At 38.6% G+C, this 144179-nt stretch overlaps 5 protein-coding genes across 10 annotated transcripts; 3 read left to right on the forward strand and 2 right to left on the reverse strand.

The window, feature by feature from the left end:
• Positions 1 to 3309: 3309 nt before the first annotated feature.
• Positions 3310 to 40185, forward strand: rad50 (RAD50 homolog, double strand break repair protein). The gene is made up of 28 exons (XM_041801651.1): positions 3310 to 3391; positions 4446 to 4597; positions 4742 to 4825; positions 5385 to 5536; positions 5672 to 5857; positions 6006 to 6210; positions 6959 to 7087; positions 7789 to 7954; positions 8145 to 8203; positions 8500 to 8634; positions 8997 to 9203; positions 11484 to 11666; positions 11784 to 11941; positions 12046 to 12221; positions 12362 to 12599; positions 16594 to 16783; positions 16966 to 17092; positions 19255 to 19448; positions 20005 to 20115; positions 20453 to 20545; positions 20721 to 20834; positions 21020 to 21147; positions 21355 to 21456; positions 22584 to 22706; positions 37651 to 37736; positions 37838 to 37980; positions 38092 to 38225; positions 39345 to 40185. The coding sequence occupies exons 2-28, from the start codon at positions 4469 to 4471 to the stop codon at positions 39529 to 39531; spliced, it is 3939 nt and encodes a 1312-aa protein (XP_041657585.1). The 5' UTR covers positions 3310 to 3391; positions 4446 to 4468; the 3' UTR covers positions 39532 to 40185.
• A 15430-nt stretch (positions 40186 to 55615) lies between these two features.
• Positions 55616 to 57023, reverse strand: pou4f3 (POU class 4 homeobox 3). The gene is made up of 2 exons (XM_041801976.1): positions 56901 to 57023; positions 55616 to 56554 (listed from the first exon to the last, which is right to left on the reverse strand). The coding sequence occupies exons 1-2, from the start codon at positions 57021 to 57023 to the stop codon at positions 55616 to 55618; spliced, it is 1062 nt and encodes a 353-aa protein (XP_041657910.1).
• Positions 57024 to 62140: 5117 nt separating this feature from the next.
• Positions 62141 to 92348, reverse strand: rbm27 (RNA binding motif protein 27). 3 transcript variants are annotated; one of them, XM_041801678.1, is made up of 21 exons: positions 92181 to 92348; positions 89974 to 90092; positions 88258 to 88385; positions 87933 to 88012; positions 87102 to 87313; positions 86386 to 86685; positions 85310 to 85537; positions 81149 to 81340; positions 79931 to 80077; positions 79690 to 79843; positions 79265 to 79418; positions 78165 to 78398; positions 77932 to 78063; positions 75609 to 75734; positions 75346 to 75420; positions 73412 to 73588; positions 73202 to 73306; positions 69624 to 69851; positions 69464 to 69547; positions 68606 to 68725; positions 62141 to 65235 (listed from the first exon to the last, which is right to left on the reverse strand). In XM_041801678.1, exons 1-21 carry the CDS (start codon positions 92237 to 92239, stop codon positions 65137 to 65139), a joined length of 3153 nt encoding a protein of 1050 aa, XP_041657612.1. In that variant the 5' UTR covers positions 92240 to 92348; the 3' UTR covers positions 62141 to 65136. The 3 variants fall into 3 exon arrangements, with proteins under 3 accessions (XP_041657612.1, XP_041657611.1, XP_041657613.1); XM_041801677.1 differs by having other exon boundaries at positions 62141 to 65238; XM_041801679.1 differs by lacking the exon at positions 81149 to 81340 and having other exon boundaries at positions 62141 to 65238.
• Positions 92349 to 92607: 259 nt separating this feature from the next.
• LOC121518707 (leucine--tRNA ligase, cytoplasmic-like) lies at positions 92608 to 121638 on the forward strand. Its single transcript, XM_041801221.1, has 32 exons — positions 92608 to 92741; positions 93091 to 93212; positions 93415 to 93502; positions 93600 to 93680; positions 93880 to 94020; positions 94161 to 94322; positions 94688 to 94800; positions 95082 to 95145; positions 95449 to 95537; positions 95641 to 95866; positions 96107 to 96194; positions 96909 to 96985; positions 97202 to 97255; positions 97357 to 97497; positions 97997 to 98074; positions 101150 to 101235; positions 101382 to 101447; positions 102753 to 102835; positions 103873 to 104011; positions 104533 to 104745; positions 107259 to 107316; positions 107608 to 107671; positions 110620 to 110803; positions 111780 to 111870; positions 112122 to 112262; positions 113626 to 113766; positions 116985 to 117095; positions 117701 to 117811; positions 119011 to 119115; positions 120065 to 120160; positions 120372 to 120504; positions 120779 to 121638. The coding sequence occupies exons 1-32, from the start codon at positions 92736 to 92738 to the stop codon at positions 120982 to 120984; spliced, it is 3558 nt and encodes a 1185-aa protein (XP_041657155.1). The 5' UTR covers positions 92608 to 92735; the 3' UTR covers positions 120985 to 121638.
• Positions 121639 to 122813: 1175 nt separating this feature from the next.
• On the forward strand, positions 122814 to 129604 carry plac8l1 (PLAC8 like 1). 4 transcript variants are annotated; one of them, XR_005992651.1, is made up of 7 exons: positions 122941 to 123036; positions 123695 to 124015; positions 124604 to 124836; positions 124957 to 125093; positions 126273 to 126418; positions 128998 to 129082; positions 129587 to 129604. XR_005992651.1 is itself a non-coding variant. In XM_041800743.1 (5 exons), the coding sequence occupies exons 2-5, from the start codon at positions 123990 to 123992 to the stop codon at positions 126402 to 126404; spliced, it is 528 nt and encodes a 175-aa protein (XP_041656677.1). In that variant the 5' UTR covers positions 122814 to 123036; positions 123943 to 123989; the 3' UTR covers positions 126405 to 128540. The 4 variants fall into 4 exon arrangements, 2 of the variants coding, with proteins under 2 accessions (XP_041656677.1, XP_041656675.1); XR_005992650.1 differs by lacking the exon at positions 129587 to 129604 and having other exon boundaries at positions 122942 to 123036; positions 126273 to 126586; positions 128998 to 129036; XM_041800743.1 differs by lacking the exons at positions 128998 to 129082; positions 129587 to 129604 and having other exon boundaries at positions 122814 to 123036; positions 123943 to 124015; positions 126273 to 128540.
• The last annotated feature ends 14575 nt before the right edge of the window (positions 129605 to 144179 follow it).

A 144179-nucleotide genomic window follows, 5' to 3' on the forward strand; every position in this document is an offset into this window, starting at 1 on the left:
GGGCTGCAGGTGGTGAACACCAGTCCTGCCGGTCCCTGTGGACATCCTCAAACTGCTTCTGAACCCCAAACGCAGGCTCAAAATAACGCATGTCCTGTTATTCCAATTAGATTTTTTTTCCTTCCCTCCTTTCTCCCACATGCACACACACACACACACACACACAGTTTCTCTGCTGCCTTGCAAGATTTGTGTTCTTACTCATGCCATCTGTTTTTTTTCAGGTGTGCTTAAATTCTTAGATGTGGTGAGGAAGCTCGAAAACTTTGGGGAAAACACAGATTTCATTTTCTTTGTTGATTTAGATTTCATATAAAAAAATTCTAAACTGAATTATCAAACTACACCTAATGTGAGGATTGTTAAACGTGGCTAGCAATCTATGATAGATCTTTGGTCATTCAGGTTGATCACATTCATGCATCTATTTTATGATGATATGAAGAGGAGATTTTACCATTCTGGAGCGGGCAAACTCAAACATGAAACAAGACAGAGAAGAGGACAGGGGTAGAAAGGAGAGAATGATATGTGAAATTTGGCAGCAGCAGCTTTTTCACTGGGAGACACTGTCCTCTTGTGGTAAATGTTCAAAGTTCAAAATATGCTTTAATGGCATGAATGGTTAAAACCTTTGTTGCCAAAGCAGAGTACATAAACAAAACAAAATGTTTTGAGGTGAAAAGGTCTTGATGATAGATGTTTGGCCAGGACAACTGTTTGTGATCTCTTCTAAAAAGACATGTTTCCAAAGTAATGATTTAAGCTTTGCCAAAAAGTTTTCAGTGACTTTGAATAGCAAAAAACAATCTAACATATTCTCTGTTTCTGTGTATCCAACTTTGTCCCCCAGTCATCTTATCCATTGCAAAGAAAAGCAGCTCAACCTTTTGGATCATCATGATATTTTGGGTAAGGCTTCCCAAGTCACTTGTGAAACACTTATTATTATTACATCTGGTAAAATTTTGGTTTTTCATTATCTGTAAGGCATAATCATCAACATTTCAAGAAACAAAGGCTTGAAATATTTCACTCTATGTGTAATGAGTCTATGTAATATACGGGGTTCACTTTCAGAAAAGAGTGACAAAAATATTGAACTTTTTCATGATATTCTAATTTTTGAGATGTACCTGTAATTGTTAAGCTGCTTTCACTTCCTTCTGTTCATTACTCTAAGAAGATATCCAGAGTCAATTAAAGGTGAGTTCTTAATAATGCCATGGTAAGTCACAAAAGAAAACAGAAAAAAGATTCTAGCACTACCACTTTGCTGCATCATCCATAGTTTGGACATGAGGATGACCTACAAATATTTATTAAGTTATTTGTGATAAAGCATTCTATTTTCTCAAAGCCAGCCTTTAATAGTTCTTCCAGTTTTGCAACCAACATCACTTGTTGTCCTTGAACTATGGAAAACACATCCCTTGAACAACATAATGGCACAGGGGACCTGAATTTTCATCATGATGAACATGGGCTTTATAGTTTATTTTGAGTCAATCCCACATACAGCTCCCTGTTGCCCTAAATACTTTCAAATAATCCATTGCTGTAAATAGTTCCTGAAAATAATGCACTACTTAGTCCAATCTAGTATCCTCTGCAAATAGAGTACAAAGCTTATTTAGGAAGAGACTTTGCTTCTTTTGCGTAGGATTATGGATTCTATTGGCTCAGCATGGAAGTCTGGAGCGTTTGGTAAATCGTCAATCATATAATTTATTTGGTCTCTCAATAAGCTTCATTCATTTTTGGTGCAGTAACACTAGTCCTGCTCATAGTTTGGCTCAGTAGGGCCATGGCCATCTGTTTAATAGGGGTGGGAATCACTAGTGGCTCCACGATACAATGTTATCATGATACTCGGGTCACGATTTGATATTATTGCTATTTTAAACATTTTGCAATACAGTGAGTATTGTGTACCATATACCATATATTGCGATATATTGTGGTGTATACTATTTTTTCAACCGTTTAGCTGATTTAGCATTAGTCTTGCCCTCATGTTTATCAAATTTTTACGGTATTTTATTTTCATGTAGCACTTCTTGCAAACCTCATGTGTCATGTCCAACTCATTCGTGCCTGCTTGCATTCCTCATGTCCTTCCCCTGGTGCAGCCATGTTTGTTGTACTAACTTTCTCCTGCTCTATGAGTGTCACCTCTGTGACCTCACTGGACAAACAACTGTCCAAACAATATATTTTATTTTTCCATTATCATATACTTCTGTTCAAATTAGCAATTAATTTGGAAAAATCGATACTTGGTGGACGAGACGATACGATATATCACCAGAGGAAAAATTTTGCAATACCATGCTGTATCGATTTTTTCACCCCCTCCTATGATTTAAGGGATAAAACGTTGACGTTTTTCTTTCAAATAATAGTAATATATAATATAATATAATTGCACCAGTTGAATGATCTAAATTATGCTTGCCATCTCATGTAAGTCTACCCACATCCCTGCATATTTTATACTTTTGATCATGTCTTTTCAGCATTTTCAACCATAACATCAATGCACATGTAAAAAAAATCCCAGAAAAGACTAGAAAAAAAATTAACAAGAAGTTGAACATTTTTAAATCATACTTGTTATACTATTTTCAGTTTTATTATTTTTTTTTGTATTTAGTGTTTAATTCCTGTACATTGGAAGCAATGCCACAGTCAAAATCCTTGTTGCATAAACATATTTAGCTACTTAGCTAAAAAAAAAAAAAAGCTAATACTAATTTAAACCAGCATTAATGAAGTTTTGCAATATATTTTTTTATATATAATTTTATATAATAATATCATATCATCATAGAATATAATATATAATATATTATTCTAGGCTTTATAAGAAAGAAAACGATAAGGTGAGAAGACCGTGAGGGACAAAATATACAAACTGTCTGGAAAGCTGCAATGTAAATCGAAACGGTTCAGTGCACAATAATGAATTAAATCAAATGTCTTAAATAAAAGAAGATAAAAAGGGAAAGTGTGTACTTTGCTGTTCTTTTTTGTGTGATTTTTTGATCATCAGTGAATCTCGAACTGAGCCATACAAAGGTATTTTAATTTGAACGAACAGAATTTTTACTTAAACTGATTAGAAATTAATTCTATTGAATAACAAATTAAGTCATTTAAATGATGAAAATTCGACAAATATGGCGTACCATACTGTGCCAACACTACGGTAACCACAGACTGTAGAAAGAATGGCGGTAACGCGATCAAAAATAGAAATGATTTGATTGTTTTATGGGTCCACTGAGAGTTACCCGGAAGTCAGACGTCGACGTTTTTTACGTCACTTTCCCAACAGCGCGAAAACTGTTCCTTCACTTCTCTGCTGTAACATCACTACAACTCTAAAGTGAGTTAAATTATTTGCAGTGATAGCCCTGGAGAATATTTACTACGAACTGTAACCCTCCTTGCTTCACTTTGAAGCGAAGTTTTGTGCGCGACAGGAACTATTTCACTTTTAAACACTACATCGTCACATGCTGCTAAACTTACGTTTAAGCTAGCTTGATGAATCGAGTCAGTAGTAAACTGCTGTATGTGTTAAATTAGCTAAAGGACAGTTTAATCACACCCCCATACCTAGCCTGTTGTACCAGAACAAGAGAAAGCATTTGGATTGGTTTGCATGATTGTACCGTTTCTGAAAATGACAGCTTGTTAGTTTGGAGTTGTGAAAGGAAGCACAAAGCTTTTGTTTACATTTACAGTTTATCACATCTAGACACGAACTGCTATGTTTAATCATGAGCTCGGACATACTTATTTGGACGATATAGTAGGAGCATCTGTGTGTAAACTGAAATGTGTGAGAGAGCTTTGTTTGAAAGGTCTACTAAGTTGGAGCACTCTGCTAGTTTGTTCCACATGTGCACAGTTCACTGAAGTGGTTTGCTGCTCTCCGTGTTTAGCTTAGACTCAATGGACAGGATATGAAAGTCTTAACCATCATAATGACGCCGTGTCAGTTCTGCTACTTTCTGCTAATCCATGTATCATCTGAAAGCAAAACTTCAGCCAACTGTAAGAGAGTCATACAGAGAAAAGCACCACCATAGAAAAGCAGCTAAACTCATGCTGTTCATTTTTGTGATCCCTCTGCAAAAGTTGTTAAAAATGTGTCATCCAATGCATTATACCCAGGCCCCTTTAGCCACACTTGTTGATGTAGATTGCTAGCTTCAAAGGGCATCTAACAGCAATTTAGAAACCAAAGTCTAGATAACCTGATATCACTGTAGCTATTGCAACATTTTAATAAAGCATTGTGGTTTACAAGTAAAATCTCAAAAGTTGCTTTCCTTGAGCCCTTGTCACAGTGAATACTATCACACATTTTATCTGTTTTCAACAGCGCTGCTGATTTAAGTCATGTCTTCATTCTTTCTCTCTCTGTCTTGCAGCCTTTGTCTTTAAGCCAGCAACAATGTCTAAAATAGACAAGATGAGCATCCTTGGGGTGAGGAGCTTTGGGATTGAGGACAAAGACAAACAAGTGATCTCTTTCTTCTCTCCTCTGACTGTATTGGTTGGGCCAAACGGAGCAGGAAAAACGGTATGAGAACATATTTTGAGAGCAGAAGTTGACTGTGAAGCGTGAACTGTTAGTCAGTGAGATTGAGCTTGATGGTCTGAAAATTTCTGAAAGATTTCTATAAAAAAAAGATTTATCATATGATTATTTCCTTTAAATTTACAGACTATTATAGAGTGTCTAAAATATGCAACATCAGGAGAACTTCCCCCTGGAGCTAAAGGAGCTGCCTTTGTCCATGATCCAAAGGTGAGCTCGCACTCTTGTGTTGGTTAGTCACTGCAGCTGGCTTAAATTTGTTTTGCCATCTTAATTGCTGGTTTAAGTGAATGTTATAATTGCCACAAGTCAAAATGAATCTATTTCTTAATCTGCTAATTTCAATGTATCAGTGTTAATCTTTGTTCCAAGGACAGATTATAAATTGAGTTAATGGTTTGCTACCCCAAAGGATCTAGGTTTAATGGGTCTTTTCAATAGTCTTTGCCCTTTTGTCTGCTTTGCTGAATGGCAAATTCATTCCAAAATTGTAGGTTTTTTAAGCCCAACTGAATAAAAAAAACACAAATCAAAGCAGAGTTCCAATGCACATTTAAAGTCCAATTTAAGTCAATCCAGCCAAGTATTTTATAAAGGTTTCTTTTTACCTACTGGTCCTTGTAGTATTTTCACAACATATTGACTGTTATGGAATGACAAACTGTTTTTACCCATTATAACCTACTTTCATATATCCACTAAAACCTCATTATAAGATGCTGTGTCCCTGTTGGTCCACGTGAAGTCTGTGTATTCCCTCTGAATTTAGGATGCCCATGAGACAGATGTGCGAGCACAGATTCGTCTCTTATTTACTGACGTGAACGGAGAGAAGGTGACGATCCAGCGCTCCATGTCTTGCACTCAAAAGGCTAAAAACTACACCTTTAAAAGTTTGGAGCAGGTCATTACCAGAATGAAGTAAGCCTTAGTTTTTAATTGTTTTACTCATGTTTTTTTCATCTTAAAAAAAAAAAAAAAAAACTTCTTTTTGTATTTATGCTAATGTTACATGACCCTCTTCTTTGCATACGACCTCCTTTGATGTTCATCCAGGGGCAGTGAGAGGGTGAGCTTGTCATCAAAGTGTGGTGAACTAGACCGGGAGATGATCTCCTCTCTGGGTGTATCAAAGCCTGTCTTGAATCACGTCATCTTCTGTCACCAAGAAGAGTCGAACTGGCCACTTAGCGAGGGCAAAGCGCTCAAAGAAAAGTTTGACTCCATCTTTGCTGCAACAAAGTAAAGCATACATAATCTTCAATATTTGTTTTATAATAGTGACTAAATAAATACCTCTGAACTAGGAAAAAAAATAAAAATCAGAATCCAACATTCTTATATTTCTTTTAGAGAGACGAAACTCAGAACTGCCATTTCCTCCTCCCAGGTATATCAAAGCTCTGGAGACGATGCGCCAGCTGCGTCTCAAACAGAGTCAGACAGTCAAAGAGTGTCAGGTGGAGCTGCGCTACCTGAAGCAGAACAAGGAGAAAGCCCAGCAGATCAGAGAGATCATAGCCACCAAGGAGGCTCAGCTGATGTCCTCTAAAGACAGCATCCAGCAGATAGAGAACCAGATCGATCCACTGGAGGTTTGTTAATCTGTTTTGTTTGTAGTTTGAGAATTATGTTTTTTCTGATATTTCTTTTTTATTTCATTTTACACAGCTTTGTTTTTCAGGAAAATAACATCTGATAAGCTTATTTCAATCTCAAATAAAATTGTGTGTGACAAAGCATCCAAGTTCATTTAAGCTGCCTTTATATTTTCTCAACTGTAAGATTACATCCACATAATTTATGTTTCCTTCTATTGGTCTGACCAAAAAAATGCTTTTAGGAATTGTTTGTTTTTAGGAAGATTGTTTTGGCAAAGTGTATTAAAATGATTTCAAAACTATATTTATTGAACTCTAAATGACTCTAATTTTTCAGTTTTTAAAGGAAATTGACACACTTTCATGCGATTCTTAAATTCTGAGACAGAAAAGCTAATATTGGCATTTCAATACAAATCATATTGACTCAGAAGTCTTTTAAGGTATGTCTGTCTTAACATAGCAACCTGGTATTTATTTATGAACTTATCAACAGATCTAATCAAGTAGTATGTTGATAAACATCAGGTTTCACCTATACAAGTATCACTTTCAGAAACTAAAATGTAAAAATTTGCATAATTATGTACTCTGTAGGGCTCTTTATGTTTCTGATTAATTTGTTTTCCTTTTTTTTTGCATTTGAGTGCCTCATACTGACAAAAACTAAAAGTAATTATAAAGTTTGTAAGCATTCTGTCAGACTCTATGCTTCTGATTAGATTTTGTTCTCATTTTTTAGATTAGACTGACTGATATTGACATGAAACTGGGGAAAGTGATGAAACTGGACAACGACATCAAGGCTTTAGACAGCAGAAAGAAACAGATGGAGGAGGACAACAAGGAGCTTGAGGAAAAAATGGAACAGGTAACTAAAACATACAATATATGTATATGAACACAAATAGATATATACAGGTTTTTATTTTTTGAAAATAAAAATGAAAACTCAAACATTTGAATAAGGACTTGGGCAGAAATGACAAAACTGGAATTAGTTAATAGATATGCAGTAATGAGTGCTGGCTGTAGCCCTTTGTATCTGGGAGTTTATATGTCTGGATAATATTCTAGCTTCTACTGGGAAAATGTCTGATGTTTTATTGTCCTACAAAGAAATAAAAACAAAGACTGCAGATGGTGAATATAGTTATTTAGTCAGTCATCATTAATTTATATCAGTACCGGTCTCTTTCAGATTGATAAATGTTTTTGGTGCATTTACCAAACAGGAGCCAGAAAAGGTTTTCATCTGATTGATTCTTCTCGGCTGTGTTGACTTTTTTAATGGCAACTATTTACTGTGTAGGTTCTCATTCATTCAGGTCATGGTTGTCCAATTCTTGTCAAAAGGGCAACTGGACATGGTAGTGGTTCTTAAAACAAGAACCTCAATCATGTCAATTTGCCAGTTTGACAAGAAATGGAGGATATTTGTCTGCTGCTGAAGATAAAATAATTTTTTCAGATTTGTGTTATCTCCTGGAAAATGAAACTTTGAACCCTGGCTGTTTTGATGTACTCCCTTAGCTTCAGAGCAAGTCTTAGTGTGAGCCGTGTTTTCTGCAGGTGTTTCAAGGTTCAGATGAGCAACTGCAGGACATTTACCAGAACCATCAGAGGACAGTAAGGGAGAAGGAGCGCAGGCTGACCGACTGCCAGAAGGAGCTGGAGAAGGCTGGCCGGGAGTGTCAGAGACTTAACAGAGTTAAAGCTGATCTCCTGGTAGAACAAGGTACACACACATACACTATCTGACTGTGAAGCAGAATCACTGTTACTATATTTAAGTATTTACCCCTGGAGAAGGTTTTCTGAAAATAGCATAAAATAAGAATGGCATTAATGATGCATAAAATGAAGATTACCATCAAATACGTATAGACAGTTCCTTTAGATTATAATTGCTGCTCTCTTTTTTTAAGGTCGTCTTCAACTTGAAGCTGACCGCCAAACTCAAAACATCAAGAACCGTGACACTCAGGTATGACTGAAAAATTAACCTTTAACAGCACATTTGATGGCTACTACAGTTTGCTGTGAAGAGAGTTAAAGTGACTTTGAAAATTGAGAGAATAGAATGTAGGGAGCTGACAAACTCTAATACACACTACTGACATGATCAGTTTTACAAATGATCTCATAATTGTCAAAATCAAGGCAAAAATATTTAATAAAAACTGAATATTATCACATGTATAAGGAATAAAACTAATGTTTTTTAATGTAAGGTTTCATTATAAGTTTGAAACCTGTTTGATTTATGTAATTCCTTCTCAGGTTCGCTCTCTGTCATCTTATCTGGAGATGGAGGGTTATGACCGTCCTCCCTTCACTTCTCTTCAACTTGAAAGCTTCAAGCGTAACGTCACACAGAGGCTGGAGCAGGAAAAAGACACAGCCACTCAGGTTCTGGTAAGAAAGTTTTGCTGATATTTAACTCCTTTTTCAGCACTCACATAAACCTGCCAAAACATTTTTTTGCAGCTCTTACCAACATGTGTTTCTGTGGCTTCGTATGTTGTAAAACTTTTTCAGTTTATTCTGTTTTCTTTAATATCACCTCTGATTTCTGTGGAAAGAGAAACTGTAGCACATATATCCACTATTATTGCTGCAACCCTGATTTTAAAAGCTGTTAAACAGCTGTGTTGTTGGTATTTTATTTCCCAAAAACAGTTTTCGCAAAATTCAGTCAGATCATGAATAATATGCGTGATATACTGCATATTTCACCACAGTGAGTGAATTGTTCTCTGATTATTCTGTCCACTCAGGCGGACCTGCAGGAAAAAGAGCAGGGTAAGCAGAACTCCATAGATGAAATGAGGGATAAGAAGACTGGCCTGGAGAGGACTGTGGAGCTTAAGAGAGACCTGCAGGGAAAGAAACAACAAGAACTGAGGAATGTGAGGGCAGAGCTACAGAGGCTGGAGGGATCATCCAGCCGACTGCAGGAGCTGGAGAACGAACTGGCCAAAGCGGTGAGCATGAATACAAAGTCTGGAGCTCACATTTTTTAGTAGGTGTGGTTGGTTTGTATAGAAGCATATTTACTGTCTGTTTTTGTCTACTTTTCTTAACTTAATCTTTTTTTGCCCCATCTTCCTTTTTATCCTCCTGAGACCTGAGCTTTTGTTTGGAATACATTTTTAGTTTCTCCCACTTGTTTAGGAAAAGTAGGACATAAAATTGAACAGAAAAATTGTCTTTGAACAGTAATTAGTTTTGACCATTTCTTGTGAGTCCTGTTTCTGCAGAAAGTAAAGCACTGGAGAGGTTTATGAACCATGTGCTTTGGCTGTGTGTCAGACAGTTGGTGAGTTGTTGGAAGTCTTTAGTCAGAAATGATATTACTGTCAGTTATTTTGATGACAGACAAAACAGCAACTTCATAAGATCAAGCATGAACAAAATTTCCACTAATAGTTCAAAATTTCCCCCAAAAAAGAGCCCACAAATTTCTTTAAACATTTCCTGAATGAGTGAAACTTTATTATAAAACCCAAACATTCTAATTAAAAACAAACAAAAGGATATGGGGTAAATGTCTTTGTATTAATGTTATTTTTTCAGAATTTAACATTTTTTGTACTGTTGAAAGCCAGACATTTAATTTGGGTGACTTGTGTTTCATTGTCTATTCCCCCAAATATCATGAGAATGATGGAAAATCCCCCAAATCATTTCTCTGAAATTTCCAGAAAAAAATTGAAAATTTCAAAGGATCCCCCCCATCAGATTCCCCCAAATGTAGAAATTTCCATGAAAATTTTAAAGAAATTTTGTAGAAATACATAACATTTACCAAATTATCCAAAACAGTTTCCAAACAAATTTCCCAAAACATGCATACACATTTTCCAAAGCCCTATAAAAATGCCAAACAATTTCAGATCAGAAAAATACTTTCAGTGCAACTCTCCACAGCACCCAAACAAGTTACCTGAAATTTCAGTGAAAATTAATGAAATTTTCATTGCAAACTCTCCCAACATTTCAAGTAAATTACTCAAGTTTCTATAGACATTCCAAACAATTATCTAAAAGATTCTAACAGCAATAATTATTAGTATGATGTAGGAAAACCTTAATATAATTTCCTCAAATGCACATGCAGGCATCTATAGGTTAAATTGCTAAGTTTGTAAGATACTTTGTAAGGATCAGTTGTGAAAGTAATTTTTCCGATGGATTATTTTCTCAGAGTACTAAGAAAAACATGACTGTGTTATTCTTTTACTTTGTTCTCATTTCCTTTGTAAGTATACCTATAAAACACTAAATTTATCGTGAAATGTAACAGAGAAAAAGCACACAAATACCTTTTGCTACTCTCTGATTGCATCAAGTTTGTAAGGCCGGCCACTCACTACAGGATTTTAAGCCTGATTTTGGCCAGGATTTGACTCCCCCGACAGTCATGGGGGCATATACCGACTGGAGCCTTGTCGCAAACGATTATTTGTCTGAATAGCCTGCATGTGTGTGGTGTCAACACGATTTTTTTTTTTTTTTTAAAGCTTTATTTTTGGCCTTTATTAGATAGGACAGTGGATAGAGTCAGAAATAGGGAAGAGAGCGGGGAGAGACATGCAGGAGATAGGGCCACAGGCCGGATTCGAACCCGGGTCGCCTGCGTACATGGCGCGCACCTCAACCACTCGACTACCGGCGTGCCCCAACATGAATCATTTACTGCTCCAGATCACGTCATAGACCCCCAGACCCTGAATTGTAAATATCAAACATGTTTGATATTTATGATTCTAGGTTGTAGTGCTGCTGACAGAGTACCCACAACAACCAATGAGAGCGAGCACACTGGTAGCGTCACCTGACGAATCATACGTACTTTCACCACTCACAACCATAAACACAACTGTACCTTAATTCCAGACAGGATTTCGTCCTGAGTCTTTCCCTTTTTTTATGATTGTTGCTGGACCTGTAACACCCGCCAGGACAGCTTGTTGTGGAGAGACAGCAAGACAGTATCGACAGACATCCATGTTTTTTTTTTTTTTTTTCTGAAGTCACGTGATCACGCGAGGTCGTAGGCAGGTCGGCAGGTGTGTGGTCTCTGGTGATCTGACAGTCTGGCTGAGCCGTCTAGTGTGTGTGTTCAGAGGATTAAAGATGAAAAATCTTTGGAAATTATCCTGAAGTCTGTGGTCTCTCATGGTTTTAAAATCGTTCAAGATTTAAAAAATCGTCTAGTGTGTGGCTGGCCTAAGTTTTTTTTTTTTTTCTTGTTTTTTCAGGAGCGTGAGTTACAGAGTGTGGTTCAAAACGCCAATGTAGAGGAGCTAAAGGCCGAAGTGGTTGAGCTTCAGAAGGAAAAATCTGAACTGGACCATGCACAGAGACAGCTGGACAAAGAGATGGAGATGCTCAACACACACACCACTGCACGGACACAGATGGACATGTTAAAAAAGGACAAGGTAACGTGTCACCTCTGTGCGTCTTACCTCTTGTTACCCATTTTGTCCGCCAGTCTTCTTATCACCATTTTTTTCTTGCTTGGCTCCACTCTCATCTTTCCTCTTTGATTTCTTCAGACTGAGAAGGAGGAGCAGGTTCGTAAGATCAAGTCTCGTCACAGCGAAGATCTGGTGTCACTGCTCGGTCACTTTCCTAACAAGAGAGAGCTGGAGGACTGGATCTATGCCAAGTCTAAAGAAATCAACAGTACTAGGGACAGACTTGCCAAAATCAAGTTAGTTCAATTGTTTATATCACACATAATGAAAATAATTGTTAACACATTTTCACTCTCCGTTGTACTGTAAAATAATTTGTCTAAATGTTCATGATTCTCAGTAAGGACCTGGCATCAAGTGAGCAGAATAAAAGCCACATTGCTGCTGAGGTACGGAAAAAGGAACAGCAGCTAGCAAACGACCAAGAAAAGTTCTTTAATGTGTGTGGCAGTCAGGATCTGGAGCAGGACCTGACCAAACTGCAAGAGGACCTGGAAAAAGTCTCCAAACAAAGAGGTAAACCTCCAAAATAGAAAATTTAGAAACTGACTGAAATGTGAGATATCCATCTGGCTGACATAGTTTTAGTACTGTAGCTTCTCAGTAGTGAAATGTATCCATAATAACGTGATAATTTTGTATTTTGTCTTCCTCAGCCATGTTGGCTGGAGCCACAGCAGTGTACACTCAGTTCATCAGCCAGCTGACGGAGGAGAGAGAGCCCTGCTGCCCTGTGTGTCAGCGGACATTCCTCTCCGAGTCGGATCTGCAGGAAGTCATCAGCGACATGCAGTCCAAGCTACGCCTGGTGCCAGACAAGCTGAAAAACACAGAGCAGGATCTGAAGAGGAAGGAGAGGAAGAGAGATGAGATGGTGGCTCTCAGACCTGTCAGGTACAGAGAGACTGTATCCCTATTTGTAAAGTTTAAAAAAATGTTTGAACTTCTTTTTCATCATTCATACTGCAACATTTTTGACATATGCAGAGTCCAGCACAACTACACCCCGAGAAACAGAGAAATGTACAGAATTAATCAGACACTGCCACAGGTTTCACCCACAAATGAAGGGTGCGTCCAGATTTCCTTTGATGGGTCCCCCTTGAAATTCTAACTGAACTAAGATTGGCTATTTCCTTTGCTGGAGGTGTGACTACGGTCAGGATCTATTTGGGCTGTGACGTGGCACGCTGTTAATAGTTTCCTTTCGTGTCAAAAGTAGCATATTTTCTAATAATCTAATAAACTTTTGCACATACATTCCATCAGAACATTGCGTAAAAGAGGAATAAGTTTATAAAAATTTGAAATCAAACTCCTGCACACTGTTTAACTTGCAACTAACTACTGAACAATGTTTTAATGCAGAAACACTGCTGATGAATGTATTTTTGCAAGTTGGACAGTGGGCAGGGGTTAGCTTGCAAATGTTTTAAGGACTTTATACATGACTAAGGACGAACATTTCTTCCTGAGTGCCTAAAGAATAAAGCACAAAGACTTTAATGTGCCGTTTAAAAGTAGTTATGATTCTAGAGATAGAAATGGCAAATCAACAGAAATCATTGGTGAGTGTGTAAAAACCACCCTTTTATGTGTCAGTGCTCCAGTTGGGTCCAAAACATTCAGACACAACCCTACTACCAGTACGTTTATTTTAATATCCTTTTGTTCTCGATAATTTTTTTTATTTTTTAAATTTTCACAATATGCACAAACCCTCCGGTACCAAAGTTGTCATATACATCCTACAGACAGGATTACAGGTGTCCGTGAGAAGTTATTAAAGTGATTAAAAGTTAAGTAAATCACCCACTTTTTCTGGAAGCCCTCAGTTTTGTAGCCCTTCGAGAGGCTTTTCTAGCGAGCCTGACTTTCTGGATTCGTTACTAATTAAGTCCACACTGCCAACTCTAACACTGGGGTCTTTTAATCCATTTAACAAACGTTTCTCCCACTTGCAGCTATTGATATCTGCCATATCGTCTATTTTGTGTCCCACAATGCCCTGTGATAGGCTGTGACAACCAATGGCAGGCTGTTCCTTCGTCGTGTCATGCTTTTTAAACTGCGCATGTCTTAACATTTTGATCATGTGAAGACAGCATGAGTAGCCCATAACAAAGAGAAAGAGGTAGAAAGCCTGTGAAGTGTTCCCCTGTGTCTCTGCAGACACAGGAACTGCTTTGAGTAATGGCACGGATAAAGCTAACACAAGGACATTTTTTTAAGTTTGTGAATACTTTGAAGACTTTTTGTCTCAGAATGATTTTTTTTTTCACTTCTTGGTCCCTAAGAAATGAGCTAAAAAGCTCCTAGTCATTTTTGTTTACTGTGTGCCCGACGTAAAAATCTTGGAGTTTTAATTTCCCTGTAGTTTTTTCTTTAGTCTTTATAGTCCAATAACTTTTTAAAAAATCAGTGGTCTTACTGCAGCGCCCATATTCTTAAAGTCCAGGTTTTCCTGATAAAAAGGCTGTTTAGAGCCTGACTGTACGCCACAAGGTTGATGATTACAAGATGGTTAAGACAGACAACTTAGGGCTCACAGGGTTTTCTATCAAAAGTTAAACCAATTACAGTGTTATAAGACTAGAAAGACAAAAACCCTTACATCTAACTAGCTGAAACACAGGGCTGTATGACTCACTAGCTTTATAAACAAAAGAAATGGCTTATTTTTACAATTGGATTTGGAAACAGGCTCATCAGACAAAAGTAAGAGAACGGGCATCAGGCTGGCACTGCAACAAGGAATTAGTCTTTTCATACGGCAGAGGGTAAAAAACACTCTTTAGAGAGGGCATGTTGTTCTGACAGGTGTGTTCAGGATTTTTCACCTCCTGTCGTGCCCATGAACAAGTTAAAACAGCGTCAGCATCAACAGTGAAACTTTACTATAGTTATGCACTGAAGGACATGAATTACCCATGACGCAGACTGAAAAAAAAATTGGAAAAACGGCAAACCAAATCTGTCAAAAACCATCCCTGATGTTTTATCTACCCTTAAAATCATAACACGGCTGACTGTAGACGCGCTTGTCACTCTAAAAATAGATCTTCAGCTTCAATCTGCTGTGTTCATTCAAGTGGCAAGGCATGTTGGGAAAGATGGATGAGCTCTTTCCAAACTACTGTGGCTGTGCATCACTTTATTGTAGTACTGAATTTTTACTTGTGAATATAAATATTTCCCATGAAAGGAACATGAAGGATTGAAGTTCAGAAAATCAATGATGCGTTTTTTAGTGTAGTTAAGAATTTATTTCAATTGTTCTCTCTGTAAATACATTCTGCCCAAAACTTGACATATTCCAACCACTTATTCAAACGAGTACAGTTCTTTTGTTTTGCACAAATTATAATTTTTTTTTGGTAACTCTGGATCAGTTCTCCTGATTTGATTAAATAAATATACACAGTTGGATTTTAGTTAATGAGCGGTAATGACTCAAAAATGTCTGTTGTATTGTAAAACTAAAACAAGGTTGTGTTGCATTTAGAGCATAAGAAACATCCCTTTCTTGAATAGAACAGAGCATGCGCTTTACAGCATTTTCTCCACTAGATGGAGCTATGCTCTCATGTGACAGATTTCTAACTGTTTAAAAAGCAGAGCTCTACTGTTGAGTGTTGTGAATTTGCAGCAACATCCTTGAATAAAAATAATGAATGTATTATATGAAAAATTTCAGCAGTTGGGATAAGATTCAAGGTAGCTGACCTTTTATTATGGAGTAAAAAGGCACCCAGAAGATATAAGTACTCAGTGTATTTTATTGTTGTTTCATTGAATTCATATCTGTGAGCATTTGTCTCTAAATCCTCTTTAACATCCACAATCTTGTAAACTACTTTAAAGTACCCAGTGTGCCTACTTTAAAGTGTAAATAACATTGTCTGTACAGTGTTTTTATAAATTAAGAGGTGTTGAGAGACTGCGTGAGCTCCTTGGTTATGTGGACTCCAAGGAATTTGATGTTGTCCACAATATCCACCTTTTTGACGTTTATCTTAAATGGTGTGTGTGGTCTTCCTTGATTCTCTAAAGTTCACCATGATCTCGCTGGGTTTTGAGTTCAGAACCAGGTTTTTTTCTGAGCGCCACTCAGCAAGATGTATGACCCCCCCCCTCTGTTGTGTGCCTCCTTGTTGTTTGTGATCAGTCCCACTATAGCAGCAAACTTTAATATAGTGTTGGAGGAGTGAATGGGGGTGCCGTCATGGGTGAACAGGACTGAACTGAGCACACAGCCCTGTGGCACACCTGTGTTCAGGGTGAGGGTGGAGTAGAAGTGGTCTCCTATTCCAATGCTTTGTCCAGGATCCATGATCAGAGTGATGAATGCACTCTATTCATTTAAATAGCACTGTACAGTTTTCTCTCTGGTAAACTGTGCACCACTAATGCTTCTAATCCTTTTTTACTGTTTTGAAGTACCAAAGTGAAGAGAAGTTGAGTCAGCTCTGTGAGTGAGCTTGAGACCTTGGAACTGGTTTAAATCACCATTTACTTATTTTGTTACTTTCCAACATTTTATTGACAGCTTTTAAAGAGAATCAGTTTAGTTTTAAGGGCATTCAGTTGCACTGCACATAGCTTCTATTTGCAGGTTAGAAGTGAAGATAAAATCCAAAAGCAGCCTGTTGAAAGTTTCACTGGTGTCCCTCAAGGCGCATAATCTTGATTGTTTTTTGGAGGTTGCATAAGTCAAAAAAAGTTGTCCTTTATCTATTCTCATATTGCTACTGACTTTATCTTAAACAACTACAGAAAGCAGAAGTGAGAATGTTAAATAGGCAGTGTGTAAGTGAGTGTAACATGGACCTTGATCCGTTATACATTTTAAAACACTCCTAATACTTTTCTTTCTCATGTTTTCCAGGCAGTCCATCATACAGTTTGAGGAAAAGGAGCTGCCTGAGTTGAGAAACCGCTTGCAGACAGTGAACAGAGAAATCGAAAGGCTGAAGGGCGATGTGGAGGAGCAAGAAACTCTGCTTGGTACCCTAATGTCGGAGGAGGAAACGGCAAAGGCCTGCCTTCAGGACATCTCACTTATGGACAGATATGTGGTACTTCACTCTGTTTCACTCTTTTTCATCACTTCTATATCATCCCGGCCTTAACGAAGGCCTTTCCCATCCCCTTTTCCTCCAAACACAATGAATCACGTCTTTCTTACTGAAAATTACAAATTCCTAGAAATGAATATATACCTTGTCTTTTTTTCTGAGCTTTAGTTTGATTTTTGCAGATGGACCTAAGAGAGGTTGAGAGGAAAATAGCTCAGCATGCAGCCAAACTCCAGGGAGTTGACCTGACAAGAACAATCCAGCAAGTCAGTCAGGAGAAACAAGAAACTCAGCACAAGCTTGACACCAGTAAGATAATATCATACAGTTCAAGTTTTCTCTAGTGTGTGTCTTTTATTGACATTTTGCGTCCGCTTTTGTATTTAATCATCAATGTTTTTAAATGGCAAAAAGGACAATAACATTCAAGTGGAAAAATCCCTCCATCCAAATAATGCTTAATGCATGCATGCTAGCTGTTGATGCTGCAACCTGCTTGCTCAATTCAGCTAGTTATGTCTGACTTACACAACAGTAACTCTAATAGACCTTCGATATCATACCAAAAAAGTTTTAAAAAAGTAGCATTGTGCTCTCTGCAAGGGGTCTCCAAAGTGAGGAGCGAGAGAAGCATAGGTACTGTGTCTTACAAACTGGACAAACAGTTTGTACAGAGCTGCTGTGATCCTCCAGTAGTGATCAAACTAATCCTGATTTGTTATTTGATAAAGACATGATGATTAAAAAAATGAATAAAGCCAAAGGGTTGACACCCACAGACACACATGTGACACATATACAGAAGATTTTAATTATATTGTTTTTGGCAAGCCATTTTGAAAAGATTGCTCTTTTCCCAGAATGCTTAATGTATTTTAAATAATGTATAAAATTTCTTATTCATGAGATCAAAAGCATCAGACAGTCGATCACGTTAACCCTCTGAGACAGACTTTGACGTAGACAACACGGGTTTCAAAAAGGTAAATAACTTTTGAACCACTAGCCACTTACTTATTTTTCTTCAGAAAGCCATCTGTTGTGCTGTTCTAATGATGCTAAGCACACTTACAGTAGCATTTCCTGCAAGTCTGGAACTTGGGTGACTTTCTGGCGTCTTTAAAGATTAAATCCACACCGGCAACTCTGATGTTGTATGTCTTTTTATCCATTTTTTAAGATCAATTTTTAATCGTTTCTTCCACAAGCCTTGCATTAGCATCCATATAGAGATCCCAAAACAGATGTCACACAGGCTGTGACAACCACTGGCAGGGTGTTCTGTCGTCACATCATGCTTTGCCAAACAGTGCATGTGTATACACCTAGAAACTGAAGGTTAGGGTCTGAGTATCTCATAACGGAGAGAAAAAGAGACAGAGAGCCTGTGATGTGACCCTCTGTGTCACTACAGACAGGAACTGCATTGAATAATGGCTCATAATCAGCCAATGTAAAAATGAATGTGTAAAAACACAGGACAAGTGCCTGTAAACATCACTGCATCAACTTCTCTTCCCTTGTGATTTTCACACCCTGCATCATGAATGTTACTTTATAGTAACAGCGAAAACAAGAGCATTGTGCCACACAAATAGGCGTCTGTGGGAAACACAGTACACCGTGCAACACACGGCGTGGTGTCCAAGCTTACAGCGTGGACGTATATGGATACATGACTGATTTAAGTGAAGCCTCAAGGCAGATAATTTGCCTCAAGGAATTTTTTGAATCAAATCACTCCAATAATTCAAGGTATTGTTTCAGCCCTATTTGTTAATATCAAGAATGTGTTTGTACTTGAGAGATATAAAATAGATGTGACAGACTGAATCTTTTTAACTTAAGCTCAGCTTAGACCACTTAGAGTGTAAATATTTGTCCTTATTTTTTCTTTCCACCAAACTATAGAAAAGTATCAATAGTGGTATCGATAAGGACTCGGATCAATGAGGAGTATCGACAAGGGTATCAATATCAATAAAAATTAACAACCCCCATCCCTATTGTTTACTATGTCCTACATAAAAATCTTAAATTTTCTTTTGTCTTTAGTCCTATAAAAGGATGTTGAGAGCTTGACTGTGAACCACAGGGTTGATGTTTTGAAAGAATGGGTAAAAAATAGCTCAGGGCTAAGAGTTTTAACCTGTTTATAATGCCTCTAAATCTGCTAAAGTCAAAGGTGAAGATAAGCACTTCTTAACAATTTATTCTAATCATCTGTCATTATTTTCAAAACTAAAAACTTTAAAGCATGCAGTTAAGACTCACTAAGAAGAGAATTTGGCAGACAATATGCTTAGATCTGAAAGATGTGAATTAATCCAACAATCAGTGGCCAACCAGTTCTATGAACAACATCTCTGAGGAGCACTACAATTCTAATTTCCTTAAAAAAGTCTGAGGTGATATTGAAATCAAGTCAAGACATTTTGTTTGCCTGTATGTAACTTGCCCTTTCCTTGCAGCCTCGAGCAAGATGGAGCTGAAACGTAAGCTGATCCAGGACCAGCAGGATCAGATTCAGATGCTTAAAAGTGCCGTGAACGAGACGAGGGCAGAGAAACTTCAGCTGAGCAGCGATATGCAGAAACAGCAGCAGCTGGAGGAGCAGTGTGTCGAGTTCACCTCTGAAATACAAAACTTAACCCGGGACATCAGGGTACACTGTCAGGCTTTTGTTTATTTGCACTGCCCTCTGATCTTGACACATAAAATTATATGCAGCACAGGACCTTTTTCTGTAGGGTTAACATTTTTCATGGTTTCAAGGTTCACCTATAGACATGTTAATGAACATACAGAGTCCATTTAGCATGACCGGGCAAGCTAAAAACCTTTAAAGATCAACTTAAAGTACTAAACACTCCAAAACAGCACTAAGAGCCACGTTTAGCAAAGAGTAAAGATTAAAATACAACATAGCACTCTCAGTCTTTTTCTTCTAAGGATATTTTCTAACATATACTAGAAATTCCTTTTTGATTCAGCTTGTCCATTGCTCTTACTTGTATGTGTGAGGTTTCAGACCTTTTAAATTTTCTCTGAATATCCTTTTCTCATAGGTATATTTCTGTTTGGATGTGTAGCATCATTTTCATATATTTATCTTTGCTTTATTTGCTGAAAGCTTATACATTATATGTTAAATTGTTAAGAGTTTATGCTTAATAAATATCCATTGTTGTTTTGTCTTTTTCTCAATTTTTTCTAACCAGGAAGCGAAGGAACAGTTGTCTCCTTTATCTGCTGCTCTGGAGAAGCTGCAGCAAGAGAAGCAGGAGCTGATGGAGCGCAGGAGGCAGAAGCAGGAAGAGGGCCAGGAGAAGGTAGAGACATTCACACTGTTTTCTATCTAATTATTTTTTTATGGTACTGAATAGGTTAATTTAATCCTCCTCACCTTGATACTCTGGGTGTTATTCCCTCTGTTATTTAATGAATGGGAAAGGTGAAATGTACATTTTCTGTTTTAACTCCTAGTTATAATCAACATTTACATAGCAATATTTGAAGACCATTTTAGAAATGCCACTTGCTATTCTAACATCCATCATGAACAAAACCACATTTCCTGATAGTAAATAAGTAAGAAGGTTAAAGTTGAGGTTTTAAACTTTTTGCCCTACACTTGATTAATGATGCTTAACACTTTGTCACTGACAGATCAATGCCATTAAAGAGCGAGAGAAGGTGATCATAACATTGGAAAAAGAGATCAACAAATACATCAACGAAGGAAAAGATCAATACAAAGAGGTACTGTGTGTACATTTATTACACATGAGCCAACCATGAGTGATTTAAATCTACGATGGAAATAACACACAGGGCTATTTTAAAAAATAAAACACTGATTTAGCTGAAGACTCTGCTGTATTTCTGTTGGTTTATCAATTATTGCTGTTATCTAACACCTTATTATGTGCTGCAGCAAAAAGAGTCTGAGCTTCAAGAAACCAACACGCAGCTCCATGAAGCTGAGAAGCATAAAGAAAAGATCAACAAGGAGATGGGAAACATTCGTCAGGACATAGACACTCAGAAGGTGCAGTCCTCAGAGTTTTCATTTTTGTTATTTTTACTTTTCTCTCAGCTTTTTTAAGTTAAACGTTGACTGGTAGGTCAAAATGAAGGGTTAGTTATTTATTTAATCTAATTTTTCTACTTTTTGATGTTAATTTAAAGCATCCAGAGGTTAAAATATGTTGAACTCTTCTGTGTTTTTCTTAGGTCCAGGAGCGCTGGCTTCAGGACAACCTGACACTGAGGAAGCGAGTTGAGGAGTTGAAGGAGGTTGTTGCAAAACGTGAAGCTCTAATGAAGGACATGGGCAACATGCAAGTCATGCAGCTGCGCCAGTAAGAGCCTTTACTGCTATCGACCATACATGTATGTTAGAGGTGAATGAACTAAAAAGGCCTGACAGGTTGGAAAGAAGCAACCCGTTCCAGATAATCCCAGTCTCTCTTAACTTTTCAGTGTTACTCTTTAATGTTTAGTGGTTACCTATGAACAGCTTTGTGTCATGCAAGTGTTTTCACCTCGCCACTTTCTGTTGTTTTCAGAGAACGACGTGATTCTGAACGCAAGTTGGAGGATTTGAAGAAGAACCGCAGTGTTGCACTGGGTCGACAAAAAGGCTTTGAGGAGGAGATACTGCATTACAAGTGAGGTCCACAGACCAAGGGTCATGATAACATTAAGTTATGAGGAAATATTTTCAGATATGTTGACTGGAAAATAGAACTACTTTTTTAAAACTCTGAGACCAATGTTGTATACAACAAGAAGAAACACAGGTTACAAAAAGTTAGATAACTTTTGAACCATAAATTGTAGCCAATTACCTTTTTGCCTCTGGAAGTCCTCCATTTTGCTTTTCTAATGACACTATCCATGCCTTCTTACACCTTACAGAGGCTTTCTAGCAAGCCTGGAACTTAGGTGACTTTCAAGGGTCTTTAAAGACTAAAACCACACCATGCCTCTGATACTGAATTTCTTTGTATCTATTTTTTTATCAGTTCTTATGGCTATCTGTCATATTGTCTAATTTGTGTACCACAATGCATTGCAATGGACTATGACAACCAATGGCAGGCTGTCCCATCGACACATCATACTTTATAAAACTGCATGTCAATACACTTAGATCCTGGAGGAAAAGAGGGAGAGTAAGCCTGTGACATGACCCTCTGCATCTCTGCAGACAGGAACTGCTTTGAAGAATGACATAAGTAAAGCTAACACAAAGGAGCGCAAGGACTTTTTTTGTAAATACTTTTTGGTCCATAACAGATGAGAGAACAAGTTTGTGCAAAAAAAAAAAGAAAAAGGCTTAATTAATTTTGTTTATTGTGTGTCAGGCATAAAAATCTTTGTTTTATTTTCTATTTAGTTTTTCTTTTGTTTTTATAGTCTTGTAACTTTTGTAAAAATCAAGCAATATTACTGCAGCGCACATTCTTAAAGCCCAGGTTGTCCTGGAAAAGAAGACTGTCCAAGTCTTGACTGTTCACCACATGGTTGAGGTTTTACAAGTTTTTAAGTCCAGGTGAGACGAAATGTTTAAAAATAGCTTAGGGCTCAGATGGTTAAATTAATGGTTGCAATATCCTTTCCTATAAAAAAAAACATTGCATATCAACAAACATAATTTCTCTGCCAGTGTGAAAATTTTGTAAAATTCCAATGGTTTCTAACCTCTTGAGGTTTGTGTCGAGCATTAATCACTACTAATGTGCCTTGCTTTTTTATTACTGTTAACTCATGCACTTAAATTTTTTCCCCACAGAAAAGAGCTGCGAGAAGATCAGTATGACAAAGCAGACGAGCGCTACAAAGACAAGATGATCACATTGAGGACCACAGAGCTGGTCATCAAAGACCTGGATCTCTATTACAAGGCCCTTGATCAGTAAGTGTTGCTCAGACTAAACACACTTAAAAGAAACACAAAGCACAAAGTAGTCCTGGTAGGATTTTTAAAATTCACATAGAGCAATGAAGCTTATATATCCATGTCTTTATTGCTTATATTTTCTCCATAAACATGGGAGGCTGGTACTACTCAAAATTCAGTTAAAGATGTGTAATTCCTCTGTTCAATAAAGTGGGTATCGGTTACAACAAAATCAAGTTGAAATAGACAATTTCTTCATGAAAACAAAGGCATAGTGTTAATAAACCATTTTGCACAGTTGTATGATCACAAAGACATAAATCAGTGGCAGACAACTACTTTTGCACTAAGACGATAATTCAGTAACATCATGTTAAGAGTGATTGTTTTTATTCTATAAATCAGTTTCAAACATGTCTGTCCCCAGCTGTCAACATGAATATTTATATCCTAGATCAAGATTAAAGCACATTTTACAAATGAATTTTTCATACAGAAAAATTAAAAAATGATCACTGAAGCTCAAAATTAGTTTCTCAGATTGCAAAGAGAAATACAAAAAAGACTGTTGAAAAAATGCTTGTTTAAAAACAAGATCAAACGTTTGACTCTGTCTGATTTGATTTCCATTTGAGCATCTTTTGCCTTTGTCTCTCCATCTTCGGTTGTTTTCCTGTTCTGATACAAGCCGTTTGAAATCAGGCCATCAGGTCCACCACAGCCTTTTCTGGTTTTAGCTAGACAGTCAGTCGCTTCATGATGGGAAAGCTCATTCTTGAGAATGATGTCAACATTTTAGCAGGTAGTAACTGTGTGGGCTTTTTATAAAGATTAAAGATGAATGTGCAGATAAAAGATTTGCCAGTTGACTGTACTTATGACTGGATGATGACATTTAGGTACAGTGGTTGGCAATGAGAAGTCTTGAAATTATCCACGCTTTCAACCCATCTGTGACACACGCACAGAAAGGGAAGAGGAAGGACAGGTGGTTGGAGCGACTTGTTTCGTCATAAACCTTTCTAATAATCGTATCACTTATTACTGTGTTAAATGTCAGCAAGCATTTATAATCAGTTATGTTTAGCCAATCCTATCAGGCCCGTGAGTGTATCTATTGATTAAGGGTGCTGCTGATAGCGAGAATACTCTCATTTAAGATCAGCCTCATGTAATTGAGTGTCTGCCTCTTGATTATCTGTGATGGCAGCAGCATCACCTGTTGCCTGACCTTACATAAAGGAGATAGATGGACGCTGCTTGAACAGTGCTCAGATGACATTTTCAGACAGACTTTAATGTAGACTAGTTGAAAAAAACCCACCATATTCAGGTTTTGGGTTACATAAAACAACACTGAAGTGGTAACTAGAGATGAAACAGTTACTGGTATTAATGATAACCATGGTGAAATTTTCCCCAAGGTTAACATACGGTTCATATTTTAAATAGGATAACCGTTTGCAATAAAAGTGCTTTAATGTCCAGACGGCATGCTATGTATAGGGGGAAAAAAACATCCATGGGTCTACCGCAGATAGGTCAAACACATCAAAGAGAAGGAGGCATTCCTGTGTCTCCTCTCTCTTGTCTGCCTGCATCACTCACTGTGACTGTCAAGTTCAGAGACATAGAAAATTCAAATAGGCCTAAAGAGCACATTAGCTATAGCCACCAATTCACAAGCTCAAAACACAGTATAATAAACCCAGTTAAACTAAAATGCAGTAGCCTACCCTCATCTGATCAAACTCAGACTATAGGAGAAGCACACACTCACTGGCTTTAGCTGCTCCATTTCTGTTCAAAAAGTCCAAGAAAAGCTCTCCCAAACTGGAGAGCGGCTCCTATTAGTTAAAAATGTTTATCCAAACTTAAAATCGGCAGAATAGACGTGAAAACAGCTCACCTAACAAGCCAACCCACGGTTATAATGTGATCCGTTCAAGGACAGTAGGATTACATGATTGTAGCAGAAAGTCTACAAACAGTGTGTTCACATGTAACATCAAGAAAACATATTTTTTTTTGTTGTTAGGTTTTTAAATAGAAAATTGAATAAATACAGTTGTAAGGGCAAGAAGTGTTTCCTTTTTCTGCAATTTAAAATAGCTGTGAAGGATGGAATGAAGATCTTTTTTAACATTTCTATCAAAATCTGCCTATCTTAGACCACTTCTGTTCAAACATTTTGTCTTTTCACCAAACAAAAGCTTAATCTCAGTAGTGTTATTAATAAGGACTCAGAGTGATACGAGGCTTTGGACTGAAAATGTTGCTCATCCTGCTGCGTGACAGTTGTGCATGCACTCATTGCCATTTTCTGCCCAAGACCAGACCCTTTAAATAGGCCGACTGACTGATTACAAGTTTGTAGACACCTGTGATGCGAATTAGAGGACACACCTTGGTTGAACATGTCCCTATGGTCACATTATTTTCAATCTTTTCTAGGGGTACCATCATTTTTGTCCAGGCCTGTTTCATGAGTTTGTTTTTTAAAATAATTCTGTTGAACCACAATTCAAAAGCAATGTCTGATTTTCATTGGTTAATTTTCATTGAATTTTTATTTATTATCACTTTAGTCAGATTCAAGTTATTTCTGTGACCATTGTGGGTTTTTCTTTCATTAACAGAGGGGTACCAACAATTTTGTCCATGTGTGTATACCCAGCTCTGTCCAGTGGTTGTAGTTGAAATTTGGATATAAAGGAAGATTGGGCTGGCTGTTAGCTTTGGCAGGAACAGAAATGAAACTTTCTTTCTCCGAATTTTCACTCCAGGTCTTGTTACCATAAAAATAAAGTAAACTAATATTGTGAAACCCACCAAGTTGACTGTAGCTTAAATATGGTAAATATGCAATGCTGCAACAAATCCTTGTTTACAAAAATTTAATTTTGGCCCGTGTGTTAGTGCTGCAGATTTAACCGGTTACTGATCAGGACAAAAATTTCAAGAGGGCTACTTATAAATCTTTTGAATGTCTCCAGTCAGCCCACACCTTCACAGCCCTTTTATGTGGAAGTTACATGGCGTGTTGTGTATTCATCTTGAGCAACAAAAGGCAAAGAAGTGACGAGATTTGTGGTAAGGGGATTGCATGTTGTAGTGATTGAGTTTCCCCTGTGTAGGTGTGCAGCAAGACACGTCAGAAGTCATCAGACGACGTTCTCATATCTTATTTGATCAGAAAACACTACAAATTGTTGTGGTGAATATGGTAAAGGGGAAATGAAGCATGTAGCTGTTGTTTAATGTTGGACTTTTTTTCTTTACATGTAACCCCTCCTGCAACCTCATATTGGCAATTGATCAGTAAATAATATGAATCTGCTGTTAAAATCAGTCAATGAAGGATTTCCATCATTTTTTTCAACCAGATATGCCAAATACTTGAGGTTACTGCTCTTTCAGATATATTTATATCAGATGAATTCAGATGAATTTTGAAAACCTTTCTGTGTTTTGGACTGTTAGACAAGATATGAAAATTGAATTTAACTTCCACTTTGAAGTTGACAGTATTTTCTCCCACTAATATCAGACAAACAAACACCTCTTTCATCTGTAAGGCATTTTAAAAATAATGAACTATATGAACTGATTATTTACAGTTTAAACAGACTTTTATCGCCTTGGAAATGATTTTTTGTGCCTTACAGGCAGAAATATTATCAAGATATCAGGTTCATTTCCAAGAAATGCGACCACATAATTATCATGGGCATCACTGTAATTGCGGCATCAGTTTTACATTTGAAATGCTGATTTGTGTGATTAACAAAGTATTCAGGAAGTTGTCAGCAGGGTGGCAACAGAAAGTCAGAGCATTTTAATTTCAGAAACACTGTAGTGGAGATTTTTTTTTAATGAAAACTTATTTTAATGCAAATACAGCATCTACACGTCTGTTTCCTAGAATGATTAGTTTATTCCTTTTCTGTAGTTGATTTTCTTGCTTCAAATTACACTTTTCATTTGTGATCATATACAGATTAAGTTTTTATCAAAACCATGATGAATAGTCCTAACAGCCAATCCTTTAACTATATTGGGTTTGAATAATGAGTTCAAGAGAGAAATTAACTCAGGATGAAAAGCACTAGTGATGGAGTTTAAACTCTGTGATACAATCTGAGTGAGAGCAGAGGCAACATTTACCCATGTGTGTGGGTTGGTTAATGCATCAGTGTCTGCACTGTTATCAAGATTGTAAAGCAGGCGATTCATCCAGGTCATCATTTCTGAATACACAGAAACAGTTTCAGAGTGAGATGCTTTGATTTAGGAGTTCATGTGAAACTGCCTCTGTCACTTACTTTGCAACAAATTGTGTGTGTGCAACAAGACCTTGAAGTGTGGGTCAATTATTTCAATCTTTGTAGGAGTATTTCTTCTGTGAGTTAGTCTGTTATTAGGGCCCTATTGAAACTGTAGCGTCTACTTTTATTATTTTTCTCTCAAAACAAATGGCATTTTGGAGAACTTAACATGCTCCAAAACACACAAAATTTGGCAGCTTCTTAGATCCTGGTGAAAAATTTCATATTCTGGTGGTTGCATTCATCTAACTCAAGAAATGGCCCCTTAGGGGCCCCAAAACCTGGTATTCAGGAGCCCTGCCCACAAGTTTTTGCAACGTGCATGAAAATCGGTACACATATATATCATGACTAGATAAACAAAATACTCTTGGGACCATCTTCTAAAATGCACAGGAAGTGAGATCATAAAGGAAAAGTGTCCAATTTGGGCCGTTTATCTGTCAATTTACAGTCCTGGCATCTGATTGAACTAGTCCGAGGGGACTTATCGTATTCACTCAAGAATGGTTTTGCCTCAAACTAGACAAGTGTGACATCTCAGCTTATGCTCCGCAGGAGTTTTCACCACAGGGCATAGTGGTTATTAGCTGCCAAAGTTGGACGACAATTCTTGGCACTGTGCCAAAAATGTTTTTCCTAATAACTCAGCAGTGCTCATGTCAATCTTCACGAGACCTCACAAACATGTTAATACCTCCACCCTGAATACGTCCGTGCTGGATATATCTCATTTCAGTATGGTGCCCCCTGCTGGCAACACAAACTGACTTTTTTTTTACATAGTGTCCTCATTCCTACATGGTTGGTCCAATCTTTATCAAAATTATTCTGGAACACTCCTAACATGTTGGGCATTGTGCCTATTCAGGCCTCATGGACCTGTCTTTAACCCCAATTGCCATGGCAACTCCTAAAACGTCAAAAAAACAGAAAGTTGTTTTCATTGACATATCAGCATCGTACAAACACTAAATTTCATATGCATGACCCTTGTTCGTCACTCTTACCAACCATATGATTTTTGTTAGAGGGCGTCGCCTAATGGCTTAATGGTGCCCCCTACAATATTTCAAAACAACAGCCCCCAAATTAGGTTGGACTTACAGTTCTGAAAACTGGTAAATCCTTTTGGGACCATGCTCTAAAATTCACAGGAAATGATGTCATAGCCATTTTGGGGCAAATTTTGGTAATTTTCGGCAACTTGACAGTTCTCGCATCTGAGTGAACTTGTCCGAGGGGACTGATCTGCTTCATTCAAGAATGGGTTTTCTTCAAAGAAGGCAAGTTTGAGATGTCAGCTTGTGTTGGGCAGGACTGTTCACCAGTGGACAGGGCCGTAATAAGGTCGCAAAATAATGCCTCTTTTTTGCTAAATTCTTTGATGCAAACTGATGCAACTTTGGGGGAGTTCATTCTATGGTCTTCAAAATTTTATGGCAACACAACAGTATTACTCTGAACACGCCCACATGCAACCAGCTCATCAAAACGCCCTCCAGTGCCAACAGGAAGTGACGCAAATAGGTCATTTCTGTATTCCTCTTAGTGTCTTCAACCTACCATGCTCTGTTTTTGACCTGAAGTCCTCAGTATCTGTCCCAACATTGCCATGTTTCATTAACAAAGCCCAAGTGGCCGTGGCGGCCATTTTGATCCTTTGCCTCAGACAGGAAGTGGGTCATTTCTGCATTGCATTGCAGATATGAATGCTCTGATTTTGACCTGAACTCCTTAATATCTGTCCCAACATCGACATGTTTCATTACAGGATACCCCAGTGGCCAGCAGCCATTTTGATCTTTTGGTGGTTGTAACTCTCATATGAAACATCCAATTGCCTTCAAATTTCACATGTATGATCAGGGTCTGCCTCTCTACAAATTGCAATGTTAATTTCATGGTTTTGCTGTAATGCCCCCTACTGTAAGATGCAATAAGCACCTCAAAAATAAAAATTCCAATCTTTTTTCAATTTTACATGATAAATTGTCCTTCCCTCATCACTTTCACATATCAGCATCCACCTCTGACATACTACCACCTACTGTTGAGGGGCCGTACTACCTCATAATCAGAGTGCACCATGCTGCTGGACGCTCCGTGATGAAGCTACGTGGGCTCTCTGCAGTGCTGCAGCTCACTGCACAGGTTTGCTGACACTCCACGATTACCACACATGGGCAGATGGCCCACACCTTGACCTGCCCCGGGGTGTGAGGGCCCTTCAGTGCTGCTTGCAGCCCTAGTTGTGTTTGTATTTGCATATTTATTGTCTAGATTTCCATTTTGACATGTATTTTTTAATGCAGAAGTCTTACATTACTTGGGCCATGCATATATTCTGACAAATCAGCTACTCATACTACAAATCCACCACTTTTTGATTTCAAATGATGTTGAGATTTTGCCAAAAACAGAACTTTAATTATAATGTATGAAATTATATCAAACTGTATAAAAATATATGATGTTTAGCTACCCAAAACTCATTCTTAATATTTTGTACCAACTATGTAAAACCTAATATACTTTATTTGACTTGTTTAATAGTCAAGTGCACAGATACCCCAGTTTTCTACAAAATATTAAAATAAAATGAGCAAGACTTTTCTGTAGCAATCTTTGAGGGTACTTGCCCAGAAGAAAAAAACGCAGTCACTTAAGGTGTGTGAACTAAATGCAGTCTTTTATGTTTCTAAATTTCAAAAACTGTTTAGCTAAGTTTTTAAAACTATCCTTTGCATTAAAATGTCATCAAATACAAATATTTCCAAAAACAACCACAAATCGAGAATTCTTTACCAATTTTGCAATGACTCTAGGTTAGGTGTAAACTGATAGAAAGCCACCAATAACTCAAATAATCTCCCATTCTAACCAAGGTATGCAAGATAGCATCTTTGAACACAGTACATCAAACCTTGAAGCAGATGCACAGCTGCAAACATCCACACAGGGTTACACAAACTGAGGCTTTAAATCACATGGCCTCATCAGAAATTTACACAGTAGTGGCTGATACTTTCTTCAACATAATCCCAATTTGAAACGTTGCGTATGTAAGGTATATCAAAAGATGTTACTACACTGTGAGTTAAGTTATATTAATATCTTTTTACATCTGCATTTGTTTGGTTAATGAATAAATATTAAAATTTGATGGCCATAATAAGGCTCATCAGCCACAACAAGTAGCTAACTCTTAGCACACATTATCATAAATCAACTCAATACATGACAATATTATGTTAAAGTGCTAATTGAATGTTTACTTTAAATGGAAATATTTACTAAAGACCAATGGTGCAATAATCACTGGTTCAATAGTGGCTGAATGAGTAAAAAATATATATGCCAGACCTGAATGAGCAAAAATGTTAAAACACACAAAACTTTATAACCTCCGCCAAGGAGGTTATGTGATCGGCAGGGTTTGTTAGTTAGTTTGCTAGTTTGTTTGTTTGTTAGTTTGTCAGCAACATAACTCAAAAAGTTAAGGACGGATTTTCATGACATTTTCAGGAAATGTCAGAAATGGCATAAGGAAGAACTGATTAGATTTTGGGAGTGATCTGGATCACCGTCTGGATCCAGGAATTTTTGAAAGGATTCTGTACTATTGGGAGATAGGGCTAATGGCGGAGGTCTGCGCTCTCCGAGTGCTTTTCTAGTTATTTATTGGCTGATTATTAGTCTAAAATGCCATCAGTGTACTTTCTCCCTCTGTCACAACCTTGTTGCTTCATCCTGATATCTGGCCGGTCAGGTCCAAGCTCTTTAATTCAGAGTTTCTCCTCCAGTGTCCTTCTCTCAAAAGGCCTTATTCTCAAACACTTGACTGAGTTTTCTTTTTGCATTTTGTTAACTGTCTTCCTAACATCTCTTGATGAGTTAAACAATGAACACAGGCACAATTTCTGGCAGAAAGCCAGCGATTTTACCACAATGGCGTATGACTTTCTCTGTGTGTCTAAAATAGCGGAAGGTTTTTTTCTGCTGCCACCTGTTGGTGTCTGGCGAGTGGTTAGTGGTAATCCCTTTGAGGGTGCCCAAGTGTAGCTCCCACAGAGCTCGTATCTCTTATACTAAAGAGGAGTGAATGCGCATGCACAGCTTATAACGGCAGTCTGTGGAAGGCTGTGGGAGCTCGAGTCAGGTGCCCCAGGGAGGAAATGAGTGAACAGAAAGTGATAGCAAAGGCATAGAACATTGGTGATCTACTAATTATTACACATTACACATTTTAATCTCTTAAATCAGATTTTGACAGTGCATGATAGAATTTATCTTTATTCATATAAATTTATTGGTATTTAAAGCAAATGTTAAAAAGAATGATTAAATGAACTTGAGATCTGTCCCCTCTTTGTGGAGAGAGTGATAGGGAAGGTGGTGCCCTAGCACCCCATATGTACTAGCCACCTCTGAATGTACATTTGGAGACTGGAAAATGTTGCCTGACCTGAATGACCTGTCTGCTGTAGCATGACAATGGTAGTGTCAGAATTTGGGATGGTTAACATAAAAGCAACACCAACCATGGCATGCTTAAAGGGGACATATTTTACCCTTTTAAGACAAGTTTATATTGTTCACAGAGGCCCCTAAACATGCCTGTGAAGTTTGTTGCTAAGAAAACACAGGAAAATATAGGATTTTTGCATGTCTAAAAAAAAAACCCTCTGTTTCAGTTCTTCTCAGAATGAGCTGTTTCTGTGACTGTGGCTTTAAATGTTAATAAGCTGTCTGACTCCGCCCCTGACCACACCCCTCTCAGGAAATGGATGTAGCACTCCTAATGTTACAGACACTTTTATCCAAAGTTAAGGACCTGACTGGGTTTTGAACTATCAGTCTCCTAGATCAAAGCCAGCAGGGTAACACACTGAGCTATCCAGCATCTCAGCTGACAATGAGAGGAAGATCATGAGTATTTTCTAGTATTTGAGGGGATTGTAGACAGGCCAAGGGCCACAAATTTTTGGTAGAAAAGCCCGAAAAAGGATTTTTGCATAATATGTCCCCTTTAAAGTCACTTTAATCACCTTTTTTCCTCCATGCTGATGCTTGGTTTGTACTTGAGCGCAGCGTCTTGACCATGTCTTTATGCCAAATGCACTGGTTGCTGCCATGTGATTGGCTGATGAGATAATTGTGTCAATGACAAGTTGATCAGCTATACCTAATGAAATGACTAGGGCCGCAACGATTCGTCGACATAATCGTTTGTGTCGACTATAAAAATTTGTCGACGCGGGAATTCAAGTGTCGACGCGTCGTATAATTGTTTTTTGTATTGGTAAAATCTAGTACCGGCCGGTAAGGACCAGGTAAGGACTCATCTGTACTTGCAGTTCACTACAGGAAGTGGTGGGGGCAGTATCGCTCCCACTGTTTGCATTATTCACAGAAACTGAGAAGAAGAAGTTAAGCATGGCGGAAAGCACGGAGAACGCACCAAAAAGCCGACCCAGAGCTTCTAAAGTTTGGGAACATTTTACATAAAACAAATTGGCGAAACAAGTCAACTGCAAACTGCGTCAAGTCAAACTCTCGTACCATGGCAGCACTACGGCAATGCACGAACACCTGAAAACGTAAACACACTGTAGCTGCCGCGTCTTCAAATAGTGGGCAAGTTTGCAAGTTGCATGAATATCTTTTAGATCTTTTGCGTTTAGTTACTGAGCCCTCTGTGCACCCGCGGCGCTACCATTGGGCCCGGGTGGGCCTGAGCCCACCCATTTTAGGCTCGGGCCCACCCATTTTGACCCAGGCCCATAGTAATTTCGGACACAGCATTAGTTGTCATTCTGGCTGTTCATCCAATAAGCAGCCTGAGGAAAGCTTCTCAGCCAATCAGAGGATTGTACATCAGCAAGTGATCCAATGAAATGAATGATAATGATGCGCAAGCTCTTCAAGCAGCAAGCTCAAAGAGACTAACACAGACGGTCACTTTAGCTATTAGCTAATATTAAACGTCGACATGGAAAAGCAAAGCAGCTTGTTTTATTTAAATTCACTGAGAAACGCTCCGAGGAGCAGGAGGAGGAAACTCCTGCCATTTTAAGTAAATATACGAGTGACGAGTTACCGTCCAGCTCAGCCGCCCTCTCCCCATCATGTCTTCGTAGCCACCCCCTGACATCAGCAATGCAAGTAACATGCTAACGTTATCGTTAGTTTCTTGCTGTCTGTATGCTGAGTTTCCGTTAGCCGGCATTTGCCGGTCATTGGCCGGTAAAAAGGGCGGAAGTACGGCGGATAAAAATATAACAGGTCAAAATGTCCGGCAGAAAACATGCAAATGACCAGATAAGTAAATACTGAATACTTGCATATTGTATTTTGTGTAACCTAGAAGATATGTTGCGAGAATGTGTTAATATAAACTAAAAGTTGCCTGATCTTACTACATCTACTGTCCTGCGGTGCTGGGGTTGTTTATCTGCTCAGACGGCAAGCACATGGCTAATTATATATGCACAATGACGTCAAAGCGAATCTATCTCTACTGCGCCTGCTCATTACTGCTGGAGACTCTGCAGGGAAAGTTTGACCAGAGCTTTTGCATAAAGCAGAATTTTAATCTAAGTGAGGTTTTCCTGGTTAACCAAAGGCTTAATATCATCAGCGGTATGGAGGGATTTTGAGTATGTCATCGCTGTGAGTAATGAAGAGGCTGAAACGAAGGGAACTGTATAGCTGAGCGTCATAAACATTGATGCAGCAGTAGAGACAGAGAGAGGCCTACGCCGGCTAATTAGCAGAAGTAGTCTTGGATAACTCAAAAAGAGAAAGACTGGACCGGACTATCTGCTGTGGAGCTTTTATCTTTTCGGGACTAGTCCAAATAAACCAGGATGGTTGGATTTACTGCTTTATTGGAGGTTACAGTGACATCATCATGGGGACTGATATTAGCAACTGACGGTAAGACTCATTTTTCATTTGAAATGTAGAGCTCTAACGCAGTGTCCAGTTAACAGAGCACTTTTGTTCTGTGTTTGGATGCGTCGTTGTTGTCGGTGGAGGATGGTAATTTGATTGTTTTAAGCTGCTTAGTTATGATAGCGGCCAGCTTAGATGTGCTAACAGGCTAACGGTGCTAATATGAAGCTAACTGTCGTTATTTATGAGTTTAACGTGGGCGTATAATGTGTGACTGACTGCGTGTGTCAGGAAAAGCGCGCAGCTTTCATTTTGATACTTTAAACCACTTACACAAAGAAAAAATAGAGAAAGTCTCTGTGCAGCCATTTCCAGGGTCTCATCATGTGTACGTGTGTACCAGTCTGTAATAACAGGGTAATAATTACTCAGGTTTACTGTTGGCTTGGTTTCTACTGTCTGGGTTTTGGGTCAGGTCTGGAAATAAAAATGTGTCCTCAGTCACGTTTAGCGCAGACTTGTATCGATGTATCACAGAATATCAGATTTATGTGTTTTGCTGCTGTTAATGCTGCAAAATAATGTTAAAGCTACCGAACAGTTGTTCTAAATGGCCGGAATCCTTGAGGACTGCCGGTCGTTTTGACCGGGGACAAAAAAAGTCTAGAGGAAACGCTGGTGTACGCACAATTTCTGGAGTAAAAATAATATTGGCAGTAGGCAGAGGTAACTTATGATAGCGTTATGGTGTATGTCTTTGTCCGCTTCAGCACTGAGCTGAGGACAGCGACACAAGCGCAACACAGGTAGGCTACTGAGTGGCTGTCCTCAGTACCGCAGAAAAAGCACTGAAACGGAGATGAAGGGGAACCCTTTTTTTTTTTGGCTTATTTTAACTGGCCCATCCAGTTTTCTGGAGGCCCACCCACAATCAAAATCCTGGCGCCGCTAGTGCCTTTGTGCTTCAGGCACGAGTATTAATTCCAGTAGCCTACTTATAACGTTGGTGCCCTACGTTAATCAGTCGGAAAACCATCTTTGATATTTGTTAGGGTAACGTTTTTTTTCAGTAACACTATTTAGTGTGCAATTTACTTAAGTTATCAGTTCAACACTTTTATATTAGAGGAAAAACAAACCTTGACGATGTAGGAACTTGACATGTCATGTCAATTTGGTAAACCATTAAGTTTTCATAGGTGTGCATGCATAAGGAGGCAAGGTAAAACGAGGATCCAAAACAGTATGCCAAATAGCCACGATTAGTCGACCAACCGTAAAAATAATCGCCAGATTAGTCGACATAAAAAATAATCATTAGTTGCAGCCCTAGAGATGGCCAGTGAGTGGACATTTTTTGCATTGAGCTTTGACTGTAGTTTTGTATTTACTTTATTTTGCAGAAATCAAAAAGGGATCCTAGGTTTGCCCTTAAAATAAATGTATAAAAAATATACTTTACAGGGAGAAAATAAGACAGAACTTCCAGTCATGAAAGCTTCTGGCTGATCTCATCTTCTTTTTTTATGTTTTATCTTTTTTTTTAATCATATGTGGTCTTCGGAAAAAGCAATTTTGGTCATACTGTTATCGCTTTAGTGCTTTCAAACCACAAAAGAGTTAATCATCAGTTTTAAGATCAAATGCTTCTCGGTAAACCGGAAAGCAACATCCAGGCGAGTGTGTTCTATTTTAATTAATTTACTTTTTTATTCAACATATATCTGGAACAATATAAGTTGGATGTGGTCAAATAAAGAAAGAGAAACTGCTTATTTGAAACCAAATCAAAGCTTATTCTTTTTTTTTCAGATGCCTGTCAAGCCATGTGAGTTTGTAACTTCACAGACTGATGGTTATCTGTATTATAGTTTATTTAAGGTAGCCTCATATGTGCAACACTGGTGGGAAATTCTTATCTTCAGTTTTAGAAGCTGTAAGAGTTAAACCTAACTCCTTCCTTCCATGTTTTACATGTAGAAATACAGGCTATGTACATAGTTACATCCTTCAGTTTTTGACTGCATGATTTTACGATTTGCTCATATTTGTTCTTTTACTTTGTATTTAAAGCCTGCAGAGCTCTTTGGTTGACTGAGTTTTTTGCAAATGTGCTTAAAAGTAGATTTTATCTTAACACTTTCACACCCAGAATTGTTGCACCATATTGAATTCTTTGAAACTTTTAATTTACTTTAAAACAGCGATGCAACAAAGATTGTGTGTAGGAATTAGACATCACCACCAGAAAGTAGTGTGTTGGTTTATGGACTTCAGTTTTGCAAGTCTGGCATTTGTAATCCAGTGTTACAATACTTGGACTGAATGATTTTTGTGTTGCTTCCTTGTGGTGATGGCTTTTGGAGTCACATCTGAATTGCATAAATTAATTTCTGTGATTCTGAATTGATTTAAAATGTCCAAAAATAAATATCTATCAATATGGTTCTACATCCCTGAGTAGGAAGAATAACTTGTGTATGCTAAGTGTGTTAAAAGTAATTTAGCCTACCCAGGAGTGTTTTATACTCTGAGCTCTAATCAAATGTGTTGTAATAATGGATATCAATTTTTTTTAGTTTTTTTATCGAATTTAGATATTATTAGTATAATTGAGTTAAAATGGAAAATGTTTATTTTTTGACATAGGTTCTTACTACAACAACACTTTTAGCTGTAAGCCACTAGTTACAGTCACTTGTAGAAACATAAAACCTGCTTTCCTGAAGTGTCGTCAGCAGTGAAGGTTTTTCTTGATAAAATTCATGTTTTATTCATTCAATTATTTTTCAATTTAAGCACAAATTATCTTTGTATTTAGATTTTCCGTGGTGTATTTACATTGTTGTAATCAGCTGAGTGCAACAAATAGAAAGAAAAAATTAATCACTCTGAAACACCTTTCATTGTGCTTTTAATGGCAAATAATAATTTAAAATAATCTCTTATAAAAAATGGGACATTTGTTGTGAATCAGCTATTTATTTCAATGAAATAATGCTTAATTAAATCGAATTGTGACACCCACATTAAAAAACAAATTGAATCATCAGATATGTGGTGTGAGGCAGGAACGGTTTTTGTCATTTGGAGGCCCAGGGCAAAGACCAATATGAGCCCCCTCCCCCTTTTGGCTAAAAGCATTAATAATGAGTGGAAAAATATAGAAAGCATCTTTTTAAGTAAACAGAGCCACGGAACTACAGTTAATGTCCAATTGTGAGATATAAATACCCAAATATGCTTGAAGCAGAGCAACCACCTTCATTAATGATGGGACAGCGAAGGCTGGGAGCCTTTCTATTTGAGGTTGTCTGTCCTTATGATCATACACGATTACATCCATACAGTCATGTGAACGCCATCTCTCAACAACACTTTAAGGGGATTTTCTTTAAATTTTACACAAATTTCCACTCTGATTCAATTATGAATTGATTTTTTGGGGGGGTCAAAGGTCAATCTAATTGAGTTTTATAGTCATCCTTTGCTTATAGGTATAGGTGTGTGTGTGTGTGGGGCTGTTCTTTTTATACAGTTTTTTGTTTGTGACTTTTTCTATAATAGTAATAGTTTTTTTTTTTTTAATACAAATTGAAGCTCACAACTCTGCTTCTGTTTTAAGCTTTCATCTGATTGTGGAAGGACATCATAGACCTAATAAAGTCAGACAATCTTTTTTTTTTTTTTCTTTTTACATCTTTTGTGTGTTTTCTTTTTTTTTTCTTCAGAACCATCATGAAATTTCACAGCATGAAGATGGATGAGATCAACAAGATTATCAGAGACCTGTGGCGCAGCACCTACAGGGGTCAAGGTGCATCAAACACTGAGAACATTAAGAATCATGTTGCTTTTTTATTGTTTTGATTCTGTTGTTCTACCAATGCTCATGGTGTCCTCTTGCTCCTGCTCCAGATATTGAGTATGTAGAGATCAGGTCCGATGTGGACGAGAACGCTTCTGCAGGAGTCAGGCGAAGAGTTTACAACTACAGAGTTGTGATGGTGAAAGGAGACACAGCTTTGGATATGAGAGGACGCTGTAGTGCGGGTCAGAAGGTACAAAATTGTTTGCTCAATTAACATATGTTTAAAAAAAAAAAGTTATTTGGAGCTGATGTGCATCCAACTGAGCAGACTTTTTCCTTCTTCATTGGTGTGTATGTACAGGTGCTGGCATCCCTGATCATTAGACTAGCCCTGGCAGAGACTTTCTGTCTAAACTGTGGGATCCTAGCCCTGGATGAACCCACCACCAACCTGGACCGGGACAACATTGAGTCACTCGCACATGCCCTTGTGGAGTCAGTAAATACATTGATCTCAATAGTGTTTTTACTTTCACAAAACCTCTTTAACATGGAAATCTTAAACTGACCTTTAAAGTTTCAAACAAGTCATATTCAGAACTCATAAAGAAAAAGTCTTTCAGTTTCATCCTTAACAGATGTAGGTCTAAACTCAAGTACAGAATAAAGGTCATCGTTTGACCCATATAAAAATGCTAAAGGCTGCTTTGATGTGGAAATGTTGTAACAGTTCAGAAGAGAGGATGTAACCAAGGAAGTCCAAAACAGTGTGACTGTTTACACTCCTTAACAATTTTATCACTCTGAGAAGTTATCACTGCACACATATTTTGCTCCTCTATCTCAAAGTGTAAGTGGTGAAAGCAAATTGAAACATGCCACAGTTAAAGTTTAAACATGTGACACTGCAGAGCTGCAGGATGACAGTCGACTGTGTTGTGCTGTGTGATTTGAATTTTGAATCTGATTTTTTAAAGACTGAAAAATGTCATTGAAGGGCTGAAACATTGTTTTCACAGCTTTTAATTATTCCAGAGAGGTTTTTCAAGATTCAGCCTATTTTAGAAGAAGAAGAAGAAAAAGACACATTTTATTAATTCCTGAAGGGAAATTCACAGTTTACACTCTATTGTTGAACATGCTACACACACACAGGCTAGATTACATGCAAATTCCCATGCGTAAACTGGATCCCCATGGACATGCACTAATAGAGAGATGTCAGAGTGCTGCTCTTGTTGAAGCCCTGCCAGGAGCTGTTGGGTTTCAGTGCCTTGCTGAAGGGTACTTTGACAGTACTCAGGAAGTGACCTGGCGCCTCTCCAGCTACCAGGCCAAAGCCCAGATATGGTACGACTGGGACTTCAACTGGTGACCCTTCGATGCCCAGCCCAAGTCCTTACAGCCGTCCCAAGAACTATAGAAATGATCTCTGAAAATCTAGTCTCTAGGTGCCTGTCTAGTGTCAGGGATAGCTGAAGAAAACACCTGCAAACATTAAAAGAAGATGCACTTCATTAAAAGTTATTTTCTTTATGACAGCTATAGTCTTATAATTATTGCTTTTGTATTTTTAGTAATTGCTGAGTGTATTGTTGTGTTTGCTCTCCACAGAATCATTAAGAGTCGGTCTCGCCAGCGCAACTTCCAGCTGCTGATCATCACCCATGATGAGGACTTTGTGGAGCTGTTGGGTCGGTCCAGCTACATCGAGCACTTCTATCGCATCCGAAAGAACCAAGACCAGAACTCTGAGATCACAAAGTGCAGCATCAGCTCCCTCTCTTCTTACCTTCACTGAAGCAACATGACTCTTTGAGCTCTTTTGGAAATGCACCGTAAACTTGGACCTTCCTGCTTTCACTTCCTGTGTTGAAAATATTAATGAGTCTAGTCTAAAACCAGTAATACAGGAAAAAACTATTTTCAAGACACTTCATCTGTTTGCTGACTGCCACATTTACATTACATTTTCACATTTTGCACAATTGAACCAAACCAAGCTGACAAAAACCAACACAGATTTATTTCATGTTATCTCTAATACTAGATTGAAGAAGTTAAATATTAAAGCCACAAAATTGAACTTTGATTTACTCAATTTTTCTTTTTCCTAAGAAGATACTCCATGGTGTGATCATAAAAGCACTATAAAACCAATACTATCAAAAGTAAAACTGCTGTTTGTTTTTTTGTAAAATGTTATTTGCATGAGAAAACAAATCCAGCACTTTAAAAGGTGTGAACCTTTAAATAATTAAGCAGCCTCAGTGATGTGGAGTGATTAGTTATGGTTCTTCTAATCTTTTCCAAGTGTCCAGTATCTGTGTAGTGTCAGCACTGACAACAGAAGCATCTGTTCTGCTAAAAACACATTTTTCAGTTTGCAGTTATTTTTCCATTTTTGCCACTTTGAGTTCATAATGTTCAGTCATTAAACTCTGCTATCACGTTTGACTGTCTCTCTCTTTACTTGAGTAATCAGTTGTTTTCGCAAAAGGGATTTTTTTTACCTAGTATGGTAACCTTCCTTCAAGATTCAGAGAAAAGCAGCTCAGTTTTGTGAATTTGCTCATCTGCCACATCCTTATCAAGCCAATCTTATCTTCTGTAATACTGCAGACTCTCTGCATCTTTTTTTTCAATGAGTAAAAAAAGTTCTGAAAGCGTAGGCAATGCAAGTATAAATATGGTATTTGTCAGCCAACACTTCAGAACAAGCTGCAAGCTCGCAACTGAGTGATCAATTTAACAACTTCCCTCAGAAGTCGACAACTAAGGCGCTAAAGTCATGAAGACCGTGATGCTTCTGCTGGTACCTGCTGTACTCGTACTGATCAGTTCATCTGATGCAAAACCCAGTCATCACCAGCCTGCTCATAACCTCAACCAAATCATTAAGCTGGCTAAGAAATACAATGAGTCGATCACTCAGGTAAACTCTTTTTTTTTGCTTGTTTTTTGTTTTTTGCATTGTCTTGTTTGAATCAGCTTAAAAGATGCCTGTTGTAATTAATACGTTATTACTTTATGTGCTGCAGGAAATCTTTGTGGAGGATGTGTCCCGTCTAGCTGAAGGCAGTGACAGATGTGGGGTGAGACTTTATTTATACTTAAATACAAAATGCACCTCATTGTAACTGAAGAGGTTAAATTACATGAGAAGTAGTAATGGTAATTTTGTGTCATTTTACATCTTAGTATCTTGTTACATCTCAGAGGCTGATGTATTGCTGCTCCTTTTCCAAACAGAATAAGTTCTTCTGCAAGGTGTATGACATCCTGAAGAGCCATGAGAAGACTAACGCTCACCATCACGGAGAGGTCGAGCTCATGAAGAACTTGAAGATGTATATCAACAGCACGAATGTAAGAACTCCTGTTTTAAAGTGAAATTAAAATGTATGTTGAAAAAGGTCAAGTCCTTTTACACACAGACTTGTACCTTTAGATAGACAAATTCATCAGCAGTTTAAAACGACACTAAACAACCTTATTTTCATTTCTTTTAGGTAAACTGTGTTGAAGTCCTGGAGGATGTGACACCTTCAGAGGAAACCAGACCAATCCCTGATCTCATGGGGTTCCTCACGCAGTGCATCCAGCACAAGAACTTAAATGCAGCATAAAATCATCTTAAAACCTCCTGGGCCTGCAGCACAACTGTCGACGAATCGCCTAAGTCTGAAGAGTTTTATTTTCTTTAAACTGATTTGAACATGTTGATAATAGTAATTTAGAAGTACATTAATGTGATACTATAGAGGGTGAATAATTTGTCATTCACGTTTTTTAAATGTTAGATAAACTGTTAAAATATTGTTTTAAGATAGATGTTACTTTGAAGTGGCTGTGTAAAGTACAGCGACTGAAGTTGGTCTAAGTTATCTTCAAGCAAATTCATATCCAGCATAATGCACCGGCAGTGCAGTATAATTCTACATACAACAGTAGAGTTTGATAAATCACCTTTAAACAAATAACATGTATCTGATTAGCTGATTTGAAACAGCAGAGCAGCCTCTGTAAATGTTTTGATAATACTGCCTGGTGCAAACAGTTTTCCTAGTAGGTGAAAACAGACAGTTTTTTCTGACGCTATCAATCACATGCTTATTTATTTTTATTAATGTATTTAACATATGTAATGATATGTAAGGCTGTTTAATATATATTTGAATGACATATTTATTGTAATCCTATCCTACAGCATTTAAATCTTTTGTTTAAGTTGACAGAACAATAAATCTTACTGCTCATTAGTAAAGTGTGTGGAATTTACTTATGCTGATGATTGCCGTGAGTTTGTACTTGGAGTTAAACCTTTTTATATTCAGCCTGTAAAATAAATAACTAAGCTGCTTGAGCTTTATTTACATGGACTTTAGGTGAAGTCAAGTGAAAATTTATTCATATTGTAAATTTCATACACCAAGCAGCACAATGTGCTTCACAGTTATAGGTTAAGTGCAACATAATCATTTTATTGAAAATTAAAAGCATGACATACAAGTTAAGAGCAGGAATTAAGGAAACATAAAAATACAACACAACCATACAGATTAAAACACAAACACATGCTGAAACTGATCGAAACATACAGATTAACCTGCTTTTAAAAGTATTTAATGATTGAGCCCCTCTCAGATCTTCAGACAGGGAAATTGAATCTTAAAATCAATCCTAGTTTGAACTGGGAGCCAGTGGATGGATTTGACAACCAGTGTGATGTGCTCAAAGATTTTAGTTTTGGAAAAAACTCTTGCAGCTGCATTTTGGATTAGTTGTTACCACTGAGCAGATGACTTTGAGAGGCTAGTCAATAAACCATTACAATAATCTAGTTTGCTAGTTATTCAATGTCTGCAAAAGTAGTTCTCTAAGTGTTTTACATTCTGCTGCCTAATGATCAGCAGAGTGCTAGATACTTCAAACTTGTCATTCATGTTTCAGTAGTCCTTTTTCTTTCAGAGCTCGATTTTGCCACAGTGATAAGTTTCTCTAATGATAAAAGTGATAGTCTTTACAGAGACCTCAGTCTAACACTGTGTATCTAAAATAATGATTGTCTTTGGATCATAAATTCACCTGCTTTCCAAGATTCTTAACTAACTGACAAGAATTGTTGAATAATGTAAATTTTGACTATTTTCCTTCAAAATGTAGATTTAAACATTTCAAATTATATCTCTGTTGCTTAAAAAGTGAATAACATGCATTTAATCAGAAGGATGTATCAGTATTGTGTTCTGTGTAATGTACCTTTATCTTCATCAGTTTCTCAGTCTCAGGCTGGATAACTTACATTTCTTAGTGTCCAGGAAATCAGCCCACTAAACTTAACTGCAGCTTACATTTTCAGTGTATGCATTTATATCAACAGTTTTTGTTTAAATTGTTGAGGAGAAAAAATGTGCAGATTTATTCTGGGTTATTCTGTATCTGTAATACTTAACCAATGGCTCCTGGACATGTGCTTAATATTTGCTTTGTCCACTAGTCCAACAAGAAAACAAAATTGTTTAAAGGGAAAACGCTGTCAGCAAAACAATTTATAGCTGTTCTAACCAACCAAACAAAGTAGATCCCAGATCACATGCTGTTTGCTAATTAGCATTTTTCAAAACCTAAAAATCTGGTGCATAAACACACATCAGTTCTTGCAAGAAGGAGCTCAACCTTCAACTCTAAACCAGCATGCAGTTCCCTCTGTCTGTCTTTGAGTTCAAAATCTTCATTAACTCTGGCTACTGCTGCTGTTGGACCGTTGCCCTCTCAAGCCTGTTTTGGTAAGCACTCACAAACTTGTGACCCTGCAAAGCAGATGGATACGCCCGTTTCCGTGTTTCTCACTGGCAGATCCATCTTGCAAAGCTCCAGTCCGAACCGTTTGGGCCCGGTTAGAAAGTGACAGGACCAATCAGTGTCGAGGGGCTGTACTTTTGGGCGCAGTGAAGTTGTGATGTAAGCAAGCAGCAACAAAAGGCGGTGCAAATATGGCGAGATGCTGCGAAAGCGCCAGTTTTATCAGAACTTGACAACAATTCCTCATTAAAAGAAAAAAAATGAACAGCAGTTAGTTGTTTTCTTTTCAAAAACGACAAAAGTCGTGTACTTGCATGTCTACAGTCGCAATGGTTCGCGTTATGCACTTCCATACGGAGTTTTCTCCTTCGGTAGGGGCGCAGCTCGATAGCTGCTATGTCACGTGTTTTGTTGCTCTGATTGGCCCGTAAAGATGTGACGGACAGAATGTTCATCTGATCACCATCTGAGTTTTTTTTTTTTTTTTCAAAGGCTCTGCCCTTTCCCAAATGCCGTCTATGAGTGGTTTACCAGATGGATCTGTGAAACAAATCCATCTGGTGTGCCAGGTTAACAAACTTGTGTTTCCAACAAATAACTGAGCGTATCCATGATGGTGCTGGTGAGGACTCAGATGGTTTAGTCTATGCAGTCACTTATTTTACATTGGATATTTTTGTTATGTTGACAACTTCTTAGAAATCTGTTTTCACTTTGGCATTAGAAATGCTTTTTTGGTTAAAAAAAGCCAAATTATATTGACCATGGTTGATTTATGAAATCAATTTAAGGGTGAAACATCCAAGGGGTTTAATACTTAATGTGTAAATGGAATTTTGGCTAAACAGCCTCCCATAGTAAAGCCAGTGTGTGCTGGTTTATGTGCAAATACACTGTATTTAATGATAATATTAATGTCAGTTGATGTTGGTCTTGGGTGATCAGTGATACTCTTGAGCTACATGATACACTGTATGTTTTGCAACTTTTCATTTTTCACATAAATTGACAAAATTCTGTCCTCCTTGTAGTCCTCCTTCAGACAATTAAAAGGCAGAAAATAAGAACAAGAACTAAAGATGGACTTTAAATATTCACTCTGTCACAAGACAATAGAGTTGGCAGTTGGATACACTTTTTTGCCAGATAATTTTGCTGCCACTTAAACAAATATAAGCAAACATAACACTAAAGTGTGCAAGCACTGACTTTAACCTCTGTGATCAGCTGTTTGTTTACTTATCAATTGGACCAGGGGGTACTGCAAAATAAAACTATTCTCTTATTTATGTGTTTGCAGAAATAGCAATGCAGGAACGTTTAGAAGTTCAAATGATTGCTGAAATATGAATGATTCTTTAAATCATTCAGCCCCCACAGAACTTCAGAAGAACCCTGTTTTTTCGTAGAGTGCACTCAACCAATCAGACGCCTCAGAAATACATGTGTGTAGATGCTCTGTGTTGGGCTGCGGTGAGCTGCTCCCCGGACTGAGTGAGGAGCTCTCACAGAAACATTTCTCACCACTCTTTTCCCCCTTGCCTTGGACAATGTACCCGTCACTCAGTGACTTGATGCAAAGTGAGAGCTATGGGGAGGCTTACTTGTGGTGATGGTTGGGTCTCTGTGTGGCATTCAGCTTTGTGTGTATGTGCGCTACTGAACCGTGGCTCCTTCATTACTAAGTAAAGAGAATCACTCTCCTTTTCAGCACAGCTTTTTATAGAAGCATCACAATATTCTCTATACTTTGAGTTGCATACCCTCCCATGCTTTTCTAGAAAGGATTAAAGAACAAATTAAAGTCTGATCAGGTAAAGAATTAGTCATGAGAGGAATAACCTCTGTGTGGAATGCAAATAAATAATGATAGAAGAGAAATCCAGAATCATATACTGCAGGAAAACATACAACCCAGTGGTATAAAAATATGTCATCAGAATCTGACTGAAGTTAAACTACTTGGTGACTATCAGCAAATATCAGTGTTAAACATCCCAGTATAAAGGGTTATTAGGAACTTATTCAACCAATGCACATTTAGTTAGTACTACTGTGTATTACTTAGTCTAAATGCCTTCCAAGGCTGGCTGCTGATAAGCATCTTCATAGTAGGTGTGTTTATGGTCTAATGCAGTGTTTGGTGTCCACAAAACATAGCAGGTTGTTTGTTGGCCAAAAAAGACATTTTTGGTCTCCTCAGACCAAATAACACTCCTTTACTTGAACATGGAGTCTCTCATATGCCTTTTGGCTAACTCTAATAGAGATTTATTCAGTTTTCTTTAACAGTGGCATTCTCTTTGCCACTCTCCCATAAAGCTTTGACTGGTGAAGAACCCGGAAACAGTCGTTGTATGCAAAGTCTCTCCCATCTCAGCTGCCGAAGCTTGCAACTCCTTTCTCCCTTGTCTCCTTCTTGCATGCTCACTCAGTTTGTGAAGACAGGCTGATCTAGGTAGATTTTCACATGTCTAATATTTATTCCACTTTTGATGATGAATTTAATTAGACTCCAGAGGATGTTCAGTACCATAGACATGTTTTGGTATCCATCTGACTTATACTTTTCAGTAACATTTTCTTTGAGTTTCTTGGAGTGTTCTTTTGTCTTCATGGTGTAATGGTAACCAGGAATACTGAATAATCAGTGACTGGACCTTTTTAGACACAGGTGTCTTTGGACTGCAATCATTGCTCTCAGTTGATCCTCTTTTCACTAATTGTAAGACTACTAGCACCATTAAAAAATCAAATGCAAAATACTAAAAAACATACCAAATGTTTCAAAAATCGCTGTTAAAAATGTTGTTTTGTATTATTACACTAGACCAGGGCTGTCAAACTCAAACACAGAGAGGGCCGGATTCTGAATTAAGGTCTGACCTGAGAGCCTAACAGCGTCAACATTGACCAAACTGTCAACCTCGTTTTCACCAGCATTAAATTATGGGAAAAAATATAGCAATGATGATGAATATTTTTGATATTTAAAAAGTCAAAATGATAAGCAGAAAGGCTCAAAATCTGAGATAAAAAGTCAAACTTATTTGTTCAAAAGGTCAAACACGAAATTAGATGCTAAAATAATGCTTTTAAAAGGCAAATATATAAGAAAGAAAGACAGACATATTTTTAAGGCAAAAATATGACTTAGAATTTAAAACTGTTAACCTCAAATGTCAAATATGAGATACAATTCCAAATAATAAATTAAAAAGGTCAAAATATGAGATAAAAAGTCAAACTTACTAGTGCAGAAATTCAAAAAACAAAATTATATGTTACAATAATGCTTTTAAAAGGCAAATATATATTAAAAAATAAAGCCCAATCGTGTTTTTGAGGCAAAAATATGGCTTAAAATTGAAAATGGTGGGCCGGCTGTAGCTGTACCATGGGCTGGATTTTGCCCCCGGGCCTTGAGTTTGACGCCCCTGCACAAGACTGTGGAAATTGTCATGCCAAAATTGTGCTTTTATCAAATATGAATCTTAATTGTTGTATATGTTATCAACTACTCCAAAAAGGTTAATGATGTGCTGAATTTTATTGAATCTTGCTATAAGATGATCCAAGAAAATTAGTTACAACCTCCAAAATTATTGACATGCATTTTTTGATTGAGGTAATGTAGTATTATGTAGAGGACAGAATAGAAATAGTCACAAAAATTGTCACTCTGATAAGCTTGATTCAGCCATGGGCTATCTGCTCTTACCTGTTTTTCATGTTTCACAAATCTGTGTTCCTCTACCTGATCTGATCCTGCAGGTAACACACATCACACAACAGAAGTTCAAGTTTTTCCTCACACAGCAGCATCATGTAAACATGAGTGTCTCTGTGTGTTCAAAAAACAATCTGATCAGGATCATTCCTTCTATTTAGTTTAGCTTGATATATCATTTTCTCTCTTGATCTGTACGCGCACACACGTTTGCCCTCAGCACCGGCTGCCTCTGCTGCTTCTTTATTGTGTTCCTGGTCGATTAGCCTCGGGGCTATCTTCAGGGCCTAGGGCCAGTGGGAGCAGGCAAGGGGGAGGAGGGCGGGTGGCTGCATCTGCCAAGGGACCTCCTTCAGGGCCCCTCTCTGACGTTGCTCTGTTTTCATGTCTGTCTTCAAAAGCACAGCCCCATGGAGAGGGCGAGAGAGAGCTGAGATGCCATTGTTATTTTCCCATGTGCCCTCAGTCAGCACATGGGTCTTGGGGTGGCAGAGTGAGCCAACATCAGACTGCTTTACTTCCTTGTTTACATGTATTTCACCCTCAAGGCATTCAGAGCAAAAGATATGCTTCAGTTCAGTGTTGTAATCTTTTTATTTGCTCCATCATTTTACTTGATTTTACTCTGATATTAGCTGAACTGTTATTCTTAAATGTTTTAGTCATATTTTGTCTTCATATTACCCAGGATTTTGACTTTTTTTTCCTTGAAATTTTACTCTGATTTGGCTTTAGTCTCAGAATTCTGGCGTTAATCTCAAGATTTTGACTTAAATCCTAGAAATGACTTCATTCTCAAAATTCCAACTTTAGTCTCAGAATCCCGACTTTAATCTCAAAATTCTGACTTTCATCTCAGGATTCTGACTTTAATCTTGGAATTCTGACTTTAATATAAGAATTTTGACTTCAATCTTGTAATTCTGACTTAAATCTTTGAATTCTGACTTTAAACTCAGAATCCTTACTTTAATAACAGAATCCCGACTTTAATCTCAGAATTCTGACTTTAATAACAGAATCCTGACTTTAATTTCAGAATTCTGACTTTGGCTGCTTTAAAGCTCTGCACAGGAGCTTTAAATGTTGAAAGTAAGGCCTACAGAAATTCAAGTCAATCAAGTTTCACTTAGTTTAGGTGCAAAAATGCAATACTGTTTCAAGTTATTTCCTCTGAATGTTCCTTTGTTTCCTGGAGGTTTTTTTTTTCTTTTATGATTGGTAGTTTGGACTTCAAGGTGAATCTAAGACATACACCAGTGGTTGGCAGCCATACAACAAAAATGCTATTATGAATGAAAGCCCGCATCTGCACTATTTTGAGACCTAGTTTTTATAAAGTATACAAGATAAAGATATATGTATCTAGTTGCTCCATTGTATTTAGAGCTCATTGACGGGAGGTGAAAATGTACACTGATTTGGATGGATGATGTCCGTCTCGTGCCAGAGGATGAGTCCTCCACTCACATCCTTTCCTTCTGGCTGAGGGTCCTCTGGGTGCTCCTGCTGTCACAGGAGTTTAATGTCAGACTGTACGAGGCCAGCAGGGATGCACTCACCTTGACATGATCAGGATGGAAAAAAGAACTGAAATCAGACATCATGACAGATGTCATATCAACCATCAGGGATTCAGTGTCTTTCTTTCTTAAGGTCTGTTTCTCTACTTTGTTTCTTTTATTCTAGCATTCTATGGCTTTTCTGTTTCCTTTGTCTCTCTGTTTTGTATAGTTCTTTCTGTAGTTCAGTCTTTCTTTTCCTCTTCATTATGTCTTTATTATTTCTTTCCATAAGTCTTTTAATCTGTGTTTCTGATTGCTTTATTTGTGTTTTCTTTCTTTTCTCTTTACAGTTATGTTCATGGTGTTGTGGTGATTGAGGTTCTTTGGTAATACGAGCTGACATAATGAGCTGCAACATTTGCACACTTGCTGCACTTCACCCAGCAGATATGGAAGCATCTGTGAATTGCTCATGCTGGTAAATTTCTTTTTTTTTTCTTGTGAAAAGTGGTAACAACTTGCCTCTGATGTCACTGTATAAAGGACAGGCACTTAGAAAGTGCAGCTCTGTTTCCAACTCTTGTTGGCTGCAGTGGGTGCGCAGCCTTTCCTCTATAGGGCTCCAGCTTTGTCTGTGGCGTCCTCTCTCAATCGCAAGGTTGTGAACACAGAGTCTGTCAACTGTTCTTTCTTTCCATCTGTCAATTCTTTCAACTCTTCCTTTCTTTCCTTTTCTAATCCATCATTATATAAGTCAATATAATTTTCATCCAATCTATCCATCTTTTCTTTCCACCTTATTCCAAGTTCTTTATCCCTTCTTCTTCCACTTCCAGAGACTCTTTTTGTCCCTTTCATTTTCCTTTTTTTAATTCTTTAATCTCCCCTTTTTCCTCTTATTCTTTAACTCTTGCCCCTCTCCCTTCCTCTTATCCTCTTATCTTTCCCTTGTCTCAGTCTCTCACTACACCACTGGCACATTTTCTTGGAGAGGATTATTATGTTCAGCAGACTGTGCGGTGATTATACGTTCATATAGTCTAATCTGAGTTTGTGTGCAGACCTGGACCCAACCAGCTAAGTGCTCTGTAGAAAAAAAAAAATCACGCCACAGTTAGTTATTTCTGGCTGGGTTCATCTTATTTCTCTGGGCACTTTGATAATGGAGATGATCTGAATAATGAATGGGGTGTATAATACTGTTGTTCAGGCTCACTGAATGAATTAAACAAGCGCCTATAAGTGAGTTTTATGTGGGTGGCTCTAATGTAGAGCCCTGCTGCACTCCTCAGGTGCATCACTTTACCTTTAAGTCCAGTTATTGTTTTTTTGCAATCAAATTGCAAGACAAACCTCAGCAGTGAAAAATGACACAACATTTAAAGATTTTTTTTAATCATGGCCACAGAAAGCATCTAATTTCTGTGCGTGCACTCATATTTCTTCATGTGTGTGTGAACATCTCAGTAGTCTCTGAATAATGCATGGTGTATTAGTTAGCAGACAGCTTGACCTCACACACAGACGATGAGACTCTAAATGCTTCTTCATCTCAGACTTACTTCTCTCTGCAGAGCTGCTGCTCTGTCAAACAGCAGATTAGGGATTGTGTGTTGATATTTTAAAACATAGAAGATTCTTTTTAAAGTGATTAAATATTGATTTGGCTCATTGCTTATCTAAGTTTAAGTGACATGTGCCAAAATTTTACCCCAAAATATCTTAGCAGTAGTTGAGAATGTGATGAGGGAAATGTAATGATGGTGAAAACCATAAGATCAGGCTTAAAACTGTAGTTATGGTCCATTTTTATGTTATTTCATTACGTCTTGGCCATTTAATTGATTAACTAATTCTTTAGGTTGGCATTGTCTGTCCCAAATATTCTGCAACCTTTTCCTATAAAGTCAGAATGTTGTGTAAAATGTAAATAGAAACAGAATGGGATTATTTTCACAGCATTGAAATCCTTAGTTTCTTGAATGTAGTTTTTGAAAAAAATTCGATCTCAAATTTGACAAATCCACACTAAGTATCCCATCATGACAAAGTAGAAACAGAATATTTGATTTTTTTTTTTTTGCAAATTTGTGAAAAATAATGACTGAAATATTTAGACCTTTTGCAGAAACAGTTGACATTTAGCTCAGGTTCAATGTGTTTTTCACTGAGTAGAGGCCTCTATCTTGCCACTCTGCCATAAACCCAGATCAGTGAAGGGCTGCAGTGATGTTTGTCCCTCTGTATCTTTGCCCCATCCCCACTCAGGATCTCTGGAGCTCAGTCAGAGCAACTATCGGGTTAAAGGTCACCTGTCGTACTAAGACCTTTCGCCCTGATTGCTCAGTTTGGCCTGGCAACCAGCTCTTAGAAGAGCCCTGGTTGTACCAAACTTCTTCCATTTAAGAATTATGGACGCCACTGTGCTCATAGGAACTTTCAGAGCAACAGGTTTATATTGTAGCCTTCCCCAGATCTGTGCCTTGCAACAATCCTGTCTCCGCACTCTGCAGGCCGTCCTTGACCTCATGGCTTGGTTTTTGCTCTGATATGCATTGTCAGTTGTGAGGCCTCCTATGGAGACGTGTGTCTTTCCAAATCATGACCAATCAGCTTTATTTACCACAGATGGACTCCAATCAAGGCGCAGAAATATTGCAGCAAAGACTGGGATAAATGGGAGAACCTGAACTAAATATCAAGCGTTTTTTTTTGCAGAAGGTTTGAATACTTGTGTCATTTTGTTTTCACTTTGTTATGATTGGATACTGAGTGTGGATTCATGAGAATAGAAATGATTTTTTTCGACTGTGGCATCAGGCTGCAACAATACAAAATTGAAAAACGTGAAGAGGGTCTGAATACTCTCTGAATGCGCTGCTCAATTCCTCGGTGACAGTTATCACCTGAACATCTCTGGTGGAAACATGATTTGCAAAGTTTTTGTGTTACAAAGCAAGAGTATCTTCTCTTTAGTGCTGTTATTGAATTGTCCTGTTTTTATAGCCAGTCTTTAATTTTGTTTTAAAATTTGATGCCACCAAAAATGTTGGGACAACAACAAAAGCCTGAGGAAGTAGTGAAATACCAAAATAAAACTTCTTGAAGTTGTTAATTTAAACTAAAATCAAAACATTTTACATATTGATGTTTTGCAAATCATTACATTTTTTTTAATTTACATTTACACAATATTCCTACTTTTTAGGAAATGAGGACACAAAGATACAAACATAGAGGCCTAGAACATTACATCTGACACTTAAAATCCTTTTGATGAAAAGTACCTGAATTATTCATTATTCAAAATTGTGAATGATACATTTTTGACTTTGGCATAACTGGCCAGTTGTTTCTCTACTTAAAAAAAACTAACCATACCCTTTTCCATTACAAAAAAACACTTCTGTAATCTAAACAAGATTTAATAAGGACAAACTTTGCTGATGAAGTGGACTCTCTTATGATTAGATTTGCTTTTGGGTAATTTCGACTAAAGCATTATGGGCAGCAAAGCCCTGCATTCATGAAATATTAGAATCCTCTTTAATTAGTGTAAAAATAATGTCGAATGAAAATAATAAAGCCCAGATTGTACTCTGTTGGAAATTTTGCATTTGGTGTTTTTCAAACACAGACAAAAATTCAGTTTGCCATTACGTACATAGCAACACACATGATGTAGATTCACAGAGACATGAGCAGCATCTCCTGCCACGCCTTCTAAAAGACACCCACCACCACTCTGCCTCAGGTTTCCAGGGTAACTCAATCCCACGTCCATGCACTCAGGTATGTGTAGACCTCAGCAGCAGCAGCAGGTCGGTCCTGAGCTGGTTTGTCTTGTGATGATAATAGAAGGAGACTAATAGAGAGCACAGTCGAAGCTGTCTCCCATCGCTCTGGTCACATTCTCATTTGTTGCTGCTGGCGGTGGATGAATTATTGAGTGCGGGGTGTTTCGGGCTCCCACCCCTCCCATAACATTCCCTCACTCTGCTCCTGAGGATGACAGCCACCCTGTGTCTGTGTGTGTTAGCTGGAAAGAAAGAGAGGCTGTGTATGTACATGCATTCTTTTGCAATTAAACAGAGCTTTCATCCTCATTCTGTCAAAAATGTTTTTCCCGGCATGAAACCACCTCAAGCAAACACACACACAGTCTCTCCCATGAAACACACTCCTGCCACTCTTTTCTTTAACTCTGATTTCTCTTTTAACTGTCATTTTAATTATCCTGTTATTTTGTATGGACGTCTTAAACATGTGCTATTATTTAACTTTTAAATTGCATGTGGCCTAGTTTATTATTTTCATTCAAATTGTAACATTTTTTGTTTCAAATAATTTTTCTTTAATCTAAAATAATGCCAGTTTGTCTTTCACCCCCATTATTGCATGTGAAAATGTAGCATTGGCTACCTGTGAGCTGCTCCTGAATTATTTAGGAGCCTCAGTCGCCACATGCCGTGGTCGCTCGCGCGCTTTCAGCTCAACTTACCTCACCGCGAGCAGCCACGTTATGATATCAATACGGGTATTACAAAGATCAATTATTCACGCGGTGGAGAAGCTCCTTTTTTCACCTCACATTTGCGTCACAGACTCCCCATGAAACGCAGAGATATCGGGCCTTTGCCAAGCCTTAATATCTCCGTTTTGTACCGATTTTTAAAATATTGTTTTAATTAAATAAGGGGAAAAGAGATCTAAATCCTGGAGAAAATAGCAGAGAATTTAAATTGAGTGGTTATGGATCATACCCTTAACAAAACATATTTTTAATCCTATTGTAAATTATAGACTGTTTTAATCACTCCTAAGCATCAAAGAGAATATTAATAAGAGACACAAACGTTTCCGTTAATTACGCAGTATTGATCTCCTGCGTGCTGAAACAACCCACCGAAAGTCTCTGTGGGAAAATTAAAAAAGCGCGGGTTATTTTGGGCTATATCAATGATGGTATCCGGTACAAGAAGGCTTTGTTTAATGCCTATTTTTATACTAATTTGCTTTGTCACACGACGAGGACTTCTCTGGTAGGTGAATACATTTATTAGTCTATTATTATTATTATTTTAAACCCACTTAGAGTGGTCGAATACAAAACAGGCAACTTCATGCGTAGATATTTTCCAAGCGAGTGTAGCTAATCAGAATTAAAAACATATGCGAGGCTACCCCGCCCCCCCAACATTTTAGCTAAGCTAATAATGACGAACAGCGTTGGCCTGTAGCCTATTTAGAGGCCAAATAAAACAGTCGCAAATGAAAATTTGCCCCTATATGTATATCGAAAAAAAATTACAGTAAGACATTTACCATTTTAAATCCAGAAATACTTACTTCGTCGATCGATAAGAAAATAAACATTCAATAAAAACTTTATTTCCCATTTCCTCCATGAACCTGTTGTGTATCCGGTTCGTCTCTCCCCTGAGTCACCAGCCAGACTTCTCCTCCCAACTCCTCCACATTACTTCGTTTTATACCAATAGCTGTATAATTAATATTGCATCGTCATTACTTAATAATTTCAAAGCCCATGCAAGCACGACATAACCCGGTGACACGCGGGCATCCATAATTCAAAGAGCACTAATTAGAGAGGAAGGGGCCGTTAGCACCGTGGAGAGAGAGCGCGTGCTGCGTTTTCACGGTGTGAAAATAGCTGGGAAAAAAAGGAGGCCTTGTATTTTTCTCTGGCGCTTATATCATGTACGACAATACATATTTAATCCCTGCAGAGGTTGGGGGATTTATAAATAAAACAAGTGAGAGAGTTCCCGGTAAACAAACAAGGATTTCATCGCCTATTGGTGCTTTTCAGGACGTATAGATTTATTTTGCATTTCTTAACATTAAACCCAGTGGTAGCCTCAATGTTTTATATTCTCCTGCCACAAAATGAATAAAATCAACCTTAAAGCACAAGAATGAAGTCGCTGCTTCAGAGAAATTGTAGAAAATAAACAATAATTTATTAAGTTTAAACGTCACACATTTTAATCAAGTGAAACCAAGAGTGAGAGAAAATAAATAATTAAATAAGGTGATTAAGGGCTGTATAGCCTACTGGATCTGCGCCATATATCAAATATATAGCTCACCTGTAATACTCCAAAACACGTTCACATCAAAATACTAAAATATAGCAGCAGCCAAAGCCACACGGAGGTGCCTCGTATAATATGACGGTGTCATTTCCATTTCTAAATAATTCAAGATAAACAGACTCAGTGTGTGATACCCTGTGAAAGCGTAATGATTCATATTTGTGCGTCAATGATTATCACACAGTTCACGGACAGAGAGAAGTTTGCAAAAAATGTGTTATTGTTTTCATCATTGATCTCACAATAGTCGGAAAAAATAAGTGAAAAAAAGACATTCCGGATGTGAGCCAGTGATGTAAAATCCACAAAAACAGTCATTTTCTTCATACAGCCTCAGTTTAACACCACTGTAAATGAAAAGAACCAGCTGAGGCCATTTAAACTCCTTTTTAAAAAAAGTGATCCCTGAATGTGACAGACTGCCAGGGTGGAAAGTTCATATCTAGTGAGTGCAAGAAACACCAACAACAACATCAAAATCTGCCTCCTTACGGATCATTAACACAATCATTAATCAGTCCAATATTGATCAATAAATATGAAAAAAGTGCAACAAGGAGGAGTGAGTGACGGGAACAGGAGACATAGTAAAAGTCTTTTTGCAGATAATCCCAGATGAGAGGTGAGGAGCTGTTGATAATCCCTGTTAGTTAGGCTACTTAGGCTATTATTAATCACTCGATCAAAAATGTAGTAGGCTATTTTATTCATGATGATGTGTGAAACTCAGTGCGCCGCAGAGTATTTCATTCGTTTCTGTTTCTGCCGCTGGTTGCAAAACCACACTCGAACCACGTTCTTTTTCAGGTCCAGTTTCTCCGCGATGGCCGCGATTTTTTCCGAGGAGGGCCGAGGCTGGATGGCAAAGTACGCCTCCAAAGAGCGCTTCTCTGGCGCAGCGATGGACGTGCGCTTTCGTTTCCTCTCGGCCCCATTGAAAAGGTCCGGCTTGCTACTTTTCTCCCGGTACGCAGCCTCTGCTTCCTCCAGCCAGGCCTGCAGCACCGGCTTCAGCGCGATCATGTTGTTGTGGGATAAAGTGAGGGACTCGAACCTGCAGATGGTGCTCTGGCTCAATGACCCTACTCCGGGGATCTTAAGGTTGGCGAGCGCGGATCCCACGTCCGCCTGGGTCACCCCAAGTTTGATCCTCCTCTGTTTGAAGCGCTCGGCGAAGGCTTCCAGCTCCCTGGGATCAGACTCCACGTCGTTGACGCACGCCATGCCACCGTGCACGGACAGAGAGTGAGGGTGCGCCATGGTGGCCATCGCCTGGTGCAGCTGCCCCATAGTCTGCAGGTGGTGATGGGGATGCTGATGGTGGTGCGCCGACGTGGTCATCCCAGGTGGCTCCGGAGCTCCCATCCCGGTCACGGCCAGGCTGTTGGAGAGATGATCCAGGAGGTCCCCGGCCTCCAGGGTCTGTCCGAGGTGGTGGTGGTGATGGTGGTGGGAGGCGATGGTGGAGGGGACGTGGGAGATGGGCACGGTGGTGGAGGAAGAGGAGGAGGCTGAGGTGCAGGGGACACTGCTCATGGTATGGTAAGTCACGTCTGGTTTGAACGGGTGACTCTTGCCGTGAGAGACAATGCTGTCAGCAGCCGCCAGAGCCTCTGCCCGTGCCAGCAGGCTCTCATCAAAGCCTCCGAATATATTGCCCTGCAGCTGCAAGCAAGAGTGCGCATAGTGGAGTCAGTGGGGAATTCTGTCAGGCAGCGCTCAGGATCTAAAAAACATTTTCCAAAGGCAAGCAGCGCCGAGGAGAGGAGAGAACCCTCCTCAAAGCGCAGGTCATAAAAATTAATATGAAAGCAAGAGCATTGCTCGAATAGACATGTGGATGAGAGAGAGGGGGAGGAGGTGAGGGTGGTGGGAGGGGGAGAGGGGGAACGCAGACAGAGGAGAGGGAAAGAGAGAGAGGATAGAACAAAGTCCTGTCAAATCAACTTTACAGACATTTTTCAGCGTGATATTTCCCCTTCCACTCTTCCACCCCCGACCTCAAACGTACCTGCGGGCCGGGCAGGCACACTCTGCGCATGCCCTCCGAGCCTGAGTGCAGGCCGGGATACTTTGACGGCTCGTGCAGGGCCGGGTGCATGGAGAAATGCTGCTTGCCGTTCATGGTCATCATCCTCCTCCCTGCAAGCAGCGCGCGAGGAGTGTGGCCCCTGACATTAAAAGGCAGCCGAGAGGGAAGCGGACAGACAGCCAAAGAGCTCCTCTGCTCTCCTTCAACAGACAGAATGAGCTGTTAACATCGGGCAGCGCCTCCCGGCATCCCTCTCTTCCCCTCTTCCTCCTCCTCCTCCTCCTCCTTGTCTTTCAGCCTCCCTCCTCCTCCCCCTCCCTCACCCACTCATATGCTCAGTTTTCAAGTTGCAAAATGCTGGCCTTTGTGCACAAATGTCAAATAAACCCAATTATTAGCAGTGTTACATCCTCATTATTTGTTATTCTTGAGAGGTTTATTGTGTGGCCATGTGGTATATTTCACTCTTGTGGCAGTTTAACTAAAATTCTCACCAAAATGCTGAAAAAGTTTAGGAAGAAATAACCACTGATGTAAGTTTCTGGAATTTCAGCACCATGGACAGCGCCACATGGCCGAGGGCAGTGCTGGTTTGAAGAAAGAAGGAAGAGAGAAGAAAGAACAGACAATGAAAAGAGGTGACTAAAAGTGAAAGAACTGATAGAAAGATACCAATTATAATTAATTTTTTTGTGACTGTATAAACAGAAAATGTATTGATTTATAAGTACACTGCTTTGACAATTCAAACAGTTGTTTCCCATGCCAGTAAAGCTCACTGAATTGAACTGAGATAGGCCTGCAGATTTCTGACCCAGGTGTCTGACTCCCCTCTCCCCCCATGTGAACAAGCATCCTCGGGGCAGCTATACTCAGGTGGCCGCCTTGTTTGAACCTACACTTCTGCGGTGAACAGACCGAAAGAGGAGCCGGGGCGGGCAGAGGTGGGCCGATGACACAGCGGGTCCATCTGATCCTGCAGGCCACCTCTCTGGTTCCCCAGACTGTTAATAATTCAGCAGCATGGTGGCAGGCATCCATTACCATGTTGGCATGTTCTCATTCATTACACAGATTAAAACAGGCCAAGGTCTCTTCTTCTCACCAGGTGAGCCTGTTGCATGCTGGGGAGAGAAAGAAAATACATCAACCTAACATGAATATGAGCATTTTATGTTCCTGCAAAAGATGATCTTTCATTCATTAAATATTACATCTTAAGAGGTTTGTATGTGAAATATAACTTCCTGCCATAATAAAATGTCAATCTTCTCAAAATAAGTCCACATGTAAAGCTCCCAAAGGGATCCCATGATGTCCCTCTTTTGCCCTCATGTCACCCTTTCCAGAGCTTTTGCCTTAATAGCTGTTATAGCCAGGATCATTCATATTTAAGCAGTCATTGTTTACAACTCTGTCATCTCTGTTCTGTTTAGATTCTGAAGATTGAGTCTGACATGTTTTATGGAGAGTGTTTTCATATTTGTCCCATCTGGCCAGCACACACTCTCCACTACGTGATCTAGCTTTTCTGTCACTGCATTCATCCCTTCATTAACAGATTTCGGTCAGTAAGTTTCACTTTAGTTTAAAGTTATCACAACTGAAAGTTCCCTCCTTTTTCTTAATTTAATATGACTTCATTATGGACTTGTGTAGCTCTCATGCCTTGAACTTCAGCAGATCTTTAAGATGTTCAATTTTAATCTCCTGCAAGAACTCAAACAGGCAACACATTCAAACAAAACAATACTGACTTAAATGAACCCCATGGGTGGTTTTATTAATTTTGAGGCTCCAAGCAAAGAGCAGTAAGAGGCTCTTCTTCAGTATTTACCCATCACCTCATAGATGAGAAACTAACAACTCAGTCTCCACATCTCAACAGTTTAACACTCTATGAGACAAGAAAAGAAATTAACAATTTATGCTCACTACAGCTGTAGTATCGGGTCTTTTGTTGCAAGCCATGATTCCAACAATTTATTTCACACCATTGTACCACAGAAATCCCCTGTTGTATGGATTTCATGTTTCAACATAACTCTACCTGCTATAATTAGTTTGATATGAAGCAGGACTTTCTGAAGTGCTTGAACTCAGTAGGGATCTTTTGGTTTATCAAACCCCTTTTTCAATTTCTCTATTTTGTTATGAGATCCAGAAACCTTATCAATACTCTAATATTCATCTTAAAGTTTTGTCTCATATCTTCAGGTGCTGCTTCATAATCTTGACTTGTCATTAAAAAAAAAATACTAAAAAAAGGTACAACTATTTCAATAAGAATTAAAAGTCTGGATGCCTTGACTGGCCCTTGTTGATGTCATTTTGTTAAAGTTTCTTTCTTTTGGTTAAGTGTTTATAGAGGTGCCCACAGATCTGGCTGGGCCCCTGACAAACCCAAAGAATGGGCCTTCCTCAGTTATAGTTTATTGATAGTATTGATGCATGTGTGCCAGATCAGGTGCAATGGTGCTAGCATCCTTGCTAACAGTTAATTCATTTTGGTAATGAAAAGTATGCCAAGATATTACTGGGTTTCTGACATTGAAATAATTAAATGGTTCCACTTTCTAACCCCTTTTAACCACATTTCCAACCATTTTGCCACTTTTTTGGGGCAATTTTGTGCAAATGTATACACATGTATACCCATTTTTTGTCACTTTAAACAAAATTGTCCCATTTTAACCCCTTTTCATTACTTTTTCAACCAGTTTTCCCACTTCAAAACATTTTGCGACTTTTAACCATTTTTGCTACTTTAAAAACCTTCTCTGCCCACATTTGCCTCTGTAAATCCATTAATCCCATTTCACCAACTTCCACCCATTTCTGCCACTCGCTCCGCTTTTTTCTGCTGCTTTTTTGCTGATTCTGCCTATTGTTGCCTCCGTTGATCCATTTTCGCCACTATCAACCCATTTTTCCCACTCTCTTTGCTCATGTTCTGCTACTTTTAACCGCACCTTGCTATTTGTCATGCCCAATTTTGCCACTTGATACCCTTTTTTCCACTTGCGATCCCTATTCACCTTTTTTCAGCCAGTTTTTCTACCTATTTTCCCATCTATTAATACATTTTTGCTACTTGTAGTCATATTCTGCTACTTATAAAACCCTATTTCACCACCTTTTCTGCCTTTGTTTGTTGCATCTTTAATCCATTTTAATTCTTCCTTAAGAAAAAGGGTTTACATTTTTAAAAGTCTATATTCAAAGGCATACATTAATAAAAATATTTGTTGCTTTGATAGGAGTGGTTATTATTTAGGCAATATTTGGTTATAATTGCTATACTTAACAGTAGATCATGACTTTGCTGACCTCCATGGGCCCCCAATTTGGCTGGGAAAGCGCTCCCCTTTATCCCCCTTATGTGTGGCCTTGCACTTAAATCTAAATCTGTTTTCAAAGATGCCGTATAAATTAATTGATTGTTTGCCTAGATAACTACACAGACAGAAAGACAGATTTATATCATTTAGCCCATTAAGAAAGATGTTTTTCCCAAAAATTACTTTTGATATTATTATTCTGTGAAAATGGAACAAAATTTGTCAGCATTATCAGAAAATCTATCTAAAGAAAATGGCTATTGTTTTATCATTAGCAGGAAATAATTTCAGAGTTGTAAATTAGTTTCCTTTCATATGATAATAATTTATTCTAGACTTTGAGACATCTGCCATGACAATTATGGAAAAGCACTTTGCCAAGACAAAAAAGACACTATCTACAGTGGCATGGCATTCCTGATCCCTGATAAACATGACTGATAACAAGAAATAATGTCTTTTTCCACATTTCAGTATGGGGTTCATTAACTTTGTTTTTTTGTTTTTTTTTTCAAAATAGCAAATTATCACTTTTCTTTAGATCAGGACATTAAGAAAAAAAAGAAATAATTCTAACATTGCTGGTTCCTCTACCACACAGTCACCAGGCTATCATGGGCTCCATCTGCCAGGAGCTGAACTGTTCAGGCTCCCGTTTGAAATCTCTTCCCCAGAGGGGAGCCAAGAGTCCCTGCATTAAACCAAACAGGCTGCAAGTGTTTTCACTTGACTTCCTAAAGTAAGAAATGCTCATGCATTATTCAGTGATATTTTAATATGTCGTAGTCCTGGGGTGCTGTAATTAAACAGAGCATCAGAGGTCCTTCCTGTGATGTGGTGGCATTTGTTTGGGGAGGAGAACTGGTGTTAAAAGTGATGCTCTTAGTCATGATTGGCCTATTCTCCTCAGTTTGATCACACAATAGATTGACTCATAATAATTTGTTAAATTTAACTAAACAAATAAGCTTGCAAAATGTCTACACTGACAAACTGTATTTTTCTCCAAGCCAGGTTACTGAGTATAGATTAATGAGAATAAAATATAGCATCAGGCTGTAACATAACAAAATTGAAAAATAAAAAAAAAACGTGGGATCTGGATACTTTCTGAATGCAGTGTTTCGATTCTTATAATTGATTTTAATCAGTTGAGTTTAGACAGATATTTACTGCCAATGAACATGTAAGATAAGATTTATTTTTGCTCAGTTTTATTTTGCAGGTCTTTTTTTTTTTTTGCATAGGTTGAAATACTTCCCATTACTTGATTTTAATGGTAATTTAACGTGTTATGTTGGTGTTTTCTTTGGTTTCAAAAGAAAACTATTTGATGTGGTGCACTCTGCCTTCAAGGCTGCGATTGGCGGAGTGATATCGCTCAGCGAGTGTGTCATGGCGCGAATCTTACTACACACGATACTGACGTAAGAGTTCAAGACGCTGTGTTGAGGTCGTCCTCGTGCTCTTGCCTACTCGCATCTTTAAGATATATTCAGTTTAACAGTTGCTACCACTGTTGTAATTAATAAAGTCATTTTCATTCAGTTTTGACAATTATAAACCATAAATAAGTTCTACATGAGGGTAAACAGTTCCTTCTTACTTACATTATCAACAAGCCTCTCATCTGTACCATACGTAAACGGACGCTAAATGACATTGTGGAGCATCCATCTCCAGGCCAGTCTGTGAATATTTTCAATTTAACTGATGCACTTTCTGATGGGGCATAGACTACGACCCGGCCGACCAGAAGACTAATTCTGCGCATGACAGTCAGTAAAGCAACGAGGCAACGTTTTTCAAACCAACTTAAGAACATAAGTGAAAAACTGTAAGTAGTTCACCATAAAAATAAAGGACACCAGACAAAAGTTTCAGGTTATGTTTTCTGGAATGCTTTTGCTTTCTTTTCCCCCTTGCCAATGATAACTTTTTTTTTGTCAATTTTCTTTCTTTAACTCAAAATTTTCTCTTTTCTTTATCTCTCCGAGATCCAATTCAAATCTTATTTTTTCTTTTCTCTCTTTTTTTTCGTTGGTTTTACAAGCACCCCATTCCTCTGTCTTTATTGGCAAAAGCAAACATGCTAGTAAATTAGAAATCCTTTTTTTACAAACAAAATACATGAAGAAAATACATCCACATCCTGCAAATATAAACAGTAACAAATCCAAAACTATTATTCAATAAACATTTTACATGTTTTTACACCATTGTGTGATAGTAGCATACAGAAGATATTTAAAAAAAAAAAAAGTGGGGGAGAGACTGTCCCTGAATCTTCACTTAGATGAGCAAGAACCCTGCCAGTCAGGGTTTGTCCTTTAAAACAGCCAGAGACCTCAATTAAGAAAACAAAGATCCATGAGGAAAACATATTGAAGTACAGGGTGCAAATGAGAAAAGCTTTCGTTTCCATTGCACACCTGACTGAAACCATGATGGTGGAGACCAAAACATGAGTTCATATGTTTCAACTGGGAAATGAGGTCACTAGCAAGAGGGCTCTTCAATCATCAGTCCACTGTGAGATATGTGATCCAAACAAGAGTGCTACCAACATTAGGTGGGAGGAAAAACGTAAAGGGGTTCAGACTGTTCTGCACATGATGCCAGACAACAAAGTTGTGTTGGAAAGTCTGTGTTAGTGACTTTATACACATGCAAGCAGAAATCTGCATGTATATTCACATTCAGGTTCCTATACACATGTCGATTTCTACATGCATGCTTGTAAAGGCTGGTTATTGGATATGATTGATTAAAGTTGAGTTATGATAAGCATACATCAAACAATTCATTAGGTTGGATGTAAACAGATAGAAGTTACTGTCCTCCATGTATTTTTATACACTGAGCACATTTTAGTATTAAGTGTTTCCCACACAGACAATACTTGGGCAGGCAACCAAGGTATATTTACAGCACCCCCCAAGTATTACTTCTGACTTTTTTTTGTAAGTTTATATGTATCTGCATATTCAAGAGACATCCACTAGAACATCCCTCTGGTAAAGCACTGATTGACTTGCCACATCACGTGAAAAACTGAAGAGTTCATCAGCTCTTTGCTGTTGATATTATCTGTACTCTTGCACTAGGATAACAGAGTTACACTACCTCATCAACAATAATCCCTCTTACTCGCAGCTCACCCGCTATAACTATCACTTGAAGTTATCTGAGTATCTTTATACAACGTACTGCTGATGAAAACTGTCAAAAGAGTAGAAACACAAAAAAATTAATGTAAAGAATGAGGCAGGGTAAGATGGCCATCCCTACCGCCCAAGTACAGTGCCATTCTGTGGGAAACACCCATATGATTTTAATACATTAGATTCCTCCCACCTTTCTAAAATACAGTAAATGCAAAGAAGGCAAAAAAAGTAGAAATTTGTCATGAAAGGCGCACATTGTTGGAGTCCTTTCTGACAGTGTTTCGTTGGAGGCACAGCTGCACCAATGCACAAATGCGGTGCACGACTCCAAGAGAATTTTCCGTCACCGAGAGCCTTCAGAGTCAGCAATCTGCGACTTTCATGACAAATAACAGCTTGGACTGGTTGAACAAAAAAAAAACTGCAAAACCTTACATACAAGCAGAGATGCTGGGCACTCTTGCTTGACCTTCCCCTCTGACACAACCTCCCCATTTATGTCAAATGACAGAAAAAGAAACTTACAAAAACAAAACACCAAGAAAAAAAAGAACAGTAATTTGTCTTTCAAGCATTTACAAAATTTACAAAAGTAAATCACAAATATTGTAAAAATTCAGCCAACTGCTGATTGTGTAAGGCAAAGAAATTATGTTTATATATATTAAAATCAACTGTTCCGTATTACATTCAAACACCTGTCTTTAGATCTCACATTTCTGAAATGGGTGATCTGATCCTTGTCCTGGCAGGCCTTTTGGACGTTCAGGAAACAAAATGACACAAGTGAAAAATGTTACACACTCTTAGAAAATGTAGAACACCTGTGCAGGTGTTTATATTTACACAGAGTGGCACTAAACATTTACTGAGCAAAAAATACAAGCAGGGAAATCTGAGTTAGTACAAGACTGTATGTGAAGTGAATGGACACAGCCATTTGTAAACATAGTTACATAGTTTGGATTTTCCTATTGCACTGGTATCCTTCTGTACCTGCACTGGCTCTAATTTAGTCAGGATACAGTATTTTTATTTAGGAATGCAACATGCACAAAGAGGCATGTATTCATGCCAGGACAGAGAAGCCGCTGTCAAACATATGTAGATTCTTTATCATTTTGGATTGGCCTAAGCAAACTGAAACAAACTGTGAGAGCAAAGTGAAATGGAAAACCACACTATACTGTGCTGATACAGGTTCTGCACGGTGCATTTACGCAGTGGAAAAATAAATAAATATCTCTCTGGTAGCCAGAGAGAACGTTTTATCTGTGCAGGAATGGCAGTCCCTGAACTGAGGACAAGGTTTTTCAAAAAGTGGTGAGAAAAGAGCTTAAATACAGTATGTATAAAAATACCTATTCACAGTAGACACAAATGTTGTGCATTACTGATATTTATCATCTGGTAAGCACACTGAAACTTACATAGGATTTTCTATCTACAAGAACAACTTAACATTTATCCTTCTCAGCAAAAGTGAGATGTTTTAAATAATTGTTGAGTCGAGGGATACAAAAACTGTCCTCCCTCAGAACTTCTTTTCATGTACAAGAAAGTAAGGAGCTTTTACTTTGATTAGAGTCTAAAATTACTTCTTGTGAAAATACTGTAAAGGAAAAACTAAAGTGTGAGTTCTGTTGAATTGATTCTATCTGCACACATGGGGGAAAACTGCTGATTCTCCTTGAGAGCATCATGCCTTCATCGTCTCCAAGATCGGCTTTCGTACTCATCATCTTCATCGTCATCCTCTTCCTCCTCCTCTTCTTCCTCCTCACCAGGCAAGTAAGAGCTCGCTTCCTTCTGTGTCAAAGAAAAATGAAAATGGGGAAAAATATTATTAGGTATGAACATCTTGTTGATAAAGATATTTTTGATTCTTTACAGATAAAAGTTTTAGTCATGATTGCTTGTCTAAATCCTACTGTAAACCTTCCATCACATGGAAAAGAAGCAGACTTTAATGTGTGTTGGGGGAAAATTTATGAGCAGGTTTGACTTGTGAAATGAGAAACTTGATACCCACACTACTGTTCAGCTAAAAACTTTTTTCCCTTCTGTCTTTTAGGGAAAGCATGCCTGCAGGTCGTGGCTTCAGAAACTTCTGAGACATTGAAATGTTATTTTTAAAATTGGACCAAACTGCTTGCTTGTTCTGATAAACTATTACTCATCTATTTCTCCTTGAAGCCTAAGTCGAAGACCTGAAAACACAAATAGAAGTAGTTTGTAATTTGTTATAGAGGAAATGTCACCTATTGCACTTTGAAGTTACTGTGAGGAGTTATTACTTGGTTATGACTCATGCTGAAACCAACACTGATAACTTGGAAAGATTTACAAAGCAAATGAGACCATTAAGAATAAGCTGAATTATTTTATGAAAGTATTTTAAATGGCTGCCACCAGCTAAGTGACAGATCTACTGTAACATCTGGAACATAAAACGCTCCAGCATACAAGGTGCAGTCTGTTTGAGGGATCTCCCAGATTTTTTTTTTTTTTTTTTAATTTAACCTTTATTTAGCCAGGTAAGTCCCACTGAGATCAAAGATCTCTTTTTCAAGGGAGACCTGACCAAGAATGACAGCAATGCATAGTTTCAACAGTACATGCAGTCAAACTCACAACAATACACAATAAATATAAACAACAATAATAAAATAATCAGTCGAAACAGTGGCACTCAGCGAGTTTGAATTCAAGAGTTTTCACTAAAGATTTAAAAACATTCAGAGTCACCAAGTTCTGCAGTTTAAATTCAGTCTGCAGATTATTCCATGCAAAAGGAGCAGAGAACCTAAAAGCCTTCTTTCCCAGTTCAGTTCGGACTTTGGGAACAACAAACTGCACAAAGTCCAACGAACGCAAGTTGTGCAATCCTTCCTTCAAGATCAACAAAGAGGAATATACCAATGACCAAGGCGACGTGTACATAAAGAAGTCCAGTTGACTTTAGAATATAAAGTACAATGATGAGTCAGAAATCCACAGTTAGTGATAAATCTCAGAGCTCCATGATAAACACTATCCAGCAAATGAAAACTCTGAGTAGAAGCACTCATGTACAAAACATCACCAAAATCAAGAACAGGCAAAAAAGTAGACTCAACCAGCCTCTTTCTGACATAAAGAGAGAAACAGGACTTGTTTCTGTAAAAGAAGCCTAGTAAAACCTTCAGCTTTTTAGCAACATACTGAATGTTCTCCTTAAAAGACAAGTTTTCATCTAGCAAAAACCCTAGATATTTAAACAAGGATACCAGCCCCATTTCTTGACCGTCTTTAGTAACAATTTTCTCAGACAGAGATCTTTTAGCTGTTCTTGAAGATGTAAAGAACATGGGTTTAGTTTTATCTGCATTTAGAACAAGTTGCAGCCGGTTAATCTGATCTTGTACTAAATCAAAAGCATGCGGAAGATTTACAAAAGCTTGTGCAGGCGTAGGTGCACAGCAATAGATGACAGTATCATCAGCATATAAAAAGGTCTAAGCTGTCTTCCTGCTTGGGAGGAAAGAACAGCTGTCTCTGAACACAGTCTATTGAAAAACTGTAGTACACCAGGTTTAGAAGATCCTGGATGACCCCTCTCACATTTTATTTCAAGAATATGAACTACTCCCCTCAGGTAGGCACTATAGAGCCCGTAAATATAAAAGCAATTGTTTCAAACTTTCTTTCATTCCTACCTCAATCACACTGCTCAACAAAAAATAGACTGCAGTCCCAATTGTCCCTAGTCTTGTGTATTCATAAGTGCTATACTTAAGCTCTTCTAGTACCAAACACCCTAGTTTGCAATTCTTTTGGCTACTGGTACTTTGCTCTGAAGAAGACCTATAGTTACAGTTGTGATGTACCTTCACACAGCTTTGTGCCACCCTGTCCACCTGAACACTTTTAGCATGTCCCAAACTGCATACCTTTTTACTAAATACTTCATACTTTGAGTGCGTAAGTGCAGAAACTGCATGCACACTGAGAAGTAAACTCAGTGCAGTACACCTGTGGCACACTCAAATCTGTCCAAGAATTCAGTGTGGTATGATGGACACTTGGCACCCTCAATGAACACAATATTGGTGACGTAGCAGATATTGTACTGTTAGCATGTCCTCAATTCAAAACTAGAAGTAAGATCAAGAAGGAGGCCATAGAGGTGGGCAGAGCTGAGCAGCGCTGGTCTGAACATGGCTGGGAGCCATGATACTGAGGTCACCAAAATGAAACAAAAAAAATGTTCTTCATAGCTTCTGAACTGTCAGTCTCCTATCTTTGGGTCTGATCGGGTTTGAACCACATTGTACATTTCTTTTAAGACTAAGACTGTTGTGTTAATTAATCAAACACAAATCATATGTGTGTCACATTTCATCACTTACCTGTGTATTGAATAACCAATCGGTATACTGTCTCTTACCCAGGTGTTTTGCTGAAGTGTTAGGATGTCTGTATTACATTTGCATATAAAGCCTCTTACCATCTGTTTCTAATATTTTGCTGCCTTCATGAAAATATGAGTAAAAAACCTCTTTCAAGACAGTCCAATACAACAGTGATATAGCAGAGGAAAATAACCTTAATGGAGGAAGAATTCATATCAGGTACTTGTATCAAAGTACAAAATTAAGGCAAGTGTTACAGATGTCAGGAGGTTTTTAGAACATGAACAATGAGACCCTCGCTAAATATAGGACTTTTTTAAGTACAAGTTCGGTATATGTTTTTTATGTATTATTATTTTGTTTTTAGAGACACTTTTGACATTTTACCAAAATATTTACAGATAAGAATTAAGTAACCCAATCAGAGTAAAGTTTGAGTTGTATGTCTGAAAACTGCACAAAAACCTCAGAAAGGCACCACAAAACATGAAATACAGTACAAGGATCTCACCTGACAGTAATGCAGTCTTACTTTAAGGGCTAAGAGGCTCTTAGTTCTGAGAGACTTGTCCTGATTTTCCACAGGGAACAGTGGTTAAAAATTTAGAAACCCCGGAAAGAAATGTAAGAGTAAAATCTGAGAATATAACTGAAACAGAAAAAGTTTCCCCACTTAGAATTCAAGGTTTGCACTTTGCATAGACCTAATTTCCTGATTTCTTGTTGGCTGTGTGTAACTCATGATTAAACTTAAAATGCATTACTGTTTGTGTTTACCGTACCGTATTGTCCTCATCTTTAGCCTCCTCCTCCTCTGGCTCTGTTGTAACAGAGGGCGTCTTGGGCTTGTACCAGGAAATCTGCAGAACACGGCCTTTAAACTTCGCTCCCTGGTTAGCTGCCTGGAAAACAAAACAGAAGGAAAAATGCATGACAACTACAACATCAACTGGCTTTGAAACACAAAATTATTTTGTTATATTAATATTGTCAATTTGATGATTGATAGTGTTGTAGTGTTAAGGCTGAAATAAAACTGCGATCTTTAGTGACATTTTAAAGCATAACATCTGACAAACAAAATAGAGCAGCAATGGTCATTCAAACTAGGTCAGAAAATACTGACATTTCTGTGGCCTTTTTAGCATCTTATAAGGATGCAAGAGTTATGTCTATGTCATTTCAGACAGCAAAGGAGCAGACACTAACTCAATTTTGCATTTTAATAATAATACACTGTTTATATATTGTCTTTTTCAAAAAACTCTAAGACATTGTACATTAGTTAAAAAGACATTACATACCAAAAAGCCAATATAACAAATAAGCAAGCAGACAAACAAGAAAAAGTGACAAGTAAACATCAAAATTACACATTAAATCCCAATTTAAAAAGGTGAGTCTTGAGCAGTGATTTGAATGTGGACAAGTTTAGATATTGTGCACTTTTTACTGTCTACATTATGCCTCTCTTAGAGAGAAATGACCCAATACTTCTTTTTTGTTGGTGTGGTATCAAACATGTATAAAGTTCAACGGATGTTTATTAGTTTTACATTTAAATTTCTTGTATTTTGACAACCCTAAACATACTTTACAATGTAAAAAAATTAAGAGTGTAACAAAGTTTTCTGACTTACATTCTCTGCTTCGCTTCTTGTCTTAAAGGTCATGATGACGGTGTTTGCGTCTTGGTCGCGGACATCTTCAATCTCACCAAATTTCTAAGAAAAGCAAAGCTTTCATTAGTGAATTCTTGAATCTTTAGCAAACTTAATTTAAAAAAGTAACAGGCCTCACCACAAAGTGTGGCATCAGCTCTTCCTTCTCCTCTTGGGTGACACCCAAAATAGCCAGAGCTCTGGGTCTGTGGTCGACCACCATGCGGTTCACAGAGCCACCGCGACCCATCATGTCCCGGCTGCGTCCCCTGCCGCGGCCTGTGTGCATCGAACCGGGCTCCAGAGCCATCTTCCCTCGACCCCGTCCCCTACCTCCTGGAGGCCGAATCAGTCCCAACCGGGTGGCCTGGAGGAGGACAGATTGGGAGGTGCAATGTTAGAAACAGCTGGCAGACTATAGACAGATTTCCCAGCACACTCAGAGAAGAATATATGAACGCCACCTGGCTGTGCTAAAATAATCATTAGGAGCAGATGTGGATAGCAGATTGTGAGCCTTGATGCTTTGCGCATTTGGATGTGAAAACAAACATAAAAAGAGTGTTTTTTTCTAAGGTGTCTACAAAAAAATACAAAAAAAAAATCGGATTAATAGTTTAGATAAGTCTTAATTTATTCAGCAAACATGCCCATGGAAAATTAATATAGAAAACACAGAGCAAAGACAGAGTCCAACATGAATTTTAACATTTCCAACTCAGTCACTCTGACTTTCACCATTAGTTGTCACTCCTCCATTTTTAAAGTGACATTTCTTTGCTAACCACTCCACAACCACTCACTGTTCCATTTGTCCCTCTCTCACTTCTCCCACTAATTGTCATCCTGCGATTTTCTTACAAGGAGCAGCAGTTCAAACATTAATGAGACGAGGCTCCGTCAGTGTAGGACCAGTGTCTGATGTGGCTTCGTTAGCGGCAGTTCCTCTGGGCTTGCTTAAGTGGCTGCAGTTTAATGTGCAGAAGGAGGGCCAAATTGGATGGATGGATAGTGGAGGGGAGGATGAATACATTTTTAATAACAAGATAATTTAGGACCCACTGGGGTAAATGGGAAAAAAAAAAATCATGTCAGGCAGGGTGTTGCTCACCAGAGCTATGTTCTTGTTCAGCTGATCCTGTGGCACAGCTGACCCGTCTGTGTTTGTGTACACAGCTAGTTTAGAAAGAGGACAACACATCGACAAAATCTGTGCAGTCCACCAGCCTTGGATGCACTTATGGCTTTGTCTTAGTGAAAAGCCAGCTATGTACACACATCTAAATCCCAGTTACATAACTTCCCTAAAAAATTCTAGTGGTTTTGAAAAACATGACAAAATCAAAGTTTTGGAAAAAAAAATAGTATAACTTAGCCGCTGTATAAAGTTCTGCCTTCATGTTTCTTTCAATTATGGAATCAAATCTTCATTGACAATGATAATGACTTATTTTGAATTATGTAATATGTCTAAATACGAGTGTGTCAAGAGCGTGAGATCGTGAAGGATAAAGCAGCTCGACAATCTGCCAATGCAGAAGCATTGTAGTAACAGTTAACTACTCACATTCAGTCACACTATTTAATGCCTTCCTCATACACATACAAATCATAGCAGACTGATGGAATCATGTAAATCCTACAAACTACACATGGGTGACACATATGCTGTGTGTGAATGAGACTCTTTGTCAGCTCTTGTGTCTTTCTCTATTTCTCCTAAAAATTTAATTTAGGACAAAAACAAACAAGCAGAAATTAAATAATTAGAGAGAAAAAAAATGTGAGAATCTGTTTGTGTTCTTTGTTTCTTATTCGTTTTCACTAGCCATCTATAAAGCACAATATTCTAGATTTATCTAGTTTTGCTCCTACCATTGATTAAGTCAAAAACTAGAACCTGGTGTTTGCCTCAGTAGACCTGCCCACAGGTCGAGACCCTGACAAACCCAGGGAATGGGCCTTCCCTAGTTGTGATTTAGTGATAGTGTCAATGCATGTGTGTTGAATCAGTAGCATTGGTGTTAGCATCCTAGCTAACAGTGACTTCAGTTTGGAGCTGAAAAGTGTGCCTGTACTATCAGTGAGTTCTGATATCGAAATTATTTATTTGTGCCTCTTTTTAACCCCTTTAAACTGACCATTTTCTCATTTTTTCCACTAGTATCCACACTTTCATCAGTTGTGCACAATTATTGCTCATTTTTGCCTCTTCTGACCCTTTTTTGCCGTTTTATACCATTTAACCCCTTTCCCACCCAATTTTGCTACTTAAAACCTTTTGGTATTTCCCCCATTGTTGCCTCTGTTTACCTATTTTTGCCACTATAGACTACTTTTCACACCTATTTTTGCCACTTTAAACCTACTTTTGCCACCTTTAATGCTTATCGTCTACTGTGAAAAACCTACTTCACCACCTTTTCCTCCCATTTTGCCACTATTAGCCAAACCTTTCATCAGTTTTGCACCCTTTTTTGCCCATTTTTGTGTCTTTTACTCTTTTTGCCACTTTAAACAACTTGACTTTCTGCCACATTATTGCTACTTTCCACCTGTTGTTGCCTCTGTTGACCAATTTTTCCCACATTTAACTACTTTTCACCACTTTTCATGCCCATTTTTGCCAATTTAAATACAATTTTTTCTAATTGTAACCATTTCCACTTTTTCAGTTTTTGCCACTTTTAACACATTTTGGCAACTTTCTCTCTCTTAACCCATTCTGTCACTTTAAACACATTTTTGACACTTTTAATCCATATGTGCTACTTGAAATCCCAATTCCCCACAGTTTCTCCTGTTTTTACCTTTTCTTATCCACACTTTTCATCAATTTTGCACAATTTTCGCCCATTTTTGCCTTTTTGACCCTTTGATTCACCTTTTCCCAAACATTTTTTTCCACTTTCCACCTGTTGTTGCCCTGTTGCCCAATTTATGCCACTATCAGCCAATTATCACCACTTTTTATGCTCATTATAAAACTTTAAACCTATTTTTGCAACTTGATACCAATTTTCACCTTTCTTCGTCAGTTTTTGCCACATCTTCTACTTTTAAAATCCCATTTCACCCGCTTTTCCTCCCATTTTTGACACTTTTAACCCAATTAAATACAGTTTTAAGAAAAGAGATTTAGTTTTGTAGTAAGGCATAAGAAAATTTTAAAAAATGTTTCGTTGGTAAAAATAGTCATAATTCAGACTAAAAATAATAAAATATGCTAACCATAGCTTAAATTTTCAATAAACAACGATTTGCTGACCTCCATGGGCCCCCAGCTTGGCTTTTTTTGGGAGCAAGGGGGGGCTCTTTCTTTTGTACTCTTAGGCATTTGTCTGAATGTTTAAGGTAAGTCTTTTCTGAGTATTTGCAATCATTAGTTTTTCGAATTTAAATTTGATCAAGCTTGTTAGTTTGAGGACCAGTGAGGAAACAGTCTTTTCTTAAACTTAATATGTTAAACACCCCCAGACAAGAGCGTAACACTCAGGCCTCAGTTATTGCTCATGCAGAAGCATTAAAGAGACACCTACACTTTTCTTCTCTTTATTTATGAGCAGGAAATGTTATCTTTCGTGCTGACTTCCTCTTAAAAGAAAAATAAAAGGTCTGATGCTGCAACAAATGACCTACTTGTGATGATTATTGATCTGTGGTTAAGTATCAGGGTATGCGTATTTGTATGTGTACGTGTTGCTGCCTGAGTCTCACCTCCACTTGTAGCTGACCCAGTTTTCTCTTGAGGTCTGTTGTATCCTCTCCTGAGCCCATCTTCTTGTGAAAGTCCAGCTCAGCATCCAGCAATTCTTTCTGGGCCTAATATTACATTGTGCAAAAAGATAAAACAGGTTTTAACCTGATAGAAAAACAAACAAACAATTGCAGAGCAACCACAAGACGTCCACAAGGGCTCAAGCTTACATCAGTCTTGGTTTTTGGCTGATTGTGGTTGGATTTGGCGCTGGGGGCCTGGGACGCTGGGTTCATTTCGTTCTGTAGCTGAGCGATCTTCTCCGTCAGCTCTTTCAGGGTCTTCATGATGTTTGCCCTCTCCTCGGGTTTCATCCCTCGGTTCTTCTCCAGCCGGTTTATCAAAGCCTGGAAGAAAACGGATGCGCAGTGAGAAAGGTAAGAGTGTTAAGACAGGAACAGAAAACAGGAGAAACGTACAGATAAAAACACAAGGTTTAAGAATAAGGAGCAGCTCCATACAGTGTGTTTTGAAGAGATAAATGAGGGCACCAAACTAGCATACTAGATCTCCTCGGTCACAGCTTGAGATTAGTCAATTAATTAAACATCATCACACTTGCAAGTTGGCGCTGGAATTACTAGTTAGTTAAACTAATTATTTATGCTTTTGTTAATGACGGACCACAAAGATGGTTAAAATTTTGTGTCACCCGCTACATAGGGCTGTAGCTCTGGTTTTGGTCCTGCTTGTTGCACTCTAGTGCCTACATGAGAGACAGCAGAGTGGGCAGAAGGAATCTAAAATGTAGGCTGTACCAGGTACAGATGCATATCCACCAATGCAATACATTAAAGGACTGAGGTTAATCTGGATCGAAGGCTTGTGAGGCTACCACTAATGTTAGTCACATTTGCATTAATATTTCATTAATATATCATTTAAAAGCATTAATAAATAGGGACTAAAAGGATAAAGGTATTAAAGGTGTCTAATTGAAGACTGGGAGACACCAACATAAAGTGCATTGCAGTAATCCTGCCTGGAACTTATCAAGGCTTTCTTGAGGGCATGATGGCTCAGAAAAGGTTTGTATTTAGCAAGAAGATGTAACTGATAAAAGCTTGTCTTTACTACATCGTCAATTTTCTAAAAATCCTAGATGACTGTCAAAAATCATTCCTAGATTTCTGACAGTTTGACTGAACCTAGAAGACAAAGCACCTAAGCCAGCTGTCACAGCATCCCCAGACACAATATTTTCCATTTGTTTATTTCAATGAGGACAATTTTGGGCTAACCACTGCTTGATCAGTGCAGTCAAGCAAAGAAATTTGTGAAACACTTTCTTTCACACTTTCTTCTCTCTTCTTCTTTTGGCTTCCTTGGCAGATAGATTTGCAAATCGTTCACGTAACAATAAAAAGATAAATTTACTGACCCAACTGGTAACATATATAATAAAAAAAAATGGAGCAAAGAACAGTGCTAGTGCTTCTATCTCCTGTGGGACCCCACAGGAGAGAGATAGAAGTACTAGGTTAGAACAGGTCACCCATCATTACAGAAAAGCTTCTACTGGACAAATAAGATGTGAAACACTTGAGTGCAGTGCCATGGATGCCAATATAGTAGTTCAAGTGTAACAGGAGGACTGTATGGTCCACCGTGTCAAAAGCTGCTGTGAAGTCCAGCAGCACTAAGACAACGGGGCATTTGGCATCAACTGACACACTAATATTATTTTCAACTTTTAACAATGCAAACTCAGTATTATGACAAAACCCAAAACCCAGATTGGTATTCTCAAGAATACAGCCGTTTTCCAGGAAGGACTGTAATTATATGAAAACAACTTTTTATAAGTCCTTAGAGAGAAAGGGAAAATATATATAAGGGGCCTAACCACAGTTTTTTTAAAGGCAGCTGGGACAAGAAGTTTCAGGACAGCTAGGGCCTTAAAAGTAAGTAAACATGTTATACATTTGATTCACAAGGGCACTGTTAGCTAATATAGGAGGAAAAGCAGAAATAATCACAACATGATCACATTTATGACTATGTTAAAAGCCAATCTGGAGTTTTTGCATCACTTAATGAATAACTTAAAATGTGAAATAAAAGAAATAGATGGGGTGGGACAGTCTAATCAGGATGCTCTTACCTTCTGACACTCAATCTGTGTTTTCAGCATCTCTTGCTTCTTCTTTCTCATGTCCTGCTGGAGTTTTAATGCCTCCTAAGTGAACAAAAGCAATAAATAAAATACATTTGCTAAAATTGAAAAAGACACTATTTGCTATTAGTGGACATTTCTTGTTGGCGACTCGCCTGTTTCTGGTAGCCTCTGGGAGAAACAAATGGCTAATTCTAGCTTAGCTATTCAGGTGGCAGTCAAAATAAGGAGTTAAAAATTAAGCAACATGCCTGTTTCTTCTTGAGGACTTCTTGTGCTTCGAGTGCTTTTCCAGTTTTCCCAAGGCTCTTTGAGGATGACTTCAGGCCCGCGGAAGAGTAGAGGCTCTTCTGGGTGCTTGTCAGAGCAGGGGGCAGCTAAGTGTTAGGAAGAGACAGAGACAATGATGTATTTAAATAATCTGACAGAGCTTGTAGACAGCTGCGACAGTCACCAGTAATAATGCATTGTTAATTTGTAGCAGCTCTGCTGGTCCCATCTCAGGATGCATGAAACCAATAGCTTTCTTCCTGTATTGCTTTCTACTTTTCTACAAACTCTTATTCTTTCTTACACATACTCTTAACTGTTGTGAGACTTAGAAATGATTAATGCCTACCTAAACTGTTAACCTCATGTATTATATTCCAATAACGGTCAAATGATCTTACCTCTGCAGTCAATGACTAACCTGACACACCAGATCGACTGTCTCATGTATGCATGGGATATAATTTATTTCACATTAATCTGGGAAACCTCCCAGACAAAGCATCAGGGAAGGGCAGGACTTTAAAAAAAACTCTCAGGAGGTGACTGGATAAATATTCTGTCACATTCATGACGGGCCAAACAAAGCAATAAGACAAAAGGAGGTTGTAGGCATGCTCAGCTCTACTATTTTACCTGAGCTCAACAGGCTGGTGATACTTTAGTTTATTAACGGTGGAGCTTGTTGGTGGATAAAGCTCTTGCTGAGGCCAGTAGGGGAAGTGCCAAAAATCTTTCTGCCAAGAAAAGCTTTCAGTGTAGATCTTTGCTCTTATTATAATAAGCAAATGTGGCCTAGTTTTGATAAAACTGTCACAATACTGCAGCTATTGTATATCCAAGCGTATTGCTACACCTATAGAAGCCACTGTATATTCCAGCTCACAGCACAACTAAGCCTGATTTATGCTTCTGCGTCGTGTCAACGGCATAGCTACACGTAGCCCTCTGTGTTGACGTGGACCCCTACGCCGTAGTCTGACGCACACCCCCAAAAAATCCTAACTGTGCGTTGGGGCGACGTGGACCGCAAGGGCTGTGATTGGTCCGCTCAAAACATCATTTTTTCATCCAGGTCCCTCAGTGGGTGAACCAGTGTGGTAAATTCACCCGTTCTTAGCCTCGACTCGTTTAATGGTCGTACAGACCACCTCCGCAAACGTCTTCTCTGTCACCTGTGCTTCAACATTTGCGACAAAAAAATTTGTTCGTCGATATTGACGAGCTCCAACTCCAAACAGTCCCGCTCCGACTCGGTCGCCATGACTGGAAGATAAACAAGGATTCAGATGTGAAAACACACACACACAGCCACACCCCCTCTAGCGAAATGGCAGTGAATTGCAGAGCAACACATTCCCTGCGTCAACGATGGCATTGACGCAGAAGCATAAATCAGGCTTAAACCCTGCTTGTAACTCTCGTACACTCATGTCTAAGCACGTCGGAAGAAGAGTGGAAACATCTTCTCCACAATGAAAAGCTTGCAGGATGTTCTTTGCTCTTGTATTAATAATGAAATGTTGTCCAGTTCTGGTATAACCTTGGCTATGGCAACAACCAATCCAGTCACTACACCAGCAGCAGCCATTGCCATCATCTTCCAGTTCAAGACAACTAAACTAAACCCTGCCCATTGCTATGGCGCTCTCCTTCTCAAATGACACCGACTGGTCAGGACAGTTGTCAGTCTGTTTTCTTTGGCACCTCACTAAGGAAGGCCTAAACCAGATGCTGTGTTCAGTATTAGCAAATGTTTGCATGCTTGTATGCTAAGCTAATACTATAATCTTTGCCAACATAATACCTAGGAACATGAACAGGTCTAAATGTCCATAATTCCTGTTGAAATCCTTTCTTTCATTCAAATTCAATTACTCAGATTCAAGATTTTGTGGTTGTTATTTGCAATCCAACAAAAATAAATGAAGTCTGATGTTAACATGTAGAAAAAAGGACTCTTCCCAACAGTCACTTCTCAGCACCAGACCACTGAGCAACATCTTGGCAATCAGATTTGTTCAGTCTGATATTCCAACAATGCATGACTCCATGCATTCCTGTGGTAAGGTGGTAAGATAAATGACTTTGTTCTATATGAACTTTAAACCAATTCAAATCAGAATTTTAGGGCTATAGTAGAAAAAGCTACTGGGAGGATGTTGTCATGGTAAGGCTAAAACATCACAATCAGGTCAATCTGATGAACTTTGGATTTAAAAAAAACATTCTGTTTCAAGGCCCATTTTAAATGTCACATAGCCTCTTTAAATATGCTCACACAGTTGCAAGAACCAAACTTACTGTGACAGAGTCTGAATTTGGGGTAAGGCCGTCAAGCTTGGTTGCAGCCATTGTCCCTGCCCCCGCTGTTAGACGATGCTTCGGTAGAGTTTTGTTTAACACATATGCAGCAGGATTGTGCTGCTTGATTCCCTGACAAAAAAAAGGAAAGGAAGAAAATTGTTAATCTAATGTCAGGTTTATTCAATATGTTAAAACAAAAGATAGTTTATGTTTTAGCTCTTTATACTGACCTTATGAATGATGCTGTGCTGTGGTGCCTGGCTGGGTGCTGATCCAGCAGCCTGACTCCCTGAGCTCTGCTCCTGCTGCTGAGGTGCTGTAGCGTTGGTTCCCTGCTCACGGTGCCAGTATACTCGGATGAAGCGGTTGTTAAGGACAGCTTCAGTGCTAGATATGGCCTGTCTTGCCTCTTCATTCTTTGTGTATTGGATCAACGCTGCCTCTGGGTCTCCACCAAACACCACCTTAATTGAGTGAAGAACATTAATGTTAAATTGGCATATACAGTGAAACTAATTTCCTGTTTAAATTCTGTATTTCAACAAAGGGCCATTTATTTTTGTGAGTGTATTTGTAGAAAATAAAGTTTTTTAAGAAACAGACAATAGATGAACATTCTTTCTTGTAGCATTCCCATCTAAGGCTGACATAGAAATCTGGCTTCCACTTACATTAAACCTTCAAATGCTGCAAATCCTGCACTGTATGTCTAGCATGTAGTGCCAGTGTTTCCCACAGGACCAGAATCTATTTGTGGTGGTGGGTTGCAGGGGAGGGGGGTATATTTTTGCTATATCCTGAGTTTGACTTCCTCTTTTTCAAAGTTGAACAACTGCTCAATGCTGCAGATCCATCGCTGTTTCTCATTATCCGTCTTAAAAGGCATCTAACTAGCCACTAACTCACCACGCTGCTCTGTTTACCTTCCTTTCCCCTGCTTCTCTCGCCACTGATTCAAAAACGCGCATATGCAGAGTTTTCTGGATGGGCGGAGGAGAAAAAGACAGCTCTCTGCTATGAGAGATGCATTCAGGGACAATGGGAGAAGAAAAACTCCAGCGAGAAATGCACGCTGGCGGCTCAAAATTTCTGCATAATTTATACTGGGATATTCACGGTATAGTAATTTTAACGTCACGCTACATTCACAGAGCAAGGGCGAACAGGTAGCACCAAAACCTATTTGTGGCGGGCCTAATGCAAATATATGAATGTACGGGAAACGCCAAATGCATAAAAAACACCAAATAACTTTTGATAGACTTTTTGGGTTAATCAAAGTTCTGAGTTCAGTTCATCAATCTCTCAAAGTGAAAAAAGGTTGCCATACCTGGATATTAACAATAGTTCCAAACTTGCTGAAGTGCTCATTAAGCTTGGTGATGTTGTTGAGTTCCCGTGGGATCTTGCGCACCTCCAACTTAGTGTTCACATAGTGATACCTCTTAGGAAAGGCGCTCTTATGTTGGTTGTTAAAGCCTGGCCTAAAACAAGAAGAATATTGTGATGTTTACTATGACATGTTAAAGAAAATTATTGTTAAAGCAAATGATGATTCATATTTTGGACATTATAAACTACTTCTAAATGTCAAAAAAGTGTTTTTGCTTTGAAAATGTGCAAAAAGACATTTTTTTGTCATAGCATGTAAGAACACATTACTGTGAAAGTTTTTAAAGCACTCTCTCTTTCTAACTTGAACATCTTATTTCTAAAGAAAAACTTTTTTAAATGTGTGTGTCTTTGAGTGCTTACTTCTCCATCCAGGGTTTTTTAGCTGCAGGTCCCTCAGCTGTACTGGGTCCCATGGTTCGCTTCCTGCTGTCCTGCTCTGTGTTGAAGCGGGGCATGTTACTTCCAGGAATGCTTGCTGCAGCAGCAGGCTCAGTCTGGATCACAATGTTGGCAGCTTGAAGATGCACACAGAGCTAAAATAAACACTGGGAACATTTTTTACAACCAACAGGATTAAGTGGGAACAGTGTTTGTGTTTTACCTCTGGAGCCTTGTCCTTCACTGGATGTGAGGCCGATGAGGTTTGAACGCTGAGTCTGCACCCGTGGGATGAACTGGCGATACGGGTTTCGACCAGCTGTAGTCAGGCCTGGAGATTCTGGATTATATCCCTCTGGATCGTAGTTATCTTAAAACATAGATATAAAACACATGCACATAAATGTTGGCTTGTTCAGAGAAAATATCAAGAATTTTGACTGTTAATCAGTCTTGTGAACAAGCTCACATATTGTCAGACAATTGACACTAAAGAAATGGAAGGGAAACCAAAAGTTCAGTATTAATAAAGAGGACATGTTAGGGGGTCACTGACTTCTGTATCACAAAAGAATTTCATGGAGACTACGTCATTTAAATAAATGACAGCAACCTGTGACGTTTTTTTACAACTCAGGCTAGCAGTAATATTTGGTAATTCATAATCCTGTAATTAAAACAAAGCAATACAATTGACAATAACACACATACATAACACATAACACACACATAAATAAATATGACAGAATTAAAATTTGCATTTACAAGTGTATAAATAAAGTAAAGAAACATGAAAACAAATTAACTAATGAAAAAAAAAGCTTAACACCATGAAAAAATCCTGATATGTTCCCTGAGCCACAGTTTATTCCAATACAGAGGCAAAATTGAAGCTTTGTGGCAGTTTTGCTTTTTTTTTTTTTTTTTAAGTAATCTGGGTTGAATCAGGGACAAAAAGCTGAGTTTGTAATTAACTGAAAAATAGAGAGCACTCCATTTAAAACAAACTTAGCTTTTACTGTAGAAATGTGTAATTATTTAAAGCTGGATTATGGGAAAAGCACTCAGCACAATAAAATGGAGCAGAGTTTATGTTAATTGCTTTCAGTTTTGTCTCTTAGGTTAATGAACAGTGCAACCCTCTGGTTAACAGCTGTTACTGCATCCTGAAGAATAAACAACGCAAGCACAATATCATCACACACAAACCGAATTTGAAAGAAAAGAGATACATGGGGTACTTTTAATCCATAAAATCAACTTGACTTCCTCCAGTCAAGTCATTATACTCCTATCCAAAGTTTTGAACACTTTAAATTATGAACAAATTAGGAAATAGGAAAAAAAAAAAAACACACTGAGTAAAAATGTAAGAAAGAGTGTGAGCATTTCTGCCTCCAAACACAGTCCAAATCTGAGTAGGAAAAGCATCGCTGCTTACATTCAGACTGGACATATTGGGGACGAAGAGACACAGATGAGGACGAGGAAGGAGGAGGAGGAGGTGGAGGAGGAGGAGGAGGAGGAAGAGTAGGCGGCAGCCCCACCCCAGGTGGTCCAATAGGAGGAGAGGAAGTAATTGCAGATTGGTGGTTGGGGGTGTCAATCCCACTGGTTGCTATCAGTGGGGGTCCTAAGGGAGACAAAAGCTCAAGCTGATGTCTCAGGTATTGCAGGTATGACAAAAACTACTTAAATTGAAATCACTTCACACAGATAGTTTCAACATGACAGCAGCTCTAAGTAACAGTAATGTAATTCTTTATATTTAAATCTTCACATTTAGTTTGATTATATCATGGCTAATAAAATCAAAATATGTCCTGGGTGTGGTTTAAAGAAAAAGGATCAAATTGACAGCAGAGGCATCATTTACACATTGAATTGATGTTTGGATCAGCCACACTTTAATTGCATTGTTTTCACCACCATCAGCTTTTGTTCATGCATGCTTTTATTTTTTCATGCTTTTGTTCATGTTCATGCAGTGAAGTATCAGTTTCCAACTTCATCCATCAAGAGCAAAACAAGGAGGTTAGTAGTGTTATTAATAGGAAAGGGAATTTGTATAGAATTAAGGAATTCAATGAAAACCATCATAGAGAATCAAATAACAGTTCCTTTCAGCAGAATAAACAAAACCTTATAAAGTATCATCCTTTTTCTCAGGTCAAAACTGATGTCTGATACATAACTGAGCTTACACAGGAACCTAAAAAAAGACCATTAAGATGTTGGAAAAACTTTGTAAACTTGAGAAATTCTCCATACTTTTCTTCCTCCCTTTAAATTCAACAACAATGCCCATGATTTTTGATTTACTTAAAGATTTAAAAGTACCCTGCTCAGTCACCGTGGAACTGTTAGGCAGAAGGGCATAAAAGATGCAAACATGTCTAATACAACTATTTTTCTTCCTCTATAAATGCAGACGAATGTTAACTGTACAGTTGTCAACATTCTTGCTTAAATCGTAATACTTTTTAATTAATTCATAAAAACTATATATTTCCTGTTTTTAAACATCTACACTGATAATCGCTGGAGCTAGAAAATTATGTTTTGGGGTTGTTTGTCCGTACATATGACAGGGATATTCTTCTGAACGCTAAATCTAAAAAAATGTTTCGAGAGGATTTCATCAACTGCATAAACATCCACTCTGACTTAAAGATAAACTGACTCCAAATGCTTCAACTATTAATACTAATCTTACATCTCTTATCATTACTATAAATGTTAAAGCGAATATAAGTACATTTTTTACCTGTATCAATCCTCTTCATTTTCTCATCATCTTAATTGCTGAAGCTAATATTACATTGATCAGTTTATTATCATTTATGTCTGTTACTGTAAAACATGCATATACAGCGGTGCTGGGCCAAAACCTTGTATCCTCATCCTGATCACCATTTACATCTTTGAGTGGGTTTTAACACATTTTCAAAGCAATAAAATGTCAAAACGATGCAGACCATGACCATTTGAAGTTAAATTATTTGAAAAATGTGTGCGTGTATTTCATTCCCTGAAAAGTGGGAATTTTGGAGATATGAGGTTTTGGCCCGACGCCAGTGTATTGTAACCCTAACTGTAGCCATGTAGATGAAAAAAAGACAAAGATAAATTTATGACCAGGGCAACCATAACCATGTGTGTAGATACAAGTATGTACTAGTGCATCTCAAAAAATTAGAATATCATGAAAAAGTTCAATATTTTTGTCACTCTTTTCTGAAAGTGAAAACCATGTATTATATAGACTCATTACACATAGAGTGAAGTATTTCAAGACTTTATTTCTTGAAATGTTGATGATTCTGGCTTACAGATAAGAAAACCCAAAATTCAGTGTCTCAAAAAATTTGAATAATGTGAAAAAGGTCAATATTGGAAAGTCATGGTGTCACACCTTAATCAGCTAATTAACTCAAAACACCCCCAAAGCTTTCCTGAGCTTTTAAATGGTCTCTCAGTCTGGGTCAGAAGGCTACACAATCATGGGGAAGACTGCAGACTTGACAGATGTCCAGAAGAAAGTCACTGACACCCTCCACAAGGAGGGTAAGGTCAAAGGTCATTGCTAAAGAAGCTGGTTGTTCACAGAGTGCTGTATCCAAGCATATTCATAGAAAGTTGAGTGGAAGGAAAAAGTGTGGTAGAAAAAGGTGCACCAGCTTAAGGGATAACCGCAGCCTTGAGAGGATTGTCAAGCAAAATCCATTCAAGAATTTGGGGAAGCTTTACAAGGAGTGGACTGAGGCTGGAGTCAGCGCATCAAGAGCCACTACGCACAGACCAATCCTAGACATGGACTACAAATGTCCCATTCCTCATGTCAATCCACTCCTGAACCAGAGACAACATCAGAAGCGCCTTACCTGGGCTGTCGAGAAAACTGGACTGTTGCTCAGTGGTCCAAAGTCCTCTTTTCAGATGAAAGTAAATTTTGCATATAATTTGGAAATCAAGGTCCCAGAGTCTGGCGGAAGAGTGGAGAGGCACAGAATCCACGTTGCGTGAAGTCAAGTGTGAAGTTTCCAGAGTCAGTGATGATTTGGGCTGCCATTGCATCTGCTGGTGTTGGTCCACTGTGTTTTCTGAAGTCCACAGTCAACACAGCCATCTATCAGAACCAAAAGCTGGTTCAATGACCATGGTGTTACTGTGCTTGATTGGCCAGCAAACTGGACTGACCTGAACCCCATAGAGAATCTATGGGGTGTTGTCAAGAGGAAGATGAGAGACACCAGACCCAACAATGCAGATGACCTGAAGGCTGCTATCAAAGCAACATGGGCTTCTATTACACCTGAGCAGTGCCACAGGCTGATCGCCTCCATGCCATGCCGCATTGATGCAGTAGTTCATGCAAAAGAAGGCCCAACCAAGTATTGAAGGCATAGAAATAAACATACTTTTCAGAAGCCTGACATTTCTGTTGAAAATATCCTTTTTTAAATTGATCTTATGTAATATTCTAATTTTTTGAGACACTGAATTTTGTTTTTTCTTATCTGTAAGCCATCACCCTCAACATTTCAAGGAATAACGGCTTGAAATACTTCACTCTGTGTGTAATGAGATAATATATGGGTTTTACTTTCATAAACAAGTGACAAAAAATATCGAACTTTTTCATAATATTCTAATTTTTTGAGATGCACCTGTATGTCCATGCTGCACCAATCTGCCTGGCATTGCACGTTATATTTTCTTTCTGTTTTGTGTAATGCATGCTTACATTTTGGTATGTACATGCAGGGCACCAGCTTGATTTATAAACTATAGCTGTAATATGTATTTTTGACAACTGTTTCATCTATATGGGTGATTTTATTGTTGTATGTATGTTGTGGGGCATACACATGTAAGTTTGTCTTTTCTGTACCATTTTCTCGTTGTCTTGGTCCGCTACAGGTGGCAGGAAAGGGCAGTGTGAACTAGAAGGTTTTATTTACCTATTTTACATCTGTTATAATAACTATAAGCCCCCTCTTTTATCTAACTTGTTACATAAACTACTCCTTGCACTTAAAATAGCACTTTAGAACATGTACTTTTATCAGTTTACATTAATCTTGTCATTATGTGTAAGTTTTGTTGTTCTGTCTCTTTATATGCTACCTGCCCAGGGACTACAGATGTAATTCAGCAGTTTTGCTAACTCCGGCATGTTTACGTTTGTCTTCTGGGCTTATGTTCATTTATATGCTCTATCCCCTTTAAATAAATAAATGTATCTTATTCACTGATGTTTTCCTGTTTATTTGTCTCTCACCATCTCTCTTCCTGCATCTCCCTCTATCCACTCACACCAAGCCCAGCTTTGGCAGATGGACGATTAATCCAACTCTGGTTATGCTTTAGGTTTCCTCTTCCTGAAAGAAGTCCATTGTAATATGGCTAAATGTTGCTAAGGCGGCGTTCATGGTTATTGATATAGAAATATTAATTACTAAGACTGATGGGGAAAAAGTCCTGTTAAGTGCTTTGAGAGGAAAATACATAGCTTAAATACTAATAACTGCCTTAAGATGTGCTCTAAAATTTGTAGTCTGCCTCAGAAGTTGCGATCAGGCGAACATTTTTGACTCACCAGTCATGGGGAAGACCCCTGGTGGTGGAGGCTGACCATAGGGTGGCATTGAAGGCATCCTGAGGGGAGGGGGTGGCTCAGTGATTGGGGGCATCGGCAGGCCAGCTGGAGGCATCACAGGCGGGGGTGGGAAGGGAATCATGTTTGGTAGATTGACATCGTCAACAATAAGAGGGTCGTTGCCATGGTCGAATGGACAGAGGTCTCCACGAACACAAAATCCCTTTTCTGTGTGAGAAAGAGAAACAGAGGTTAAAAAAAATTCAACTATCATTGAGATAATTACTTATTTTAGAACTTTAGGATATCTTAATCAGACTTTCCCTCGGTGAAAGATCTACAAATTAAGGATGCAGGATATTATCAACATCAGTATTGGCAGATATGAATTTTTTTCTTTGCAACTGATATTTTGGCCATAAAAATCTGCCTCTTTCTTTTTCTTTATTCATCATCATCCCTTACACTTGAAATTGTGTTTTAAGGACTGAGTTCTTTGGTTTGAGCTACATTTAAATATTGGTATGGATAACAGTATCTGCTAAAATTAATTTGTAAATAAGTGCAAGTACCCAATATCATGCATCCCTACTACTAACCTGAGAGGAAGCTAGAAAGTCTTGAAAATTACTTTTGGAAAAAAAGAACAAATGACTTCATTGTGAGAATAAACAAACAAGAAAACAGATCAGCCAAGTTCAAAGCAGCTAAGGTCTACCGAGTATGCATTTACCCTGAAGTCTCATTAAAGAACAGACTCCCTGATGGCTGTGTTTAAGCACTGTGACAGATAGCAGTGTGCTTTAGGGATTGTGGGTAAATTTAAACCCTCCTGTTCCTCTGGAGAGGAGAAGGGCTGCTAAACAGTGGTCATTAGTAAAGAGACTGAACAAGGCCACCAATGACCCTCATGGGGAGATAATGGGACAATTTACAGAATACAGGGCAGAATTTATAGAGATGTTATAATACATATACCACATACAATATAAAAATAGTATACAGAAGAAGAACACAGCAGATAAAAAAGAAAACAAGTAAAAAAACAATAAAGAAAAGATTTGCGTTGTTCCTACCATCGTAATCCCTGCACCGCTGTTTGAGTGAAGCTCCCTTGTTGGCGAATGGCTTCCCGACACCATCTTGCCTCTGGGTACCATAGTAGCCTGACCAGCTGTCTGTGGTGCTATCAGGCAGATGAGCCAGCGTTGCCACAGTAGCGCCTCCTGAAACTCCTACGGATGAGGAGGAAGAGAATGGGTGCGGAGGGGTGGGCAGAGGGAGAAGAGGAGATGGATGCTGCTGCTCGGAGCCTGACGTTGAAGAGTTGTAGCAGTCAGTGTCCTTCCGTTCTGACTCAAACTTTGACTTGAAGTCTGTAAAATACAAATAGATTAAGATATTAATAATTTTTAAAGGACAGAAATAAGGATGACGATAGGTTTTCTGAGGCTGTTTCCTCCCTGTACCAGACACTATGAATTTAGATTAACCTTGCAGGTAATAAGGCCAGCTCCAGCCTCTGTTGTCGATTCCCCAATGATATGACTGCAAAGTCGTCCACATTGTTCCTTATCATGAAAAACTATCTTCCAACAATCCCAGATAATTAGTAATCAGGGCTACATTAAAAACTACAGTCTGAAGCACAGTCAGGCTGTTGCCAGCAGGTCATCTAGATCACTAATGCTCAGTTCAACTGTGCTGAGAGGTGCTCCAGGAACTCCCCTGTGCTACTGTTGTCAGTGGTTGTGCGGTGTGAGGGAAGGTGGGGTGGGGAAAACTTTCTCACCTCTGCCTCCTCTGTGCTCCCTGTCCCTGCTCTTTCCTCTACTGCCACTCCTGCTGCGGCTGCGGCTACGGCTTCGGCTGTAACTCCTCCCGCGGGGGCTCCCCCTGCGTCGCTCATGGCGCTCCCGTTCCCGGTGGGAGTCACTGCCGCTTTTCCCGTGCCGATCAAAGTCACGACGCTTACGCTCCTCTCGCCTCCTGTCATCTCTGCTCCTGTTTGGTTTGATAGGAGGGGAACATATTTGAATATGAGTCCTAATGCGCATTTGTAGAGCAAAAGTCTGACAAACATATTTTAAAATATGGTGGAATCACATAATGATGATTTAAAAAAGATAAGTTGTGAGGATACCTTTTCTATCCATCTAAACTAGTGTGCCTCAGTCTGTACTAAAACAACAACTAATACTTTCACATTTTACAGTTGTTTAAGGTATCAACCTTAACCCTTTTCTTTCCGTTAGTTCAAAGTATTTTCACATTTTTCTGCCGCCTAAAATATGTTGCACTAAAAATAGCGTTCTGAACCATAGTACAGCAGTGATTTTATTTTCCTGTTTGTTATTGACTGTGTGTGTTACGGGCAAGGGACTGGCTGCTGGACACCAGGGCATCAGCTTACAAGCAGGACTCGTGGGATCTCAACTACTCATGCAAATATATCCAAATGTTAACATCTTTGCACAACTAGCAATGCAAATGATGAGTTATTATCAGCACTAAGAAGCTGCAGCCCTGTGGCTAAAATACCAGCAAAGGTAAGAATAAAGCCAGAGAATTATCAGCATGATGACTGACATGAAAAAATGGATCTTTGAAGCTAAAGCCATACCTGGACTCATTGAAGTCAGAGCGGTTTCTTAGAGGACTTCTCCTCCGCCTGTTTTCTCTCTCCTCCTCTGGAGTTTCAGTCTTATGGGGAAAACAAAATACTTTAATAAAGTGAATCCCTACTTTAAGAAAAGTTGAGAAATATACACTTGCTTTTAGAATTTTTGAAACATGACTTGAAAGAAGATGCAGAATGATATTAGCACATGTTTCAGAAATGCTCAGACAATTCTTAACCTTATACATTGACAAGATCAAGTGGTGGGTGGAAGCTTTTTAATATACAGCAAACAAGTAAGAGTCTCAATAGATGTAATGTTTCTTACCTCCACAACATCAAGTTTGACTACAGGGGGTTTCACCTCCTCTTTAGGAGCCTCTTTTACAGTTGGATTTCCCAGGTAGTTCTTGGTTGTCAGACATTCAAAAAGTTTATCAACAAATCCTACAGTCTCTGTAAAGGAAAAAAAATATCATTGTGAAATGAGCAGTTTTGTCTGCTTCATATCAAAAATTCATGTAGCTTTCAGTCAGAACATCCATTAATGTTCTCAATGAATAATAACCAAAGTCTGTAAAACTTCAAAAATTCAAACGTCATTGTCAAATAGTAGTGTACCAGCTCATAATCTGCTTTCATTTCAGCCAAATGAATCCTTGAGTTCACTATGCAAAAAAAGACACATACCAAGATTACTTATAGTGCCCCAATCTTGTAAGTTCCAGAAAGGAAAACTGTAATTTCTTTGTCCAGCCAAAGCTCGAGCCACCATCTCTGCCTCTGTATGCCCAAATTATAAAGTTGCGGCATTTGATAACATTTCATACCTGATGTGAACAGGTTTACATGTAATAGTTTAGTTTAAATAATGAAATTTCATGAATATTTTAATACAAGAAGAACAAGCAACAACATATCACACTTCGTATTTAGAATTATGTTGCTACAATTGAGATTACAACATAAATGTTGGGAAAAAGGAGTTTGAATGTAAAGTGCTAATTCTCTGTCTCTTAATTTAAAGAGGAAAGGTATTTTAACCACATATGGAAACACCACAGAGAGGAAATAGGTAAAACAAAGCATAAAAATGCAACATTACACAAAGAACAGAGCAAGGAAATGATGGCAACTATTTAATGTCAAAGAAAAATGAATTTTATTACACAATCTAATAATGTAATTTAAGAATAATCTCTTGTTCCCTTAAAAATCCAGAGACTGTAAAGTTCTGTTTACATTTGGACTGAAAAATACAAAACAACTCATCAAGTCAATGTTAGGGAGAGTAGAGAAAAGAAGTAAAAGTAAAGAAAGTTAGCTGAAGAAAAAATGTAAAAAGAGTAGGGGGTAGTAGACAAACAGAATGAGAGAACAAGAGAGAGAGATTTTCTTTTCAAATTGCATTTCTACTTTATTTTTTTTTTTAACCATAATGTAAAGTTAATACTTTATTCTATGCTATTTATTATTATCATTATAATGTCTGCATTGCTTTGGTGATGAAACTAAATATTTCCATGCCAATAAAGCCATCTTAACTGAACTGAATTGAATTGAAAAGAGAGAGAGGGATGGGTTACTCTTAATAATGATGCCCTCTGCTGGCCATTTTGGAGAACAGCAAGTAGCAGATGAAGAAAATGTAAAGCTGATTACATAACCTACATAACATAACAACCATGGTCAATTTCCTTCTTTTTTCTGCATTCTCAGCACATTTAGCACTGATTCTCCACTAACATGATGAAGTATATCTATATGTACATCTTTGGTATGTTTTTGGACAGCTTCTTCTTGCTAAAACTTGAAATCTAGAGTTAATCAGTCAGGCAGTTACTTAAAGGTGAAAGCTAAAATCTCTGATCAGGTTTCTGGTGATTGCAAAATCAAAACTGCTTGTGAGATCCATGAAATGAGCAACTGTACTGGAAGAAAAGCTTCTGCACAACCTTCTACATCGGAAGGACACATGATTGCAAACAAAACATCATGACAAGCTCTCTACCACTAACTAAGAAGGTTTGGCATGAGCTCATACCTTTTTGTAGGAAGACATCAAGCTGATCAGCACAGAGAGCTTTCAGCTCTTTCTCTGGTTTGTCCTTCTTCACAAGAGCCACCACATAGTTGGCTAGTGCAGAGGGGTCAGCATCACATCTGCAGGTTAGGATAAATGTAGGTTTAGGACTTCAAGAGTCATCATTAGCCAAAAAGTACAAAATAATATGGCAAAAAAACATTCAAGGGTTAAAAATAAAAATGGATACAGCACAAAACCAAATGCAATATACAGCAAAAGCCAGAAAAATGTACCAACTATGCACATATATAGAAATTTCAAACCAAACCAGAAGCAAGACGGTAATGAGTAAGATCCCTAACAAAACCAACAGGGTAGAGCAGTTGTAAAAAACACTGAAGGAAGCTCCATATACTAGCACTATACATTCAATACTTGTGCCAACAGATTAGTCTAAATGTGCTTTCAGCCAGCCGATGAAGACAATCACACAAAAGAAAGCACCGTGGCAACACTGAGCTTATAAATATTATATATCTAATATTATGTTATTATTTAAAGTTTACTTTAAGTACTGAGTAGCTACTTAGGAGTTGTGCAGTAAAATATGATCTTTCCTTTTTGGCAAGAACACCAAGAGAATAGATATTCCAACCAGGTTGTTGATGTAAAGTCACACCTCTAAAATGAAGTACAATACACAGTTAAATTGACTTTGTTAATTAAACTTTCATAGAGTTAAATTTCACACTTCAAAATACTGGTCCACACTATACATAGTTTTACTACACCTTGAGAGCGTTATATATTTTACATTATGACAGAGCTGCAGTTAGTTACTATTGAAAATCTGTAGCAAGGTGGGTCTCCTCTGGCAAGAACAAAGCAGAGGATCAACCTCATAGCAATGCATACTGATGAAGAATATGCATTATGCATCCTTTAGGAACACCTAAAGTCACAGGCATGAACTAACTCAGTGGATAACATCCTGCATGGTGCAAATAGGTCCCACAACAAAACAACAACAATCCACCGGAAACATGAGCAAATGAACCCCAACAGGGATCACTGTACAACAGTCAACCTCCAAACTCAACTAAACACATACAACACTCTGCCCAAGGGCATGACGGGAATTTTGCTCACACATCCTCTGAGATTTGAAATTGTAGTGGGTCTAGTTTAGATCAGCTGGCTCTTTACAGAGCTGAACTAACACTAGTGAATAAACAATGTCAGATAACTCCAAAAGGTGCAGTAAAAGTACAATTACTCTGGTTTAAACTGACTTAAGTAGAAGTAAAAGTAATAATTTCAAAATGTAATTAAAAAAAGTATAAGTACCCTAAAATTACTACTCCATTACATCGATCTGAGTAAATGCAATTACTTTCTTTACAGCCCTACAAATGAGAAATTGGGGTTGTGATAAAAAAGAGGAAAACTGTAAATCTATCCTTTTTGTATAGCCAACAAAGCCATTCAGTTGAGTTCAGATTCGTGTGAAATAAGTGTGTGTTCTCTGGAGCAGCTCTACCATGTGCATGGCCATAAGTGTGAGACAGTGAGTAACTGAACAACCTCACCTAAACAGAGAGTCTGTGTTAACTCAGGCCACATTTTAACAACTCATTCTTCACACACTTAGAGATAAAATCTATACACGTGTTAATAACCATTCTTTCACATGTAACTACAAATCAATTAACCTATTTTTGGAACAAAAGGAGAAAGCGGAGGGAAGGGTAAAAAGGATGTTACTATGGTAATTTGATATGTAAACGATTTCATCTGTATGTCAAACATTACTCCTGCTAACTACAGCTACGCTGGACAAAGTGCAGCCTATTTATCATTTGTTTAAATCACATATTGCAGCTTGCAAGTTGGCTATCTGTTGCAGCGAGATGACTGCTACAAAGCTGTGATAAAGTGGCATTACCGTGTGTCCACTACGTTCCAAACTGTACTAAAATAAAAGTGCAACAGGCAGGGGACTTAGTTCATGATCTTCATTTCATTAGCATTGGTGGGACGAAGATCCCACGATCTCATTATGTTGTGAAAAGTCAGCTAGCGGCAGTGTGGTTTGCTAACTCGTGCAAGAATATCCCATCAGATTCTAGCAAGCCCCTCATTGATGCCAAGCTGAACACACTGGCTAGCAGGCTAATATAGCTACGTAGCATGCAAGCTAAATGTCATTTCAATTCAATACTCACATTGGCTCCAGGAGTTTTGCCAGCCATGACTTCAAGGCTTCAACATTCTCTATGATCATCGTGAGAAAGACTAAAATACTGTCTATAAGATGAAAGTGCGTTTTGATAACCCTGCTTTCATCGTCTATAATTTTAAAAGCTTTAAGGCCTTCTGTCTCTCTTCACTGGCAGGTCGGACAAAATGTTTTACGGCATGGCAACACAAGTGGAGTTGTCGTAATGACAACCCGAAGACATGTGTCATAATCATACAGCCTCAGTACTAAACTGCGGTTTGTAAATGCATATATGTGGCCCTGTAGAGTTGCAATAAAGTGTCTAGAATTAAAACGAGTTGATTCTGTTCGTCTATACATCCTTTTGGCTAAATATTTTACGTTACGACGTCTGAAAAGTCAATTGGACAACATTTCCCAGAGTACCCTGCGTGAGTCAAGCCGTGTGTCATCAGCCAGGCACCGGTGGCGTGGGTCTCTCTTGTCAAACTGGAAACTATTTCTACTACTGCTTCTGTCTTAACTCAAAAATTATAAATAGCTGGAGCTTTTGGTCAAAATGACGGTAGGTAGATTTGTCTAAGTGCCCCCTCGCTGTTATAGGCGGCGATAGTTTATGAAAGTGGAAACGTTATATCTTATAAACTTACAATAGCTTTTAGCTAAGTAAGCTAACTCAAGCTAGTTGTCGATACAGCAGCAGAAATAGACTTGAAAGAGATCTGACTCAGCTCGTGCAGATTGTACAGATGTTTTTCTTTCAAATAGTATATTTTATTTATTCTTTCTCTGTGTATTTGAGAATTTCCTAACACTAAATGATTGTCATTGTTTATAGTTTATATTAAGCTAAGCTATCATTGTATTAAATGTTCATCAAATGAACTAATATTTTGTTTGTCTTTATACTCAAGGAACGGAAGGGAACAGCAAAGTTGGACTTTTTGAGAAAGATTGAGCAAGAGATCCAGGAGAAATGGGAAAAGGAGAAGGCGTTTGAGCTTGATGCACCTTCTACTGTTGGCGAAAGCTCAAAGTAAGTATATGATTTCATGAGGAGTTTAGTGTTTAATTTAACTGATCTCTACACTTCATCGGGTAGCATATCTGTCAAGCATCAAGAAAAATATTAAACTAGTCAAACAACTACGAGGAAGACTCTGAGCTTAAGTTGTGCGATGCAGAAGATGCAGGTTAATTATACATTCATGACTTAACTTAGTTTGTTATCCCTACAGCAAAAACAAGTACTTTGTCACTTTCCCCTACCCGTACATGAATGGTCGATTGCATCTGGGCCACACATTTAGCCTGTCGAAGTGTGAGGTAAGTTCTTATATTCAAGCAGACAGAAATGAACCTTGCATAACTTTTACAGTCTTCACTGATGACAAATGTTTATATTAACATATTTTTCTTGTAGTTTGGTGTTGGTTACCAGTCCCTGAAAGGAAAGAAATGCCTCTTCCCATTTGGGCTCCACTGCACAGGAATGCCAATCAAAGTAGGTATTTCTCATTTGACTGTCACATGTTATGTGTATGGTATCAGTGCGGGGATCAATGTCATCAAGGGATTGGATTAAACTCAGGGATTCATTTTTTTTCTATATCCCATTTTTATAAAAGTAAGTGTAGTTTATGTTTCCTTTATGATGGCACTATGTTTTATATGAATACTCTTATGCATATTGCGTGCTATAGGCTTGTGCAGACAAACTGAAGAGAGAGATGGAGCTGTATGGAAACCCACCACAGTTTCCAGATGAGGATGAAGAGGAGAAAGAGAAGCCGACGGCTGTCTCTGATGAAATCATCATCAAGGACAAAGCAAAGGGCAAGAAGGTAAGGACCCAAGCAACCACTCTGAAAACAATTTCCACCATGAGATGGAACCATATTGAATTGTTTGTCTTCAACAATGTTAATTTACAGTGCTTTTGGTTCAGTTTTAACGGTGGATAAGACTATTTTCCCTCTGTTAGAGTAAAGCAGTGGCAAAATCTGGATCCTCGACTTTCCAGTGGGACATCATGAAGTCTCTGGGCCTGAATGATAAGGAAATTTCCAAGTTTGCCAATGCTGATCACTGGCTGGAGTACTTCCCTCCTCTGGCTGTCAAAGACCTCAAAGAGATGGGAGTCAAGGTGACTGATTAAATGAGGGTTACACTAGAGCAAAAATGTCATTATTTAGCTTTAACTGATTTAATTCTGTAATCATGATTACTTTATGCAACATGAATAATCTATGCTTTGATTTTAATCACTTTTTAGAGTGCAGCATAATTAACTTTTCCTGCAGTGTGAGGGGTCCAGTTATTTGTACTTCAGAGTAAAATGACAGAGTGGGGTCCGAGTTAATAACCCTGCTGACATGCTCATAATTATGGATTTTATTTGTTTTGGTATAAGAATGCTTGTGGAAATATAGACTTTTAGGAAATCAAAACGGGCCATGCATTTCTGTAGTTCTTTCGTCATGTTGTTGTCATGTTTTTATGACCTCACAGGTGGACTGGAGGCGTTCATTCATCACCACAGATGTGAACCCCTTCTATGACTCTTTTGTCAGGTGGCAGTTTGTCACACTGAAGGAGAGAAAAAAGATCAAGTTTGGCAAAAGGTGAAAATTAAAAACTTAGTTTTAATTGTTTAAAACACTATCAAAATGTTTTCTGGAACAGTGATAAAGGAAGAAGAAAAATAGTTTCTGTAGTTTTCAACTTTGTTCTTGCTTCTATCACAGTCAGTTGAGCTGTCTTGCCTGAAATAACATTTGGGGTTAGATTATGTGTGAATCTTTAAAACAAAGACATCAGCAGATTGCTGACATATGGCTTCCAGACTCAGGTAATTTATTTCTATACTTTTAATGAAATGTGACTCTCCTCAACTCCCCTGCAGATACACCATTTACTCTCCTAAGGATGGCCAGCCTTGCATGGACCATGACAGACAGACAGGAGAGGTACAGTTGACTAATGATACACTGATTTGGTGATAAAAATAGAAATTGTGATCAAATATAAGTCCCACTGCTAACATTACAAGGAATATGATTTCATAAATAAGTCAGAATTTTATGCCACAGATCTCTTTTGTTCTTTATTTTTCTGCACACTTACAAAACTTCGCATCCCAAACATTTTAAAACAGCTAATGACATTTTTGGTGTACAATTTTTGCTATGTGTAAGAAAACTTAGATTTTGTTTCATAGATGTTAAGCCCAGTGTTAGTCAGTATCTAACTTACTTTAACTTCATCTGCAGGGAGTTGGTCCTCAGGAGTACACTCTCATCAAGATGAAAATGGTTGAACCATACACGGCAAAATTCAAGTCCAAAGTCTTTTACAGCAGGTAGCAGATTATAAAAGTCTGCAATATTAACCATTTAAAAGTCACTGTACCCCTACTTTGACTCTGAGACAGAAGTAAAGTCCTAAAGATATTGTTTTCTCAGTGGCATGAAGGGCAAAAACATCTTCCTTGTGGCCGCTACACTGAGACCAGAGACGATGTTTGGTCAGACCAACTGCTGGGTGAGACCGGACATGAAGTATGTCGCCTTTGAGACAGTCAGCGGAGACGTCTTCATCTGTACCAGCAGGTCTGCCAGAAACATGTCGTACCAGGGCTTCACCAAAGAAAATGGAGTGGTGCCAGTGGTCATGGAAATACTCGGACAGGTACAAACTTTTTTATCTCTTTCTTTAAGCTGCAGATATCTTCCAGTTGAGTTTTACTCTTATCTGATTAAGGCTTGTGTTGTAGTGGGAAACGTGTAAACTGTCATGGGCACTGTGTGCAAATTAGCAGTGTGAAGACATTTAGATGTATAATGGGAGGGGCGAAAACATCCTGCATGGATGACGCACCTATTAATCTTGCTCTTACTTTGGCTTTTTGTTGTTTTCATCTCTTTCTAGGACATCCTCGGCTGTGCCCTCAGTGCTCCTCTTACCTCGTATAAGATCATCTATGCTCTGCCCATGCTCACCATCAAAGAGGACAAAGGTAGAAGTTATTCAGTTGCATAAACAGCATAGAGGAGTTTATACAGAGGCGATGTTGTGTCATTTGTTCTCTAGAGGCAGAAATGTGTCACACCAGTTAAAACAATGGATTTTTGAAAGAATTCTTTGCCGACTTTGCTCGCAGCAGTCAGAATACCCTTGACTGGGAGCACTTACTCTTTTTACTGTATGCTCTAACTTGAGGGGAAAATATCTGACAGCTGAAATGCAACATTTTGTATCTGTCTGTGTCATAAATAAATAGAATTCTAGCTCTTGTTGCTTAAGGTATTACTTGGTCAAAAATCTGTACTAATCTTTATTCTTCCTTGTATTAGATATGCATCGAGGGTTTATAGCCAAGGTCAACTTAGAAGTTAGAAAAGTTCTGTTATGTTCTTGTTAATGCCAAATTTAGTGCACTTGAAGTGAGTCTGCTATCGTAAATGTCTTTCCTACTCATAATTATAGATAGTTTTACTGTAGGTGTGCATTTTAGTCTGATTTCATTTTGTCTTGATTTAAACCAGTTAGAAAGTCTTTAAAGACCAATGAAATGATTCAACATCATATTCATTTTTCGTTCTCCTCATCACATTAAATCCAAATAAGCTGAGAGGTGACTCTTTGTACTGACGTTGACGGTTTGAAATGTAACATAAATAACCAGTAAACATTACTTTGTGATTTTATTCATGACATTTCTTTACTGTAGGTACTGGGGTCGTCACCAGTGTACCCTCAGATGCTCCTGATGACATTGCTGCTCTCAGAGATATCAAAAAGAAACAGGTGAGGATACAGATCTTTAATTCCCTACTCTGTCCTCATTCAGGGTTTTTATACATCAAATGGAGTCTTCTGCATATAAAAATAGAGAAAACAGCACATCTAAAAGAAAGTTAAAGAAAGTTTAAAAAAGTGTACTATTTAACTGACTTTCTTTTGGTGAAGCATGCTTAACATTTCACAGTTTAGTAATTTCCCTTCATTCTACATTTCCTAAAGGCTCTGCGAGAGAAGTATGGAATTGAAGACAAAATGGTGTTGCCTTTTGAGCCGGTAAGCTGATCTGCCAAAGTCAGGTTTGTTCTAATAGAAAGACCACTCAGAAACAAAAACCTCAGTCTTAACGAATGTGTTTGCTCATGTTTGCTTGTCAGGTCCCTATCATAGAGATCCCAGGCTATGGGAACCTGTCTGCTCCTCTTGTATGCGACGAGCTGAAAATCCAGAGCCAGAATGACAAGGAGAAGCTGGCCGAGGCCAAAGAGAAAGTCTACCTGAAGGGGTTTTATGAAGGGGTGAGTCAGATTAATGATTAATTAATTAAATTTTAAAAAAAAGCTGCTAAGGTCAGCAGAAGGCAGCCCCTCTGAAACCTCCGTGTCGACTGAATTTTAAAGTTTGAAGCTTGTACAATTTATGTTGCAGTCACAAACCAAGTGATTCAAAGCTCGAGGCCAAACTTAATAATTCATAAACTGACTATCGGCCACATGTTAGTTCTGTTCTGTCTGCCACTGAAAAACTGTACTTAAGAGATGCATGGATCTGAACCTCATACGCACAAGATACACACAATAATGGGATGTAGGCTTTTCCTTTTCATCAGCCTCTTTTTTCCTTCAACATTTTCTAGCATATTTAATCAAAATTCAGCTACTGTCATTGACAGAACAATGACAGTTAGAAAGAAATTGGAGCTTCAACTTCAATGTGTGTTCCACATAGTTGTCAATGTATGATGGTAATATTTGTGTGCATGCATTAAATATGAATGTTTATGATTTTTTGTCTCAGATTATGCTGGTTGATGGCTACAAGGGGCAGAAGGTCCAGGATGTCAAAAAACCCATCCAGAAGATGATGGTTGAGAGGGTAAGAATAAGACGATGTTTTTCATATATGATGTGTATTCATTAGGGATGCCAAAATGTTGGATTTTTGCTGATATCCGTTATGTCGATATTTACGAATTGGTTTTGGCCGATAAACAATTTTTAAAGTAGTTCGGACGTAAAACTTCAGTACTTACAATGCACAATTTAATACACTTTAAAATTAAAGGATGAACAAATGAACAAACTTTAGTACTTAAAACAGACTTTAAAGTGTAGAGATGGTGATGACTAAAGACAAAAGCACTATTCGCACGGGATCAGTATTACCTCTGGACCTCTGAGAAGATGTAAATTACCCCCTGACATCAGGGTTTGGGTAAGATAAGTCTGTGTTGTACTCAAATTTACAGACATTTCTGAATGAAAACAAGAAGGTGCTGTATGGCTGCAGCAATAAAACAGTGAATTTTAAATTCTTAAGATCATACAAAAAATGGTGCGCATTGCTTTTGCAGGTGACGTCTTCATGTGTACTATACATATTGCTAACCAGTTTCTGAAATACAACATGTGCTAAAGTGTTTTTTTTTCCTCTATGCATTTTTTAGATCTGTAGCAAGCTGTCCATAACCAATAACCTAGTGAACAAGTTCCCCCAACTCTTCCATTACGCAGCAAGGTCCTGTCGCCTGAGCATAGCTGGAGCTGATTAGAGATAGAAAAAAAAAGAGGAAGAAAGAAAGAATCCTTCCTACTAATGAATGAGAAAAACGAGGCATCTTGTGTTAGACATGAACCCTTTCTGTCATTTTTGAGAGTTTTGTGAAGTTGATGCTGTGGATGCTATTCTGCACCCTACTGGGATCGTTATGCACCAACAGCAGCTCTGCTCATGCAGATCAGCTGTTCTAACATAATTACTGAATGTTGAGCGACACATTACCAAATGTAAATTGTCTTATCCATGAAGTATATGGCTCAATAATACTAACATAAGATGAAGCACAGTGAAAGAGAAGCTGTTGGAGACAGCAGAAGCGCTGTGTGTATTAAGAGAGCAGTGGTGCACACATATATCTGGACAGTAGAGTTTGGATAAATAAGTAAAATAAAGTAATTTTGAACACAAGATAAAATTAACCAACAGAAAAGCACAGGATTAGTATTGCCTGTTGATCTCTGTCAGTGCTGAAATATGGTGGGCAATTTGACCAGGAAACTGTTCCCACAAAGTTAGGAGCATGGAATTGTCCACAATCTCTTGGTATGCTGAAGCATTCAGAGTTCCTTTCACTGGAACTAAGGGGCCAAGCCCAGCTCTGACAAACAACCCTACACCATAACCCCCCCCACCACCACCACCACCAAGCTTTACACTTAGCACAATGCAGTATGACAAGTATTGTTCTCCTGGCAACTGGCAAACTCAGACTCGTCCATCAGATTGCCACATGGAGAAGCGCAATTAGTCACTCCAAAGAACGTGTCTCCACTGCTCTAGAGTCCAGTGGCGGCGTGCTTTACACCACTGCATCCGACGCTTTGCATTGCACTTGGCGATGTATGGCATGGATGCAGCTGCTCAGCCATGGAAACTCATTCCATGGAGCTCTCTACGCACTGTTCTTGAGCTAATTTGAAGGTCACATGAAGTTTGGAGGTCTGTAGAGATTGACTCTGCAGAAAGTTGGCAGCCCCTGCGTGCTATGCGCCTCAGCATCCGCTGACCCCGCTCTGTCATTTTACGTGGCCTACCCCTTTGTGGTGGCTGAGTTGCTGTCGTTCTCAGTCGCTTCCACTTTGTTATAATACCACTGACAGTTGACTGTGGAATATTTAGGAGCGAGGAAATTTCACGACTGGACTTGTTGGACAGATGGCATCCTATTACAGTACCACGCTGGAATTCACTGAGCTGAGAGCGACCCATTCTTTCACAAATGATTGTAGAAACCGTCTGCATGCCTAGGCGCTTGATTTTATACACTTGTGGCCATGGAAGTGACTGGAACACCTGATTTCAATTATTTGGATGGGTGAGTGAATACTTTTGACCATTTAGTGTGGGTCTGTTGGTCCAGCCTAAAACTCCATGAACTTGTTTGTACATCCACTATTACTGCTGGTATAGACACCTTTTATGGCCAAGATACCGGTTTGAAATATCAGCAGAACTGTTAATCTGCCGATATAGATATCATGCAGATAATGTCATGCATCCTTAGTTTTCCTAGATTATACAGTAAAAAGGTCTTAAACTTTGATTCAGTAATGGGATACAGGCTTTTCCTGTAACATAGTGTGATATATGGGGGGGGGGGGGGTTTGCAAGGCTGTTCCTGCTTTGAGTTAGTCAAACTTAGATTTGCACATATAAGCCAAAACCATGATAACACACTTGCTGAATAGGTGTACTAATCTAATGATCGATATGGGATGGGATAAAAGTTAACAGGAGCAGGTTGGGGGGGGGGTCATGATAACTAATAAAAGCTACTATTTCTACAAGCTTTGGGGCCTGTTTGCTGGTTGTTTTCAGGCTGACAAACGTGCACAATATGACATGTGATGGTGCATTTAAAAAAAGGAAATGCCAACTACACCATCAGCTGTTACTGAGACAGAGTGAGAAAATTGAGTTGCACCAAGTTTACAGGCTAAGTGTCCAATAGTTAAACTGCCTTTTTAGTGAATAAAGAAAGGCATTTATTTAAGCAGTTTATCTACACAAAGTAATATCATATTAAAAAAATAGATTGCAAAAGACTAGAAAAAATAAAGTGGGAAGGAGCAGAAGTAATTGTACCAGGATTTGGATGGCACAGGATTTTTTTTTAATTCTGACCTGGCCTCTGGGTTGGGACAGGGATGAAAAACTATTAATGAGTGACCCTCTAGGGTGTAGGCCTTTGCTTTAAGTGCTTTATTAATTGAAACAATGACAACTCTTAGTGTTTGACTTTTACTTTTTTCATTGTTGGTCTTAGAGGGGGGCTCAACTTTTCCTTGACACAAGTAGGGGGACCCAAAATAAAAGGGACTGTAAATCACTGAGAGAGGTGGTCCATACATTTACCTGTATTAATACTAACTTTGTACTGATCCGTCACAGGGCGAGGCTATGATCTACATGGAGCCAGAAAAACAGGTCATGTCCCGCTCAGCTGATGAGTGTGTGGTGGCTCTATGTGACCAGTGGTAAGTGAACTCAGATAGCTAGCAAAACTTGAGAGTTTTATGCATCATTGAGAGCCAGTAGGTTTAGAGGTTATTCATATAGAATATCTTATGCCTCCTGAGCTTTCTTTTATTAGCTGTAAGCTAATGTATCATACATCTTTCAGGTATTTGGACTATGGCGATGCAGAGTGGAAGCAGCAGGCCAATGAATCACTCAAGACTTTGGAGACGTAAGACATTAACCTCTGAACTAGACATTCCCTTTTCTGTCAAATTTTCCTGTGCAGTGCAGGGTTTAATGTGTGTGCACTAGTCTAGGTAACCCTGGCAGTTTGGAACAATGCTTATGGTCATTATCTTGCTGCAAAACAAACTTTCGACCCACAAGTCTTAGACCAGATGGAACTGCATGATGCTGGAGAATGGAGTGGTACTGTTTCTCTTTCATGATCCCCTTTACTTCAAACAAATCTCCCACTCTATCACCTGCAAATCATCCTCATACCATGGCACTACCAGCTCCATGCTTTATTGTGGATGTTATGCATGATGCTTTAAGACGTTGACCGGTTTGTCTGCAGACAAAGACTCTGGAATTTAAACCAAATAGTTCAAACTAGCTTTCGTTGGTCCAGGGAACTTGTTTCCAGTCATCATAGGTCCAGTTTTTGTGGGCTTTTGCTCACCCATCTCTTTTTCTTGTTCTTTGGACGAAGTAGTGTTTCTTTGAAGATACACAACCCTTCAGACCAGCCTTTCATGATAACCAGACCAGACCAGCCCTCTTTCTTTCAGACCTTTTTCTATCATCATAACTTCCAGTTTTCTCTTCAGGGTGTAGTGACCTCCTTGTTGAGCACCTTTATGCATTTAGCAATTTCTTCTTCAGTGTATCCTTCTTTCCTCAGTGTAAAAATCTGTACTCTTGTTTCTTACTCAGCTGTTTCTTTCCATTCATTTCTGGATTAGTTTGTCAGAGAGACACACTGTTGAGATTTATTGAGATTTTTGTTTGCAAACTCTCAAAAGCCAAAGAGCTAAAGTGAATAATGCAAACTGTGATTTTTTTTTTTTTTTTTTTTTTTTTTACTTTTGCACTGAAATTGTGACTCTTGCAAATCTTCTTAACCCTAAAACAAAGCCCTTCTTTTCTATAATTAACATTTATTCAGCCATGGTCTGGTAACATCAATGCATACATAAAGGTAGATTAGGGTAAATAGTTTATATCAATGAAAGCAAAGTCTGATCATGAAGTAAAAACATCCAAATCCATAGAATTGATTGGTTGATTTTAAGGAAGGCATGGTCATCAGATACTTGAAGTTGCCTCCAAATGTTTTCCCTTTTAAGGCCTTGCTTTAAAACTTTTTGCCTGTAGTGTAGATCTGTGTCTTTTCACATGTTTATTGTAACCTTGTTCCTTTATATCTAGTGTTTTGACAAAAAGTTTTCACTTTACAGGGACTCTAATGATAGACATTAACAGTATTCCTGTTAATATAATTATGAAATTAACTAATACTTGATTTCAGATTCTGTGAGGAGACGAGGAGAAACTTTGAGGCCACTCTGGCCTGGCTGCAGGAGCACGCCTGTTCTCGAACATACGGACTGGGTTAGTGTTGGTATCTATTGTTTGTGCTTGTGAAGTATGCTGTGTCTTTCAAAAGTGATTTTCTCTTGTTTAATTAGATAAAAAAAAATAATTGACATAGTAGCACCTGGTCTATAGATGGAGACAGAGAACAGGTTATTAAGCACCAGGCAGTGTTCTGCCTTTCTTTTCAAACTGTACATGAATGGATGCAGATCGACAGCGAGCTGGCACTCAGTACAGTGCATGTCTGTTATAGTCTGTCTGATAGAAAAAGGTTTACTGTAAGGTCCAGATTGAACTGACATTCAGTTTATTTGTGAAAGCAGAAAAGGCATTCAGTGTTTTCCTAAACAAGCATGGGCTGTAGATTGAAGGTTAGATGTGAAGTGTTAAATGATGTTTTTTGGTGAAGGTAATTATTTTTGTCAGGTTCATTTAAATGAAGAAAAAAAATAATGTGTGCAAGAGTGGATGTGTTTTCCCTTTATTCAAGATGTAAATATTTTATAATGAATGGCACTCAGATATTTTATTTTTGTAGCTTATGCTTTAGAAATGTAATTACTTCTCAGCTGGAGGTCATTTGAGTTTAACTATCAAAAGCTGTTTTCTTAGCTCTTATAGAAGTCCGCAGGAGTTGAAACATGAGTTAAGTGCTTTGAGGCGGATTGACTTTCATTTTACTTTGTTTCCGTCATACTTCTATTGTTTAAAATAAAGTCATGAAAAAATATAAAAGGCAAAATGGGTATGAAAAATGAGTTTGTGCTGTCTTAAAAGCTTCAGGTTAGACACTTGAAGTTCAGTTAAGTAAAGTTTGCTTTATTTGACTATAAATCTGCTTGTTTGCCAAGGATCACCCAATAATACACTGATTTACTGGCACCAAAACAAAACCAGCTTGAAGAGACAGCTGAAGTAGTAATACAGATTTGTCAGCTCTGATCCAGTCTTTGTACGTCGATATAACTGTGTCTCCTCTGTTGTCTCCCATGGCTAAGTGTGACTTTGTCGTCTTCTGACTTTGTGTGTCTGTGTGTGCCTGGTTACCATAGGGACGCGGCTGCCTTGGGACGAGCAGTGGCTGATTGAGTCACTATCAGATTCCACCATCTACATGGCTTACTACACCGTGGCTCATCTTCTCCAGGGAGGCGTGCTTAATGGACAAGGAGCCTCACCACTGGGCATCAAGTATGGACACAATACAGAAATAGATGCTACACACATGATACAGTCACATACATGCATCACAATTAACAAAGATTAAGCCTTAACTGATTAGCTTTGCTGTAATTTGCTTCCTCTCCTTCACTCGCCCTTCTCTTTGTACTGGCAAACAAACACATGTGGTGTACCAAAGGGAGAAGAAAAAAAATCCTGTTTAATTAATACTCTGAGTTTTTCTGATGGCCCGTGTTTTCTTTTTAGAGCAAAAAAGTTGATTTCTTTCTGGTTGTTTATTCTTTGAACAACAAAATTAATATATACAATGTCCTCTCAATGACAAACACTGCCTGTAAAAAAGAAAAGTAGTTAAAAATCAATGCTGAGCTCAATACTTATTTAAGTATCTTTAAATTTCTCCTTCAGTGTGAGAAAAAAGAAGCACAACACAGCCGTTCTGGAACATTAAATTACTTCTTTTTACATTGTTTCAAGCCAATACATCCCCTGATTCTACCCTTCACAGTTCTAGTCTCTCTTTCTCACAGGCCAGAGCAGATGACCAGAGAAGTGTGGGACTTTATCTTCTTTAAGACATCCCCATTCCCAAAGACAGACATCCCTAAAGAGCATCTCCAGAGGCTGAGGAGAGAGTTTGAGTACTGGTACCCTGTGGATGTCCGCGTGTCTGGCAAAGACCTAGTGCCAAACCACCTGTCCTACTACCTGTACAACCATGTGGCAATGTGGCCTAAAGACAGGTGAGTGTGCAGACGGGGGCATCACAACAGAGGGGGAATAAAATCATGACGGGCTTGACTGAGGTTGTGTTATCGTTTCTTTACTGAGCCATAGTAATAGCTGATCAAAGATTTTCCTTAATAGTATTTTCATTTATCAACTATGACATTTTATTTTCTCTTATCCAAGTAAATTTTACTGAATGATGCAGCACTGAGGTTTAGATTTGCTCTGTTAAAGACTGTCATCTAAGGTCATTATCACTACAAATAAGGTCAATTATTTGATAAACAAAAAAAGTTCATACTGTCTTCACAAGATCCTCCAGTCTTCCTCAAAAAAGTCATGTAATGTTAGGGCTGCACAACTTGAGAAATTAATTCAACTGTGTTTCCCCCCCCCCCCAACATTGCGATTTAAATTCAATATTTTTTAAAGTTCCTCGCCTTATGCATTTTTTCAATATATTCCATAACATAACTAACACAATATTAGATACGTTAAATATTATTATTAAAAATCCAATAGTAATTATTTTGACTCATATTGCAAATTCAATATTAACTGTTCTAGTTAACGGGGTGGCCATTCTCATTTTGATTAAGAAAAACATATACAAAACTGAAGAAAGTAGGATCTTTTTTAAACTATCATAAAAATGACACTTGAATGATTGCATGATGTGTACAGTGTAACATCTCTGTGGCAAAAAATAAAATTAAACTGGTATTTTGACACACATTTCAGGTTAAAGAAATATTGCACTTTCTGCAAATTGAAAAATTGCACCAGGCCGTATTGCGTTTTGATTAGATTTCGATTAATAGCCCTACATGATGTTGCTATGACCTGTCTTATTAGCTGATCTCATGCAGGTTTGGTCGTCCTGTCTTGACTGACAGGATGACCACACCCTCTGCTGTCTGACATTTTCTTAAGGAAAGCATCCTGGCTGTGGGGCAACATGTAAGCCCCCCGTCCATGTTCATATTCCTCTGGGCCCGTTTCTCAATCTCAATGGCTTCCCTCATCCAACTGTGGTACTTGTTGCTCTGTGGACGAATAGCAGGATGAACGGAGATGAGGGGGCTTACATGTTGTCCAACATCTGGGATGCTGTCTGCAACATGCTGCAAGACAGCAGGGGGCGTGATTGTCAAGGTTATTATAGTTAACCATCCATCCCATCCATTTTCAATACTGCTTATCCCGTATCGGGCGAGAGGCAGAGTACACCCTGGCATGCAGAGACAGACAACCAGGCACACTCACATCCACACCTACTGCCAATTAAGAGTCCGCAATTAACCTGGTGAGCATGTTTTTGGTGGTGGGAGGAAGCCTAACCCACGCGTGCACGGGGGGAACATGCAAACTCCACACTGAAAGGTCCTGACCGGGAAGCGCAACCAGGGACCTTCTTGCTGTGAGGCAACAGCACTAACCCGTGCGCCGCCGTGCAGCCCCTTATAGTTAACTAAAACTAACTAAATAACTGAAATTTAAATGTAAAAATCATTTTAGGTAACTGAAACTAAATAGAATAATAAAAACTAAACTTAAACAAAGCCTTTTAGAAAAATAATAACTAAACTAAACAAACAAACCAGCAGAAAATGAAATTACTTATTAAAAGTAAACTGAAATTTGGAACAATAAGTAAAAGCTAAATTTAAAAAAAGAAAAATTCAAAAAATATTAGAACCTTGGTAGTTGACCTGATGTCAATCAAGACGGGTCCACCAAATCTGACACGCTAGAGCAACATCATGTCACTCTTCTGAGTGCAGAAGAATAAAATCATACCCGTTAGAATATAATGAGCATGCTCTTGCAGTGTTTTCATTGGGGCTGCACCAATACCACTTCTACCATACCAAGTACCAGGACCTACATTTGTATTGGGTAGTCATCATGATCAAGCTTTGTAAGATTATCCTCATTTTGTTATTTTATCAGATGTTTCTCAACCCTCCTCTTGACTACTTAGCTACGTATAGTTTCTAGTCTGCTCTACTAATGGCATCCTCATTTATGTTAAAATATGCAGGCATGGCTCCAACTTTGTCTACCTGCTCAAATAATGAGAGACTAATATCATGCTGTAAAATGATACAAAGTACAGTATCGTCAATGTTTTATGAGCATGAGTCAAGTATTAAGGCTTGGTATCAGTATTATTGCATCCCTTATTTTGATGCTGTCAGATGAAGCTCAAGTAAGTTATCGGCTACCTCCATATCAGTTGGCCCCAACTTAGAAGAATAAAGCAACTTGATTTGAATTCAGGAGAAAAACTTCATATTTTCTCATATTGCACAGGCCACAGTACAGTACTGGCTAAGCTCAGAATGGAAAATAAGCCAATATTCAAATAATCCATGGAAATTTTCTGACATCAATTTTCTGCTTTAGAGATAGTAAATCTGATTTCAAAAGTGTAACTGCAGTATTGAACAATTAAAATTATTGCATTATTAATGACTATGAGCTTGATTCTACACTACACTACTACACTTTCTTTTGTCCACAGTGGGAAGTGGCCACAGGCAGTGCGAGCCAATGGACATCTGCTCCTCAACTCTGAAAAGGTGTGTCAGATAGCTAAGTGTGGTATTAATTAGTAAAAATCAAATCAAGCTAATAGATAAAAAACAAAATAGAGACATTTAGTAATACTATTACTGTTTTATTTTGCACTTAACCCTTTGTAACTCCAGTTTGTTGGTTATTACCATGTGTTTGATGCTAGTAATTCAACTTAAAGTGTGCGTTTTTTGTACAGGAAACGCAGACGGTCTGTGACCTGACTGATGTTTTTTTGTGTAGGAGGTTCTGCTTGAAAGATTCTGACCACTAACATCTGTTTTTCTTTCTACCAGATGTCCAAATCAACTGGAAACTTCCTCACTCTCAGCCAAGCCATTAAGAAGTTTTCAGCAGATGGTACATTTGATTTTTTTTAATGTCTCTCTCCTGTATTCCAGTGCTTTCTCAATATCTCTGTCATATATTATTGAAATGGTGGCGAAACCCATCAGGTGTTCATCTAGAATAGATTACAATGTGCTTTCATAGTGCATGGGCCATTAACCTTGATTAGATTATAAGCATCTTTTACCCCACAGTGAAGATAATTAGACAACGCCCCCTCTTCCTATGATAGCTGAGCTGTTGATATTCAAAGCAATAAGCTAGCGTATGCTACAGATCTGTTATAGTGCCCTGTAAGTAATGAGTTTCTGTTCAATTATTTATGATGTATGCTTTAATCAAATCGTTAGTAGTAAGGCTGTGTATATTCAGCATGATGCGCCCACCAGAGGCAATTTATTAACATCCAGGAGCTTTATGATCTTAGTTCAAAATAAATTTTACAGTCAATCGTATATTATCCTTGCTTGATCATGCTTCTGGAAATCAGTGGCTCCAGTTGGTCTTTTCTCAGGGTAACAAGATGTAGACGGAAGAAAAGCAGAGGCTCAAAATTAAAATACTTATTGGAACTTTTCTAAGTTTTCCAAGTAGCCAATAAAGAGACTTGATACACAGTCAGTTGTAGAATTATTGTTTTGCCATGATGTTATCTCAGTGACAGCTCGAACCTTTACTGAAGTTTTTATACTGCATGTAATTAGAAGTTAACCCACAGTTTTGAAACAATTTTACAAGCTTTGGGCATTACAGAAATAAAGCCAGCATTACATAACAGGGGTTCATGGCTCAACGATAAGGTCTGTTCTAAAGGTAGCTAAAAATTTTGACCCTGGTACTTTTTATCAAACAATTTTGTTTCTGTGTGCAAAGTAAAATAATTTAAGTATCCAAAAACTAGGATGTTTAAATAAAAGCTGTGTTAAAAAGTTGAAGTACACTTGGGAGATACTTGGGAATACCTGAAATTTTCATGGGGGGAGGGGTGTTTGTGATTTTGTCCTCCTTTGTTCATAGGTTTTCATCTGAAGAAGTGGTCTGAGGGTTCATAGTTACTCTTGATAATCTAAAGTTTTTAGGGTTTGGCAGATAGACTTAAGTTCAAGCAGCAAAGGCCTACCTGTATAGGAGAAAGGTGTTGGGAAACTGTTTCAATTTGGTTTTGTTAAAGTTAAAACCTGTTAAGTTCAAGAAAAGCTAATGGTTTAGGCTAAAATAATGTGTAACTGTTGACTTCTTTTGAATTGTTCATTCATGAGATTCAGATTTGGACCTGTTACGGAAGAAGAAAAACTCTGGCGTTTATTCTTTTATGATTGAAGTTGCTGAATAAGACTGTAGTCCATCTGTCTTTCCATGTGTGAATGCGTGTCCTAATGAGCTCCTTTGAATGTCAGGCTGTTTGATGTTTATTCTACTGAGATCTAGTGCATTTGGATCTATGCCCTCATCTCTTTTTTTTTCTCAACAATAAGGTCACTTCTGAAGGGGGCTAATAATTTAGACCTTGGTAGTTTTTTTGTTTTTTGTGGGATAGTTTTGTTTCAGTTTGCTAGGTACAATGATGTAAGCATCTAAAATAAAACTAGGACATTTAGAAAAGCTCTGTTAAAAGTTCCTTGCTCTGTTTAACAGCCCTTGGGAAATACTTTCAGAAAATTTAAATTTTCATAATGGGCTCCTAATTATGTTGTCATCTGAAGGTACAGGTAGCAAGGGGTGGGAAACAAAAAAAAAACAATTTGATGTGCTGCTGCTAGAGAAAAAGGAAGAAAGAATAAAAGATGACAAATCATATCAGATAATTTAAAGGGTACATATTTTACCCTTTTTAGACAAGTTTATATTGGTCTCAGAGATCCCCAACACATTCCTGTGAAGTCTGTTGCTGAAAAAACACTCTAGTATAGGATTTGTTCATGTCTAAAAAGCCCTCTGTTCCAGCCATTCTCAGAACAAGCTGTGTCTGTGACTTTAAATGTTAATGAGCTGTCTGACTCTGCCCCTGATCACACCTCTCTCAGGAAATGGATGTGGCACTTCTGATGTTACAATGTTACAGACACTTTCATCCAAAGTTAAGTACCTGACTGGGATTCAAACCATCATTCTCCCAGATCAGATTATCAGGAGATGAGGGTGGAACTTTCTTCCAAGCAGGGAGGGCCAGCCAAACCTGGGGGTGGTGCTTACTCCCCCCATGAGGTCATGAGGGGAGGGTCATGAAATCTGAGAACGGTTTGTTTCAGCACACATTTTCTGAATGGTGAAGGAAGAGAAGGTGGAAGGGAATGGATTTTTCTGGTACCTGAGGGTATTGTAGACAGGCCAGGGGCACATATTTTTGTTAGAAAAGCCTGAAAAAGTGATTTTTGCATATGTCTCCTTTAAGTCTTGTGTTGTCCCAATGTTTATTTGGTTTCTGGTCTTCAGTGTTTTGTTGTGGTTGTGACATGGATGAACTCCTGAATCCATCCTGCCTTCTTTTTACTGTAAGGATAAGTGAATATATCCTTTTTTGTTGTTTTCTTTTTCTATATTGGTTGTTATTGTTACCTTGTGTTTGTATGTTCTGAACACCCTGAATAATAGATAAAAGTGCCTGCTGTGTCTCTAGAAGATGTCCCGCTATGAGAGTGAAGAACTGACAGAAAATAGATTTATTAAATTGACTTTCCATCTAAAAGTTCAGTGATGTCTGAAGTTTTCTCAGATCATGGCAGTTTTCACAAACCTCCAAACTTTACCTGGTGGTTGAAGTATTCTGGTGTAAAAGAAGTGCTTAGCTCAATGTCTGGGCACATATATTCAGATATGAGCAATTTAAAGTTGTTCAGAGAGCTGACTGGGGCTGTGACAATACAAAGCTTTCACTTCAAATGTACCTCATTTTTTTGCATCTTTTCTGCCATGCTTGAATTTTCCACTGCTTTAACACACCGCCTCATTCCCTCTCCTAGGTATGCGTCTCGCTCTGGCAGATGCAGGGGACACAGTGGAGGACGCCAACTTTGTTGAGACCATGGCTGATGCTGGAATCCTTCGCCTCTACACCTGGGTAGAGTGGGTAAAGGAGATGATTGCCAACCAGAACAACCTGCGGACAGGACCCGCAGACACCTTTAATGATAGGGTCTTTGCCAGGTAAAAGCAGAAATTAATTGAGATGGAGTGGTATAGAGGATGGAGTGGTAAGTTTAACATATTTACTTTGATAATGAATCTACAACAAATAACTCTTCAAACAAACGCAAAACCCCTCACATTCACTACAGGCCAATCAGAGCACCAGAATATGATGCAGTAGGCTAGGGATTGAACTGTGTCGCATCAGTTCTGATCAAACCACCACTGTAGCTGCTCTAATCTGTTCAGGCTTGCAATACAACTAAACCATGGCCATAGTTGCCTCTTTCCTCAAATGACACTAATCAATCCGTCTAAGATGGCTCCGCCTGACACAGAATCCATCTGCTTTACATTTTATCTAACTGCAGTTTGAGATTTTATCAAGCCAGATAACTCAAAGAAAGCTGGAATATAAGTTGTACTTGCTTTGTGGTCTACCCCTCAAACTTTATCTGCAGTTTTGTCAGCCTTAGGGGAGTTTCTTCAGGAAGTCAGAGCGAGGTTAAGTGTGTACACCAAAGTTAATATTCATAAAAATTGTCTTTGAGTGAGTTGCCCGAAGTTATGATCCCGAGACAGATATATGACCATTTTGATCTTCATACATGCAATGAAATTGTGAATTCATTAATTGATTTAAGTGATAAATCACAATGAAACTCTCCAGCTGTGAGGGATATGTCAGAAAGGACAATTCTGAAGGATTCCAGGGGAAGAGCCTCCAAATGTTTTGTAAAAGACTGCTAGCATACAAAGATAGCCCCTTTGCTTTAAAGTCTTCTAAAGTTGAATATGAGCCAATTTAAGAGGCCAGCCGGCACCAATAGGAAAGAAATAAAAGCTAACTCCCTATAAAGCCTGCCGGTCCTTCGTAGTTTGTATAGTTCTCTTCAAAAATCTTGTCCTTTTTGACTCTGTTATTTTCAGTGCGTACATGTTAACAATTAACTGACTTTGCAGACTCACTGTAAGTATTTTGTTTCCTGTCTAGCGAGATAAATGCAGGCATCTTGAAGACGGAGCAGCACTATGAGAGGATGATGTACAAAGAGGCTCTAAAGAGTGGCTTTTTTGAGTTTCAGGTAAATAAAGTGCTCTTCTATAAACTGATTTGCTCTCTTGTGCTCTGCAATGCATCATCAGACAAGCATGTATTTCATCCTCCCACTGCACAAAATTAGATTAAGTTCAAATATTAGATGGAGCATATCATATTTGAGGGTTCGTGTGTCATCTCAAGCACCAAGATAGTGTTTGGGATAGTAAAGGAATCGCAAAATGACCAATAAGATGACCATCTAAAACCTTCAAAATGTTTTATGTGTATATGCAGGCAGCCAAAGATAAGTACCGTGAGCTGGCTATCGAGGGCATGCACAGAGACCTGGTCTTCCAGTTCATAGAGAGGCAAACGCTGCTGTTGGCCCCTATCTGTCCACACCTCTGTGAGTACACCTGGGGTCTGCTGGGAAAGGTAAGAAACTCTCAATTTGAACCTGTGACTTGGACTTCATGTTTCTTTTTTGATAGAAACACAGATTATCATGAGATTTTTGTCTTAATCTCCCCTGTATTCTCTCATCAGCACTTATCAAATACGCATACAGCAGAAAAGGGTACGGTCATTTCCACACTCGGATCACCTTTTATCAGTCTGGACAGGAGTGGAGGATAGGGTTTGTGTAGATACTTTTTAGAGTCAGTTTGGACTTGCTGTGCAGCGTAAATCTGGCAGTGTCAGTTTTGATATGGCATTTTAAATGTATTTAATATAAATGTCTGACCTCTGACAATCCCTGTAAGTAATTTTGCTTTTTAATGATGTCGAAAAAACAGGTTAATCTTTTGAGAGGAAAAGAATTGAACATTTTGCTTCTGAAATAGGACCTATTTTTGGACTGCTGTGGTTGGGTTAAGGTTTAAACAGGAAGAGAGGTGTTTTTACTCCAAAAATTTTAACTGTATAAACCTGGAGTTTGTGTGTAAATGAACACAAAACATTTGTTTACATTGCATCATAACCAGTCGGCATGTATGGAGATTTAAATAATCAATCTGATTCACCAAGGTACCTCGTGCATAATTATGCACAGACACATTTCTGGAGGCCGAACATCATCCAGTACTCTGAAATGTAAGAGTTAAAGTTGATATTTTTTAGCAAAGAAGCTACTGAAATGAGAAATAAACACTATTAGAAGCTTTTTTGTGTGTGTCAAGGCTACCAGACATTTCAGGCTGTCTTAAATATCTATTAAGGTCTCAAGAACAGTAAAAGAGAGAAGTTTATTTTACGTCTGTCTGCTGTAGTGCCACTGCTCATTTACTGGTATGAAATGGCTGCTAACACACAAATTCCTTTTGCAGCTGAGCATGTTCACCATGAGCCTGTTCTCACACACTAGGGGCCTCTTTTCCTCATCAGTTTACCAGGAATGCACACACTGTTGTATGCTCCAAACAGCACAGAGAGCCAGAATTATTTTTAACACTTGAATTTATGAATATGAAAGCGTGCTGCTGAGCGGAGAACGTTTCTTTTAGTTATTGCTTAGCAACAATAAAAGCCCCTATAATTCTAATCATTTGTGCAGGGGCAGTAGCTAAACAGCAAAGAGGCACTGAATGGACACAGATACATATGATATGTAACTAGTTTTGTTTTGTCTTCTTTAGCTGTGGGGGTAATATGATACAAAAACTCCCGAGGACTTAAACTTTTTTTTTTTTTTGTGCTCTACCCCCAAAACACCTCTTGAAAACAGCAAATACTTTTACAACAGTCCTTCCCTGTCACTCATCAGCCATTTCCTCATTTTGTCTTTCTTCTTTGATAGACTGGATCTCTGAGGACAGCATCGTGGCCCGTAGCAGGTCCAATTGATGAGATTCTGATCCGTTCTTCTCAGTATCTGATGGAGACAGCGCACGACCTCCGCCTGAGACTCAAAGCTTACATGCTTCCCCCGAAAAACAAAGTAAGAAATTTGCAGGTGTTGTTTCTAACGCTTCGCTGCCAATCTATTTAGCTGCTAATGGCTTTTTGTAATTTTTGAAATGAAAATTGATTTCAGAATTGATTGTTTTGTTTTTTTAACTGTTTTATTGAAGTCCTGCTCCTGTCTCAAAGCGCATTAGTGATGATAATTAAAGCAATGGCAGCTTTGTGTGCCAGTCTTTACTCCCTTAGGTGTTGTTTAACAGTTTGGTGGTTGTTTGGTGGGGAGCACAGTGAGGCAGAAAATAACAAAAACAGAATTATCAGAGGCGTGAAGGTATCAGGCAGCATGCTGACAGCAGACTTGGTGTTTTATAGAATTTTGTCAAATCTGAATCCACTCTAGTGTTAATACTAGATTTCACTACACTTACATTTGGATAAGCTAAAGTCAATATCGTTATGCTCAAGTTTTATTTATAACACTTATTATCAATACCTCCCAACTCACTCGCTATTACTTATTGTCTGGAAGGACCATTTGGTTGCTTTAGAAACCAAGAAAATTAAGTTTAGATTCAAGGAGATACATGAGGAAAACCCAGAATTACTCTTATCTCTATCTAATTGTTACTACATTTAGGATATAGAGTAGTAACAGGCTGCAAACACATTCTGAGTTATTATTATCTACATGCTGTACAAAAAACAAGGAAATTTGTGGTTGGTAGATTTTTTTCTTTGTTGTAAAAATGCTTCTTGGCAATAAATCATATGCTGTTGGAAACCCAGTTTATTTCCCTTTTACATGGTGCCACATATATAAGGAGCATTTATTTGTGGGATGAGCAGCAGAGCTGAGTATGTGGGTTGTGAGCATGAAATATTTGCCAGATTTTCTCCACCAATGCCAAACAGCTTATTCTGCCATTGACTCTTGCTTTTTGTTTGGTCAGTTGAATGATTAAAGTCTGACGAAACAAGACATATTGGCAATTTATCAATTTATTCATTTGGAAGAACCATACACAGCCACAACAGCCTGGCTCCTCCTCATGCTGGTCACCAGCCTGGTCACACACTGCGGTGGGATGGCATCCCATTCAGCATTTGTAGCAAGTCAGCCAATGTGGCTGTTTGTCACTCTGGCATGAACAGCACGCCGAAGCTGATCCCACAAAAGTTTAATTGGGTTGAGGTCAGGCCTCCTGGTAGGCTGCCCCACCCTCTTTACTTCCAAATTCTGGAGGTAGTCTCTGATAAATCCCGCTCTGTAGAGGTGAGCGTTATGATCTTTGAAGATAGAGTTCGGCCTCAGACTGTGGAGATATGGGATTGCTACTGGTTGCAGAATCTCATCTCAATATCTCTCTGCACTGAGATTGCCTCCAATGATGACAAGCCTTGTTTTTCCAGTGAGGGAGATGCCGACCCATACCATCACACTGCCTCCACCAAAAGATGACACTCTGTCGGTGCAGCAACATAGCATAACATAGCATTCTCCACATCTTCCCCACACTTTGATGGTAGGCTTCCTGGCAGCCTTATGAGACCAGAGACTGGCTGCATGCAGTCTGTCGGCCAGAGAGCCGTCGACCATATTGTCCTGCAAACCTTGACTGCAGATCTGTAGAAGACAGCCTACTGTTCCTAAGTGCTGACTGGATGGGGTGTCAGCACTTAGGGGTGTCATCTTCTTTGGACGATCCCCCATTATATATAACTTGACCTTCAGCTTGGAGATGGTACCAGGGCTCACTCCAAAAAATCACACAACTTGGTTTTGCAAAATGCCAGCAAATTTGCCCTATGGCACACTCAGATTTCAATCAGGCCCCTCGATGTCAGCACCTATGGGTATAAGAAGTTCAAAACAAAAGTCAATAGCAACAGCAGAGTAAGCTGTTTGGTATTGGCGGAAATTATTTGGCCTATTTTTTATGGGTGCAACCCACATACTCAGCTCTGCTGCTCATCCCACAAAAGATTGTTCCTTACAGACATGGCACCATTTATTAAAGGGAAATAAACAGGCTTTCCAGCAGTGTAAGATTTCTTGCCAATAAGCATTGTTACAACAAAGAAATAATATACCAACCAGAAATTTCCTACTTTCTGTTCTAAATTTAGTCAAGCTAAGAACTTAAGTTCAAGATTTATGTATGAAAGATGTGTAGATAAACATTTGCCTGATTTAGCCTATGAACTCAGTAGGTCTTATTTAGTCCCCCTTGGCCTGGATAAAGATAGGGAAACACAACAGCTATATAGAATATAGAATATTAATCATCTTTTTAACCAACTCAAAACTTTAATCTACCAACAGTGCATAGAATTATTCTAAAAGTTGGGTTTTTTTTAATCCTCACAGTTTGAAAGACCCTGTGTAAAGCACGCACACAATAGATGACTGAAGCAAGCCTCTTGTTTGTTAACGGTTTCTTTGGTACTTCTATAAGTGGCTGCTGGCAGCTGAGACAAAAGCAAAACAAGTATTGACAACTTTGGAGACAGCCAATATCTCAGGCTTCCTGGCTGCTGTTATTGATTTGCTTCAAGTGTTTTGTTGCAATGGAGGCAAAATGAAAGAATGATGGGGAAAAAGGGAAAGCTCGAAAACATTTTAAAGGTCACAATTTTACAAGTTTATATTGGTCTCAGAGGTCCCGGAAACATGCCTGTGAAGTCTGTTGCTGAAAAACACTCCACTGTGGGATTTTGTATGTCCTAAAACCCCTCTGTTTCAGCCCTGCTCAGAACGAGCTGTTTCTGTGTCTGTGACTTTAAATGTCAATGAGCTGTCTGACTCCTCCCCAGCTACACTCCCCTTTAAGTCAACACAGTACAGAATATATGACTTGACTGTAAAAGGTTTTCTCTTTGCTCGCTGTCTACAAGGCAGCTTTATCCTACATTATGAAGATTAATTCATAGTACTTATACAAACCCATCAAGACTCATTAGTGAAAAAGCACATACAGGCGTGCACACAGCACAGGACCAGAGTAGACATGACAGCTGTCGCATGGAATAAGTTAACAGATCCCCATCTTCTTTGTAGAGGATGACACACTCACACACACGTGCTTCTTCAATAATCCAAGCACAGTTTGCTTCACATTTAGGTTTCCCGCCTCCAAAATATATGCCGTAACTGTAGCGAATTAATTAGAGAGTTTTAAGTACCTGACTGTTCTGATAAATGAGATGAATCTGAATTGCTCCCTTATTTTAATGCTGTTTTTCCTCCAACAGAAAGGTGACTCAAAACCCCCAGCCAAGCCCTCCCACTGCACCATCTATGTTGCCAAGAGCTACCCACCATGGCAGCACAGTGCCTTATCCCTGCTTGGGAAGCACTACAAGGTGAGAAACAAATGCACATACATAAGTTTATATGTCCTGTACCCAAGAACAGGGCCATACTGTTATGATGCTCTGTAATACTACCCCTGTGTATTAAATGAACATTTTTGATGTTTAATGTGGAGTTCTAATCAATGTTAATCGTCAGTAAGGTCATTTGAAGCAATGAAACCCCAGATTGACCCAGAAAACTACATTCTTTTGCTGTGATGGTAGTATAAGTCATGCCCGTATGTTCCAGGATCGGATGCACATTAACCTTGCTCAGCTGTATTTTATTGGACATATGTGTCTACTGTATATTGCTAGTTATCTAAGTAAGATCGAACACAGTTAAATCCATCTTTTTCTATAACATCCTAATATTCTAGGCTCCTTATTCTGTTTTTGAACGTGTAGCATTTTGCTATATGTGTCAAACTTAGTATAAATTTACTGCTGTGCTGAACTGCATCACAGAAAAACAGACACATTCTGCAGTTGTATTTGTGCTATACTTAAAGCAGCAACAGTTACATGAAGACAAGGTTGAACATTTACATAAGTAATTCTTTGTTTTCATTATGTATCTACCGGTCTGTAACCTTAATTTTCTTGGCATCTAGGGCAACAACGGAGCCCTTCCTGACAACAAAGTGATAGCAAGCGAGTTGGGAGCTCTGCCTGAACTGAAGAAATACATGAAGAGAGTCATGCCTTTTGTTGCCATGATAAAGGTAAAACCAGAGGATTTAAGGGCAACACTGTAGTTTCATTTGCTGTCCCCTCTACATCTACATCTCTACTGTCGGCAGTAGATCAGTACTTTTTCAGTTATGGGTTTTTCACTATTTTTTTCAGTGTGCTTAACTGTAATCTGTTTTTTATCCTAATTGATTGGGCTGTTTACTCAAACCCTCAGTTAGGTGACAGTCTTGTTTTTGAGCACAGTTCTGCTTCTCTTTGGTTTAAAGAGTGCCTTGGTAATTCTTGTGCAAGATTGAAGTCAACAACTTCAAAAGCTGTTGTTCTTTTCCTCTTTTGTGTTGAACAATGAAAAACCGCAGCCATTATGGAGACGAGTTTTACATTGAAAAATCCAAAGAAATTTATGAAATACACAGTGTGCAGCTTTTAATGTGTTTTATTGATCTGACGCTGAACAAAAGACACTGCTTACGGGCAGTCACAGCTTGTTCCTTCATTTTTAGCCTTTTTTTCCCATGAATATCCTGGTTGCATGTCTATATTTTTCTTCACAGTATATACACTCCTAGCCTCTTCATTTATACAGTTTTACTTTAAGGTTGCATCACTTTTGGAAAAGATGCTATGATCTAATAGCAATATTTTTTTAATTTGGAAAGGGAATTTGAAATAAGATGACAATTAAATGTTAAGTATGACTTAAAGTGTTCTTTCATTATAATGAACAAATTAGGTCTGAGGTCAAGTTGCAGATTGATCGTCTGAAACCTGCTGTGTTTCCAGTCTATTTCAGAGTCCCAGAGCTCGTTCAGGTGTTTCTGATCAAACAGAAAGAAACTAATAAATAGTCATGATTAGCTTTGTGTTCTTCCCAGGTTTTTCTCTCTCAAGCTGTTCTTTTAGCTTTCAAGTTGTTTTCTCCTCCAGTCTCTCCTTGTTTGATGCTTTGTTTTTGCACGTTTATTCCCAAAGCTTTTTGGTCCTTAATAATCTCAGGGTGGCAGCATCAGAATAACAATGAGTTTTCTGCGTAACACTGAATTTAAAACCTAAACTGTGGCTTCCACTGTAGAAGGATGGAAAATTGTGTTTGGTTGATTCGATTTGTGGGAAAGTGTGGCACAGTGCTTGTCCCATGTCAGGTTATTAATAAATTATAATCTTCTAGGTTAGTGTCAGCTTCTTTTCCGTTTGTGTGCTAGCTTCTGTTCTGTTCTGTCTTCTGTAGGAGAATCTGGAGAAGAACGGCCCCAGGGTCCTGGATTTGGAACTGGAGTTTGATGAGCGAGCAGTTCTGATGGAGAACCTGGTCTACTTAACCAACTCTCTCGAGGTATATTTACTGATCTAACTTCTCAATCCAACGTCACATTTAGATGATTTTACTGAGAAAGCTTCAGTTCAAGCTGAAAATACACCTGAGGGGTATTCAGTATTTTGAGCTCAGAGTAAAGCAAAACTAGTCTTAGATAACTTTAGTTTGTAGGTTTAATGGCTAAGCTTAGCACCATCTCAATTTGAGGGATTTTTATTAATGACAAAGAACAAACTGAAATATCTTCAATAAACTGAGCAAGTTCTTTTGATTGTTTTCTGTGTGTCAGGCTGTAAAAAAGTTGCAGCATTTTGATTTGACATAAAGAACAGCTCAGCTTTGAAGCAGAGTTTCACTTCTCCTGCAAAAATCAGACACTTCTAGGCTCAGTTGTCAATCCAGAAGCCTTAATACTTTTGTCTGCATAGAAGCTTAGCCTTGTCAAATATTAAAACCTAAGTCCTTGATGCTTTAGTGAAACCAGCATATATTTAACAACAGAAATGGAAAAAAAATTGTAGACAACTAACACCATGATCCATTTCCCATGCTTCCACTAGATCACACCCGGATATGGCCTGCGATACACAAGTTATAATGATAATGTATGACTGAAACCATTCTCTTTAGAGAAGGAAAAACTCTACTCTTTTTTTCTGTGACTCATTAAAGGTGGTTACAAAAGGAGTTTGGGAAGCAGATGGGGTTTGAGAGGTGTTTGTGGACATTTCTGTCCTTCTTTGGGGGGTCTAACATGTAGCTTAACCTGTTTCTTTTTCTGCTGTAAAACTGAAATACTAATCCCTTACACTCTCCTGCAAGGAAAAGAAATGTTACTTTTCTTACTCCTGCAGGAGACTGGATAAAGCCACCAGTATTTTCTAGTGTGAATGTGAAACACACCTGTATACACATTCTGGACTGATCATCAGATAAAAGTTGTTTTCTATCATTTCCTCATCTGCAGCTGGAACAGATGGACATCCTGTTTGCTTCTGAAGCTGACGACAAAGTGAAGGAGGACTGTTGCCCAGGGAAACCATTCTGTGTTTTCAGAACAGAGGTAAAGTTTCTACATGTATATTGAAGCAGGTTGTGTGCATCAGACCCTAATTCAGTCAACTATCCACTCTAAAACCCAATTCCCCCCATGTATTTGCAGTATGTTCAAGTTCTTCTCCAGGAATCTTTGTGTTTCCTTCCTTTCTAAAACGTTTGCTGTGTACTCAAACTGATTTAAATTTTGTATTCGTGCCTTGCCTCCATCTTATCAGCCTGGAGTGAGTGTTTTCCTGGTCAACCCTCAGCCGTCCAACGGCCTGTTTTCCACAAAGGTTGATATCCGACAGGGAGACAGCAGAGACAGCATCGTCCGTAGGCTCGCCAAGGTCAACAGACTAATCAAAGGTTAGTGAGAGAATATACAGTGAAAAATCATTCACCCCTTTTTAGAAATCCAAAATGATCCTGTCACTATACAGAAGTTATTGTTATAATTTGATGAGGCAGGACTTTTCTTAACTCATCTCTTCCTCATTGCCTCCATTACTAATATATATTCTTCTCCTTTTTTTCTTTCTTTCTTTCTTTCTTTCTTTCTTTCTTTCTTTCTTTCTTTCTCTCTCTCTCTCTCCTCTGACACTTAACTCACTTCATACACTCTCTTCCTCACTTCCACCAGATCTGTCCAGAGTGAAGCTGATGAGGTATGAGGATCCTGTGCTGGGACCACGCCGAGTGCCCGTCTTGGGACACGAAGAACGGGGCAAACTGCCAATCTCTACCAAATCTGTGTTCAACATCAACCTGGAAGAGAAGAGGGTCACTCTGGCAGACAATGGTCTCACTGTGGACATCGGGGACACTCTGGTTTATCTTGTCCATTAGAGAAACATTCACTCTCTCAGATAAAACCAAACACAGACACAGACATGGGGGCACATTCAGCAGTGAACCCTATTTGAAAGATTTAACTGCATCATGAAATGTTACAACAAAATTGGTAATTCTGACTAAAAGCCATGAAACAATACATCAAAAGTATTATGTTTTGTGTTATAATTTATATTGCTCTGCTGCACCATTTGCTTTATTACATTGCATGGTGTTAGATTTAAGATACACACTTTTGTTATTGTTTTGCAGCGTTTCACTGCTGAATGTGATCTAAGGGAATATTTGAAACTAATGGGACCTTGGAAGTTTGCTTCTATCCTACTTTTTAAACGTTTTGTTGCAGAGCATTCAGCTTTGGTATACACAAAAAGAGATGGCTCAGGGTTTTACAGCCCTATTCCACTGATTAAATTTGGAGGCACTGGGTCTTTCACACTAATAAGTTCCCTATATGGTTTGGGGATAAAAACAACTTTGAAAGTATCCCAGATATCCAAAGGATTCAGTAATGGAATTGTTTTTTCTGTTCTGTCTTTTTGTCATCATTTTTCATCTATTAAAGTTTAATTTCATCCTCTGTCTGCATATGTCACTCTTTCTGTTTTCATACAGAGAACAATAAATAAACAACTCTCTATGAAAGGACACTTTGATTTTTTCATTTTTCGGCAAACAGTTATATTCTCTGTCCTTCTCTCTCCTCTCCTCCCCCAATTCATCAATGCTATACTGCTCACTGCAGACTATAAAATATTTTTATATAAGCGTTCATGTGTCTGCTGTGGTGTTTTTAGTACATTTTCCTTGTTTTCACAGCCTGTTGGACAGCTTTCTATTTCCTACTCCTGTATGGTTCTTTCTGACTTTTTTTCTATAATAAGAAATAATAAAATAAATGAAATACTGTCATCCCTGTTTTCAGTCTTTGCCCAGTCCTGTTTATTTCTCCTGGGGATATAAACAAGAGGACTTTCCCAACAAGAATGAGACACAACATTTATTCTTCATAGTTTGGCAAAGTTTTATCTTTATTATATATAAGGTAGATGGTGACAGTAATCTTGCATTGTGCACATCTTTATAGGGTATAAACTGTAAAACTAAAAGACATGCAATATTTGTTGGGGGTCTGGAGCAAGGTTATTATAGTTAACTAAAACTAACTAAAATTCAAAAATCATTTTAGTTAACTGAAACTAAATTAAAAACTAAGCTTAACCAACAAAAAAAAAACAACTAAATAAAACTATAGTGTGCTTACAAAACTAACTAAAATAAAAGAAAAATGGAAACAAATATGCTTAGCACTAGTGTATATAGGAATATGGGAGGCATCTGGCAACACCCTATTAGTGTGTTTACTAGTCTGAACCAGTTCCTTTAAAGTGAGTGAAACCTGGCTTTGCCTCTGGAATGCAATTGGTATTTACTGCCATAATCAATAAGTGTGTTATAAATTGAGATATTGTTTTGGTTGCCAATATGTTTTCCATTCACAGTGTTGCCTCAAATTAGTCACAAAAAATATAAATTTTCCTTGTCAAAATGTTTGTTTACAGAATAATCACAGTACTGCTGTGTAGTGCTTAAAGAAGTAAAATACAGTAAAGCACAAGTTTCAAATTTTAAGGTGGACGATATTCAATAGTCTTTTTAGAATTTGCTGCGGCCGCATTTGGCCCCGGGCCATAGTTTGGACACACTTGTCTTCAGGGGAAAATCTTTTGGACAAATACACAATGCAACTAGTAAAGTGGCATCACTGACGTTTGCTAGCTAAATGTGACAGTAATACAGCCAAAACATGTTTAAAAAAATCTTATTTAAACCAAGTGGAGAGGAGAAACAGATCTGAATTCCTTAAAACGACCATTTTTTTTTTGTCTTGGCTTGGAGCCAGTGACTTCGTGGAGGATACGGCGGTTGGTCCAGGTCTAAGGAAGACACTGTAATAAGCTAGCGAGTGGCTAAACGTAGGTTAGCATCCTTTCCCTTTCACCTGAAAAACTGAACAAAGGTCTTGTTGAAGATAAAAAAAAAATGGTAAGTCTCATAGCAACATCTTTAAAATAGTTTTAAACTTAAATATATATTAAATATATAAAATTAATTAAATATATTGTCTTTTTAAAATTTGTTTTCGAAAAATTACTTTACCCCAGGGGTAACAAAGATTTGTGTAATGTAGGCTGTTACTGTGGCAATGCCGTTATACATGGCTGTCATCATGAGAAAAAAAGAATCCATATTACTCGTTTCTGAAATTGCATACATGTGACTTTGTGAACCTCTAAACCTCTGACACTTTCGCTACGTGTCATTCCACCACGTAGAGGCTCCCTCACTTCTCTCTTTCTGTGACCTCTCTCACTCATATGGCTGTTTAGTGCGTCTGTCTAAAATTAAAGGTTGATGTCAGACCACAGTCAGGAAATGCATGAATACAAAAAAAGGCACTATAACATGAACCACAGGTGTTCTTAAAAATCATCTTTCATTTCCTGGCTCTTTACTATGCGCCTGCATTTCTTCCTTTAAGGTAAGTGTATCTTTCCAAATCACTAACTTGTATTCTTTCTTACACTACAAGTAACAGTATCAACAAAACTTAAAACTCTTACAAGATGTAAGTCTTTCCTGACCTGACTGTGACTTTGTGTTTGGTGTATGCATGCATTAGCATCTGATTATGTTTTCCCAGACATTCAAGCTCCTGCACCCTGATGTGTATCTGCCCTCTCTCTTCATTTGCTGTATAAGTGGGGGGTACAGTAAAGTCTCCAGCAGTAGACAACTACAAGACTTATCTCTGTCACACAGCTTCTGGCTGAGCCATACGACTGCTGGTTTATCTGCTCCGACACACACCCTCTCACTGCGAAGTGTCACTCTGCCCCCCCTCCACCTCCATTCCTGCTGACTCCTTGCTCACCCCTCTCCCATCTTTAGCCTCCTCGCCTCCCTCCCCTCCCTGGATGCCAGTATAACTTCAAGACATGGAGCAGACAACAGTAACACAACAGTAAGTGCCTTTTTTGTCCCTGTCACCACTGAGCACAATGCAGAAAACAGCTCACTTATCTTTCTGCCTTTTGGGGTGGCTGCTGTCCTTCCTTTTAATCTTTTCCTTCTTTAACACGTCGGTGATAAATGATAATTAAACAAGGACATTACTTTAATCTATTGCTGCTGAAGCTCTTTCCTATTAAAATTCAAAATTATTTATATTTTGCTTTCTCTGCAATTTGCTGTGCTTGAGTGTTGCTGAAGGCCTTAAACAGCTAAATACAAGAATAAAGCTGTATCAGTCAGTGATGCTTCCATATTAGCAGAGTGCCAGGGTAATTTTAATGCTGTGCTGTTAAAATATAATGATGGGTAGCTTAGCTCAAAACATACTGCTACAGGAAATAAATTTAGCAGAATGAATGAAATTCATTGAATTCCTGCTTATAGGTGCTAAAAAGGACCAATTAGCTTATTTGAGACTAATTTTTTGTCCTTTGAAGCCTTTAATCTAGAATTGGTAGGAATAAAGATCCTTGACAAGCCATGTTAAATTTATGAGCCATCTATTTAAAGACAAATTCATTTGAAAATCTAATTTCAGACCAAAACTGTCACACACAAACACCTCAGCTTCAGCTCTTCAAGACGAGGAAGTGGTGTGCTACACTACTGGAAGTAAATTTGACTTGAGGGCTAACAGTTTCCCTGCAGCGACAGACCCAGTACTCACACAGCCAGGCCTGGGTGTCACCACTACAACCATCACCACCATCACACAGACGGGAGGTGACTGGAGCACCAGCCTGTTTGACGTCTGTGGAGACAAAACTACATGTAACCTGAAAAAACAAATAGATTCATTGCAAATCATAATTTCATATTACAAGATAAAGTTGATACAGTATATACATATCACTCTGACATAATTGTAATAAGTTTTTCTTGTTCTTGCAGGTATCCTTGGGGCTCTGGTGCCATGCTGTTTAGACCTGAGTTTAGCTCACCAGTATGGTGAGTGTCTCTGTTTGCCCCTGCTGCCAGGATCTACTTTTGCCTTACGGGTCGGGATCAGGGAGCGGTACAAGATACGGGTGAGTGTGTGCAAAAAGCATATCCATCAAGAAGAATTGTGCAGCTTGTTAGAAAACCCACTGAGAGGGAGTTTGTGAAATGATTCTTGTCATAACAGCAGCTACCAAATATCAATAATTTATATTTCAGTGTAGAAAATAAAAGCCAAAGATGTTGCCGTTTTAAAGCATGTTTTTAGACTTTAAGGCAAGGATGTCCAAAATATGGCCAGAGGGCAAAATGCAACCCATGGTCCATTTTCACTTGCCCTCAACAAATCCTAAAATAAAATGAAATACAGTGAGGTTCCAGTTACAACAAGAAGGTTGTGCCTGACTGTATTGTACGCCTTAGTTTTGACTACGCTGTGTTAATTCAATAAAGAAACATTTCAATACCATGCTCTTTCCTAATTGAATCGAGACTAGTGGGGACTTCCAGATATTTTTAGTGATCTGGGTCATTTGGTTCAGCATATGGTTCACACTCATTTTCACCACTGTTTGTTCTGTCTCATTGTCTGATTTACAAACCATACTGCACTTACCACGTTTAAGCACCAACACTAAGATAAAGTTTGTCTTAAAGTCTGCTCTTGTTTGAAGTGAAATCTGTTGTCCACACTCAAAACTTTTACAATGATTGGCCTTTGTCTTGTCAGCCATTAATGGAGAGCTGTGATCTTGGCTATTTTTTTACCTCAGTTACTTACTTGGTTTTATTTTACCAACTTTAATACACTAAAGGTGTGGTATATCAAAGTGGCCCTTTTATGTTTACATTTTTCTGTATGTGGCCCTCATTTTAAAAAGTATGGACACTTCTGCTCGTGGGCTGCACGGCAGCGCAGGGTTAGTGCTGTTGTCTCACAGCAAGGTTCCTGGTTTCACTTCAAGGTCAGGGCCTTTCTGTGCGGAGTTTGCATGTTCTCCCTGTGCATGCATGGGTTCTCTCTTGGTACTCCGGTTTCTTCCCACCACCAAAAATAGCTCAGAAGGTTAATTGGTGACTCTAAAATTGGCTGTAGGTATGGATGTGAGTGTGCCTGGTTGTTTGTCTCTCTATGTCAGTCCTGCGATTGACTGGCGACCAGTCCAGGGTATATCCCGCCTCTCACCCAATGACAGCATTGTTTTGCATGTGCTCTCTCTGTACATTGTTTGCATGTGACTTGTGACTTGTTGGATGTTACTCCACAGGGCAGTGTGTGTGAAGACTGGACTACAGTGTACTGCTGTTACCCCCTTGCTGTGTGTCAGATGATTAGAGAGATGAAGAGGAGGATGAAGACGCAGACGTATCAGGTGTCCACTGCCCTTGAGTGCTCCTGAAGAGACTCTTGACAGTAAATGAGTCCTGTCCTCTTACAATTTTACAACCAAGACTGGCCAAGGCCAAATGAGATTACTGATATGAACTGCTCAAAGAATCAATACAATATGGCTTGAACTGACACTGAAATTCCCCGGAGGATCCCTTGGCGAATGAACCAAGCCAGCGAGGACGGCATTTGGTGAATAGCATTTTATGTAGTGTAGTGAAAAGAGATAAAAACTGGATGGACCTCTGTTTAGATGAAGAATAAAAGTAGTGATAATACTCTTATTTTGTACAAAGGCAAGAGTTCATTAGCTACAATTTAAGTTGGGTGAACAGCAGGTTGGAAGATGCACTCTAATTTGGTGTCAGAAGATTTTTCTGACAACAAAGAAGTATCAACCATCTGGTACAACTCTTGAGCAGACACCAGAAACTTAAAGCATCCAGTTTTCTCAAGTTCTGAAAATACTGTATCCCTTCTAAAAGAAGTGCTCTTAGCTACTGAAACTGTTGCATTTGTAGCTTTTGGCAACACTTTATTCAAGTGGGCCCTAATTACCTAGTATTTCTATACTAAAGAGTGATAATTAAGCTAGCAATATCTCAAGAACAAGTTGTAATTACCTTGTAACAGGTTGGCAATTTACCAGGTAATAACTTAGTAATATTTAGAGAGCATTTACCTATTAATAATGCATTGCTTATCAAGTTATTCCTTGTAATATTGTGGCAATTGGGTGATATTTTATCCTAACCCAAATCCTAGTGATACTGTGGCAAATCTTTGGTGATTAGGTGGTATTTTACCAAGTGATTTTTCAAAAATATGATGATGATTTTCCATATAATTTTTTTTAGATAATTCCCAGGTGATGTCTTTAATTCGGCCAATTAACTTCAAGTTAGTCTTTCCTGAATAACTTTCAAATAATTTGGGGGGTTAGGTTTAGGAGGTAAGGGCTAGGGTAAAATACCACCTAATTGCTGGAGCATTGTTACAATATTCCAAGGAATTACCTGATAATTACCAAAGTATTACTAGGTAAATACTTCCTTAATATAACCATATTCCTAAGACCTTATTTGGAAAAATGCCAACTTTATAACAAGGTTATACTTTTTCTTGAGAAATTAGTTGATAATGACCAATAGTAAAAACATAATAATGACCAATAGTATAAAAATACTCGATAATAATTAGGGCCCCCTAAAATAAAAAGCTACCTAGCTTTTCTATCTAATCCTAATCAGTAAAAAATGCAGTGTTCTTAGCCCTGTTTTAAATATTTTAATGGCAGTAAATGGAAGAGTGGATAGCCTGATGGCAACAGTTCATATAAGCTATTTCTCCTAAACTGGCCCAGATAAATGTAGAGAAGTGATTAAGTTGAACCAAACCTTTAATTTTGTCTTGGTTATCAAAGGTCAGTAGACTCATAGTCATGTTAATTCCCTTTCTTACCTGAAAGATGGATGTATCAGTCTTTGCAAACTTCCAGGCACAGACTGTAGCTCAACAAGAGGGGCTAATCAGGCCAGTAAATCTCATTTCAGTCTTTAAATTTTCAAATTAGAAGAACAGAAATAATCTAAGACATAATTTCGTTTCGGCATTAATGCCTCCAAGAGGTGTTGTATTTATTTCAGAGTATGGTAGTCTCTGAGTCCTTTTAGTATGCACAACTGCTTGTCTGATTTTCTTTTTTTTTGGGGGGGGGGCAGTATAACTCTGGCTGCAGTCAACAGTTCAAGCACAGTTCTGAGGATAATAAAGCCCATTTCCATATTTCTGATACCCCTTTTCGCCTTCAGTTACTTTGCTCACCTCAGGCATTCAATCATATTATTGTACCAGTCCTGATTGCCGTGCTTCCCTGAACCTGAAATGCCAACCAGCACAGGAGCGGATGTGGAAAATGTTATTCATACACAAAGCAGATGGGTCCTCAAAGGGCAAATGTGTAATTTGTTAACTCTTACAGATGTGGGCCCCCACCTGGCGGCTGCATGAAATGGAATGGGGAAAAGAGAAAATGGGTTTTTGTTGAGAAAGAAAGAGATGGGAATAACAACACAGAATCATACTTAATACACAATATGCTTCATCATTCAACGTGTATGTCTGCTGAATGGAAATAAATATTCGTTAAAGCACTGTCATTCTTAATGGGGGTGTATTTTCATTGAGTTTGCATCCTTTCTGTTGGATATTCTAGGGACATATTTACTTTCACACCGACAGAGCTACTTATCAAAGTCAGTCCTTATTTGTTACAAGAAATTATTTCTTAGTACAGTCCTTAAGCACACAGTCAAACATAGTGGTGTTCACAGAAAGAAAATACCACTTTACTTTGCATTTCACCTTCTACTCTCTGTCCCACTGTGGACATTTTGAATTCAGACTCTAGGAACAGTGTGTATCTCCCTGTTATGTACCCATGCACATCAAAGAAACATCAGCAAACAGAAAACATTCAAATTCACAAATTCCCTGCTGAAAACCCTTGTTAAAATTGTATGATAAATATAGTAGACAGGCTCGGGATCTTGCTGTGTTTATCAGTGAATCATCAAGTATAAAATTCTAACTTTAATCCACAGGGCAAGTCAAGTTTTTGAAGTTCTTGAAGAAACTTGGCCTCTCATCTCTTTACCTCTGAACTCACTGGGCACAAAAAAATACAAGGTCTGAAAAAGATGTATGCAACCTTTTATGAAAAACTGATTTAGAAGAATTTGAGAGGGGATGCTGTGCAAGTGAACTGTAGAAATGCACACATGGGAACATTTTAGAGGTGGGAAATTACACAAGTAGTAGGCTTTATGGTCAGTTGAAGCTTGATCACATCAAGCTTCTTAATTTCCCTTGATTAATTTCAACATTACCAAAATGGTGAAGCAGCAGCGTTGTTATACTTGCTACCACGAATCCAAGTAACTTTCAGTGGTGAAATATAAGCCTTCAAACAAAGTCCACTCAGTAATTGCACTCAGTAATTTATCAGCATTGTGTTGCAATCACCTCCTTATATCTGAAGAGGATATACCAGGAGAGATCCCATTTTTGACTTTTATGCATCTCATCTTCTTTTTTCAGTGTCCTTTTCTGCACTGTGCATGCACGTTCCTACTGCTGTGTCTAAGCTGCAAATAGCCACGATGTTAATAAGGTCATATGTTTCTGCATTAGGCTCCAGTGTTTCCTGAGCTGCCCTGCATGGATAAATCTTTCTGCGGCTCTTAGCCTACTGGGGGTTGTTAGAGAGGAGAATCAGCCTGGAGCAGAGCTGCCTGCAGCGCTGTGGTAACATCTTTCCCTCCCTGTGCAATGACCAAGTGTTATTGCCTCAGCATCAATAGCTCTACTTTGGGTTGGTAAATGGGAAATCTATTTGATTTGCAATTCAAGCACACCCTTAAAATGTCCTACATACTCTTTAGAACTTTTTGTCTCTATTTGAAGACTGTTTTGTTATTTTTACCAACATATGGAGCTGTAGTTCTTACCTGCTCCTTAAAAAGAAGTATTTCTAATTAGAGGGGATGTTCAACAGCTCTCCAGAGCACCCATAAAAGTCTGTTTTTCCCTCTCTAAGCACTTAATGTCATTTTTAAAGGGTCAGTGCACGCTTATCTTTTTCTTAAATTGACCTTTTGGTTATCCTGCATAAAGAATAGACTCACTGAGAGGAACGAATATGCAATAGGGGCCAAAAAAAATGACACAAGAATGCATTTCTTAGAATCATGGGAGGGGTCCATTTTGAATCCTCTTGTACAGGAACCTTTGCTATTATTGCCATAATTCAGGATTTTCTTCTTTTTTATGAGAAGAAATTATATTGCAACCTTCACATGAGCTCATAGTTAAGCCCTATACATTTCCACATCATGTGCTCACACAGCCAGATCTTACGTCATCTCTCCCACATACACCGGCATGCTTTGGCCATCTGGGGGCAGTGTTGCCCCAGATCTGTACCTCCTCTGCCAGTTTCCCATTCCCACTGCTGTTCAGTGGAGTGAAATCAGTCTTAAGTGCTGATCTGGGGGTCAGGACTGGGATTTCCACAGCAGTAGTAGAGGTCAAGATCTGGAACAGCGAAGCCCAAGTCAGCAGTCGGACAGGGACCATAAAGCGTCTCTGCTGATGCTGCTTATCCTGCTGTTTCAGCACGAAAGCGACAATCCCCACAGATACATCAGGTGTAGAGCAAAGGCTGTTATTGACTACAGCCCCTCAGGGAGGTGTGTTTGTGTGCGTGGGTGTGGAAATGTGTTTGCTGTATGCAGATGTATCCCTCCTCACAATTGTGCTTGTTTGACTGTACTGAAATGTCCCACCAGGAAGCAGATGAAATGCATACCGCTCACTGGACTGGGGAAAATAGATCAAACCTCCCAAGTTGCACACAGGATTTAAGAGTGATGAGTTAAAGGTGGAGTGTTTGTGCTTTCTGAAACTAGATGCTGACATTTCTGAAATTATGCATCTCTCTTTCTTTAGCTTTTTCATCTCTCTCCCGGCAGATAGGTCATGTCTTCTTCCTGAATATGTTTGGTCCCTGTTATCTGTTGTTTCTTCCCTTCCATCTCCTCTGTTATCTCATCTTTTCTCCTCCCTTCACCCTTTTTCTCAGTGCCCCTCTTTTATTCATTCCACTTCTTCTCCTCCTGATTCATGCTGTAATGTGTGTTTGTGAAAAAAGGAGAGGAGAGAGAGAGAGGTGTGGGGAGACTTGCTAAGCTGGAGCAGCCGTCCCCCTGGTGATACTTCTATCCAGGACAACAAGCGCCACCTGGGGTTTACATAACACACACACAGACACACACAACACTTCCTTGCACTTGCTCTTTATATCACTTTCTCTCTGATACTTGATTGTTTCATCCGTGCCCTTCCCTTGTCTCCCCTCTGTTTTTTCATTCTGTCTTTCACTCTCAAACATCAGCATGGTGTGGGGTGGGGGGCATTCGGGGTGCTGGTTAGCCTGCAGCTAGAAGCCTTGGCAGTTTGTACTGTAGTCTGTGATCTGCAGCTGAGTGGAGCTGTCTTGTTTTGGGTTGCGTGTGTGTCTGTGTGTGGGATGATGGAGGCCTGGATTCTTTTCTCCTTAGACTACGCGGGTGGTTGTATTGATTTTCTCTCCAAAGACAGACACAAAGAAAATTTTACTTTAGGAATAATTTGGCCTCAAAATCAATCATCATACAAAGCAATTATTTTAATTTGACATTGTTCTTCTATTGTAGTTTATGGGCTTCAGTTTTATATTTATTGGAGGATATGAAGATGAGTGGATTATCTATTTCACAAAGCTGGATGTCCTTTTAAGGTCATTTAACAGAGGCAGTTGCCAGAACATGGCAGATGCTTTTTAATGCAGCATCAATCCATATATATATATGATGACAACTCAGTCATGGATCATACTGAATTTTATGTATATATTTTAGGAGTAGGAATATTCTGCATTCATTAAAACACCAAATAATTTATTCAGTTGTAAAAACACACTGATATTAGTCACATGTTAAATTTAGATTCAGAAGAGGCCAGTTCTTTCACACAATATAAGCAAATGTTATCCATCTGAAACCAAGCAGTAATGCCAAATTGAAATGTCTTTAAAGTGACATTCCAATTAGAGATAAATGTCAGCTTCAAAGGAGGCAAGTTGTGAGCACATTTCTCTGTGAGCTGAAGCAATATGAGAGAAGCAAAGGAGGTCAAAAAGGTTTTAAAGTACTGGAAAATTTGGTGTAGATGCACTCAAACACTGCAAAGGCCTGAATCCCACACCTACTGACTCTGAGAGGTCATTTTGGCAACAAGACTACAACTTAAGTTATCTCCAAAATACCAAACTGTTAAAAAGAATGTTATTTTTACTCAGAAACACTAAGTTAACTTAAGACTAATTATTTTATTTTGTTTTTGCCTGTTCAAGATGGCACCATGCCAGACTATGCAACAAAAATCTAGCCCATCTTGGATGACAAACTGACCAGATCCTTACAGCTCATCATATACTGAGGTCATCACTGTCTCTGTGTGCAAGTCCACAGGTAGTCAGTGGGGTGGGTCAATTAGTATCAATCGCTCTACAACAGAAGTTGTCAGCCATTAAACCTTTTTGCACCATGAGTGAAGTTACCAACTCAGTTAAAGAGGTCCTGCCTATGGGGGGAAATGTTAAAGTTAATGTTGATGAATGTTGGATGACACTCCAGATTTAAAGAGATATCAGCTGCTGGTTCAGTGGGTCACTAACGACCATTGTTGCATTTAGTTGCTCATATTAGCCTACCTTATGTGGCATGATAGCTTGAAGGGGGTTCTTGTCTTTAAAAAACTATTTTTTCAGTGAGTTCTTCAGTTTTCTAAGGTAATAAGTTACCTGTAATATGTTTAGTTCTGTGAAGTTATCAGGCATTACAGTGTACTGAAAATGATTGCATTAGAAGTACTGCACACTCAAAGTAGATGATTTAGCTTAAGTACTGCAAACTCAAATCAACATTTCAATCTCATTTTTGAACACCTATAACAATGAATTAAAAACTATTACATCACACTTAAAATAGTGAAGTTGTCATCAGTATTTTTATTAGAATATTAAGTTAGTGTAATTGCACTTAAAATAAACAAGTTATTTGAACTCACAAAAGTCAAGTTTAGTTTACCTGTTATTTCTGAGGCATTATTGTACAGTACACATTAAACAGAAATTCATTTATTGTGTTGTCTTCTTCTGAATTTCTTTAATGTCTCTTTAAAGTCTGTATAAGATTACAAGTTTTTCCCTTATTGCTCAGTCAAAGTTTAATTTGATCAGGCTCTGAACTGCAGTTCTTGTGCAAGCCGAATGGTTTCTTCTGGTATGACTTTCTTCCAATCAATAGGTTATTTTTGACCTTATAATCCAAAAAGGTCAAAGTTTTGATCCACCAAAGTTTAGTTTTTAAACTTAAACTTTGAGGTTTTTTCCTCTTAAATGAAGGACTAAACACAAATAGTCTGTTTTTTTTTTGTTCAAATTACGACTTAGTAATGTCAAAACTTTAATATTTTTTTCTCAAAAATAAACAAATCCTTTTTTATAGTTTTCTTTATTTATCTTGTAGAGTAAATTAGTCCAACATTGTAATGAGTGTTGCTCATAACAGTGCTAATTTCGTCAACTAAAACTGACAAAAAATAAGTCTAGTTTTTGTCAAGATGACTAAAACAAGACTAAAATGTAATTAAGTTTTTGTCGGTCATTCAAACTCAATGACATTTCTCCACTGCGGGTAAATCTGTCAAAGTACAATGCATCTGTATCTCTTCTGCCTCTCAGCTGTAGAAATCAGGGATCCCAGGTTTGGCAGAGTGCACACTACCACGATTTGGCACCAGATTTAGGCGAGAGAATAAATTCTTTTGCTAAAAGTAAAACTAGACTAAAATCTTTCTGAGTTTTCGTAGACTAAAATGTGACTAAAACTAAAAGACGTAATCAAAAGACTAAGACTAAAATTAAAAATAGAGGTCAAAGTTAACACTGGCTCAAAAGAGGATGTGAAGCTCATGAAACTGAAATCTGTCGAAAGGAACAATTCTTCTAGTTTAACATCCCTATGAACACAGGTGTCAAACCATCAGTTTTCCTTTTTAAAAGATGCTTTTGATTCTTACAGTCATGTCTGCAAGCTGATTCTGAAACAACTTGCTCTTGTGGGAAATGCTATTTCCACCTTTTTTTTTTTACCACCCTGTGGGTTTTAATGACAACAAACCAAACAGTAAAGTACTGCTGTATTTTGTCCCACAAAAACATTCAGATCTCAATGTAAGCATTATTTATTGACTGATGGATCTTCAGGCAGGAATGCCTAGAAGTCCTCTCGCTTCGTCTTTGAACATGTGATCCCTTTTTGATTTCTTCCTGCAGAGTTGAAGGACCCGTACTGCTTCATGTTAGTACGGAGTACGAGTCTTAAACCAACCGAAAACCTGCAGGGATAAACATTCCCTTTGAAGGTGTCATGATGGCTTCCCTCTTGTGACAACTTCAAAGTGAATGTTTAGCTCATAGCTCTGGTTTGCCAGGAGGACTTTTTGCCATTTTTTACAGTGCAGAGAGAAATCCCTTCACAGAAACTCTTGCTTATTTGAGTCCCCTGACCCCAGGGGCCTCTACTTTGTGCCTTTTAGGCCTTATCAGATATCTATCGAAGAAGATAGGGGTAGAAATGTCATCCCATGTGGAGTGAAATACAGCTCTGTGATCTGATGAGTCAACTGTTCCCAACTTGAGATATTTAGTTCACTTGCTGTCAGCTTTGATATATTCAATTTTATGCACAAAAGAAATTAGATGTTCTGTTAAAAGTTTGCATCTCTTAGCTGATACCATCATATGCTTCCCCTGTTATCAGATCTATACATGATTTATGTTTAAAAACCTTCAACTAGATCTCTTCCTATTACATTTCTTTGCCCTATGAAGATGATCCAATACTCCACACAGGCCTGCCCACAGGATTGGCTTGGCTCATGACAAACCCAGAAAATGGGCCCTCCCCAGTTGTGATCTACTGCTGGCCAATAGTTCCCTCATTCTGGAGCTGAAGAGAGTGTCAATCTAATACTGGGTCCTGATGTTGAAATGATCTATTTATGCTACTTTTCAACACATGGTCACAAATTTTATGCCCATTTTTGCTACTTTTTACCCATTTTTTTTATCACTTTCTATCTATTTCTTACCTATGTTGACCAGTTATTTCCACATTTCACCACTTTCATCGCCAATTTTTGCAACTTTTTACCAATTTTTGCCATTTTCAAAATCCCATTTATCCCCTTTTCCACACATTTTAGCCACTATTTAACCTCTTTTAACCACTTTATTGCTGTTATTACCACTTTTAACCCAATTTTGCCACTCTCCTTCAACTTTTCTCACTTCTTTTGATATTTTCAGTCCCAATTTAACTCCTTTTCACCACATTTAATGCCCATTTTTGCCACCCAATTTTGAAAATGCCATTTGTCCACTTTTTTCAACCATTTTTACCAAGTTTTCTGCCTTCTATTACTACATTTCTGTCACTTCCTGCACCTTTTTTCCTGTATTGATCCTTTTTGCCACATTTAACCCCTTCTAACCACTTTTTTTTTTTTACCCACTTTGTCACTTTTAATCTCTTTTTTCTTCTTCTTACGTCCATTTCTGCCACTTCAAACCCATTTTCATTCCTCTTTATGCCCATTTTTTTTTGCCACGTTTGGTCTTCTTTTGCCTCCTTAACCCACCTTTGCCACTTTTGGTACACTTTTGATGCCTTAGTTGCCACTCTTAACACAGTTTTGCCACTTTTTCATCATTTTTTCCTTTTTGTATTTTATATTTTTCCTTTAAACTTGTCTCAGTTTCTTCTTTATTTTCTGACATTTGTGCACAACGTGGCTTAGCTATGAAGTCTAACTTTACTTTCCAAATGGTTTAGTTTAATATGCCCATCAACAATAAAATTACCAAAGAAAGGTCAGTCTTTTTTAAGAAAAGGGTTTACATTTTTAAGAAGGCTATAAGTAGCTAAAAAATATATATATTTTTGCTTTGATAAGAGTGGTTATTATCCAGTGGAAAATTAAATATGGCTATCACAGCTTAACTTTAAAATAGACCATGATTTTGCCGACCTCCATGGGACCCCAATTTGGCTCGGCCCTAGAAAGCTCTCCCATTTATCCCCCTTATGGATAGCCTTGCAGATGAGGGTTCATATGATCAACGTTCAATCAAAGTGGACCTAAGATGTTCTCAAGGCAAAAAAAAAAAAAAAAAACCACAGGTCAAATGTTTTTGTACTAGAGATGCAATGGTATCAGTAATACCACAGTATGGGACAGAAGCACCTTGGTGTTGTCATGGGCATGTGATGGTTTAAACAGCAGGTCTTCAGGGTGTAATTTTGTTAGTGAAGCAGAACGAAGGGAAGTGGGAACTACAGTTCCCATCGGCACTTGTGTGTACCCATCATCCTTTGTGCTCCACTCTGCTTTATCTGACAGTGCGACAATGGTGACACTACGAGTGGCTAGGGAAAGGCAGTCTACAGGGAGTAGACAAGTTTTTGGGATGTATGCAACGCACACACAATTTTAAAATCTGATGTGTGGAAGCACTTTAGTTTTCATTGTCAAGAAATGAGAAAGGTGAAAAGGATTGGAGAAACAAAAACCAATATGCAGACACTGTGAGACTGCAGTGGCACACTTGATGGGAAATGGGAGAAACATTAGGAGCCACTTGGCTAATCATCACCATAAAAAGATGTGCAGAGATGTGGGGAGAAGAGTATGGTCAGGCCAAAAGAAATTCACATTCAAAGTCCCACTTCCCCACAACAGTGCAGGGACTCAACGGATTACAAGGTGTATCTGTGAATATATCTGCAAAGACTTATAGCTGATTCCAGTGGTGGACAACAAATATTTTAGAAGGTAAGTAGACGCTGAAGCCAAAGTATAAGTATACATTTTCAGTTCAGTTCAGTTCAGTTCAGACAACTTTATTAAACCCCAAAGGGCAATTCAGTTTATAGTTTACCCTGCCTTATTAAAACAACAATTTTAAACCTAATGCACTCTTACTGAACTTTTTTTTTGCCATATTGTAATACTTAAAGTGCAACTATTGTTTAAGTGTTCATTTGTTGTTTTGTTTTTTAATTACCACAATAAATACTAGGGATGGAACAAAATATTGATACACTGAAATATTGTGATATTTTGTGGCATGATACTGGATCGATATTCTCTAAAATGCAGTATCGATATTTTCTTAATTACCTCCGCCACGGAAGTTATGTGATTGGGTTAGTTAGTTAGTTTGTTTGTTAGTTAGTTAGTTTGTTAGCAACATAAGTCAAAAAGGACAGATTTTGATGACATTTTCAGGAAATGTCAGAAATAGCAAAAGGAAGAACTAATTAGATTTTGGGACTGATCCAGGAATTTTTGAAAGGATTCTTCACTATTGGGAGATAGGGCTAATGGCAGAGGTCTGCTCTGTTACCACTTCACACCAGGAGATGGCAGACATGAGTAACTTCAATCCAAGCAGCATTTTGGGTGTAGAGTTTGAAAGATGCACACCCGGTCAAGGAGACGAGTCGGAGCGTAACAGAGATAAAGACAGCGAATTGTAGCGAGAATACTCACGATGCTGGGAGGAATAGAGGAATATTCACCCTCTGCCATGACTTACAGTTGTCTGGTGAGACCATGGGTGCTTTCGCCATGACAGTCCACATGTTGCGAAGCCAATGCTTTGCCTCACCGTGTCTCCACCCCAACAGGGAGGGAGTAATTGGCGAATTAGATTTTGGGAGTGATCCGGATCACCGTCTGGATCCAGGAATGTTTTTAAAGGATTCTTCTCTATCAGGAGATAGGGCTGATGGCGGAGGTCTGCGCTGTCTGAGTGCTTTTCTAGTTTCTTAATATTTTCTTCCCCCTTCTCCTCTCTTTAGACAACCGGATCATGCCAGCCTTCTGGTCTGAGCGAGCCAGTTGCCCATGCCTACCTAGCAGCATTCGTAGTGGATATGTGGACTTATTTTTGCTTCTAACACATTAAAGACAGTCCAGACTTAGACAGGAGTCAAGTTGTTTGCAAGATATGCTACGCCAGAGTGAAATACTCAGACAACACAACGGGCCTGCAAGCTAGACATCATAGCGATAGCATTACAGCTAACGTGAAAAAATGCCTGTTGAAGCCACCACTGGTCCCAAAATTGCAGTGAATACATTGAGAAACCCTGCGCTTGGCCATTTTATGACTATTTTATATTCTCTAGTTAGACATATTTTGTGATGTATCATTAGCTAAACAGTTTTCTTGCAATATATCAATTACTGAGAATCACTGTATCATGATAATATCGGTATCGTGGACCACGTATCGTGTATTGTATTGTATTGTGAGGTACCCTGTGATTCCCACCCCTAATAAATACCATACCCTGAGATTTGGATACCGCTACATCCCTACTTTATACATCACAGATTTTTACTGTTTTGTTGGAATGTTTATGCCTCACTAATCTTTATGTGTCGAGGGCAAACCTGATGTTATCACATAACATTTTTCAAAAAGAGCTGGTCTAGACTCTGCTCCTTTGTGTTATTTACAGAGACCCAGCATAAATCCACTGAGAGCACAGTTGACAACTTTTATCAAGAAACAGTGGCAAAGTAAGACTGGCTTTTTAAAGACAGAAACTTAAACATTTTCAACATTATTTTGTCACTTTTTTGGCCTGTCTTCTTCACAGCTTCATTTTTTCCATACACTTTTTTTGGTACAAAGTTGTACAATAAAATGCTAAATATTTTTAAAAGATTGTTTTTCATATTTGACCTTTTTATTCAAGAAATTAAATCATAACCCCCTTTTTTTTTCATAGTGAAAAGTCATAAGAATTGTGATCCCAGACAAGACCTAAGGTTGCTAATGTTTGCCCAGGGGTTTCTCTGCTCATTATCTACTCTATTTGCTGCGAGCTGGTGTGACATGGAGGGGTGATGCCACTCTGACAGAGTTGCTTTACTTTACGCTCTTGGGCTTTCTATTCTATAATGTCCCTGCATATCCAGTGAGCAACAGTAGGGTTTTTCTTGAAATCACATACGCATGGCCTTAAATTCTATACTGTGGAAAATGGACCCAATGAGTCAGCATTATCTTTGGAAAATGCTGTCAATCTTTAAAGAGATTGGAACCCTTTTGTGCATGTGATTGGATTTCTTCTTCATGATTAAAATTCACATTTATTTTAATATTTATGAATTCAATTCACTGGGTGTCAGTCCTTGTGTCTGCCTACCTCTGTGTCATGCTCTACTTATTTATGCTCTGCGACATATTTATGTCCATCTAGTTTAAATGGAAATTAACATACTAAGAGTAGGTACAAATTACCCATCATTTAAATGGTGATTTAGTCTCACAGAAAAGCTTTTTTCCCCTTTATTGGACAATTCTGATGGAAATTTCCTGCACGAGACAGAGACAAAGACATGCGTTTGCTACGCCATCCCCATCATCATCTATTCTACAGAGAAAATTCCTGCAGGCCATTATCATGTCAATCCTGTCACATTCATTTCCATATTCTCATATTCTCTATGTCTTCTATGTGTCTTCCCATACAGATGAACATTCTTTCATGTGACCTATACGTATGTATACTGGGTAGGGATTGTCATAACTGACATGAAATGAAGGGATGTTAGAGGCTAGCATGTGTTGCGTAATGCTTTTATCTCTACTACACACACACTTCCATCATCCTGCCATTGATGTAGGTGTTCTCTCATCTGCTACCTCAGAGGAGTATTTCTGTTTGTGTGTGCGTTGCATACATGTGATTACTATGTGTCAAAGGGCTGCAGTATCTTAGTAAGAGTGGGAAAATGTGTAGGTGTGCCCTGCACAGGCAGTGGTGATGGTGTAAAGAGGAAAGAGAGAACAAATGTGAACGAATGATGCAGTCCTTCTTCCCAACCTCTGTTGTTGTCATTCTGTAGAGGCTTCAGATGTGATCCATGTTAATCATTCAAGCAATGAAGATATTAAGGGCAGAACATTTAGCCATAAAAGCTTTTGACAGCTCCGTGTCTGAAACTGTGGAGTTTTTCTATAGATTCTATACACTACGATAAAAATCTCAGTTTCTGGGTCACTTTTTCTGTCATTTTACTCTTTAATTTAACATGTACTGTATATCACACTGACACAAATGTTCAGACAATTTGGCCTCACAGCTGATAATGCATATCAGGGCAAAAACCAGGCCATCAGGTCAAAGAAACTGCCTGCAGCGTTAAGAGACAGCTGCAAAAAAAAAATCTCACAATGGCCTCAGTAACTCAAATGAAAGATGTTTTGCATAACCAGGACTCTACAGAAGTGGTCATCCAACCAAACAGCAATCTGGGGAGAAGGCCCTGAGGTGACCAAGGACCCAATCGTCACTCTGAGCTCCATAGATCTGGCGTGGATGAGAAAAGGTTCCAGAGGACAACCATCACTGCAGTACCTGTTTTTATACAGTGATGTCATTGAGTTTTCTTTTGTCAGGGATGTGGGGAATTATCCTTCTTGTCCACAAAAAGGAATCCTGCTCCAGCAGAGGATGAGAATGCTGCCATCCTGTCAAGCCTTATTGATTTATGTTTCCATGGCTTTTACCTCAGGAGCTGACAAGGAGTATAGCTATCCCTTAGGAGGGCCATGCCCAGAAGGAGGTCAATGGCACATCGGGTTGATAAGGAGGCTAGAGAGGTGGCACAGGATCAATTGAAGACCTCCTAAATGCATATCTTTAGGCAGCAACTTCGAAATCTCCAAAGAATGAACAGGAGACGGGAAATTTTTGAAGTGGACAGCACAACAGTCCTCACTCCAGCAGGGGCGTAGCTAGAAATTTTGGACCCTAGAAAGAAAATTACTCAGCCCCCCCCCCCCCCCCCCCTTTTTGCTGGCCAAAAAAATGTTACTTTGATTTATGAATATCCTTGCATTTAATGTATTTTTGAACTGCATAATTTCCCTATGTTAATAAGCAATCATTTTTTACTAAGAATAGATTACAATTATGTTTACTATTTCCCTTCCAGTTAGAGTATGTGTTTATTAGCCTTTTCCCAAAATTTAACACAATATACCACACTAGGAAAATGCTGACAATACTCCATATGCATTTGTTCAACTCTTCTCATATTCACAACCCTAAGAAAAAATCTTCATCTTCCCTGCTTTCTTTTACTGGTTCATCCTCATCTTGTGCCCCCCTCTTTTTTGCCTCCATCATCCTTACCTTGCTCTCTATCCTTTCCTCTCCTTCATCATCCTCATCTTGCTTTCTATCCTTTCTTTCTTCTCCCCATCATCCACATCTTCTTTCTCCCTATCTCCTACAAGGTCCATCTACAAGCATTAATTTATAGAGCCTTTTACTTAATTAAAGCTAATATATAATAAAACAGGCTACTGAGGCTACATGCTGCTAGTGTTACTATCCAGCTATCAACCTTTAATGCCTCACCTATTTCTGTTACAGTTAAGTATCAATTAATCCTTGTAAATCCACTGTAGCTCAACAAAAGAAAGAATATCAGGAGGGTCTAAACTAAAATTACACCCATTACTAAAGACTTGACCTAATTCTGGACACTCACAAAAGAAGCAAGAAAGTGATGAATTAAAAACAAAGTCACATATCTCCACAACCCTTTTATGGAGAATCTCATGGATAGGTCTGCTGATTTCATAGAGAAATTCTGATGTAAATTTAGAAAAAATAAATTAATGTCTAGGCAGTGATGGACTGACATTGAAAAAGCGCCCTGGCATTTTTAAAAAGACCAGCCTTTTTTAAAATTCAAAAATAAATGAGCAACACCCAACAACCAAACAACGTACAATATAATCTCTACGGTGCATTTCAGCACCGCAAAACAAACCCCTTATTTTCTTTTCCCAACTCAATAATCACTCAAAATATATAGAGGGAGAAGCGCAGAATCAGCTGTTCACAGTGAGCCTATCTCTGCCTCTCTCTTTGACAGCTGTCAGTCTCAGTCTTCAGCACCAAGGACAGCTCTACATCTAGGTTACACTCATTTAGCCCAAATATTTAGAAATCAGAAGCTTTTTTTTTTTAGATTTATTTTTGGGCATTTTTTTTTTGTGTGTGCCTTTATTAGATAGAAGAGGACAGTGGATAGAGTCAGAAACAGGGTCAAGAGTGGGGGAGACATGCGGGGCCTCGGGCTGGATTTGAACCCGGGCCACCCGCGTACATGTGAGCTTACCGGGTCTTTTGGCACAAGCCAATGACCGATAATCCCTTTGCCTCATTTCCTTAGTCTCAGTTTTCCATACTGGAGTTGGAGTTATCTCCATCATTCTCTATACTGACACAACATTACCAACGCACCGGTAATTTTGCCTAAAACTCATCCAAGATCAGCATCTTGTTTGGGCGGCCCTCAAAATGTATTTACTGTATTTGATTCAAATTTCTGTCCATTGACCAATTCAGTTAGAGGCTTTGATTCGATAGTGACAATAATTACTAAGAAAAATATTAAAACAAATGAAAAAAGAACTTTTGATTCCAAGCTTCTCAAGGGCCCCCCTCTCCCTTGGGCCTGGGAAATCAGTACCCAGGGTTTCAAGGAGACAGAATGACACACGCTGAGGCACTCAGGAGCAGAGTGGTGGGAGACTGGGGGAAAAAGGTGACTGTCAAGAGTGCTGGTCTGAATGGGGAAGTCCAGGAGCTGCTGAGGAATACTGAGTTGCTGAGCCAAATCCAAAAAATAAGCATCTGTTACAGAGTCAATAAAAACTGACTGTTTGAATACGTGTCCACCAAGAAACAGCTGTTCTTGAATTATTGGTTAAGAGGTCTGCACGATTCTCCAGGCATTACTGCCAGTGTTCATTATGGGAGAGGGTCCTTCCCACCTTCATGGGTTTAGAGTTATTGGGAGGAGAGGGCAGTGTTGCTGGACAGGCTCAGTGGTTATATGTGAGCAGATATGAGTACAGGAAGCTATTGTCTGGATCCTCTCCCTCTTTCTCTCTCATGCCATTATCAGATGGTCTGTTAACTCTTGGGCAACCAGCCTTTTATTTTACATGATAAGCCACGATAATATGTATCATACAGAGGAATTGTTCCACTTACTTTCAGTGGCGATTGTTTGGAATTCAATGGAGTCTGCAGCCTGTCGATCTCCCTGTCAGATCAAGCAGCCCCCATGCCATCGCTCTGCTTGAAGTGTTGTGATTGAACACCTTCCTCAATTCAGTTGAGAACAGTTCAGTAGAGGAACATGCTGGGGACTGCCTCTCCCACTCCACAGTACCCCGCAGTTTGGCACTGTATGTAAGCAAGGAGATAATGTAGGCCACTTTGGAGCGCTCGATAGGGAAGGAGGATGGCTGAAGTTCAAAAGCCAGAGAGTACTGAATCCAAAAATGCCGGCAGCTTTCTGGCTCACCTGAGTAGCCCTCCAGGGGAAGAACACAGGGCTCTGGACCGGTGATGGCTTGGACCGGAGGACTGGCTGGGGATGCAGCAGTGGACACAGAGGGAGGACTTGCAGATGAAAGCAGCTGAATCTGGTAATGTAGAGACTAAGTTTTTGTCATGATATGCAGAAGACTTCTGCAGAGCTCCACTGAGTTGTTGTTCATATTGGCACAATGCATTTCTCTGCATCTCCACTTCTTGCCTGATCAGTGTCAGAAGGGTTTATGACTGGCCAGTCTGTTCTGTCACAGTTCAGTGGTACAATAAACTCAAGCACATAACTCAGAGCGGGCTTAGTCTTTTTAAAGCAGGAAGGCAAAATTTACAAGGCCATAATTACTGACAGGCAAACAGTGTCCTCAAGGGTCAGGCTAGGGGTTGTTAAAAATATGGTCTAAGGCAGGGGTGTCAAACTCAATCATAGCAGGGGCCAGATTCTGGATTCAGGCCTAGCCTGATGGGCCAGTCATAACAGAAATATCATAGGATCTTGTGTGCTGGATTTGACTGTTCCACTGGCCGGATTTGGCCCCCCGGCCTTAAGCAGCAGCACCTCCTTTTTTGAGAAATCTACTTTGATGACAGTTTATTCATTTAGACCTTGTAGTCAGGGGCGTAGCTAGGGATTTTGGGCCCCCAGAAAGAATACAACACAGTCCCTCCCTGAACTGGCT

This window comes from Cheilinus undulatus, linkage group 12, assembly GCF_018320785.1.
Source record: "Cheilinus undulatus linkage group 12, ASM1832078v1, whole genome shotgun sequence".
In the NCBI taxonomy this organism is placed as follows: Eukaryota; Metazoa; Chordata; class Actinopteri; order Labriformes; family Labridae; genus Cheilinus; species Cheilinus undulatus.

Coding starts and splice junctions, on each gene's coding strand:
- rad50 (XM_041801651.1), top strand. CDS start 4,469: ATGTCTAAAATAGACAAGATGAGCATCCTTGGGGTGAGGAGCTTTGGG. Junction 5,858..6,005: donor TCCATCTTTGCTGCAACAAA/GTAAAGCATACA, acceptor TCCTCCTCCCAG/GTATATCAAAGCTCTGGAGA. Junction 21,148..21,354: donor CAAGTCATGCAGCTGCGCCA/GTAAGAGCCTTT, acceptor TGTTGTTTTCAG/AGAACGACGTGATTCTGAAC.
- pou4f3 (XM_041801976.1), bottom strand. CDS start 57,023: ATGATGACCATGAACGGCAAGCAGCATTTCTCCATGCACCCGGCCCTG. Junction 56,555..56,900: donor TGTGCCTGCCCGGCCCGCAG/GTACGTTTGAGG, acceptor TCTTGCTTGCAG/CTGCAGGGCAATATATTCGG.
- rbm27 (XM_041801677.1), bottom strand. CDS start 92,239: ATGATCATAGAGAATGTTGAAGCCTTGAAGTCATGGCTGGCAAAACTC. Junction 87,314..87,932: donor TCTGACTTCAATGAGTCCAG/GTATGGCTTTAG, acceptor CAAACCAAACAG/GAGCAGAGATGACAGGAGGC. Junction 81,341..85,309: donor AGGGGTCTTCCCCATGACTG/GTGAGTCAAAAA, acceptor TGTCTCCCTTAG/GACCCCCACTGATAGCAACC.
- LOC121518707 (XM_041801221.1), top strand. Junction 93,681..93,879: donor GCACAGGAATGCCAATCAAA/GTAGGTATTTCT, acceptor TGCGTGCTATAG/GCTTGTGCAGACAAACTGAA. Junction 112,263..113,625: donor CCTGGGGTCTGCTGGGAAAG/GTAAGAAACTCT, acceptor CTTCTTTGATAG/ACTGGATCTCTGAGGACAGC.
- plac8l1 (XM_041800743.1), top strand. CDS start 123,990: ATGGAGCAGACAACAGTAACACAACA. Junction 124,016..124,603: donor CAGACAACAGTAACACAACA/GTAAGTGCCTTT, acceptor ATCTAATTTCAG/ACCAAAACTGTCACACACAA. Junction 124,837..124,956: donor CTGTGGAGACAAAACTACAT/GTAACCTGAAAA, acceptor TTGTTCTTGCAG/GTATCCTTGGGGCTCTGGTG.